Genomic DNA, 144,179 nt, shown 5'->3' with positions numbered 1-144,179 from the left:
CAGACACTGGTAAGGCTCAAGTCAGATCTCAGTGGTGGGTTTTCCCAAAGAGAAAAGACAACAGGGGGAGGGAAGACACAGATGCTTCCCTTTTGCGCCCACCTCCACGTAGTCATTGCAGTGACCAAAGGAAAGAGCAATTGTTTTTTTGGAAAACTACATGGTCTGTATCCTTCAGCAGCCATGTGCTCTTGGGGAGATACCCCCTCCCAGGGCATGGGTCTCCGGGGTGGGCTCTGATCCTGGAGCCGCAAGGGGCTGACCCTGCACAGTCCTACCTGAGTGGAAAAGAGAGGGCTCGTTTTAGCAGCACGGCCAGGACACACCAGCCAGAGCCTGCTCTGGCCTCCACAGACCCAGATCCTCTCCCTAGTCCCATCACTGCTGTGGTACTCATGGACTTGGACAAATGCTTCATGTCTCTGTGACTTTATTTTCCAGCTGTAAAACGGAGATAATTATATTGACCTGCTTCATAAAATGCCTTGCAAATGCTAGAACAGCAGCTAAGTACTATCACGATTATTGTATAAAATAATCCATTATAGCCCCTAGATGCTGGAGAAGAAATGAATGATGGCTGGAGTCCACATAAACACTGTGTTAGATCAATGCAGGCACTATTACAATGTTGATCTGGTCTCCTGGTGTGTGTTCCCACAAATCCACATGGGGATGAAAAATCCAAACATATCTCTTGGCTGACAACTGACTGAAGCTATGTTGCAGGGAGAAAGAAAAATCTAACCCCCTTGCACAAACCAAACTACATCGTTCCTGCTTTGATCACGGAAGGAAGAAAGTTTTTTTGGCCGAGTTTTCTGCATATGAAAAGAATTGTTTTCAGTTTGTTTTGGGGGTTATTTTTGCAGATGAGCCATCTGAGTTTGATATGAAGAAGGCACCCTACCGGTGCATTTAAATGTTTAACATTATGTCAAAGTGAGGCACTCATCAGCTTTAAAAATTAAAAACTGACTGGGAACAAAAGCACTGTCCCATTTGCTAACAATGGGAAAGAAAAATCCCAAACTAACCGCCATGCAAGCTCAAACGAACATCTCCTATACTCCATCTAGCAAAGAGGCAAACTGGAGGACGATTTCAAGGTTTTTCTAGGAAACCTTCAGAAGAAACCAGCTTAATTCTATGCTGCCCTAAAAGCCAGCCCAAAGCCACTTGCTACTTTGTGGTTGAGAAAGTGTCTGCTTCCAGCCCTCCCTCTACACCCTGGTCATCACCAGTCAATGCTAATTAAAGCATTAGAAGAGCTACCCACAAAAGCAAAAGACACTTACCGTACTCAAACGGAAATGCATTGATTTCTTTCTTACAATGCCACAACCCGTGCATTTTTCACAAGGGCGCGTGACAGAGGTGCTTTACCTGCTGGTGAGCAGAGAGCAGCTGTGTGCCGTGGGCTTGCCCCGGGTGGTGGGCATCAGCCTCTGCTGTGGGTACCAGCATCTGCAGTGGCCCCACACCACCCAGTTCCCAGCCCAGCAGGCACGAAGCTGCAGGACGGTAGGCGTTACTCTGCCTTTTCCAAAGTCCTACAGCGAGGAAGGAGAGGAATAGGTTTATACAAATGTTTTCTTCTCCAAAGAGACCAGTGGAGAAGCTGGCTCCACAGCCTCTGTGGTCGCAGGAGGCTGCGTTCACTGCACAGCGCTACTGGCTCAGGCATCAGGATAAGCATTTAGGAGATGGACTCCCTGGGGTCACCATCCGTACGGTAAGTCTGTGGTAGCCTCAGCGAGCACAGCAAGGTCAGCATGGTAGCTGTCTTCAAGGACAAACTCAACAGGGTGCCCGTGGTATTTCACTTCAGGGAACACACACAGCTTGCCACAGGCTGGTTCCTAAGTACCAAGGTGGCTATTACAGTCCTTCCCAGGGCATTTCAGCTGCTGTGTATGACTTTTCCAGAGCTGCAGAGCACAGCACCTAACTAATCTCCTAATTAGAAACAGAAGGCTTCATTTTAATGCGATACCTTCCTTCATTGTACACTATGTTTTAAACCTCACGATGCATTTCTTGAGGAGACCTGTGGCTTCCTGATACATTCTCATCCTGCGAAGTAAAAATACCCCAACGACATACCAGCAAATAGAAAGAGTATGTATCTCAGTGAGACTTTTGACTGCAAAAACCCATCACCTTATACAAAACAGCATATAGCCCAGTCATCCCCCAGAACAACAGGGCGTGTGCGGGGTAAAAGTCCAGGATTCGCATTTTCAGTCTCATGGCCCAAAATCAGAGGTCCAGCCTGAGATTTTTTTGTTAAAGATTTCTTTTTCCCCTCAGGCCTCACATATTCCCCTTGGTCTCAGCTGCTGCTTTAAAAAGCCAATTCCTCCAAGGGGGGCGGCGGGGGAACATGTGCAGTATTGGACAGTCAAAATCTGCCAAAAATATAAAATATTGGGGTGCTTTGTCTGCATATATACAAGCATCTCTGCCCAGTGAAGGCACTGAGTTCCTGCTCAGGATGTGTAGAACTCATTTATACAGTGAAATACTTCTTCTGCCATAGTCCAAGTTTCTTATTTGAAAAAGAGATGACATTTATTTAGTTTGTAAAATAATCCGGCAGCACATATCGTGCCCCTCTCACAGCTTCTGGAAGAAAGCCCAATATACACATTCTTACAGATGTAAAAGCTTTTCTGCCGTCACTGGCAAAAGTATTTGGAAAGGGTTTCAAAATACCCGTATCAGCAAGACGCATATGGCTGATTTCTGTTCACATGGCTCAGGCAGTAGAAAGCAGCCATCACGTAAAGGAGTGGTAAAAAGGCCTTTAGTTACATGTTAGAAAACAAAGTGATTGCAACAAGATTTCAAAGTGGCTTTGCTAATGGGAACCAGTCAGTCCTTTCAGTTGTTTGACAATACCTAAACCAAGAAAGTTAGATCCAAAGGCAAATAAAATAGCCCGTGCTTCACCCATCCACCCACAGGCACAGAAAATCTTCTGTTCCCTTGGGAGAGTCCGTGCCCCAGCCTGGTAATCCCCAGCCATGCCGAGGCACCAGCTGCGCCGCAAATGGGACCAGGGAGCTGAGCTGGTGGGAAAAATAATATGGAGAAAGCAAAAGGGCAATGGGGAGGGTGTGAGCTCCACTCTGTGATGCAGTTCAGTGCTGGGAGAGCCCCACGCGTGGACACGGCCAGCCTAGGAGAAGGGTGGAGAAGCAGTGAAGCCACAAACCTGTGTGGTCATAAACAACGTTCAAAGCCGTAGTCCCAGCACAGCCACTTCTTGCAAAGCCATCGTCTCAATACAGCCACTTTTTGTCTCTCTGAGATTTTCCAGGGTCAGGCTAGATCACGGTTAGAGACTGGAAAAGAGTGCTCATGGGCACAGTCGGATATGCACCGAGCTTCGTGCCCATCCCCTTCAGATCCTACCGTTACGCACGTGCAAGGGACCACATTGCTGATGTAAAAATTCTCTCTCTGTAATCGCTTAATCCCAGCTGTTCCCACAGCAGCCATTTTTTCATGAAGAGGTACCCTTGCCATACTGGCTTGAAGCATGAGAGTGTTTAATTGAATATCTGATTTCTGGCAGTGGCTGATCTTGGCTTCTTCCAACGAAATCTCAAATATGCTCCGTGACACATGCTACTGGGCAGCAATATGTTGTGGAGGAAGATTTTATTTCAAAGATGACTAGGTCTCAACATGTCTGTGAGTAGATAGGCTAAACAGTGTAATTGCGCATCTGTTTTTTCTACGCAAGTGCCTCCACCTGACATTTCCAAAATTTAAATTCTCTAAGCACTGACCTTGGGGCAGTTAAGAAGAGCTAGATTTTTTACAATTTTCTCAGCATCAAACATATTTTGGCTGGCGCCTCTAAAAATACATGTACATGGAAACCTAGAGGCAAATAGTTTAACAAATTTGAAAAATGGCTGAGTAACCTCCCCCCACGCTGGTAATGCTGCAGAATTATTTCTATTTTTGTGAGGTGAACTGGAATATTTTTAAGCCTCATCCTTCATTGAGACTTTGCCCCTCCTTGATTTTGTATTAAGGCAGAGAGTACTCAGTAAGTCTTTCCTCATTGTCATCTTCCTGATTTCTAGATTTCACAGACTCTTATCTTCATCTTCTACTAAATTCTAGAACACATTTTGTCTGATACACAAGTACATATACATATCTGTATAGCCTATTTTTGCATTGTCCTTCCCATGAGGAAACTAAAATAAATGCCACATTCAAAGCAATGCTTATTTTCCAAGTAGTATTAGGTTTCACCCCCTGTACTGTGAGCAATGGATTTGTTTGCTTTTTGCTTTAACACAACCGCACGCTGGGTTTCCACCACTGACATACCTGCGTTCTTCCCGGGAGGCTGCCGCTAATTCCATCACAGCCAGATGAGAGAGCAGTGAATATTGTTCCTGACAGGGTTATTACTTTGTACTTAGGATGCTGAAACATTTGGAAAAATTATTCCAATTTCGATGTTTATTCATATGGTAGGATATTACTGTTCACCTTTACTTACTTTGCTTGCACAAGTGACACCACACTCTGCCATTAATCCTGTGTGACAGGGCTGCTCTGCTGCACATGTTGATAGCATCTGTATGAAAGGAGGAACAGATGATCAAGCCACACATAAACCACCTCCAGGGCTGAAATTAAGAATAGTTCTTCCAATGAAACGATAAGGATTTGGAAAGGGTTGACATTTTTATAATGTACTGCTGATAAGACAAAAATCCCACAAAAGCTTCTCAGTTCAAGAGTATATGGAGGAATGCTGAAAGTCGTAATACACCGCTCTTCTAGAGCATCCATAAAGGATCCAGCTGCTGAGAGCTAAGGAACCTTCAAAGACGAATGAAGAACTTTTTCTGCCTAAACACTTTTCAGTTTAGCAAGTTCTGCCTCCAACTTACCCAGGTGCTGTAGGCAACCAGAACAGGGCAAGTAATAGATTTTCATTTTGATGCCAGTTCTAGGAAAAAAAAAAAAAAAAAAAGAGAGAGAAAAAAATAGTTTGTGGATGAAGCAAACATTTTGGTTTTGAGGCTTTAAAACTTCCAAACCGAACCTGGAGGATTTTGAAATAAAGTTGTGGCAAATCAGAAGATGTTAAAAGGAATGGTTCAGCTGCTTTGAAGTTTGGGTGCTCATTTCTCCCCCCTTTTGTGCATATGAACAATTTGACTAAACTGACATTTCAGTCTCCAAAGTGACATTTTCTTTCCAAGAAAACTTTTGGCCAACAAAATGTCATCTCTCTGTGTAGCAAGCAGATACAAAGAGAAAGCTCTCCAGTTTGTATCCCTTTGAGTGGCTCCAACACATCCTCAAAAGTAAAAATGAGATGTGAAACCCAAACCCCATCACTTCAGTCCAAGCGAAGTACATACAGCCAAAGTAAAGTAATGAAGACAGTTTTATGCTTACAGTAACTACTGACTACTGGTATCCACTTGCTAAGCTGAGGTGGAAAACCACCACGCTCCGGAAGGTAAATTCAATATAAAGCTCTCTAAAAATTAATTCATATAGATCCTCCCTCCTGGGGAAGAAGCTTCCTGTTGTGAAGTCCTCAATGAAGAGGACTTATGCCAAGCTGGGCAGAATAACTCCCGTTGCAAACACCATCCCCACCCTGTCCCATCGTCCTCCTTGCACAGTGCCCTGCACCCCAGGAAAGCTGGGGGTGCAGGGACAGGCTAGTGCAGCCATCCCCCTCGCTGAGGAATGGGGAAATCAGGAAAGTCCCTGACGGGGAGAGCCCCCTGAGACCCACGTAACTGTAGGGACTGTGTCCCTCTTGGCCAGATGTGAGCAGAGGTGAGACGCAGCCCTGAGCAGGCACGCTGCTGCTCAGCGCACCCCGAATAACTCTTCTGCTGCTGCCGTGCTTCACTGGTGACATCCACTGCAGCACCTGTCTTAAATGTAACAGACCTGAAAGCAGCCAAGTGGCTCTATTTAAAACTAAAGAGGAAAGTGCAAAGCTTTGAAGTCAGAAGGTGTATAATGAATTCAGCAAAACTTTGTATTTCAAAGCCGGTTCTATTTGCAGAAGCCATCTGCTCAGAGAAAAGCTCGAACATGCACCTCTGACAGGAGTCAAAAGAGTTGAGGGAAACAGTCTCACTGAGGATGTTTCACATCATCCGTTCCCACAATATCTGAAATGTCACTTTGTAGTGGAGCAGCTTCCATCCTTATATCAATTACAACATTTACATCCAGCTCCCCCGGGGTTGCTGGCATTTGAAGCGACTGTCCAGTCCAGTAGCTCCCAGCAATTTCTAATGAGATATGCCAATAAGACATCACTGCTTGTCCCTCCTAATGATAACTGTGAGCTCTCTGGAGCTTTCCCTTAAGCCACTGTCTTACTTATCCCCTTATTGAGGATTATTGATCTTCCTCTCTCCCCTTGCCAGCGCTCAGCTTTTAAGCCACAAATACAGAGATGGCTCCATCCAGGAGGACAAGGGGTAGTGCGATGTGCAGCCCTTTCGCAGGAAAGGAGTGCAGCCCGTGAGCCAGGTTATCGTCATAGGCAGCAAATACAAACCTACCCCTTGGGCAGAACCAGCAACGGAGGCAGCTTCTCCCAAGCACCACCTCTCCAGAGCACCCATCAGCCGTACAGGTTTGCAGCCCTGAACTAGAGCTTACATTTCTGCAGCAAGGCAAAAAAAAAAGACATCGTGTAAAGCCTGGAACAAGTCTGTTTAAGAATTCCCTCTGATATCACTAGTCTTTCATACAGCCCATAAGAACCATTAAAATTCTCTCTGATAACTGGCTTCCCGAGAGCATGAGAGCCAGGCGAGACCACGCCAGCCACAGACTCTACCAATATTTCTCCTGGCTTAAAACAGACCCTAAAATAAGCCTGGAAGTCATCTGTGAAACCAACCTATGTTGTAAACTTTGAAGATTAGTCTCTGCATCACAAGGAAGTGAAGAAAAGCAGAGGTCATTCCCCTGGGAAAAGGGTGAAAACCATCACTGGAAGCTTACATCAGCCAGGGCAGCCGGAGGGAGGTTGGCCATGGCCACTGGCCCTAGCAGAGCCTGGAGCTGTGTGAGTGCTGACTGCCCATGGGCAGCATTGCTCCAGGTCCCTCCCCAGCTGCATTGCTGGTGCTTACAGACCTGATGGGATCATCACCGGCTTTGATAGTGGATGGTATCCCTAATGGAGGCAAAGGTTATCGAGGAGAAGAAGGAGAGTATAAGCAGGCAGAGAGAGACAGATAACACAACTGTGTAAGACTTGTTTTGTTAGAAAACAGCTTAAAACCAGTTTCCTCTCATTTCTGAAACCACGGCTTTCTTGTAACATTCACTGGATGCAGCCCATTGCAAACGTAAACAGTTCCCACTGCTATAGTATTTCACCTCATCACAATCTTTAGTGTATTTTGCTTTAAGTCATTCCTGCCAAATAGTTATTTCTTCATCCATGTTGGCTTAGTTAAGAAGTACCAGCCTTTGCTCACCTGCATGCACATTCATGCCTGTGGCATCGGGTGGGAAACCAGCCCCAGCACCCTGGTGCAGCACGTCATGGAGCCCTTCTAGGAAACACTCTGTAGCGCATTGAGGAAGGAAAGTGCAATGTTTTTCCTTGATGGCCTTGAAACAGCAGCTTTGAGCTTCTGCAGTTTTGTCAAACCAAGAGACTGATTGTTTTCTGTGCTTGTAGCTGTGGATGAGTGCGGGGATAGAGATCCTCCTAGCTGTGACAGCAATTCAGAGGGGTGCTTCAGAGCCCCTGGGCTATGCAGATAGGTGTAAAGGTCCAAGACACATTTGTAACCCTGCAACTGAAATTAGGTTGCAGGCAGTGGCACACAGTCCCACCTCTGATCTTACTGTGACTCAAGGAGAGGAAGAAACTCCATGTTTTCACTCAACTGCTCGGACTTCAGCTGGGCTCTGTCTGCATGAAGCTCTTCTTGGGTATGGTCCTTGTCAGTGCCTGCACACCCGGAGCAGTGCATCTTCCAAGTCGACTTTCTGGTAGTCTTAGAATGGCTGCTGTAAAGGAAAGAGAAGACTCACTCTGTGACTGACTGACTGAATTCTCTCAGTGCCAGGAGGCACACAAGGCGCGAACATCGTTCTTCCACTTCGATCGGTCTGCGGCTGCGTGCCGTGCCGCTTCCCAAGAGTTCCAGCCTGCACCATTCCTCTCAACCTCCACCATCCGACGCCAGGTCGTTTTTGGACGACCCCGCTTTTTTCTTCCCTCTGGAGTCCACCCAAGGGCCACAGCGCAGTCTTCTGTCGGTTTTTTCCTCAGGACATGACCGATCCAGTCCCATCTCCTCCTCCTCACTTCGTTACCGATTTTCTCCATCCCCGCCATTTCTGATGCTCGTCGTTTCTGCAACTTTTTTTTTTTTTTCGGGAGGAGGTAGTTGGCCTCCTGCCCAACCCCCATGACTTGGAGGGCCAGTGGTTTTTCTGTCAGGGTGGCCTTCCCTTAGGCTGCGTTGGTTCGCGGCACCTTCTTCAATTTTATCCGGTGCACCCTCCGGAGAGGGATCCCCTATCCACCACCCAGGGGACGCGCCTTCTAGCCATGCAGCCCCAGCCGAAGGGACTCACTCTGTGACAACTCTAATAATAATAATAATAATTAAAAAAAAAAACCAAAACAAACACCCCATTGGTATTTACAGAAACAAATTCAAACTGGATCCTTCTATTAATACTTTGTGAATTATCACAGCATCCTAACAGGATCCCAGACCCCACCCGAGCCACGTGGCACCTTCTCCAGCTGGTCTCTGCCAGGACAAACCCGCACAGGTACAATTCTCTCTAAAATGCTGAAGCTCAGCTGCTTCTCACTGCTGCACAGTCTCCACATCCATCCTGCTCGGGCACCTCCCAGGAGCTGGTAGAGAACTTGCTTTACTGATGCCTAGTGCTAATTGCAAACAGAAGAGGCTGCTTTACATGGTGTAATCCTGTCCCTTTTAACTTCTATTTTTTGGACAGTGCAATTTCTTTCTTGTTGTTTCTAGATTTTGGGGGGCTAATTTATTATCTGGACACCTTTGCTCAGGAGGTTACCGCCTTCCCACTTTCAGCCCAGCTGCCGTCTTCAGAGGCACTGGGCAGCCAGATGGGCTGAGGGATGCACACGTCTATTCATTGGCACTGCTTTTCATGAAGGGTAAGAGAAGGATGTGGCCAATACCGTGGCTGTTTTTTCCACCTTTTCTTTTTAAAATGGCAGTCTCACACATGTTACGGGGTTATTCCAAACTGAGCATTTTTTGCTTTTTCCTTCTCAGATACAAATTGAATTGGCTGGCAGAGCAAGCTGCTGCATAAGTTGTCATTGCTAGTGGTTAATGCTGGGTTGTAATGCATAGAGGTGGGCACTGGACACTACCTAGAAATAGATGCTTTTTGGCCCCCAAAGCTTATATGGAAAGATGGGAGAGGTGACAGGAGCATCAAAAGCTGAAACAATTTCTGAAAGTGGACAACAGCAGCAACCCCTGGTTCAATACTCTGACCCCAGACCATGGCCATAGGGGCAGAGGAGACCCTCTCCCAGAGTGAAGCTGCCTCGCCATGGAGCCCAAAATGTTGGATTCGGAATCCAGGGCACTTGCTCCCAAGACTTTTTAAGCATATACACCAAGGAGTCAAGCAAGTAAAACAACAGCTGCCAAATTATTTGCATTCCAGCAACATACAACTGAAGTGCTAATACCTACCAGCTGTACCTACGTGTCAGCTTTTTGAAACTAAGATCGTTTCTTTATTGTACCAAGACAAGGAGAAGAAGGTCAGCAAAGACACACTTAGTCCAGGCTCTGCACTGATAAGAGGGCTAGTGCAGGCTCTTAGTTCTTCCCTGCTTGAGGAGGTCTGAGAAAGCAGGAGCCGGGCTCTGCTTCAGCTCAACCTGGCATTAAAACAGCATTCTTCGAAAAGCGCCTGCAATAAAATAGCATCTTCTTATTGAGAAGATGTGCTCCCAGCAAGGATCAGGGTCATATCTGCTGATTTTAATGACAGAAAATGAGCTTGTGACATATTACTTGTGCTATCATTGCAGAGTTAACTTGGCCAAGAGATAATTAATGGAAGATGTGTGGTTGAGTCCCCTGTGCTGCTCTGAAAGTCGCAGGCTGTAATTGGTACCACTGGCTCTTGTAAAATAAACTGTACTCCTGATCCAGCTCAGAAATCAAAACATGGCACTCTGAAAGAAACGTTTTACTTTAGGAAGTGGCCTTCTGATAAAGTGATTTTAAACCTCAGAGTGTTTTAAGCAAGTTTCTGGCTTCCAGTGCTGTTACTCTCCTCAATGTTGTGCTATATAATCCCTGATTTCCCTGCCATGGCTCTGTGCTTAATGTAGCTGGTGACTCTTGATGACGCATTTTGATGCATTCAGCACAACCACACACTATCATGAACCAAAGATCACCATATTTCTGGCTGTGGAGCTAGAGTAAACATGGCCCTGTGCCCAGACAGTGTTGGCAGTGGCTGGAAAACCAAGACTGAGAGTCTAACAAGAGAACTGGGAAAAAAATCTGCTCCACTGAAAACACGGTGCTGGAGCAAATCTGTCGTTGTTCAGCGTATCGGCTTTCAGGCACCCCGGTTTTGGTGTCAGGAGCAGGTACTGCTCTTCCCATTTCCCTGGCTCCTTCCCACTCTTCACAGTCACTCAGGAACCATTTCCCCATATCCTACTTACTCACATGTATCAGGCAGAGCTGATAAGGAATGAGAGGAGGGTCTGATAGCTGAGCGGCTCTGCCACAGGCTCCCTGTGTGGCCTCATCACGCCGTGGCTCAGTTTCTCCCCATAAAATGACTAACAGCACTTCCTTACCTCCCGGGGGCGTTGGGAGGATAAAAATGGTGACAGCCACAAAGTGCAAAGTTATTACAACCATCCGTCCAGAGAGACTGTCAGCTTTAGCACATAGGCTGCTATTAGACATGGGGCTCAGAGCATTCCCAGCCGCTGCCCTGTCGGATGGAGCACGCGGCAAGCTCCTCTGGCGTAGGTGCCTCTGGGCTCGGAGGGTTGAACAAACTATTTTCTGCCTTGGAGAGAGAAAGTAAACCTCTTCTACCAGGTTTCTCCTTTTCTTCCAGGAGAAGGCGGCAAAGGAAACCTCTGCCACCCTGGGCACGCTGGGGGAAATGGAGCAGGGGCTTGCGCCCTGCTCTGCGACAGCCCCCTGATGGGAAGAAGCTGAGAAGCCGTACTGGGAGCCATACTGGGAACCTCTGCTCCTCCCTCCTCCACGAAAGCAACAACTAGGTGTGGAAAGATGCTGTCAAACCCTACACCACATCAGTTCTTGCCACCAGCACTCCTTCGCCTCTAACCACTCTGAAAAGCAGCACAGTGTAAACAGTCTAATAAGATCTATTCCAGACGCCTGCTGTGGTGCATCAGGAGATTAACATATTAACTCTGAAAAGCCCACTAATTTTAAGGAGAACTCTATACTTAAACTGAAAGAAGTTTTGCAGAGATCAGCAGAGTTCGTCTGATGCTAGGGAACCAGGGAAACCTGTTAACAGCAGACTCGGTGGATAATTGAGAGAATTATTCAACCCTGCTTTTAAAGGACCTTGGATTACAATATTGCATGGGTTGGTAATAATTTGCTCCTAATCTTTTCACATACACACTTGCAATGGTTTGTTTATCGCTAGCTTTTGCCTTGCAATCAGACAAACATGGGCTCTACTCCTCCTGGAGCTCCAGCTAAGCAGGGTAAGCCAAGTCAGACATTGCAAGAAAGATTATGGACAAATAAGTCTATCTGATGCAGGAGGTATGTTTTGGTGGTGGTGGGGTTTGGACATAAAGTATTACATACAATCAGGCATCAAAGTATTACTTGATAAAAAAACAGGAGAAGAAATCAAACAGCTCAAAATTATACAAGCTAAACTACAGGACCTGAGATGGAGACCAAGGCAGCCCATAGGGCAGGGAGGAGGAGAAGCAGGGACACGAGTACACAAGGGAGCTCAGCACAGTGGGTGGGAGGGATAAACCTGCCGAAAGAAACGGGACTGGCACCACACCCGACATACGCATCCTGGAGCCTGGAAGACTTCCCCTAAGAACCAGTTTCACAAGCGAAGCTCCGTCAGTCAGACTGTCCCGCTGCCGCGGCCGATTGACGAGAGCAGCCTGCCTACGGCCGGCCGTGTCTTCCAGGCAAAGGGGAGGAAGAGGCATGTGTTACGCCTCTTACACCGCGGCTCATTTGTTTACATGGTTTCAGCCATGCTATGTGCATACGCTTACTGAGCTCTACAGAAATCAGCAGTGACAATAAATACTCTTTCACAGACAGCTGCTCCCATGCCTCCTTCACTTGGCCAGATAAACAGACAACATAGACTTTATTTTTACTATCAAGGAGCAGTCACAAACAGATGTTGTGAAAATCTTGCCCTGAAACAGTATGCAGAGCAAAAATTAGCCCTGGAGCAACTGGATGTTTGGGCATGTTTCCCACTTTTTCATCCAGACATACTAAGCAGCAAGAAAGCTACTGAAACCGGAGAGCTGGGAACTCCTCTGGTGGTACAGACCCGGCTGCAGAGGGTCTGCAGTGATTGCTCTGGAGCAGCCTCTCCGTGCTCCAGGGCAAGCAGCGCAGCTGGAGAAAAGAGGGACAGATCTAGGGCATGCTAGGCTATCAGGGAGCCGCAGCAAGGACAGCACGATGTGGCTTGCAGACACCAGAGTCCCAGCTCACCCCAGAAACCACATCCTTGACCCTGGTGAGCAGCTGACCTCTCCTCATTCCTGAGCAGCACCGCATAAAGCGCCCACTTGGGACAACCACCTTGATTTAAAAAGCCAAAAAAACCAAACCAGCCAACAATGTAGGAGCCCAGGGCTCCTGCCTTTCCTCACAGTGGATTTATTTTGAAGGCAGCTATTCTTATTCCCCCCGCCCGATCTTGTCAGCAATGGTCCAGGCACAAGCTGTTTGGCTAAGGTGGGCTGTTGCCCCAGTTTTGTCCCGTCCCTATCTTTCACCTTTACTTCACATGAGGAAGATGTATATTCCATTTCACATAAGCCCAAGCGTATGTGAGTGATTATGTGTGACCAGCTACATATAATTATATTAGATGTAGGCCTATAAATGATTCATTAAGATCTGTATCAGCTAGTTATTTAATGTGTCCTGCTAATTAAAACTTTGTGATAAAGACAACTACAGCTTTCTGTAATTATGCCTCTGGACAGTGCGATGCACTTCCAACTAGTATTTGCAATCCTGGGTGTATATTGATACTTAAAGTAGCATAGAGAAATATAGGTTAACTGCTGTTCTTAATTGCTCTTCGTTACTAAGATTATTGTAGAATTTCATTGTACAACACCCTGGGACTCTTCTGCATAGTACACGTTACAGGCACCGTTAGGTGATGATGCTGTACACTGCATTATCCTTTTGTATACCTGAGAAGCTTGTGAAAAACAAAAAGAAAAAAGACTATTTCACCTAGAAGGAATGTGTCTGGCTTGGCTCGTCTGGGGGGCAGAAAAAAGTGGACCAAAGACATGTTTGAGGAAATGCAGCGTATTTTACCCTACAGGATCAAATTTGGCATTTCTTGCTCAAGCCAGAGATCCTGCTAAGCTCACTGTAAGCTTGTCTTGAGTAAGGTCCACAGATCTGCGGTCACCATATGCTGGATCCAGCTTCCATCAGTGCCAGTAGGAAGAAAAACCATGACTCAGAAAGCACATTAGGCCCTGTTTCATTGGTCAAAAAGGGAGCTACACTAAGTTTACATCAGTGTAACTAAGTAGGTCTAACTCAGTTTGTCTCCAGTCTTGTTCTCTCAAAATACATTTGGCGTCAAAGCGAATATGGCTACGTATGAAACAGGTAGGATCTTTAAAACATTTTCTTGGGATGGCTATCAATGTAATAAGACATCAGGAACAAGTGATAAATGCTAAGTAAAAGAAGCTTTTCCTAAGCAGCTTACACTAAGAATATAAATCTTGCCCCACTACCAAAAGACTACATTAAGTGTCGTCCTTCTAACCTTGTCGGCAGCCTGATATCACTGCTAGGATACATGTAAGATCGATCGCCTCGGTGGCTCTTCCACTGCAAGTTCTGCTTGGCTGATCACGATGGAAGGCGACTGCCCTTGTGTCGACACTTGGCGTCTCCTGGGAGGATGTTCAGCTAGCTCCTGTCGTCATCGGAGCAGGGCATGTTTCACCCAGGGGAATGACTCAGGTATAACTTGTTGGCTCTTGTTAGCCACAGAGCATTGCCTAAACCCTAAAGTCTGCATCCCATGGGAGCATTGCACTAATCTAATCTGTGGTTACGTTCTACAAACACTAATTTGTGAAGACACAATGAAAACTATAGACAATAGAAGATATGTCTATCAAATGCCTTTTTGTCTCCAAAGGTGACCTGGTATAGTCTGTACCACTGTGGCCAGCACCAGTAACTCGCCAGGGTAGGAGGAGCATGAAGTAAGCTCCATGCCGACCATAAATGCTTTTTTCTCCCCATTGTCTCTTTCGAGCTTCTCATATCCAGCCTCATTCACATGGTACTGCATCCTAGAAAGCTACTGCAGGACAGAGCTAGAATGCAATAGGTAAAGAAAGTCTTTAAATACGACTTTACATACATTAATAATGTTTTTACTGACTGACTGGTCTTGTGCCTATAACAGCATAAAAGTAGTATTTGAAAACCTTGGCCATATCAAACAGGCTGTCTCTTGTACAAGAAAATTAATGAAGCCCAGTTTCCTACAGACCTGTGTCTCATATCTTATGGTGGCTCTTCTGTTACTTTTCAGTTGCTCTCATGATATAGTGGACGCGATTAGTCCTTAGTCACTCTTGTCTCAACTGTTCTTTGGCGTGTGGTGAGGCCTGAGTTTCAAGTTAAGCTCTTCAATGTGATAACAGCCTCTGACGATTACTCAGGGGAGCACTCACGGTGTAGCTTTCTCTTCTATGGGAGCATTCCACAGGGTATCTCTATCCAGTCATCTACTTTAATTAAAGTGATAGGAACTTACCTATGTTTGAGACTCCTACTGATAGTTTAGCAAAAGTGATTCAGACTGGTCAGTCTCAGATAAAGAGGTACAGCCCAAACAAGCGTTTAAGTCTCAAATCTCTCATGAGACAAAAAAGTTCACAAAACAGGATAGCTCTGTGTGTGCCAGCTCCAGCCTGTGATGGCTGTGATGATGCCAGCACGTTGTTATTAGCTTGTAGAGAAGGGATCTGGGCTTAGAAAAGAGGGAGACAAAGCTGAAGCTGTTCATCAGTTCCTCAGCAAGCACCACCTTTCTCCTGTCTTTGAGGAATGTGGAATACAGCATTAGGATGACCAGATGTTTAAACTGAATTTAAGCTCTGCTCCACTTGCCCTCAGCATAAAAACAAGCACACAAGTATCCCAATGGACTTATGGCCATGATGAGCACGGCCTTTCCTATGCGTGTCGCCTTTATGTCTCAGACATCTTTGTTCTTCTTTAGGAGCATCTTGCAGAGTGGCCCCACTGAGCAGCAATTCCTTGGTAACAAGGGAAATGGGGCAGCAGGCAACCCACAAAGGACTCTGCTCCATTTTTCCAAGCTATTGGTATGGCCACCTCAGTAGAGCGCACAGGACAGACAAGAAGAGGTACCATTTCTATCAGGAGATAAAATCCAGTCAAGCTCACCCTACCTGAAACTGTATGGAAAGACAGCTGTCTTGTCACTGTCAAGGTTCACGCTTCAGCAATATCGTAGGGCAGTAGGTGCCAGTGAGTGAGTGGCAGGTGTAGACAAGGCTCAGGGTTAACTGCAGACATGAATGCAAGGCCATGGCAGCACAGAGATGGAGTACAAAGAGGGTGTGATGGTAGCTGGACCCAGCAAGCTTTCTTTTGTCATGAAATTGGAATAACAGCAGCAGGAATGCCTAGAGCCTGAAAGGACAGGGAGGAAAAGAGTCTGCCTGCTACCCCACATGGGCCCTGCATTAGGACGGGAACCATGTGCAGCACAGAGAGGGGAGAAGGAAGACTCTACAGCCACTTACTGTGCCCCTGGCTCAGCGAGTGACTCCATGGCTGCAAACAGCATTGGCGCAACTCAAGACTTGCTCCGTTTTTCACCTTGCATATTCTTGGGGTGCAGCAGCACTGCTGGAAAGGGCACAAATTCCCATTGCAAAACCTACTTCACTGAATAGCAGAGGCACTCGAGCAGAGGAAATGCTGTTTTCCACTTGTGCTGCAGTATTTCCCTGTGGCCTTTGGGTGACATCATCCTGGCATTCTCCTCCAAAAGCAGGTGGTTCCAGGCATTGACTGATGGTAGGAAACGAATTATCATCTCCCCTGAAGAGATATGGAAACAGAATAGGATTACATGTCTTACTCAAGGGCCACAAGGAGAAATGGGGTCAAATCCAGAATTAGAGCGAAGGTGCTCTAACAATAGGCTACAAGCTATAGGTTTGCACACTGTCTAGCACAATGTGGCCGTAATCCTGCTGAGGCCTCCAGGCAACACTGCAATATGCATCATCATAATAATGAGTTTCTAATCCCAATCAAATGCCCAACCCAGTAGGCACCGCCTGACTCACAGAAAGGATTAGCTGACAGATTGTAAACAATAGTTGCGGGAGTCGCTGAGCCCATTATGCAATCCTTTTATGCTGAATATACAGAAATAGCTGAGAAAATTAGGAGCTTTTGCTGAGAACATAAGTAACTGAGATTTTCAAATATAAGTAATAGGTGTTCTCATTCTTCAGCCCTAGGGATAACCCATCGATATCATTGCACACCATTCCTAACTCTTGAATCAACCAGATTAACAAGGATGGGGACACATGTTTGTACCATGAGACAATAAAGACAAGCTACTTACAAGACGATCCTCTGAAGCATCCAGACTGGGCCCTCCTCTTCCCATGAATAGGTCCTACTTTCTTTCATCACAAAAGTGCCTCTGTCACAAGCCAGAATGTGTGGGAGAAGCAGGGGGTGCATGGGAAAAATCAACAGAAATTAGAGAAATTAAGATTTCTTTATGAGAATGAAAAAATTGGAGATCAAATACATGTTTTTCTGTTAAAATGCATGCTACTAGCCTAGAATTTAATTCCAGGAATAGCTGAGAGCTAGCATCTAGGAGACAGAATTGCTTGAGTTACCGTAACTCAAGAGGAACTCGTCTGAGGACAGACAGCTTGGCTCAGCCACCAACAGCCATATTACAGACCACACTCAGTCTAATCACTGTGCAGTTCCACCGAGCTCGGGCTTCATCGTTCACCTCACCGCAGAGCTGCTTAAACCATCCCCCAACTCAAGTTAGAGGGGGCATGTATTAAACAGCAGTCAGTTAGGGACAGTCTTCAGGTTACGCTAAGTTAATGACGAAGAAAAAAAATAGTTGTTTTTTATTAATTTTCTTCAGTATCCAGCCTTTATAATTTATGATGTTTTCATGTAATTGGTTTCTAATTTCACCACCCTCTCCATAAGAAAAACAAGATATACAATAAAAATCAGACCTAACACTTACAAACCCGGGTTCTTTGGTAGAGGATACAAAACAAGCTCTCAGAAAGAAGGGTTGCTGCTAACCCTGTCAACAGGCATAAAGAAAATCAAGAGGAATTATGCGTGCTAATTTTGTTATCTTTCTGAGGCTTGTGATCTCAAAAATCCTCAGGGATTTTTTGAGATGTTCCCTCTCTGTTAGTTCCAAATAGGAAGCATGCTCTGTGCGTGTTCCTCAGATGAACAGCAATTAACAGTGAAACAATAATTATGATAAATGATGAACAATAATAAAATAACAATGGAAGGAGCAGGAGCTCCTGCCTCTCCACCTGCATTTTGTGCACCACTGCAGCAGACTCCTCTTTTTTTTGGCCAGGCAGTACACATGCTCCAGCATGGCTGAAGTCAAAGGGCTTTTGCTATTGACTTCAGCAGCAGCAGGACAAGGGCAAAGCAGAGCTAAATAAAAGGGATTTCAGTACGATCGGCTGGGGCCTGTCAAAGAGCCCTTTAAGCTTTGCGCACCGGGTGGTGGTGGAGCTGACAGCAGCAATACTCACTCTGTTGGTCATGTAGTTGGTGTCACGCCTGCCGGATGCACGCAGGGGCTGTTGCCTCGCACGAGCATCCTTGGCAGCCTCTGATCCATGAGGCAGCCTGTGAACAACGAGGAAGATATTAAACCAGATGTGCACTGCCAAGGCGATAGAGGGAAGGGAGGACAGCAGTGCCCTATCTGGGAAAACTCCCCCAGCACCCCTCAGAGTGGACCGGTTTAACTATAACTAATGGAATTAGGTATTAAACTGCAAATGCTGCTTACAGTTACGATGTGCTGAAGTAAATATCCATTTTGGAGGAATGATTCAACTTATCCTTCTCTTCGAGCTCCAATTTTCAGTTTGCTCACATGCTCACAAGACAACTTTCACATAGCTGTCTGGTCTTGGTGGGTTTCTAATCATGGTGGTCGAACGTGACAGAGATGTATACCAGGCCAGGGACTACTATTTAAAATAAGCTTACCTTTTGCAGAACAGAGAAAACAGCTGGACAAACATCAGATCAAGTAGTTGTTGTTGGTTTTACTTGACCCAAGTCAAAGCCCACTCTCTGTAAGTCCAGTGCAAAGTCTCCCGTTGGCTTCAAGCAAGACTGAAGTACACACAGGTTACCAAGAGCACCAAAAGAAAGCACTGGGGCTCTTCATAAAGGTCTGGAGGTAACGTGCCTGAAATAACAAGAGTAATTGAGTGTGCTCTAAGTATCTATCAGACCTATAGACAATTTTCATAAACATAACAGCAAGGGAATAATAAAGGAATTTTGTCATTAACTGTGAGGTTTAGCAATTACTTCCTTTGTTTCATACTAGGCCTGACGATGATCTAGTCACACATGAAAGCAGAGAGATTGCTCCTTACATGTAGTGCTGCCCCGACAGAACGTGTGCTTTGACCATACTTCTGCACACTGAAGCATCGTGCAATCCATTTGTTTTCTAAAGAGTGGAGTTGAAGGCTGTAACTCACTGAGCAGCTTATTATTCTCTTTGCCCTCTTCCTTTCCCTGCATCTTATTTCCAGGTGGGCAATAATCTGGATTATTTTTGCAATCTCTAGAGTATCTTTGTAATGCAGAAAAATTACATCCATCCATACCTGTTTGGTAAAGCAGAGGAAATCTTCAGAAACAAAACAGGGCCCAGTGATGGGAAAAGGCAAATGTTCCACTCAGATCACAAGGCTGCAGAAAGTCAAAGAATGTGAAATAAGACTCCAAAAAATGGTCCTTGGGCAATGCACGAGAACAAGACAAACCCCAAGGCTTTGCCAGTTCACCACATGAGGAAATTCCTTCCTATCCCAAACATAGCCAGAGATGCAGCAGCGTGTCTGGGAGATCTAGCTTGTTTTTATCCAGGCGTGACACTGGCACTCAAAAGACGATGTTGGGTTTTGATCTTGCCTTTCAATATTACACAAGGAATCTCCCACGGCAAAAAATTCCAAATAGTGATTAACCTTTTAGGGCAAAAGCCAGACTTTCCAAGTGTTTGATCTAAGTTCAGTTATTTTTTTAATTTCCAGGAGTGGCTTTTTTTCTTCCTGTTGGTGCTTAGTTCACATAGATTCCTGTGCAGGTCCTGAAGATCTCCTGAAGACACATCAAATCCTACACAGAGACCTGAGGTCCACTGGGGGTTAATGCATTTAAGCTGTCAAAACATGTTTCTGTAAGTGGCAGCACAGCTATGTAGAAATCTTGAATATGAAGTAATTTCACATACAAGGAATGGCTTGCGGTTCTTGATGGAGTCAAGTTGCTCTTTTAATTTCCATCCTTGGGGTGGTAGTGGCTGCTCACTGGGAGGGACAGCAGTGTGAGGCCGTTACCAGATGAACCTCCTGGGAAGGTGCTGAGCATGTTGGATTTCAAGGGGAGCAACTGGAGTTGAGGATATTCAGCACTACAAAGGATCTGGCCTTTCAAATGCTTTTCACTGTTGCAGGCCAAAATAATTAAAAAATCAGAGGATATCTTGTTTATGTACTGATGTCTCCCATGTCCAGGCACTTCATGATAAATCCTTACAATGGTCATATAAACTGCTCCTAATCTGATTTGGCAAGCTGGCCCAACGATTCCTGCTTCTGATTAAAAGTGTTTCTTTCTTCACTTGCTGTGTGAAGGTTTAACCCCAGTTAAGCCATTGCACTGAAGTGATGAACAGCAGACCCACCAGATCATTTATAGATACCAAACCGTGTCGTTTAGTGGTACTTGGCACAAACCAACTTCACTGGCAGCAGCCATCTGCTGCCTACCTCTCTGGATCCACCTTTGAAGACAGACAGAGACTTTCTGGAAGCACCGGGTGTCCTGGGAGTGTGGGAGCAGTGAGCTGGGTCAGAAATTCAGCCTCCATAATCATGAGGTAAAAAACTGGGCTCAGTTCTACTAAATTAAGCAACAAAGCAGCAACCCCAGAGAAAAACAAACAGCATTTTTCAGTCTTCTTGCAGTTCATTATGCAGCCTGGCAGCGCTGTTCTGTGTAATGTAGCTTTTCCCAAACCAAAGCTGTGCTAAGATATAGTTGAAGGGAGACAGGCCAAAACAGCATTTTGGGGTAAAACACTACAGACATTGCAATAATCCAAAATCTAAGCATTAGACGTTCAGGATGAAAGATGCACTGAGAAATAACGCAAGCCCAGCTGAGCATGGAAATAGTTACTGCAGTCAAACTATCTTGCCTCTGTTGTAAGGTGATTCAATATCATGACCATGAGACTAAACTAAAACTACAAGCGTGTAAGTGTGATCAGAGTGTTGTGGTCTGATTATCTTACAAAAATTTAAAGGTTAAGGTATAAAAACGATAAATACAGAATCCAAACTTTAGCCGGTAGGACAAAATAACATTACCCTACAATATGTCTGTAACGTGCTTTGACAACCCTCTTCCCCTTTCCCTTGTTCTATTGCCTGAGCTAGCGTATAAATATTTTTCTAATTAAAGAATAAGAGATCCTGGTGCAAGGTGGGGAGAGATTGGATTCTGATTAAGTCCTTAGGAGACCAAAAAAGGGGATGGGTGAGAGAGCAAGTCTGCTTCCTCGTATCTTTTATTCTAGTCTTGATCACAAATTTAAGATCAGAAACATGCAAGTATCTGATCCCTCATCATATGAGCTATCTAAACAACACAATAGGTATGAAGCAGAGAGCAAGACTGCATCTCACTTTAGGAGCAACTCCCCTCTGTGGAGTTGTCTGGAAGCTGGTAGCAAAGAAGTGTCCATGGGAAAACACATCCCCCGGTGACGGCGTTAGCGCCATGGCCAGCAGCAGTGTGGCGAGAGGAAGGAGAAGGAAACATCAGTACCTGAATTGCAAGAGCACGTGTAATGCTGTTTTTTCTCGAGTCCTCAGTGCATCCTGCAGCAGTGGCTCCTTAAAACCAGATGTGCTGAAAGAGCCACAGCTCCCTTGCTCTTCTGGCCAAACTTCTACATGCACTGAGCTTCTGCACGCACTGAACTTGTGTCCTTCCTGATGCATTTGCTCATCATCAAACCTGCTGGAGATGGGAGCAAGAAGGAACTCAATGGCAAAAATGCTGATCACACAGCTGTAACAACATGGCTAATGATGAATCTTCTTGCTGCGTACCCACTTAGCCTCATATGAGACCTCCGTGTCACATTTAGGACACTGTCCAATTTCAGCTTAACTGCTTTGTTCTCGTTGTGCAGAGCAGTGGATTTTAAGATCTGGGAATACTGCAAACCTCGTACACTGCAAACAGCATCCAGCATCTTTTTGCATCACTATACCCCTGGAGTTCAGCCACAGGACAAATCCTTCCCAACCTATGGATTTCTCCAATCGTTGTTCCCTCTTCAGACAAGGAAACTCACAGAGCTGAGTATTTAATTCAGAATTATATGCTAAGACACAAAGTACAATAAATTATATTTACTTAAGCTGTGCTCAAGGGTTCATGTTTTCCTCTTTACTCCCATGCCGTCCTTAGGAGTCAGCCTGCCTTGTTCCTTCCAAGGCTATGAGCATCATTCAGATGCTGTATGTAATCCTGGTCTCTCATATATGTTTCCTGCCTGGCATCATCTGATGCAGGACCTTCAGCCTCCCCAAGGTGCAAAGTCATAGAGTCATAGAATGGCTTGGGCTGGAAGGGACCTTAAAGATCATCTAACTCCACCCCCCCTGCCATGGGCAGGGACACCACCCGCTAGACCAGGTTGCTCAGGGCCCTGTCCAACCTGGCCTTGAACACTGCCAGGGACGGGGCGTCCACAACCTCTCCAGGCAACCTGTTCCAGTGCCTCACCACCCTCTGAGTAAAGAATTTTTTCCTAACATCTAATCTAAATCTCCCTTCTTTCGGTTTGAAACCGTTCCCCCTTGTCCTATTGCTATCTGCCCTTATAAAGGATCTCTACCCCTCTTTTATATAAGCCCCCTTTAAGTATTGGAAGGCCACTATAAGGTCTCCCCGGAGCCTTCTCTTCTCCAGGCTGAACAACCCCAACTCTCTCAGCCTGTCTTCATAGCAGAGGTGCTCCAGCCCTCTGATCATCTTTGTGGCCCTCCTCTGGATCCATTTTAAAAGGTCCACATCTTTTTTATACTGAGGGCTCCAGAGCTGGATGCAGTACTCTAGGTGGGGTCTCACAAGGGCAGAGTAGAGGGGGAAAACCACCTCCCTTGACCTGCTGGCCATGCCTCTTCTGATGCAGCCCAGGATACAGTTGGCTTTCTGGGCTGCTAGTGCACATTGATGGCTCATATCCAGCTTTTTGTCCACCGGGATCCCCAAGTCCTTCTCTGCGTGGCTGCTCTCAATGAGTTCTTCTCCCAGTCTGTACTCATGTCTGGGATTGCCTTGACCCAGGTGCAGGACTGTACACTTGGACTTGTTGAACCGCATTCGGTTCATATGGGCCCACTTTTCAAGCTTGTCCAGGTCCCCCTGGATGGCATCCCGTCCTTCAGGTGTGTCAGCTGCACCACTCAGCTTCGTGTCATCCACAAACTTGCTGAGGGTGCACTCTATCCCACTGTCTGTGTCATTGATAAAGATATTGAAAAGCACTGGTCCCAAGACAGAGCCCTGAAGGACACCACTCGTCATCGGTCTCCACCTGGACGTAGAGCCATTGACTGCAGCTCTCTGGATGTGTCCATCCAGCCAATTTCTTATCCATCGAATAGTCCACCCTTCAAATCCATATCTCTCTAATTTAGAAATAAGGATGTCATGTGCGACTGTGTCAAAGGCTTTACAGAAGTCTAGATAGGTGACATCGATTGGTCTTCCCTTACCAACTGTTGCAGTCACTCCATCATAGAAGGCCACCAGATTGGTCAGGCATGATTTGCCCATAGTGAATCCATGCTGGCTTACTCAGATCACCTCCTTGTCTTGCATGTGCCTTAACATTGCTTCCATGAGGATCCGTTCCATGATCTTCCCAGGCACAGAGGTGAGGCTCACCGGTCTGTAATTGCCCAGGTCTTCCTTCCTACCCTTTTTAAAAATAGGGGTGATGTTACCCTTTTTCCAGTCACCGGGGACCTCACCTGACCGCCATGACTTTTCAAATATGATGGAGAGTGGTCTTGCAATTACATCAGCCAGTTCCCTTAGGACCCTGGGATGTATGTCATCAGGTCCCATAGACTTCTGTTTATTTAGTTTTATCAGGTGGTCTTGAACTTGCTCTTTGTTTACAGTGGGAGGGCCTTCGCTCCCCCAGCCCTCTCCTAGAGGCTCCGGTACTCGGTAGGTGCAGGAAGCCTGGCTGTCAGTGAAGACTGTGACAAAGAACTCATTGAGCACCTCAGCCTTCTCCATATCCATTGTCACCAGTTCCCCATTCATGTTTATCAGAGGGGGGACACTCTCCTTGGCCTTTCTTTTCTGACTAAAGTCCTTAGGTGTTTTTATGCAGTTTAGCTATCCAGGAACCAGGGAGGATTGCAAAGACTTTAAAAAAAACCCTCTTCCTAAACAAAACCAAGTCACTTACAGGTTACAGCAAGGAGGTATGCAGCCATGAAAAGGCAGACACCTCCTGGCCACATCTCCCTCTACCCTGATGCCAGTGCTACCAACAGGTCCCTGGTATTTGCAGGAAATCCAAGGACTCCAGGTCTCCTACTTCTGCCTCTTGTTCCAGAGAGTGCCTGTTTCTTGGCAGAGGGCATTTCTCTTTAAAACAGTTAGCCTGTGGCACTTATGCCCATTCCCCTTGTACTAGGATTTTCCATGTGCTAGTCCTCAAGCGGAAATGCTGACAGAGCTATTTTGAGTCAATGACTACCAGTTGAGGCCAGGGCTCTGCCAGGGTGGGGTTCCTCAAGGTTGGTGTGCCTTGCTTCAGTGTCTAAGACTGAGCTGGTTTCCTGCTGCCGAAAACCTCACGATATTCACCAGAACAAAAATGAATTCATAGGCTGCCACTGGAACTCTCAAAACCCTCACTGTCTTTCCAACTTAGGAAATGGAAAATAGAGGCGTTCTCAGAATCTGCCTTCCCTACATAGGGTAGGCATCATACAAATTGTACCTTACTGGTTTGGGCTTTAAAACCTTTATTCTTCTAAGTTGAAACCACAGCGCAGTTTTCCACATGTACTGTATGAGAGCAGTTCTTGATCAAAGATGCATTCCCACTAGACTCGCCCTGTATTTGCTGTGGGTACCCAGGGTGGGATGCATCCGCAGAGCGTGCGCACTACAAGTACAAAACAGTGCAAAAATCCCCGTGAAGGAAAAGTTAGTCTCCTGTTTATATTTAGAGCTAGTATTTCATGTAAGCTGTGATGTTACAAAGTCAGGCGTGTATAGTATTATAAAGACATTTCTCCTTGCCCCTTTGCACATAGCTTGACAGAAGCAAGAGAAAGTCTCTGACAGATGCTGATGAAATAAACTATCTGGTTACAGAGCTGAAATATTTGGAAAGGACACAAGTGAGAACAGAATCTATTGCCTTTGTGAAAAGGGGATTTAATTTCTAAACTATCCACACGTGGCAACGAACAACCTTGTCTCTGCCCTCTGGTGACAGCCTGCAGGCACCGTGCAATTATGATTACAGCCTTTTATTGTTTTTGTCCCAGATTAGATTAAGTTGGTATTTAAAGATACAATTTTCTCATTGCGTTGTCCTGGCCTGACAGAGACATGGTTGTCTGTGCACTTTTACTGGGGAACAAAGAAGAAATCCGAATGCTTTGAGGTAAACATGGCTGGCAAGACTCATAACTTCCAGGAAGAGCAGGAGAAGAAATTACAATGCTTCTAGATTATTATTATTATTGATATGAATTCTTAGTTTTCTGTTTAACTGGGAAAACAATTTGTATGAGTTCACACAGCCACTAAAGACAACGCAGGGAAGACAAGGCCACTGTGCTGCCTACAGCAGAAGTCCTCTCCCTCCCTGGCCACAGCAAGGTCAGCATCCCTGCTCCCAAGGTCAAGGCCACCTCTGCACACAGCCATGCTGGGCACCTCCCCACACTGCAGGGTCGGGGTGTTTCTCAAGAATAAATCTTAGCATGCAGCACCTAAAGCTCTGAGACTTATGGATGAATTTATACAGCGAGACCTATGGTTGGATCAGATGATGACCTACACAAGGATCATTGATTTATGCACCCTTCATCACATAAAACAATATCTCAACTATTGTTGTTAACATTATTATGATTTTACACAAACGGTAGCTCACCCAATGGCTACAATGACAACACGCACAGGCACGCAACGCAAACCAGAGCGGCTCAGTGACACAGCAAGTGATCCATTGGTACAGAGCCACCACCTTTCTAGCCAGCAGCATCTCCACGTGACAATGTGACCTCCAGCCTAGGCATCGCATGGGCTCTCAAATTGTTCCTTGTTTACCTTGTGATGGTTTTATCCAGTCAACATGAGTTTCTGGCAAGCCTTGCCTTTTTGCTGCTGATTTCAACCTACCATTTTAAAGGTCAACATTAATTTGACTTACAAACTAATTTTACTAATCTTTTTTACATTTCACACCGATCACCTTAGAGCAACAGAGGCTGTGTGGACTCCAATGCAAGAGCAGCAACGCCTTCCCCTTTTCACCTGGCACTGCTGTCCTTCAGAGGACACCCTTGCTGGATGGGGGTGGTCTCGCTGCCATCCCCAGCCCCTGGGAGCTGAGCACACAGCTTCCCAGCAGACTGAACTCCCCCATCACCTCTTGAAGCTGCACCCATCAGCATGCCAAACCTTCACATTCCCCAGGCCAGTGAAAGTACAGAAATGGGGCTCCAGCCCTTGTTTCTGTGAATGCTCAATATGAAATATGCAACCGTCTGCAGGAACAGGGACTGAAATCAGCAACCCCACCCCTCTTTGCCATGGATGGAAGAACATCTTAATCCTCAGGCTAGGAACTTGTAATATAGTAATTAAATGCAATTGTTAATAATTAGGATACTTACAACTTAATATTTTTCAGTGTTACCTGGGCCCAAGATTTCATTTTTATTATATGGAGAGTGTGAGGTATCTGTGCTACTCTGATATCAAGAGTACTCGTAGTGAAAGATTTGACACAAGTACTAACTTTCTTAAAGGGACAAATATATATCTAATTTTAACTCCAAGCTAATTAAAAGATATACTTGCAAATTCTCAAAAGAAGTCCTCTTTCTACTCAGTGAATAAATGTTGCAAAGTTTGTAGAGGACAAATTGTATTTTTCATACAAAAAGATTATGAACCCCAGCCTTATGTACAAACTAGAGCTCAATTATAACTATAGCATCATGACTATTAGCTCAAAAATTATAGTAGGAGCGGTAAAAATAAATAAAAATATCTTACAGTACTTTGGATAAAAATCATACTGCTTATTAGCTGTATTTCAGCATTACAAAGTAGATGGGTCTAAGTGTAAGACAGACCTAAGAAATGCCATCAGAGCAAGGAAAGGATGAGAAGGAGCAATATATGAGTATTTGCAAGTATCTAACATTCCCGGTTTTAAGAAAAAGGACCAAAGATGACAGCAAACAGCTAACTGCCCACCTATCTTCAGAGATACAGGTATGCAGGAAAAAAACCCAAACAAATAGGTAAGGAGGTTGAGCCAGCACGACAGGGAGCACCGGCTTGGAACTGAAAGTGCAAAGGAGACATTTTCATGAGCCCCATTTAAATTCCCCTTCCTATTCTGAGAGGCAATAGATGGCTCAGAGGGGTTTCTCCAACCCATCACTTCCCAAGTAAGGCCCAAGGGACTCTGACTGTATTCTGTCTTACAGCGCTTTTATTGTGGGAGTTTCCTACACTTTGTACAAGAGGAAGACTCCTGATTTGTTTCAGGAGTTGTGGACAATCAGCTCCCAGATTTTTTTCTTCCTGTGTAGATACAAAAAGATGCCTAAGAATTGAAAATCACACCTTTTTGCCACAAAAGCGCACGGAAGAATGGCAGTCAGGTTTCAGTACATCATTTATCACAGTCAACAAGAGCTCTGCCAGCAGTCACAGTGGTGCTACGTAATGAGGCCAGCACGTGCTCATCCAGCAAACGAGAGACCAGAGGAGCCACAGTCTTGCTGCATACAGGACCAGAAGCACCAATCGAAACAGCTTTTCCCAACATGACAGGTTTGCTCTGCCTTGCATGGGCTGTTGCTTTCAGTCCTTTGGGATTGACCGCGATGCTTCCTACACACATTACTTTCACCCACCAAAACGTGCCCGCAGAGTTTCACATCAGGTGTTACGGCAAGATTTCAAATTCAGTGCAGGACAGGCAGCACCTACACAACCGGTTGGATTTGCTGCCTGCTTGCCCAGCCTGTGCAGCCCTACAGCAATATCACTGCCTGGACAACATTACGCTCAAGGGTTAACTTCAGCTGTATTGGCAGTGTAGCAGTGCCCCAAATGTGGAGCTGGCCTGGATACCAGTGTCTTCTGCAGCATGCTGCGCTACAGGCAGCAAAACCTCTCCAGGGCCTGATTACTTCTAATTATAACGCCTGGCAGACACGCAATGTTTTGGCAGATTTTGGCACAGTATTTTATGTTGCTTTGGATTGACTGAGGGAAAAAAGTGCCATCAGCTGAGCAGCTCCCAAGGCGTGTTCATCAGCAAAAGCGAAGCTCTCCAATTAGCAGGTCAGCCCCTTTTGCCTCAGCACCGAAGCACTGCAGAAAGAACAACTTTCCACCAGCGAGGGGCTGAGCAAGAAATCCTGCCTCTGCCACAGCCGGCTGAAACACAGCGAGACGGGGAGCTCTGCGGGAGGGCAACACTACCGCAGATGTCGGGCTGGGACTCGGGAGATCCCTGCTGCTATACCTGCCTCTGGTACCTAGGCTCACAGGCTACATGACGGGCCCTTCCTTCCCCCCGACTCATCCTTTGCCTTATATATTTATGGGAGAAGTTTCTCAAGGCAGAGAGTGCCTTTAACATGAGGCTGTGTGACAGCGCATCCAAGGGAGCCCAATTTCAAATGGAGCCCGCATGTGCTGCGACACGAACGATTATTAATGATCCCAACTTAAAGTGATGCAGGGAAAGACCTGCATTCCTGGTGGAAAATTACAGCTCAGATCTCTCCTCTGCTTTAAAGCCACTGTGTGTCTGATAGTCCACATTGCAGCTTGCAGCTGTAAGTGAGCTAGCTGGAGCATCTGTAACAGCCTTCCCACAGGATCACAGAGCCCAGTAGCTGCTCATTCATCCTGCTGGGACCATCAGTCTCTTGTGACCAGGCATCTCAATACCCATTTTAAAAAGCCAAATGCAGCCTACAGTCTAGGCATAGCTGAATGGCCTGCATTTGCAGGAGCAGGACACGTTTACTTGTTTAAAAAAACAAAGAACAAACATTTTATTGACCACTTCAATGACATGTCTCAAACTCTAATTTAGGAAGTAGGTTTGTGCCATTTTTAAATAGAAAATACTTGAGTTGCTCATGAGATGCCGCAAGTTGTATAACATATGCAGAGAATCTATCAAATCCCCATAGAAAAGATGGCTAAGCGTGGCTCTACTTTTTTTTTTTTTTTTTTTTTTAATGCACTTGAGAACTTCATAACAAGCATTGCTGAGAATCTGCAACTCTCACAGAAGGGAATGGAAATGTAAGTACTATCTTAGAAGAGCTCTCTGACATGCTTAAGAAATAAAGTCACAACAGCCCCTTCAAATTAATCCTCCTGAAAAATCTAGCTAGAGAGATATATTTCCTATACAGGCAGAACATTCAGCTTCTCTCCTTCCCTGGGCTTTGGAAATGCTTTCTTTTGACCTGAGATTTTTCCTTTTACTGCTTCAGCTTTCACCTGATGAGCTCCTGCTCACGTACAGTCCTATTCACATGGTTGGCCACCATGAGCTCTAGCTGGGCCCCCCTAATTATTTTTTAACAATCTAACAAAAGATCTGATAGCAGAAAAAGTGACTTTTGAATAAGAACATCCAGACACTTAGCACACCTAAGCATATTAGTTTCATAGCTCTAGTGGATTTGTCCTAATAATCACAAGCATCCTAATAATGACTGCTCTTCCTCCTTCTCCCCCACCCTCATTTACAAAGCAGTGAAATTAATGGAGCCTGTGTTTCTACAGATTTGCATCTTCTTTTCCCCAGCAATCCTCACCATCCTAGCAATAACCAGCTCCTACCCTCTGCTTTTGGCATGTGCATGGGCAAGATGCTGGACCGGCATTGGCTGGATCAAGCTATGAGCGTGGTCCCCTTGGTGGACCCCTGTCTGGGCTCACCTCCTTGATTTAATGAGCCGCTTCATAAATCTGCTGAGAATGTATAATTAACTTCAAGACTCCCAAGTTTCTCTCAAACTCCGCTGGATTTGGCCAGTGGGATCAAAATTTAATGGTGGTGACAAACAGCCAAGTCCCACTGCCCTGACACAGGGGTCTGGAAAAGGTGTCCGTTCCATGAGCGGGGGCAATCTCCTCCACCTTTCCCTGGGGCCCACCACCCTTCGACTCCTTCCACAGCCTCTCCCCATGCAGTGGGTTAAACTGCCACTGCAATGGCATGTTTCTGTGAGGCGAGGAAGACTCTGGGCGAGGCTGAGAGTTACATCCCCATGCCCCACAGCCCCTTTGAGGGGACAGCTGCCTGCGAGCAGGGTGGCAGCGGGGATCTTTTTTGAGGCATTACTCCCATCCAGTGCACCCCTCCCTCTCAGGCTCTCCATGAGCCTCCCAGCCCATTTTTTAATCTCCTGACCTAATTGGGTGTGCTCCAGATGGCAGACACCTGCATGCAACCCCACTAATTACACTGCACAAATAAATGCTTCATCCAGAGAAAATAAAGGAGGAAGAAATTAACTCATCACCCTTCCCAGCTGTATTACCAGGGTGTTTTACAAACACATCATCCCTGGCAATGCCTCCAAGCTTCAGGAGAGACACCCAATAAAGTCACCCGCCTATGACCTAGAGGCTAAGCAGCTGCTGGCAGGAGGCCCCAAGCAGCTCCTTGGGATGCTCCAAGCTTTCTAAGTGGGAAGCTGTCCTCCTCAGCTTCAGCTAGAGGCGCGTCCTCCCTGGGAAGAAAATCTTCCTGTTACCCAGGGTGAGGAGGGGCTGCGAACAACCGGCATCGCAGCCGACCCCCTGGGATGACCTTCACGCTCCCTAGGTTTTCTGATTAATACCCCCGCACCTCGATATTTAAGAGACACCTCCCCAGGTTGCTAGTAGCTTGCTTTACTCTTGAAAAAGTTAACCCAGCTGCTCCTATGAGAGCTAGTGCACAAAGCTGCTGGCATCTGAAAAGCATTTCAGGAGAGAGTCCACCCCGTAAGGCTGGGTGGCCCCAGCACCAGCCTGCTTTGTGTGTGTCCTGGGGAAGTGTGGCCTCTTTCCCTGCCTTCTTCTCTAGCCACTGAGCTTCCAAATCCAGCACAGACAGCAGTATTAATATAACGAGTCCGCTGAAGAGCTACAGAGGAAGAGGTTATTGGAGGAGGAAGAAGAGTACAGTGAAAATGTGATACAATGAATCAAGTTTTGCAATACAAAAATTCTCACTTTGGTTCTCCAACTTACTCTATTTCTTCAAAAAATAAAAAAGTAAAACTTCGTTTTCTGAGGAGGGAAAAGAAATGTGTAGTTTCAGACATGGTCCCATTCCTGCCCAGGGGTGAAATCAGGCCCATCCGAAGTTCTTGAGGCATTCAGGAGAGCAAGCAAAAGCCTTACCTGGGCATGGGGTTTGGAGGGTGAAATAATCATCTGCACGATACAGGTCAGGGCTGAGCGCTGGGAGGGGGCCACTCTGAAGCAAATGGTTACTGAAAAAGGCAAATGTCTGCAAAAAGTTTCAGTGAATCAGCATTTTACAGCAATATAGGTTACAGAGGGGAGATAACTCCAGGCTGCCAGAGCTCGCTACTGGTCACAGACCCTGGTTGCTGTCCTCACCCCACTACAGCTGACACCTCACAGTCCTCAAAGGGCTTCCAGGAGCCCCCCACGATCTCAGATCTCAAAGTAGAGTTCTAAAACTGCTGCATAAGCTGCTACATCTGCAGGCTACCTCTGCCATCTGGGCTCCATAAGCGGGTCCAGCGACCTCGGGCTCCTCAGACCTGCAAAGGGGTGGGCTGAGACCAGGCTGCAGCCCCATTAACAAGAGTTTCAGTCATCCAGGGATGCTCAGATGTCTGAGAGGCACTTGAACACACACTGCTTGTTTCTGCACATACCAGCTTGAATGCACAAATCTGGTTGTTTTCTCCCCACAACAAGCAAAGAAAATTAGAAGCAGCCACATCAGCTACAGGGAAGGATGGAAACAAAACCCCAGAGAGCAACACCCACCCTTGCTGGACGAAAGCCCCGAGATAGTCACCTGCCTGGGCAGGGCATGTGCTGCACATGGCACATGTTGGAAACCTGGTTTTGCCGAAGAACCAGGACAGTGATTCTGGCATAAGTTCAGGCATTTCTCCTTTCCAAGGGCACCTGCTGGGGAAGCAGTATCTGATTGGTAATGTAAAGGAGATAAAATAGGAGCAAAAGTGAGGAAAAAGCCCACAATACTTGCAGGTGTAGAGACAAAGCATAATTATGCATGCACTTTAATTATTTCATACTCTTAAAATGAGAAAAGGGTTCACTCAAAAAGATAACTTCCTTTAAAAACTGAAGCATTATTTATTGTGGGTTTTTTTCTATATTTCAAGGATGCTCTTTAAAGATTCCAGTATTGTAAAACAGGTTTTGACTTTTCTATCTCTCTCTGTCTTTGCTTTCCATAGCTGGGAGAAAAATCTAAGGGCCTTAAATGAGTTTAAAATGAAAGAAAAAAAAAAAAAAAAGGCTTTGAAAATAAGCTGTGAAGGAACACTCTGTATTTGAACTCCACAGAGAAAATTAAAATCAAGGGAAAGCGTAGAGCTGAAACTCTAATACATCAATTTTTTATATGTATTTATATAGATACATTTCAATCAGAGGACTCAATGTCTTCCTGCTTTCAATGGGACTTTTGTTTGTGTAAAGATGGAAGAACAAAGCTCTGTTTCACCACAGCTCTGTGCTTTGTCTGCTATCTCCAGTTCCCAAATTTTTACTCCAAACAAGGGTAGAACACCCGTCTCAGAGAGCAACTGAGCTCATGTAGGATGGGAGCGTGCTCCTTTGTGTGGTACCACCAGCGCCGAAATCCCAGCTCTGCTGAAACTGGTGGCAAAACTCCCCAGCTCCAACAGGGCTGGCTTTCCACTGCTGGGCACATGTGGTCGCCTTGCTGCCTTCCCCAGCACCCTGCCACACCGTGGGGCCCCCGTCACATAAAATCAGTCGTGCTTGCACCCACAGGGACTTGGCCTTGGTGGTTTTCTCACCTAGGGATGAGATCGCTCTTGCCACAGCCTGAGCTGCCATCGGGCTGGTCCCTGTCAGCTGTGGCATCCAGATCGGAGGGAGGCAGGGCCAAAGTCTGTGCAGACACCAACCCGTGTTGGTCACCATCCTCCAATGACTGCTTTTTCTTCTTCACCACTTGCCTGCTGATGGCTGCACGAAGGTCTCTGTGAGAGGTTTGTCATCTGTTCATGGCCAGCCACACCAAGGTGAACATTTCCTAGTAACTCAAAGGTGGAGGAAGGCAATTCCTGCCACTTTTACTATTGTGGTTTGTAGGAGCAATGAAGAGGATGACTGGAAAGAGTCTATTTTAGCAACAGCACTCACCAGCCAGAGAGGGGAGAAAATTGTTGGAGCTTCAATCAGTGTCTTGCAGCTTCCTGGGTACCATGCCTGGGTTTCCAGGGGACGGAGCCATGAGCATGGCATCGCAAAATGTCCTTTCTCTCCCCATTTCTACTCCAGAATCTCTCCATCCCTGAAGAAACCTGTCACCTCTGTGCCACAGCTTCACCCCCAGGAACAAGCACAGTACCCACCTGCATGAGCCACTGTGGACTTCTCCAGTCACCAGCACTGCATGGATGCAAGTGCTTAATTGCAGTATTTTTTTTTTTCCTTCTCCTCTAAAAGCAATTCTCATTCTACCCAGGTTAACTTTCAGAGGGAGGGGGAGATGTGCTTTCAGTCCTCAACTGTGTCTCTTCCAGTCACAGTCTTTTGCTTTTGATTAAAATAACTTCTGGTGTCAATTAAAGTGCATAGACCCAGCTTTTATCTTCTGGCCCCACTGGTACAGCTCTCTTTTGAGAGGCAGGATCCCTCAGTGGAGCGATTACAGCAGCCTCGCATCACCGGAGAGAATAGTTCTCTGGAATAAAAGCTAAATGATGAAGGGAGACAGAGCAGGTGACTGTGTACATAAACATTAGACTTTGTTTGCCAATGCAAACAGCTCTCAGGGTGAGAGGGGAACAGCAGAAATATTCAGTTAAACACTTCACTCATGAGGTTTACATACAGTGACATACACAGAGGTGGTGTTTGCATGGCTGACACTATTGGCAGTGTTGGATTTTTTAGGGATACTTTCCCAGAACATTTTTCTTGCCAGGAGAATCTTTAGTGAAATTGTGCAAGTGTAATAGATCCATCATTCACATACAGAGCCGTGCAATTTTTCTTCCTTCTAAAGAACAGTTTGTTCCTCTTTTTACGAGGTATTAATATAGGAGGACCTATTCCTGACACACAGATATGGCTTCTCAGGTTTCCCACATGAGTTCAATCTCAGCTGATATAAGTCAGCATATTTATACAAAGGGAAAAGCAAGCCTCTGGTGTTTTTTTAGTGTTGATTTTTCCATGCCTTTGTGGCTGGGCTTTTTTGTGATAGCAAAATGTAAATGCAGGAAGCTTTTTCTGTTCTTGGGTTAAAAATGCACAATCACAGAAAGATAGTATCTCTGAGTACTCACATTTTATATAGTACCTGTGGTTATCAAGGGGTTTATCAGGAATGCCAAAATAGACTGCTCAGCTCCTGAAGGCGAGAAGGTTCATTGCTTGAGATTAGACACTAGTGTAAATCAAACACAGTCAGGTCAGTGCGTAAAATTGGAGGGAAGTCAGCAGGTTAAGATCCTTTTCTTTAAGCAATAAAAATGTTTCTTCTATGTATACATTCCCCTAGAAAAGTAAACCCCAAAGCCAAGGACTCCCTCAGATCACTTGCTGCTGCTGTTACAGCACTGCGCTAAAGGATGTAGATGGGAACCTTAAATTAACCAGAAGCTCTGCAGAAGAAAGCAAAACTTGAGTTTTACTTTTCTCAACCAAGTAAGTTGTAAGTTAGATAAATAATGCAATTACTGAAAAGCAGAACAGAATCCCAAAAATTGCACCAGTTTTGCCAATTCAGGTCTCACTTACTTACATTAAGATGTTCTGGTAGACACAACATTTTGCCCAAACAGACCCTGGGGTAGGATACTCCAAGGAAGTTAGGTCCCACCTCAGCCAGTGCTTAAGGATAATACATTTCAGGTGTGCATTTAACTCCTGATCACCTGTGTAAGTCACCTGCCTAATTGACCTTACGGCTCTCAACAACAGTACCTGATCCTGCTGCAGCACAACCGACCTCTGGTCTCTCAAAATCATGAGGCAAGGACTCGAGAAAACACTCGTAAGATGCCTTTAGTTACCTTCTCGTGCCTGAGCCCTAGGGGTCCCTTTTTTAAATCTCATCCACAATTAGAGGTAGAAACTTTTCCCCTCTTTTCTTCCAAAAAGGACAACTGAAATGCAACAGGAATCTCATGACTCCAGGAGCTGCAGCCGTAGAAAGAAAAGCACAAACACCCGAGCGCACACGTTGAATCTGTGAGGCCGTTGTGAGAAGTGCCATTTTTTCTGGTCCAACTGCAGTTAATTGGAGCATCGCTGCTGTTTCCAGGGACAGCAGGACGGCCTTTTCCTGCCTGCTGAGCTCTGTGGCAGGTGAGTTTCAAAGGGATGACTTCCAATTTAATTAACGGAAAACAATTTTCTTTAAAAAAAAGAAAAGTCCAGCCAACAAACTGTTCTTACATTTCTCTCAAAATGAACACATACGCCATATAAAAACCAAAAAGGTAACGCAAAGAAACGTGACTGCTTTCCACTTCTCGGAGAATGTGGAAACCCATTTGATACTATGTTTTAAAATACCATTTTTACTAGCACTGGATACATTAGTTGGAGGACACCATGATGGATGGAGGGTTTTTTTCCCTGTGAAAAGCTTCCATTTCCTCTCTTAGGCCACAAATGTAAATACAGAAATAGATCATTCTGAATTGGTCTGTTTGCGATGATTTATTTAATGGCTAACCACAGTGTCTCGGGCTACTGATACATAATTTAAATGTCACGCAAATACAGCACTTTGTTTTCAATTCATCCTCTGCACATATTCAATAAATTGAGCATGTGAAAATAATAAAGAAAGCAGGGCCTTGGTTATCAATTCTGACAGGGTTCACGGTCCTTCTAAATGTGTCTTTAAGTCACTTTAGCTTGCATTTGAACATAATGCTCGTGACAGGCATGGCTTAAACTGAGCCAACAGAGCTTTAAAATAAATACTGGAAGCTGCTTGCTGAAAGTTGATGCAAGGTCTGAGTCCCAATCCAGCAAACATCTCTGCTTCCCTCAGCAGCCCTGGTCCTGGCATGGCCCCGGCAGGCTGAGGATTCCCAGGATCTCTTTGCTAGCCAGGGTGAGGGTCACCAGAGAACACTGCAGGAAAGAAACCCCCAGCCTTGAAATTCAGCTTTTGGCACCCCACACTTCTTCTTCCAAAGACAATCTGGATTTGGGACCTATCTGCCCTTTGCACAGGGGTGAATGTCCCCACTGTGCCCCCCAGAGCTGCAGAGCAAGCCTTAGGGATGGGGAAACGGGCAGCTTTCTGTTGAAGTCCTGCAGGACCATTTGGGTAGCATGCTGTTCTGCACACTTTTAGTACTCATATTAAAGCTCTTTGCATGTGAAAGCATTGCAGTCCACATTTCACACTTACACTCATTTAGGCTTTACCATTGCATCCACTTCATATTGCAACTAAAAGCTACTCTAGCATGCAGCATTTTAAGAAAGATGCACCTTTAACATTTAAGGATACCATATCTTGCTGCAGGAAGTCAGATCTTCAATGAAATCTAGTCTGCTTTGATTAATAATTGATGACATTTTTGCATAGGAAAGTCAAAAAAAAAGAGACACTCTTTCTATTGATCTGAGAGACTCAAGTAAATGAAACAGATGAAAATTTTTGCCTACATTTGTTAACTATTGATATGACGGCAGTGCTGAGCAGTGGCTATTTCATGACATATACAAATGTAAGGCTGGAAATAGAGAAAGTCTTAAACTGCTTCACGTTCAATTTCTTTGAAAACTTAATTTGATGCTGAACAGCCGGAGAACCTGTGTATACTGACAGTTCAAGGTTACACATACCTTCCCTGAGTATTGCAATGTTGTTAACATACGAGAAGTAGTGGAGATTGTGCAGGCACTTAAATGACTGAAAGAGTTTTAAAGCCTTGGGGGGAGATCTTGAGCTGGGGAAAAAATCATTTAGAAAGTACAGTTCATTAGTCTGACCTCAGGTACAACTTTTTAAAGCACATATTGGAGGAAATAATAATCAAGATGCAGAAACAAACGGAGGCAAAAATGCAATGTGATTTTAGGGAAAACAGATCACATCAGACTAAACTTGTTTGGATATCTGCTTGTCTTGGTCAAGGAAAAGTGGCAGATCTAATCTACATAGACTTTGGTTACATTTGACCTAAGCCCACATGGGAAGTTATCAGTGGAGCTGGAGAAGCCATGTGGGTTGTTTTTTGTTTGTGAGGTTTTTTTGGTTTGGGTTTTTTTTTGGTTTTTTTTTTGTTTTTTTTTAATTAAATGCCATTGCTGCAGTTCACACCAACAGGAGATTAGTCCTCTTCCAATTTCAACACCTTTCACTGAGTTTGCAGGTTGAGAGTCTGAGCGCTGATGAAGACAGAGGGTCCTCTCCAAGCAGAAGCTGCTGTGGCTTCCCTGCGGCTGACAGTGGACCCGAGCAGGACCTGGTACTCAGCACCCCAGGGGCACAGCATCAGGCTCCACAGACCCGGGGAGCTGGTGGAAGATTTGCCCAGGTAAGGAGCAGCAGTTTGCTGCATTTGATCTGCAGGAGAGGTTTCAGAGCCAAGGTGAGGGGATTATAGTCAAGGACACACTGGGAGGGCATTTCCAAGCAATGAATATTTAATTAGAAGAGCTGAGAGGCAGAGGCAGTTCATAAAATAAGACTGATGAGTCACTGACTGTCAGTCTGTGCCTTCCCAGTGCATCAATATTTCTGCTGAAAGTTCACAAAATTAAAAATATTACTGGGTCAAATTTGGCCCCAAAAGTTTTGAAAAAAGTTAAGAACAGTGGAAGTATTTCCATGAGATCATTTTCTCTTGCCAGCTACATTTAACTAGTGGCAAGTACTGCTGTTCTCCAATGTTTCTGGTCCTGTTGCTGCTTCCCAACCTCAAACTCCCCTTTCAGACCAAATGCCCTGTGTTTGAGAATGGCTGATTTAGTGTACGTGAACATTTATAAACATGCCCTCCTAAAAAATGCCATTGCACACAATTCTCCCTAACACGAATACAAAAAGGAACAAGTCTCATGTGAGAGATGTTGGGTACTGCCAGGGGGAGGGCAAGTCAATACCATCAAGATGAAGAACAACGACAACAAATCAAACTAGCCAGAAGCACCAGCCCCTTTGAGGCTTTTGTTTCTTGTATTTCTATGTCATGCTCACACCTACTGCAACACATCAGTGGTAGAAAGCAAACTAGAAAGCAGGTTTAAAAATATAAAATGATTTTGGTATATGAAAAGCAGTTAAAGTTGGCATTGCTCAAAAGAGAAGTGAATACATTCGGATAACTTATATTTACCTTTGACTACAGCACTGCATGGGCGAAAGCTGGAAAACAAAAGCGATAGTCTCCTTTCCCTTGAGAGATCAGTGCAAAGGGCAGGTATCAACCCCAGTAACAGATAAGTGAGACATCCAAAGGTTGTCGTGTTTTGACACACAGTGTTTTCTTTTATGTTGGAGGGTTTTAGCCTGCAGTTTTACACCTACAAAATGATTCTGCCCAGAGACGCCTGGGCTTGCATGGGTCACTCCTAGAAAGACCAATATCATGAGAGCTGCTGGGCTGTGCTTTGGTTTCATGGAGTTGGTAAGTCAGTATCTAGTGATTTCCCACACGATTATGGCTAAGGATGTCAAACTAGATTCTGTGTCTGTGTCTATATCAGGGCAGATACAAACTAGGCATGTTTCACAGTCCTCACCTCCCTGCAAATGTAGTTACAACTAATGAGTTAATCCAGCGCCACCAAAATCCGTGAGCATTGTGGATTGACTTTAGTACAGACAGGATCAGACTCTACATCATCTTACTGTCTATAATCTACCTTACAAGATAAAGAGTTAAAAAAAAAATCAAAATCAATGTTGAAACCCCTATTGACTCTGGAGGCATGGGAACAAGCCTGTGGCATGAAAAGCCAGCAGGATGCTTTCTGGCTAGGAAGAGCTAAACAGAATTGCTTTTCACTCAGTAAGCAGTAGAAAAGCAGGACTTCACTGTGGCTACTAGACGGCCTCTTACAAGCAGAATATACAATTAAATCAGTGTTTATATTTTTACAATCTTATACATGCAGTGGGGGAAAAAAGTCCATATTCTGATCATAATATCTGATGGCTCAACAACAAAGACCATTGAAACAAAAGGAAAAATAAAAAGAGGCATTTAAAAATTCATTGGGTGACAGCGGGTACCTTGCCTTTAGGTAGGAATTGCTTCTGCTAAAGAGAGTTTAGCGGAGTGAATTAAGTCATCAAATAGATTTGCAAAGCCAATTCACTGAGGTAGCAATTTGCATGAAGCAGTCTCTTGAAATACGTAGCAAAACTTGATAGAGAAAAATCACTTGCTGGGTGTATCTCTGCAGATTAAATAGCCTTGGTAGAAGGAGAAGCATTTCTAAAATTTGAATAAGTCTTCTTGTTCGCAGTGAATAAGGAAAAATCTGCCCTAGCCACATCCCCAAGTTTAAGCATGTGCAGAAGCTCTGTTTAGGTTGCTGAGAAGCAAGTCTGACCCAAGTCCTGCCCTTTGAGCAGTTCAAGCCCTTCAGAGAACAAGGCTTCCAGTGACACCAGGGTTTACTTCTGGCTTGATGCAGAGGATAGGAGGCTGTGGCACTGTGACTGTTGCAGACTGCGGGAAGCAGTGTGGGACTCTGAGCTTACAGCCAGCCCAGTGCTAGTGAGCCAAAAATGGGGGGTTATAATCTTGTTTATCCTATATTCTCTGCAACTAAGACTGGTGCCCCTCCAGCTGCATGTCTGTTGGTGACTGAGAGGTTACAGCAGGGACTCAGCAGTGCACTTAAGCACATGCATAGATTTCGCTCTAGTAAATCCTACCCTCAGATGTGCTGCTGAACCCTGCTTGCCGTTCTGCATTTCTCTACAGATCCCTCTGCCAGGTGAATGAACCCTTTGTTGTTAGGAGCACTGGATTCAGAAGCAATGGTTTGGACTGGGCTGCTAATCCTTTGGGCTCTCAGAGAGAAGGGTGAGGAGGAGTCACCTCAGAGGAGCTGAGAGCATAGCAGAAAGTATATGCTATAGCCAAGAGCAAAAGGGATGATGCACCTTCTTCAAGGAGCGTGACAAAGGGGCATCTTGGGGCCCTGTGTGGCAGTGCTGCATGATGTCCAATGGCCTTACAAGGCACAAATATACTTACCTTTCCTTGTTTTCTAAGGCATATCCCATTTTAAAAATTGGCTTGCAGTGAAAGGCTTCTATAGTAGCTATGTAATATTTGGGGATGTAGTCTGAGGCTTTCTTCATCATTTCTGAAGCTTTTTTGTGAAATTACTTGCTCTGAGTTTGTGAATGTGGGAAACTGGACACAGCTTCCCTGAGATGCAGGTTAGTGCCTTATGTGGGCACAAGCACAGGGATCCCACTTCACACTCAGAAAGGCGCTGCCCACCCTGAAGGTGAACATTTGCAGTTTGAAGGGTGTCTGGCTTGGCTACAAGAAGCAAAATGTGCAATTCTTTACTGTCTGAAACTGTTTGCAGAGTGGCCAGCAGACCCTAGCGTTTCACAGCAGCCAAGAGCTCATCTCAGGGAGCAAGCAACTCCAGTGACACCAATGCTTGAGTTATTTCTAGCAAAAACACTGATTAAAAGCAGATTTGCATTCCTAAAACTAACTCATCCTAAAGATCAGGAAAAAAACAACTGCCATAGATAGAAAACTCTGACAATGCTGTTGCAGAACAAAGCGAGAGCGTATGAGCAATTAAATGCTCATTATTTCAGTTACTGGCTTTCCTTCCTGATAAGCGTGGGAAGCAGCAGTAAAACATCTGCCTTGTACAGTGCTGTGCTGCACAACATGGAAATGCCTTCAGCAGAAGCACGCAGTGATTTGTACTGAGTGGGTACCCACATACTGCAGTAAAATAAATACTGAGTGGCAGAAAGGGAAAGCTGATTTTTTTTTTTTTATTACCTCCCTGCCCGGTACGTGTTCTTATCTTTGAAAGTGCTGTTCCTGGTCAGGGCCGGCTCAGAGAGCCCATGTTGCCTGAAGTACATTTTCTTAGTGGAGCCCATGGGCAAGGCGCCACGTGGCTTTGCCGCCCCTGCCTCAGGTTCGTGTGTAAGTATGTCTTCTCTTGAGTCTGTTTGTCTGCAACACATGCAGTTGCGAGCTAGATGTGCTCTGAACTGCCAGCAGAGACCTTCATCTTTGTAGCTGTGGTGGAGACGAAGGCAGCCCTCTGCCCCCCGCACTCCTCTTGTGCAACTCTCTGGGGGAGCCTTTGCAGCCACCGTGCACGTCAGCCTTGTGGCTGGTCCCACGCTCCCACAGCTCCCTGGAGAACGGCTCCGACATGCCTGCGAGCCCCGAGAACAAGGATCTCCACAGAAGCTCCTCCAAGACAAGATACCAGGACCCTTGCTGGTCGTAGCAGGCAACAACTCCTTTGTTGTAAGAGGAACACAGCCTTCGGAGAGCTGCCCTGTGTTCATGGAGGCATGAAGAGCTGTGGATCCTCCAAGGTCCATGTCGATATTAGGAAGGGCTGCAATCTGTGGAGTGACCCTGGGTATCTGCTTTACTTCCAGGCCCACGGGTCCCCTGAAACCCTCCTACCATGTGACCTCTCTCCAGATGGTGTCTCCTGGCTTTCCCAAAAAGCAGCAAAGCTCCTTGGGTGAGTTGGTACATGGTTAGCAATACGTTGCTTCAGGCTTCAGTGCTGAAATTCACCACACACAAGGTGCCACCGCTTCTTCCATCCGTGTGGTTCACCTGTGGCAGAGCCCAAGGACATTTAACACCAGTGGTGACAACTTAACTCTTATCTAAGGAGTGCACGTAAGTGCCCTCTGTAGCAGCTGCTCCCGGTAATAGTTACCGTACCCTTAGGGATCAGGACCCGTCCATACTCAATGCCTTGGTCATTTGTGTTACCAGCAGCAACACACACAAGCTGTCCCAGAAGACCAGGGATGCCCTTCCCCAGCTGATCTGTCTTAGAGCAGGAGTACACAATTTTCAGTTTGCCTGGCACTGCATTAAATTTCTCGGGAAGTTTTCTTCACTGTGCCACAGAGCTTCACACTGCAGCAGAAATGAAAAAAGAAAAAAAAGACCCATGGTTTTACAGGTGCCTCAGGGAGGAGGCCATTTCATTCTCCTCTGCTGTGCCCTGCTCTGGTGCTCTGTCTCGATGAGATGGAAGAAGAAAAGGCAGGCCAGCAGATGGGAGTCAGTGCTGTGTAGTGGATACAGCTAATGGAGAGAAAATGACTCTGAACGAGAAAGGCTGAGACAATTATAGGACTTGGAGTGTGCAAAGAAAGGTGGTAAGAAGAGGGGATAGTGGGATGGAAGAGGAGAAAGAGGCAGCAACCAGGACATGAAATGCTGTGGGATTGGACAAAGGCTTTTAGTCATAGGAGCAGAGAGAAAAGGCAACACATCAGAGCTGTGCTGGAAGAAACTAAGCTCTGGAGACAGAGGCAGAAATTCCCACAAAACTGGCTGGCAGTCCTCATGGACTGGCGGTGCTGCACCGCTAGATGCTTCACAAACTCATGATAAGGCAAGGTCTGCCCCAAAAACCACCTGCTGCTCCAAGGGGCACAGCAAGTTTTCTTTGGTTACTCCTCGGTACAATGTGCTCCGCAGCTTGGCATCTCTGCGCTGCAGCGGAGAAGAGGTGCTCACCCTCCAGCCCAGGCAGAGATGACCTTAGAGAAGAACCAACATTTCCCTCCATGGCAAAGAGAAGCGGGCATTGCGCTGGTGGATACCGGCGTTGTGATCCACGTGAAAACAAAAACCTCCTGGTGCAGTGCGGTAGGGTTGCTGGAGGAGTCTGAGCGAAGAGATGAGACTGGTTTGGGTGTGAGGCCCTGGGCAGCAATTCTCTTTGAAGAGGCAGCAGTGGCCTCCAGCAACGAGGTGCCAAACAATCACTGCTGCTCTTTCCAGATGCTTGGGGGGGGGGGAAAGCCTTTGAGTGAAAAGTTAATTATAGGGATTGTATTCCGTTTCCTACAATTAAGGGAACCCATCTGTAGAGATTTTAATTAATGGAGATCTTATGGGGAGTTTCAGTTTGGCTGGAGGGTCTTACTGGGTGTACTCTGTCTCCTTGGTATTTTCTGTAGTTATGCAGTCATTAGCATTTGCCATTAAAGACAATGTTAAATGGCAGTAAATAAAGAATGGACAATACAATGATTTTCATACATAGCAGATGTGTGTATTTGCCTCTTCCCGTGACTCCCACCATCCTTCCCAGATTAATACAACCGCTAGCTACAAGAGTCTTTTTTTTTTTTCCCCAAAAAAAGGTGGATGGTATAATTTATGTGCATGAAACCATTTTTTAAAAATGAAATGAGGACATTTCACCCTGTATAATATATCAAATATAAACAGGCATAGGGTGGATACTAGTAAGAATGATCAAAATAAACCCCTTTTCTATCATCTAAAGCATTTTCATTCCATTGTTTTTCTATGTATGTGTTACAATTAAAACTTACCAACATTTCTGTTGATCCGTCTGTTTTTTCCCAGCTTCCTTTAGCCATAGCCCCTCTTCTGAGACAGGCTATTTTTTTCTCAGTTTAACCTACTGAGGTTTTTCCTAAAAGCACCTCAAAACTAGCAGTCCCAGGAGAAACAAGAAGTAGCTTAAATCACATATGTCATGTTTAGTATGTGCTTAAGACACCCCGATGCATTGAAGTTTGTGCAGCCATGAGGACTGCATAGCCAAAAGCTCAAATCACTGGGCATCTTCTTTTGCCATCAGGGGGGTTTGGATCTGACCTATACTCATTCCTTCGCTCATGAACTGACTGAGAGGTCCCACACTGCTAGCTCCTGCTGCAGACTACTTACGTTTTGCTTGGTCTGAACTAATTATTCCTCATGCCCTGGTTCCCCAGACACAGCTGAGCATCCTTACAGCTGGCTGAGGGCTGGGAGCTGCCAGGCTTTCCAGCCAGGCAGGGCTGGTATAAGCCCTGGTGTGAAGGTGAGAGACTGAGCCCTCCTGGCCCACCCTGCCTGCAAAACGAAGCCCTAACGTAAAGCCCAAGGAAGGTGACTGACTCATCAGGTCAACCAGGCATGAGTAACTACTCTCTGCAAGACTCCATCAGGCTCTGCCTCCAGCTTCATCCTGCCTGATCTTAAGACAGCAATGAGGGTCCAGGAGTGAAGCTGCTGGCAAGCAATGGAGCCAGCAGCATTGTGGTTTCTAGGCCCTGCCTGTTGAACGCCACCACACGTTTGCCTATATTGCAGCCCAATCCAGATGTCTCTCCCGGGCCCAAGCCTCAGCTGTGTGGATGAGGCTGCTCTCGCAGGGAGGGTCACGGAGCTGGCAGAGACCACTGCCCGGTGCTGTGAGCTGAAGGCAACTGCACAAATCTCTTTGGGGTGTGAGACGGTCCCACAGATGCAGCTGGAGTAGTGTCTTTACTTATAGGTAGGTGCTTTGAATTTCCTGCTGCCTGGATTTCACTTCAGTTCCTTCTGTTCTTTTTTTCCCATTTTCAGAGACCATTCTTCATTCACTGTCTTTAATGAGACATTCAGTTCCACAGCAATATCCAACTCATCAATCTTTTCCCTTCAAGAGCACTGCTGCTTTTATTGATTCTCTGTTCCTTTTATTATATACAAGGCTACACACACGCACACACATATATATGTGTGTGTATACAGCAGATTCCTTTCCTTTTGTCTGTCTTTTTGTTCTTTGCTGTGTTTGAGTCATTTGTAACATTCTTGTAATTACATAGCTGTTGATTACCTTATTGATTTATTGGGCCCTAAACGATCTCTCCTCTTCTGTTGCAACTGCTTGAATTTTCCTGGTTGCTCCTAACACCCTCTCTTCTTGTAGCTGTCTCTCAGGAATAATATCAATCAACTTTCCTGTCATTCCCTTTCTCGTGCCATTCCTGCTCATTAGCTGTCCAGTGGGATCTACTCACCCATGCATAGTTTTCTGGTGAAACCTGCTCTGCAGCAGTGAAATATATCCATCCTGACCTTTGGAGTGTCAGTCTGAGTCAAAGTTGAAGTCTAACTAACCTCAGATTACCGTTTAAGAGGCTTTATAACATCTACCCTCCTGACGAGGTCTGCCATGTTGCTCAGAGCCCTGGCAGACAGCTCTGCTTCCTCTCCTCTCCGTGCTCATTCGGCTCCCAGTGCAATCATTCCCAAATTTTCAAAGCCAAAAAGCTTTACATGTTGTCTGTTCTCAATGCCTGGAACAATCCACGGTCGCCTTTACTACTCAGTCAAGTGTTACTGCAAATGTGGTAGATAGACAATATGCTATGCAAACCAGCAGGCCTTTGGGGGTTTGAGGCACTGAGTAATGCAACTTCTCCTGTGGGAGCGGTGCAGAAAGACAAACCAGCTGTCTGGATTGAAATCATGAGCAATTAACAGCAGTTTCAATTAGCCAGAGCAGAACTTTATAAATATTTGCAAATTACACCCTACCTATTTTCACATGAAGAGTGGCGACTCGTGAGAGAGCTCTCCCTAGATCAGAGGGACTTCGTCTGAGGGAATCCTGAGGGTCAAGGAGTCAAGAGATATTTCAAAATTCTCCTCTTAATTAGAAACAGCACAGCGCAGACGGGCACAAGAACTGCAGATAGAAATTAGAGAGAGATTGAAGGGAAACTGCCAGCGGGTTCTCGTCACAACACACGGCGTGGCAGGGACTCCAGCGGGAAGAGATCCCAACCCTGCCTGGCCTCCAGCATCCAGTGGAGACGCCAGGCTCGTCAGACTGCAGTTATCACTGGAGAAAAAAGGACCCATTCATCTATACATGTCCTGGGAGAAGAGACTGGTTTGGAAATGAGTGCCCTTGCATACGAGGAAGATTTCTTGGGGGGGGGGGGGGGGGGGGGATATGGGTTTCCTTTTTGGGACACTGGAGGCCAAAAGAAACTTATAGATCGGAATCGTTGCCACGTTAAAATGCATCATGTCATGATAGCTGTAGAGACAGAAACACACCCCAGATCGTCTGACAAAAATAGCTGAGATACATGGGGAATGGAATCCACCACCACCTCGGTGAAGCCGCAGGAATCTCTTTCCATTGTAAATACGCTCCGTACAACGATGCCAGCTCTCGCAGGAGCGATAGTAAAACATAAATCACGCTAACTAGTAACAGGAGCCACCAAACAATGCAAAATGCCTGGAAATTGAGGCTTGGCTCTACACACAGAGAACTGTGTCCAGACTTGGAGCATTCGCTAGGGCGGCCGGAGGCGAGACTCAAGGCTCTGCTCAGGTCATGGGGAGGAGGACCTAAACCTCGGACACAGCCTACCCAGATAAACCCGCACACCTGTGTATTTTGTTGCTAGCTCGTTTCTGGGGAGATTATAGGTGCTCAGTGTACCTAACAGCCGACATCCAGGTAAAGAGGGTACTAGTTTGAATTTGGGCATGAGCTACAGACCCATGGTTAGGTAGGAAAGAGGTTATTGTATCAGTTTCAGATGAGAAATAATTTCGTCAGACCTGGTACTTTGACTACATTTTGCTGTCATTAATTATTTAGAAACCGTCTAAATCTGAATTTAGATCCTGAGGTTATCTATGCAAATTTGGAACTCTTGGCATACGAAACATCTCCCAGGGCTTCATTTTTGTCACGATTTTCCACATACATTAATGAGAGCAGAAAGAGGAGAGGGACTTCTCTCACCAGTGCATACTCTACCTTCCCACTGATTCCAAGGAACGTGCGCACACAGCCTTGAGAATCAGCCCAGGATTTTCTGTCGGTGGTAGTAAACTGTGAATTAAATGAGAGTTCATCAAGCAGTACTGTTGTGGTATCAAAATTGCATTATTCTTTATCTGGATCCACAAATACACATTTGATTAGGGCTGTAAGCACATGACAAAATGCCTTGCAGTGCAAATGCTACACAGTCATAAAGATAACATTTCAATAATTTTTCTTCTATCTACAGACTTCATTACTTCAGGTGATGTTTTATGGTATAGAGCATAAAACTGTAATAAATCTTTCCGATACTACCTTCAAACAGGCACTAAGGTAATTTTTCCGTTACCAATTGTAAGTTGATTTTTTTTTTACACGTCTACTCAACACATTTGTCCTTAAACCAGAGGATTAAACCAGTGCTTTCCGAAGTGTGACCGTTTACAGGCTCTAAGTCTTGTCTGGAGCCTGCAAAGAGCTCTGTTAATGGCAGCTGTTCCCCCAGCGAGCCAGCTGTTTGCTCAAGCCCAGGCAGCTACAAGGAATTAAGGAATGGTCCTTAATTCTCCCTGCGGTGACTTGGACCACAGCAGGGCAGGCCAGGCTACTCTGCTTGACTGCAAGGTGTGTGCTGCCCTGCAAATGGCTTTTGCTACGCAGCCCCTCTGCTCAGTGCTCCCCTCACTACCCACGAGCCGAGCTGGATGACGTAGCTATCGAACTTTGCCAAAACACTCGCTAAGCGTCTAACACCACAGCCTCAGCGAGCACCTAAAAATCACAGCTTGTTTGGCCTCAACAGGCACGTGGCACAGAGAAAAAGCCTCTCGTGTGCTCCAGCTTCTCAGGCAGAAGCCTAGCAACAGGAGCCATGGCAGAGGAGGGGTCCCCTCATCAGTAAGCGCTGTAATTAGCAGCATTTGATGTCACAAATAAAATCAAGGCCCGACTGTTAATCACAAAAACCCACATATACGCAAATACTTTGCACGAGGTGGTCTGCCTTCCTAAGCGCCCGGCCATGCTTTGCTGAGCTGGCGGAGTGCACGAGCAGGACGCTGAAGGCTCCGCTGCCCCGCAGAAGGGAGAGAAGCTGGGTGTACTACCTCATAACGCTCTTCCCTGGAGGGGCCGGGAGTAGAACTGGGACCAAAACCATCAACATCCCCAACCGCTTGGAAACCAAAGTCATATGCACTGTAAGTATTTCAGAAAATCGTAACGTTGTGTAATACCTAAAATAACTGCAAAGGATCATTTCTTCCCCTTCTCACCCCCTCAAAAAAGACTTACATTGTAGAAGGACTAATTATTCAGTTAGCCAAGACACAATGGATGCTAAATTTATCCATGCACCCTCATCTGCCAATGCACTTCCATTTCTTACCTGATTTTTTTCTTCTTTCCTTCAGCAGGCTACTTACCTTACACCCTCCCTTTAATTTTTCTTCTTCCCTCTCTAAGGTTTTTTGTAAAATCCTTCCTTACTTCCATCATCTTTCTTCCATCCACTCGCCAAGCTTCCTTGAAATCCCCTGCTCTTGTGTGTGCAGCAGTCGCCCTGAGGTCTGAATTCAACATTCATGATGTTTGCTGGGGCAAGCCGTTCCTCGGAGCAGTGCTCTGTTTCTATCTACCACCAGGTAAAGATGACTTTTTGCTTAAAAATATTCCTAGTGTGGATGGGGTAAAAGGCACTTAAGAAACATGTATAACCCAGGTAATTAAAGATCTTGCGATGACCACATGGTCTGAAGCTCTAGAAAGCCAAACAGACCTGAAGAAAATCCTCTCTCTCTGTAATTGCTGACTATAAATTGCTCTTTTATTAATTATTTATGTGCTTGCCGGCTACTCCCACTCAGAATAATCACAGTTAACAAGATTATCTTCTTGTGCTAGGTGTAATTAGCAGTAAGAAAAGCAGAGAAAAGTATAATTTACCTCTGGCATTAGGTGCGCAAGCTTCTACTAACCGCAGGTCCTCACACGTGATCCCGCATACTGGCTGCACTTCGGCGTTTTGCAGCTCTTTTGTAAGAGTTTCGGATTGTGAAATTTGCACCAAGACCTACTGCAAGCAACAAAGCAACAGCATCCTGAAGAGAGAAGCTCCTTTTGGGTATCTTTCCCATTTTCTTTTCTTCATCTTCCGTCTTTCTGTTCTGCAGGAGATTTTGTAAAAAATATTGAAATCAACTCTACTTGCTTTTTTTTAATTTAATATTGAATTAATTTTGCATTTGCGGTGCGCACAATTCAAAACCAGGAGCTTAGATCCCTTGAAACCAACATTAAAATTACGTCTCTACATCTGGTTAAGATTTCCCTGTGCTTTTTAGATCAATGTAAACTTCCCCTCTACCCAGAAATTTTCACCACCTTTGAAATTTTGAATTTCTGGGAAAAAATTGCAATAAACCATCGAGTTGAAAGATGAGGTAATGGCTAAAGCATGAGAATTTTGTTTGCTCGGTCCTTTAAGGGAGGGAATTCTTGCCCAAACAACACTTTTCTATTGGAAATAAGGAGCACAAACAAGAGAGAGGAGGTTCTCTTTCTCTCCTGCTTCTTCTAATCTAATCTAATCTAATCTAATCTCTACAACAAAGCAGAACAACACGGCTACCAGCTTGCGCACGAGGGCCTCAGGAAGGGGCAGAGACTTACCTGAAGCTGCTTAGCGGGTCCGTGACGGAGCAGCGACAGGAATCGAAATCTCAGGGGTCCCAGCTCCACGCTCTGGTCGGGAGGGTCCCCAGGGGACGGAGACAGCCTAGGAAACGCTTCAGGGAGGTAAAAGCTTGACTACGTTTTCAAAAGCCAGTTTTTAAGTGATCTCCAGGCAAAGGGTATTTAAAAAGAGAACCTATGTTTATGCAGTCAAGCACACAGGGCAGCGTTCCTGAAGAGCAACTTTTAGAGTAATAGATTTGGTTTCCGATTTGGAAAAACGCAGCGGCTGTCATTGCAGCTGTACGGCAACTCCGTCATTTCCCCGTACTTCCCCTTCCCCGGCTGCTAGCAGAGTATTTCGGATGACTCACACCCGGTTTTTTCCTTTCTCAAGACCAAAGTTCTCACCCCAGGGCGCTCTTAAATTCCCCTGAGAGGGCGACCTCGCACCTCCTTTCCCTGCCGGCGGCCCAGGGCGCCGGCCCGGCGCTCGCAGCACCACCCGGGGACCGAGAGCAGAAAAAGCAGGGAGCAGAGCAGGGGGGCTGGGGACGGGGGCGAACGCGGAGAGGCTGCTTCCTCCGGCTGCAGTCGCCTCCTAAGGGCACACGAAGAGGGGCCAAGCCCTAAGGCAAGTCCCGCGCGGCAGGTCACGACAGGCCATGTCGCGGTGCAAACCGCTGCACGCAGGGAGCAACCGTGCCCCTCCAGGCGCCTGCGCCCGTAGAGCTTGTAGCAGGCTTAAAATGATGTCTTCTTCCTTCTGTCTCGTACTCAAAATAAACGACCGAGTTATTCTGAATTTAAAGATTCAGCAAATAGGAAAAACTGCTTCAAGCATATACATGGCACAGAACATTTTAGTTTAATTTACCATAAAATTTCAAAGTATAATTTTAAAATAATAAAGCTCACAGAGCTTCATAAATAGCCAACAACAGTAGTTTTACTTAAAACACATCTCAAAAAACTTGAAGGGGTTTTGTTTTTTTCTTTTACCTCCGAGCATCACTTTCAGCAGCCCAAACTACCCGTAAACGCCGGGATACAATGCTCCGGGCACTTGCGGAGGGCGGCAGCGAGCCCGGCCGTGATGGAAGCCAGGCTTCAGACCAGCGGCCAGGGGAGCAGCGCAGGCTGCCTTTTCCTGACCAGGTGGGCAAGCGGGAAACGCGCGTACCAGTTCGCCGCTGCTCCGTGCTCCGGCCAAGTACAGGCAGGATTTCTAAGTTACAGGAAGGTTCACGTAGATGTCCAGTCAACTACGTCACTAAGCCCAGCATAAAACTCATTTCTAAGTGACAGGTACTTCTCATTCCAGATTAGGCCGGGAGCCCCTCTGCGGGGCCTTCCCAGGTTTGGTCTCAATTTAACTCCTTTCAAAGACCTCTGTAAGCAGGTAGCACCAGTACAAGACAGGCCACCCAAGTTCCTTTGGAAATACTCAGTTTCTGAAGGCTTAAAGACATTTGGAAGTTATTTTTTCATCACAAATATCAGCTACAGTTGTCCCTGCACTTTTCCAGAGTACATTTTCCTGGCGTTCGGTTTCCAAAAACCGTCAGTCTGCAATGCTCCTCTCCCCATCCCCTACCAGCTCAGGGAAGGGCCAGCTAAATCCGTCGGGAACGCAGCTTTCTTGAGGAATACTTTAAGCTCCATTTCTGGAGGAGAGGTCCAATATGAAACAATATCCTGGCCCTTATCCACACTGGGTTTGTAACACATGTCCAACTCCTCCTTGAAAATCACAAGGGGGTAGTGGGGGCGGGGGGAGGAAACCTCGGCGTGTTACAATAGTTTTGGTCAATCTTTCTGTGTAGCCAAAGCCTCAGCCTTTTTTATTTATTTTTGTGGTCACAGCAAGTACTAGTGGGAGGGAAGAATATGAAGCAAAGAGCTTTTATGAAGCTACTGATACTCCGAAGGCAACTTCTCCCCGCTCTCAGGCTAACCTACTTACAGACCGTTTCTTCCACCGCGGTCCTGACACCAGAACTCATTCAAGCAAGCACACGAGTGAAACAGCATCCTCATCACGGATTTTCCTTTGCTGACCTAAGGACTTGCCTACACCGAGAAGAGGAATCCTCCTTTTAGCATTTAAGGAGGGGGGAATTAACTTACCATAGAAATGAACTCCTTGGGAAATGTCTTCTTTCACCTGTTGAACTTCCAGACTGGGTGGGGGAAAGGTGATATTTAAGCATTTGCTCTTACCTTGATGAAGTTTCTCTGTGGGAGTTTCATATCCTGTTCATTCTGAAAAGCTAGGTGGAATATTTCATTTAGATGGTATGATTTCTTTTTAATGTAAGTCAGGAGAAAAAGCAGGATGATCTTGTCTTGCCAGAATAAAACACTTCCTAAGACAGGGTAGGCCTATAGTCTTTTTTTTTTTTTCCCCCCAGACTACTTAAAAGAACAGAAGAATTGTTTATTCTACTGATTATGTATGTCCCTAGGAAACCTCTCCATTCTATTTGGACTGATGTGTGGAAAATACTTAGCATCTGCTTCTCCATTCTCGCTGTTGAGATTACTTTTCTTCAAGACCAGTCAAAGAGTCTCTGCCTCAAGACAGTAAGCACGCCTGTCTTTTCTTAGTAGTACTTTTGATTTTGCTATTGTTTCCAAATCAGTATGCAGAGATATTTACATTAACCATTACCATCTAAAATCTAGGAACAGGCAGAACCATGGCCGTTTATTCTGCAGGAAGCGCCCTGCTGCGTATGTTGTTAACCCAATAAATCTGAATTTTAAACCGACACACAGAAGTGCCCCATGACTGGAAGTCACCCACGTGATGCTAAGAACAAGATAATTACCTCCTCCCCCATGAAAATTAAGTTGTGCACCCACTCAAGTAGGTAACTGACCTAGTTATATGTAAAATGTTGTAATTCAGACTGCTTCTTCAGAGACCTTAATGGTCTGAGAAAACATTTAGATACAACTTCTCTAAACATTTGAGACAGTATTGACCGAGTAGTCAGCAAACCCGACGTATTTTTAGAAATCGACATCCTCGAAGAGCAGCAAATTAGCTACAGTGGAGGAAAGACTACTGGGCTATCAAGCAAATTGTAGTTATAGCAAAAAACCCCCCAAAAACCTAGATTTTGAAGAAACGCTTAATAAATACGTTGGTGAAAAGCATTTAATCGTAAGAATACATACATGCATGCAATTTCAACAAAAAGGCCTGAATAATTTGGATAGTGTCTTGCTTCAGTTATCAGGAAACCTGAAGTGAAAGGTAATATAGTTCACAGTTCATGGCTTCCAGATTACGTCTAAAAATTACATTTCCCTTCTTTTTTCCCCGAAACAGTTTTGTTTGGAAATATGTACCAGAGCAATGGCGTACACAAAAGACAGACATACATATCTATATATACAATTTTCTTTTATTAACAAGGTATGTCATTACTGAACAAGGCAACTGGGAAATACAAGGACTGGACATATATATGAAAATTTTACAACTTGACAAAAAATTGGCATATGACTTATATACAGATGTGATTAATAAAGGTTACAACTCTACTGTAATTGATTAAACACAGTCCTAAGCACTTACATTATGAAAATATGCAGTTGATCATACAGAGGTCAAGTTCTGGAATCTAAAAATAATAACAATTTAAAAACTTCAAAACCTTCTATGTCCATCCATTTTACGTAACATCACTACAGCTTTTCCTACTACCATATACATGAAAGATTATCAAAAATATATTGATGGGTCTATCGCTAATCATGAATGTTTATATTTACATTAAGTTAGCAAATTCTTCACCAAATCCTTTATATACAAAACTCAATTTGCCCCTTTTGAAAGAGTCATTAAAAAGTTAAAAACCATAGAAATGCCAGTTAGAAATAATGCATTCCAAAAATTGGACTTGCTTACAACAACTGAGAACAATTGAAAATAATTTATGAAAAAGTATGTCATTTTAGTACAAGTACTCTCACAACACTTTAGTTCCAAATCAGAGTAGCACGAATTTTGTCCTCTGTGTTCTTTGAGTAGTAACTTCTCTTCCAATAACGCTGCAAGAAAAAAAGAAAAAAAAATTATTCTTAAGCAGTTTGTCACGAATCTTTGAAGGCGGCAGATATATTTCAAGGGACCAATATTCTTTCCCCCCTTCTCAGTGCAGGAAGCCCTGTCCCCATTTGTACTGGCCCAAATACTCGGAATTCTTATTTCTTACTCCTTAGAGATCAAAAGGGAAAGGAGGGGAAGAAGAAAAAAAGAAAAAAGAAACCCAACATCCTCCGTACTTTGGTGCTATTCAGAAGGCGTACATCCTTTTGCCAGCAGTGTTTTTGAGTATGATCTTGGCTGATTTTTGTATTTGGCTATAATGCTTTTGCAGCATCCTTTGAATACCCCTAACAAAATCAGTCTTCTCTGCCAAACTAGAAACCCCTCCAACCTGTCTCTCAATTGAAAAAGAGTTTAGACAGGAACCAGACGTTCGCTCTGCAGGCACTTCTTCTACACAGACACGAGCACCTAAGGAATTCTGCAATACAAAACATGGATGCTGAATGAATCTACACATACTAAGGATTAGACAGCTACTGAACACGGACTCTCTTGGAATTATGTTTCACTCGGGCCCATCCGAGTACGAGAAATCAGTTTGAGAACACAGAAGCACAGTTTACAGTGCTTCCAGTATGTGAGAAAATAGCAGATGCATCAATCGCTAAGGTCTGGGCTCACTTCAGGGGACAGGCATTATGGAAACAATGCTGTGGTTCTTCACTGAATCAATTCGGTACAACACAATTGTTCATAATGCACCGCATTAACTTTGTCAAAGTGCTGACACCGCATAACAAGCAAAATTAGATCTTGCTGTCAAATCCAAATGAAGTGGATTGAATTTCCCTTTTTATCTCTAGAGATGCTGAATGCATCTTCTATACTTGCTGTATGGAATTCTTATCTTCCAGTTCCACCAGTCTCTCTATTATCTTGCCTATGTGCTATTCTTACTTATTCTTCAAACTCCATAATGACCAACGCTTTAACTTGTTTTTTGTAAAAGATAAGGATGGAATGACATCTCAATCACCTTTAATCTATGCAGCCACACTCCTAGTCTTGAAAACTTGTCCCCTCTTGTTTCAGACAGCCCTCCATTCTTTGGCTTTCCTCCTAAATAATTACTCTTTAACTTGTCTTTCAGGTCATCTTCCTTATTCCCCTCAAATCAAGCTCACTGGGGGAAGGGGTATAACATCTTTGGCCTTCTCTTTTCTCTAGCCTGTTCCTAAGTAACTTTATCCAAAACACAAAATCCAGTTATCTACTCGATTTCACAAAAATCAAACTCCTCCTCCAATTTACTGCTTCTCTCTACACATTTTCACACCTGTTCATTATATCTATCTAGCAATGCTGCCTCCTCCAAATTCAAGTACTTTTCACCACAGTTTTCCTTGACAAACTGGCAATCTGAGCATCCTGCTTCAGTTACAGACCAATGACAAATGCTCAAGTCTTCACATCTTTCTTGTCCCTACATCTTTGCATGCAGTAACTACATCAGCATTTTGCAGGTTTTCTGCAGTCTCTCTCTGAAATGTGTTCTGCTTAGTCCACTTGTATGTCTAAAACTCTAATCCAGGCCCTGAGCCTTTCCTTTTAAGTTGTGTTCGTCTTCTGATTCAGGTCACCATACATTCACACAAACCGTGCTGCTGGCACAAGGTAAGGTTAGATGCGGGAGCAGAGCGTAACTGAAGCTACACAAGCAGCTCTGCTAATGAAACCAGTTTATCCATCTCCCTTTCATTAACACTTTGATCTGTGTCTGATAACCTTCGGTCTGGTTCTATTTTTATAACTGCTTCCTATCTCATACTTTGTAAACTCTCTAGAGCCAGGATTTTGTATTGTTTGTACAGTACCTGGGACTGCAAAATTTACAGCAATAATTTAGGATCCTTTGCATTGCAGTGACATAAATGTTATCATAGACACAAAATCTGTACAGGAATTTACTCATTAACAGTGTAACTTTAAGGTGTTAAGACCTCAGATCTTACCAGTTCAATTTGTGCTCTGTCGCTGGACTTTTGGTCCAACGCTCTGAGTTTCTTCTTCTGGATTTGGGCGTTTCCCTGCACTAATGCCAGTACCAAGGGCCGTTCTTCCTGATAATTTAAAACCAGTATTTACATTAAGACTCTATTGCACCTTTATCTATTCAGGAAAAGCGTTTTGGGTTTTTTTGTTGTTCTTTAAATTACCTGCTTGCAATAAGTGTGATTGCTGATTGTCTCCATGAGCATAGTGTAAGATACTACTTGCTTGACAGTAACCTGTTCAGATACAGTAGATATTTATTATGATAAATAAAATTTAGAACTGCAAGCAAGTGTACAATTACATTCTCTACAAGAACAAAAAGGAGCCAATTGATTTATTTTCCATCGTCAAGAAAAATCCTGGCAGATACCATCCTGAATGCAGAAGAGTTCTTATGCAAAAAAAGCCTCATGGCAGTCTACAGCAGTTAAATATATATGCACTTATATATGCAGAGTGAACAATATTAAGTGCGTACATATTTATGCATTATATTTGCAACAAGCAGAATGTTTATATATCAAAACACTTTAATCCTAAATTGTTATAAATTTTAACATTTGTTCTGCCAAGTCTCCTCATCCTTTTTGTTATTCTTTTATAGCAATACTAGCAAATCCTTAGCATAACTAAGCTGTGGGGGGGGGGGGGGGGGGGGAAGCAATGACCTAAAGAAAGATGCAAACTATTTTCTGGTTCACGTAAACTATTGAATGGCAACATTGACACTGAGCGCTCTGCATAAATAGTGCAAATTAGCAAAAGCAGTTGCAAGGTTTCTTATTCTGAACAGTTGTGCTGTTCCGGTTATGTTCTGGATGCTTAAACAAAACAGAGATTACAGTCTTTCACTATCAGTAAACACACAACCTCTGTTAAGACTGCAAAGAAAGGAACAGTTGTGCTAAATTTGATTGCAACTTTGATCTATCACAAACCACAGCTTAAGTTTCTGTATAAAGTAAGTAACAAAAGTTTGCCGCCACAATATGAGAATATCCACACAAAACTGTGGAAATTTATTATATATGGAAAGAGTGGTAGTGAAATTAGGGAAAAAGATAACATGCAAATTTTGCTACCAAATACACAAAGTGAACTTCTTTCTTTCGTATCTTTCATTTGAAGTAACCTAGAATAATGTTTATTAATTTTTGTTTAGTCACACTTGTGGTCCCTCTCACTGAAAACATACAAATACTGTTCTAGATGAGCATTTTGGAGATAAAAGTGACAAGACAAGCAAGTTCACTCTAAGAAATAATTTTTATGTTTCAAGAACAGAAACAAGACCAGTTCAAGTTGCAGACAGCAGCTGTCACCAAAAATCTATCCACGTTATTTTGATGTTTTGTCTGTTTTTCCATAGTTGCAAGGATTTGGAGATCCTCTACAGACAGGGACTGCCATAATACCTTGCTGCTGAATTCCACTTGCTCCTGTATGAGAGTCTCCCAGGGCACACGGCTGAACAACTGTATGACCATCACCAGTTCCCAGCTGAGCTCCTGGAGAGACAGGAAAAAGACTTAAACATACCTGAAGATACAATTCCAGTTCTGGAACTTTAAATGTTGGGGTTTTTTTCCCCCCCTTTTCAAGAGGTAGACTTTGATTGTGGGTTTGTTTGTTTTTTTTTTTTAAACCACCTTAGAACAGGTCCAAAGCTCTAACGCTTTTGTCTTTCCAAATTCACTTGCAAATTCAGATGAATACACAGTAACCTCCTACAAAATGGATACATTTCTGATCTGAAAAGTGTTAAGTACCTGTATACATTTAAGTATATACGTATAAACTTTAAGGAGAAAAGAGTGTACATAACATTAATTTTTTTAAACTAAGCCCTTCCTGTCTTCTAAATCTCTGAACTTAAAAGAAACAAAAGCTCAAGCGCTCAGCTTTAAGGAGTCTAGACTTTAATTTCTCAAGAGGAACTGTACTGGCTGAGAACAATAAGGTCCATCTTCCTCTGCAATCTGCTTCTAACCTTGACCAAAGCCTAAGGAGAACACAAAGCCGGTAAATTTCCAGTTCTGCTGTACCCTTTTACAAAAAGGAGCCCGAGGTGTACATAGTATTGAAGATGTTGATGCACCATGGATTTATACAATGTTAATACTATTTTTTTTCCCTTAGTAACTAGTTAATGCTAGTCTTTGCATGTTACAATAAGAATGTTAATAGTCTGAAGTAATTTTCATCAAAACTGTATGATAAATTCTATATTAAGTTTTTTCAGACACTGTCCACCATATTGTTGTTGACATTATGGAAGAATTAAATTCCAGTAAGCAATCTAATGCTAGCCTTAGAAAACTTTACAAATTAGCAGTTCTGACTTGAAAATTCACAAATCATTCCTTATTACAAATATCAGGATGCTTGTAGACTTCTAGAAGAAAATCACATTCAAATGCTTTTGAAATCAAACTATTTAGTACATGTTAGTAAGTAATTGGGGGGGGGGGGGGGGACACGACACGGGACAAACAGGTTAAAAAATTCTTATATGTTTGAGATTAAAAAAAGAAATCTAAAGATGTCTTTATACCAATACTCCCAAACTTACTGAAAAAGTTTGTGATTTGCACTGAAAACTGTCTTGTGAAAACAGATCTTTCTTATAATACATAACACCAAGGGCATTATAAAAGAAGTTTGTGCAGTTCAGTTCCAATAATTCTATGTATTGAAAGAATTTGACTGACCTCCTGTACTACCACAACCAGAAACACTTTCTCCTGGTGAATAGCCCATTAGGCCACCATTTCCATTTCCATTTGGATTAGAAGGCACTGTTGCAAGAAGACCTAAGCAATGAAATAAAATATATAGCCATAAAGAAAGACAGCAAAAAAAGGTTAAGTGTAGTGTGCTTTTTTCCTCACGACAGCCAATTCTCCACCCTCACTCTGAGTGGTTTACCTTTATAACAGGAGAACATCTCTCTGTCTTGCCTACTTCTCGGATCTTGCCAAGTAATTTTAGTTCACAATTACTTCACAGGCATTTTCTACATATTTTTCTGCATAACGTTTCCAATATTCATTAGTTACACGTATTCGCTATGTCGCATTGAAGTGCAATGCATCCTGATTCAATATCCAATATCTGAACACACTGACTGCTTACACCTTCCTGAGCAATACAAGCGCATGTGGCTTACCTCTTGTAGCAAAGGGGACAGTCTTTCCTAACTCGGAAGAATGCTACCAGAGGTTGCACTGGTCTCTATTTGAGCAACAGCATGTGCAAATGCAAATACAGTATGGTTGAAGTTATGAACCACATAAATTTTCTAATCACTGGTATTAAAACCTATCTGTACAAGAGTATCAGAATGCACAGAAGACCCAGTTTAACCCAAAAAATTCCAAAAACCCACAGAAAAAAAAAAAATCTGGGTAAGATTTGGAAAGAGGCACTCCACTCCAGCTCTTTCTTTCCTTTCTTGGTTACATCTAATATTTTCATTTATTTGGATACACAACCTTAGTCACCACACTGAGCTCACACCTGATTACCACTGCTATGGGACAAAATTATTAATTGCTAGAAGGTGAGAGAAGTTTTCAAATAAATAAAGCCAATTGCCTATAACCATACCCAGTCCTCTGTATCGTGAAAGCTGCTGGTAGATTTGTTTCATCCTCTCAATATTCAGACGGCTTGCCTCTGCATGATTTACCATTGGCTTTGGATAATTAACTCCTATAATACATTTTGCAGCCTTCTGGACGCTCTCTGGGGCATTCCAAGGATCATAGATGTATTTTGCAGGGAAACCTCTAAGTACTGGCAAGTAACGTCTTAAAAAAAAAATAAAAAGGTAATTTTAAGCATAGAGCCACCTGACAGTTTAAGCAACATCCATGAATCACTGCAACTTCTGGATTGTGAGTTACCTGATATAATCCCCATTTGGGTCAGTTCTTCTGCCAAAACCCACTGGACAGTAGCAGTGAAAAAACTGCTGAAAGAAGGAACTGCAGGATAGCCACATCCAGCTCCCAGCATTCACGCTCCAATCTGCGTCAAGTAAGAGCTCTTCAAAGACCTTAAGAAATTACAGCAACAAGTTAGTCTGAACATGGCACACCTTCAAGACGCCTACTTTTTCAGGAATTGTTGTGAGTTTCTTATTTCAGCAGAGGAAACCCAGCTCTTCAACGTAGCAATACTCTTTCTTACCTGGCAACATTCACAGAACGCTCAGTATGCAATTGCAAGTACTTACCTAAATGCCGAACTCAAGAACAAAAGTGTGAGAGCCTGTTTGGCTTTCACCCTGTAAAAAACTAGTAGACATCTCAGAAAGCTACAACTCAAAAGTTACACATTCTTGCATAAACACATCCTTAAAAAATAAAACCTTAAAGGATGGCTGGAGCCCGACTGCTTGCAAGTGGCATTTGTTGATTTCAGAAGAATTGCTTCATCACATTACAACTGAGTAAGCTTTGCAGGAACATACAAAACACATTTCAAACTCAAATTGTCGGTCTGAATACCTCAACTTGTGCAACGCCTTTCACTATGCGAGGAGTCCCAAGAACAGAATTCAAGAGTTTCAAGGTAGCACAAGCATTCAGAAATTGTATTCTTGAAGGCCAATCATTAACCTAGTAAGTCACAGTTTTGAGGATGCACACTTAAATTCCTGGAGGTATATGAACCACCAAGCATGCTGAAGAATGATGGGACACATAATGAACTCTGGTCTGAAGACAAAAAAAGTCTTCTCTGGTAATTGCTACCCCTATTACATTAAAAATAACCCGTGAAGATGTTGAAGATTTCTGAGGGTTTTACTTTAAATCTGGAGCTCAATAGTTGTGAAACATTCAAGTTTCCAGCATTGATTGGTTTTTTAATTATTAACACAGACAATACTAACTTGTATAAAAAGAAGTTTCTCTGCTCAGTCAGAGCAGATAAGATTTACCTTAAAACACTTTTAAACACATTTTAAATAGAAAGTGACTAATAAGGTAGCAAGATCTTTAGATGAACATTAAGTGTTATCACACAACTGTTCCACTAGATGCTGCCATGTAATAAGACTTTGGAAATAACATTGCTGTGGAAGGCCAGATTAACTTTTGCTAGCTACGGACGTACGAACTAAACATTCTTTCACTGCACAAGTCTGGGCCCTCCATATATCTGTATTATTTCAAAAGAACAAGTTGGCATTTATCTGTAATATACAGCTTTGTCATTTGGCTGAGTTACCTATCTGTGTGCATCTTCAATGTCTTTATCTATGAACTGCAAAAGGAAAATTCCTAAAGCAGCTTATGTTGTTGTGTAACCAAGACAATTTTTTTTTTTTTTAAAATGAAAGGTGTTTGCTTACAACTGATTTGTTAAGAAAGGTGAAACTTCGTAAGATTATATACATATATAAAGATGAGCTCACAATCCTGATGGCAAGTAAATTCTTTTCTAGATTTCAAAAGTAAACTGTTTTTAATTGCTTATCATTGCTCAGTAAAAGATGTGCTGCCCTTCTAAAAACGTAAAACTGATTCAAAGGCTGAGATTAAGTTATTCGATTCTTTTCTTCAAAAGACTGACATTTGTAATTTGAACTTCAGCATCTCTTGGATACTTGCATAGAAATTAATTGCACTGAAACTTCAGTGAAATCATGTTGCCCATACTCACACTTCTAACATTGAGCGAAGGGACAGAAATTGCAGAAAGGACATTTTCAGCTTTTAGTTTTCCCCCTTTAATTGCTGTGGTGCTTTCCCTTTGCAGAGAAGCAGACACGAGATGTGAACAGAAACTGTTCACACAGTATGACTGGAAAGAAATTTGAATTACAAGAGTAATCCATGTTTATTTGCCAAGATTTAGGAAGAAATCTCAAATTTAAAAGAACTGCAGACCTATTCTGACTGCAAAAAACACTCTAATATTCCAATAAAAGGGGGCATTCAACAGGCAAAACTTCAGCACCATTGGTGTATCAGAACTGATTTAATTTTGGCCACAGTTTAAGGTTTAAAATTCAACTTACACCACACAGTAACAATTCTAGAATGACTATTTGAACCTTTAACTGGCACTTTAAGAAATTTAAGAATAAGAAACAATACCTTCATTCCTTCTTCCCAGCTAATCCAGAGGTCACCTCGAGTCAAAAAGCATGCTACAGCATGCCGGGCTAAATGGTGAATCCAACCTTCTTGACGAAGCTGCGTCATAATTGCATCAATCCAAGGAAAACCTGTCCTGCCTTCTGCCCACTTGGCCAAAGCCTCAGGATTCTTATCCCATGGAATTTGAACACAGATAGGATTCCCCTCCATTTTATCAAACCGTGGATTGTTAGTCGCCGCTGTGTAGAAAAACTCACGCCATAACAGCTGGCCATAGAGGGAGAGGGGAGGGGAGCTGTTCTTTTTTACCTGAAGATCATCATTAAAGGAAAACATTTTATTAGGAGAAGAAGTAGGGAAAAGTCATGGCATCTAAGAATGTGTAGCTGACTACAAAGAAATCATACCTTTTTGTACAGATCCGTTAACTTGAAATAAAAGAGACGACAGGACAAACAGCCGAAGCGGAGGTAGGGACTAAGCCCGGTAGGGCTTGCCAGAAGGGAATTTGCATTCATTCGTGGTCTTTCAAAGTTCGCTACCCAAGCCTTACAAAAAACAAAACAAAAACCACACAGCAATATCAGACTACAGACTAGGTAGCAACTTGGAAACATAAAGGGAGAAATCACGCACTGCCTACAACTGAATCCAAACACTGGACAGATGATCACGTTACCTACGATATCTAGGGGTTCCTCTTTAATCAGTGGAATCTCTAGAAGATAATTCATCCCAATGCAGAAGGCATGAACTGTCTTCCAGAACTACCTATCCTTTTCCTTTAAATACAGAGGAAACCTAGACAACTAGCAATACGTTAGCTTTTAGAGGAATTCCCCTTCAAAGTTATAAAAAGTATGTTTCAAGTAAAGTTATGTCCAAAGAAAAAATAATTAAATTTTTTTAGTAGAAAATACTATCACAGACTTTGTCTAAAATTCAAATTAGAACACAACCTGCTATCATATTTTAAAATTAAGAAACAGGAACTTGATTTATATTATTATATCCAGGCCTTGAGTTCAAGTTTGTGGTTTTGATTTTTTAAAAATGACTCGCCCAATTCCTTTTACATTCCATTGCAAAGAGCAACTATGTTTCCCAGATATGTCATACTTCCAATGATTTGAAACATACCTTTCGTTCTAAATGTCTTTCCAATCGTGTGAGAGCTTCTGTTTCTCCCCCTGGCCATACTGCAGAAGGCAGACCATCTGTGTCAAAACCTGAAAAACAAAATGAAACAAGCAAATTCCTTGTTTGCTTATACTGTAGGGCAACGAAATTCTAGCATATTGACACTTGACTACATTTTATTGTATCTTGACAGTAACTCTAAATTGGACACATGGCAAAGTACAAGTTTTAAAACAGTGTGCAAACAAGTCTTATCAAAGCACATTCAAGACCTCTAACTTGCAGCAAAATCCAATTTTTACTTTTACATTTACATTAATTTACGTTACAAGTTTTACATGTTGAATGGTCTTACTTCAATTCCACTTCTGTTTTTTTGCACAAAGTGACCTTTCTATCATTTTTTTCAAATTATTTTCAAGTTCTCAGCTCTGTAATATATGGGTTATCCCAAAACTGCATTTTTTTTTTTTTAATTACTACTAGGAAGCAACAATTGCTATTGTAATTTACAGAATGTCTAAAAACTTTTTCCATCAAGTTAAAAGCATGAGTGCTATCTTCAGTATATTCCTAGGTTTCATTGACCTTGACTTAAATAACAGATGGGGTTTATTGTCAGATTGGTGATAAACACATACTTTAGCTGCAAAAGAAAGTTAAAAAGAATGTAACAAGATTTCTTCCACACCCCCACACCTCCCCAAGACTGTTCATGAGGCAACATTTCTGCCTATAGTTTAACCACTGTATAGTGAGATCTTCTCTTCTTAAAAAGGCTATAAAAGCAAGATCTGTTGCACAAGAGTTCAAACGGACTAGACAGAGCAGCCAGAGCTTAGCCAAGATCTGTCCAGGCCCTTTTGTCAGCAATTTGGAGGTCATACCACATTTGCTTTATTTCAGGGAGGGAAAGGGGAAACAGGAAATGGTGGGGGGGATTCACAGGACAACAGCTTGATACTATTCCTTAAAATTAAATTTACAGAAACATAAGACTTTTTTTTTTTTTAAAGAAGCTTCTAAAATAATTATTTGCCTTATTATCTTTTTTTTGGCATTGCAAGAGAAGAGGTTCTTTTAATTAACTTGTAAAATGACAGATTAATGACCTGAAGCACACAGATACCAAATGCATTTAATACCAAATGAAGTATCAAGGACCACTAGTAGCTTAATGATTATTTGGTACCATGGGAAAGTGGCTATGCTGTATTACAAGAAGCCAAACAGTGCTTAGTGTAGCTTGAGCTATCTGACTTCCCATTTAAAAGAAAACAAGTAAAATTTACAGAGTTGATTAACCTTTTTTGTTCCTTTTGTATATCATAATTGGCATCAGTTTTAACAATTAACCATAAGTAGAACCTCTCTCATGGTTATTTTAAGTATTATGCTTTTAGTGGTAGATTACATCTTACTTGTTTCACAATGTCAAAGCAATCTTAGAACATACCTAGCTCTTCAAGTGATGGGACACCGTATTTCTCATCGTGGTCATCAGAAACTGGAGTAGTACATTTTTCCATTACTTCTGGGGTTATAGTCTCCACTGGCATCTCCAGTGGTTCCATTCTACTAATTAGGGTCTGGAATCGCTTGTAAGTAAGAGGAGGCTGTCCTCCATTTAATTCTATTATTCTGTATTAAAAAAAAAAAAAAGAAGTATGTCAGAGAATAGTATATAATATTTTTTTTTAATAACATATACACACCTATACACACACACAGAGAAATATCTTCCTACCTGTCTCTAGCATGTTATATAAAATCACAGATATACATGGTAATCCACACAGTTTGAACTTGTAATTTTACCATCCTTTTTCCTCACTAGGGAGACATATAAATTAACTGTTTATAACCAAGTCAATTATTCTTCATTCCTCAGTTGAGGAAAGTCCTTCATGAACAAGTAATGAATATGGACAGCTTAAGGCAAAGAAAAATACAGATCAGCAAAGCAGATGAGAGACTATAGCTACATAAAGATACATCCAAGTCACCTGCAAGACTATACTATTTGCATAAAAAAAACCCTATTTTTCTATTCTGGTATTGAGAACAGTAGTCAATATTACAACTGTCTTAATATGGGGAAAAAATAAGATGTAGTTTATACACAGTGACTGTTGTAAAAACACACCGTTTCCATATTTTGCATTGTCACCTTAAATATATCTAAAATCTCGGAAACAGAAAAACTTCAAAGAAATAATTTACAAAGTGGTAAATGGAACCAACTGTTCATTTGCGAGGGGTACTTGGATGGGGACAGAAGAAAAGGAATTTTCAATTCAGGATTAAAAAAAAAAACATGTATTGGTTTCAAAGCAGTAAATAATTCCCTTTCCCTTTCCTCCCATGTGTCTAGCTGCCCCTCATACATTGGCTTGTAACAGAATAAAATGGGCAGCTACCACAATAAATTACTCAATGTTAAGAGAAGCCAAGTCATACTTTTGACTAGTTTGCAGATTATGTTTCTATAATAGGGAGCTAATACTAATCCATTTAAATAGATCTGTGGAAAAATATAAACAAGACATTAAGTAAGGCAATGCAGATATGTATCCAATAAGTAATTGGGGATTGTTTTATAACTGATAGGAAACGGTTCTTTAAAAATAAAGGACTTTCTACTAACTTGTGTACAGCAAGTCAAATAAGGACAAAATAGTCTAACAAAACAACTAAACAACAACAGATCTTATTTGGGAGAAGTTACAGGCATGTTTGAGTAACTTCATTATAAAAGACAGATAATTAACATGACCACTATTTTCAAAAGAACCCCAAATCAAAACCGTATTTCAGATACAGTTATGTACCATTTTTTGGAGTTGCAAAGTCCTACTCAGTATGTAATAAAATTTGGATAGACGGATAAAAGAGAAACACAAGACAAATTTGTAGTCTTCCTAACTATAAAGTGCTCTGTGCAGAAAGTAGCACACCATATCTAACCAAATACTACATAAAAGTCATACTTTTTTTTTTTTTCTTTTTAAAATCAGAGGTAACGGTAACTTACTTGTCTAGGTCATACAATGTATGGGAAATTCGAACAATGACCTCCACTCCAGCTTCACTAGCCAGCTTCTTAATCGCTGCATCTCTTTCCTTCCCAAATGGTTCAGAATCATATTCAATAGAAAGTTTTGCAATATTCCATTCCTGCAACACAAAACAAAAATGTGCTCCTTCAGCAACTTGGTTGCTTGACGGAGGGTGAGGGAAAGAAGGGGAAGGACAGGGACAAGATGGATGGAACACCAGCTATTACCTGCAGATAGTTGTCAGAAATACACAAAGGCCCAAAATACATTCAGGCACCCAGACTCACAAAAATAAAGTCCAATGTTTTGGCATCTAAGTAGGAATCAAGCATAAAAAAAGCCTGTATCTGTCCCATTACTATGGGTGCACACAGTAATGGGAAAACTTCTGTGCAAATAATGAAAACTCATCACTAACTTTAGTATCCATATACCTTAAGCGACACAACAGAAGGGAAAGATGACAGAGGCTGTCTTCTGGACATTGATCAGCAGCAGTATCTTGCTCTGCAGAAAAGCTCTTCACATATGCCTGTCAACTTTAACAGCAGAACTGAAGTTTTGGGGGGGGGGGGGGGGGGGGGGGTGCAAAATACCACCCCACCCCCCACAAACAAAACATCACACATGTTCTTTCCCTTTTCCGGATCCTTACCGCTCACCAAGCAGAACAGACAATCTTCAAATTCTCAATTAGAACAAAATAAAAAAAAAACTCTGCCTCCTAAAAAGAGGTAACCTTCAAGTCTAATATCCTTTATGTCACAGGTGCTGTTACCAAGGCCAACAGTAACAGGTGGGGGAAAAGAAGTGAAGAAAGGGATCAACTAATGGCTAAGGCTTCTGCAACAGTAGGAAATTGGAAAGGTGAAGTATATACAGAATGATCCTAGAAAGCCATCCTGCCAGTCAAACTCAGAGAAATATCTTTTTAAGCTCTCAGAATCTTAATCAGTTGATTTAAACACACCAGCCAGACTATTTCGGAGAACTGGATTTACACCAAAGAGACAAGGGGCACTCTACGCTGTTCACCTAGGGTGTTGTTTCACTTCTGAACTCTACCTCTCTCCCAGATGAAGCCCAGACACAACCCTGAGGATAGGTGATTCCAAGGAGAGCTTGCTCTCCGAAAGAAGGCTTGGCTCCTTCCATCATTAAGTCTGCCAAGACTGACCCAGCAGGCCCTGAATCCTCAAGCAACCTCCTACACCCTTATACAACATTTATTTCCCATTTCATAATGTAAAACCACTGTCTGACAAGTTGCAGCAGATATTTTTCTAAATCTTTCTTTCCTCTGGCATATTGAAAAGAAAACCATAAAAAATGTGTCCAAGAGCCAGAGCCACGTCCCCAAGGGAGCCAAGGAACTCCGAGACAAGTGCTACGTGATGTGAATGCACCCAGATCACATCAGCATGAGCTAGGCACTTAGAAGAAGCATGGACACAAATCGCTTTGCACATACTGCTGGATGCTTGTAGCAACACCGATGCATTTTAAGAATTAGAGATTGTTCCAATTCTATTTTCTTTATCAAGCCAGTCCCAAAGAGCTAGAGATACAGAGCAGACCAGGGCAAATTGAAGAGAATGAGGCAAGAACCAACCAAAACTTGACTGGTTCAAGTTAACCAAGAGGCATCAAGTGGGTGCCTGCTACTAGTGGAAGTTGCATCTCTGCAGTCAGATGGAACGACCATCCTCAAGTAACTTAAAAAAAACCCAACCAACCAAAAAAAAAAAAAAAACAAAAAAAACCAAAAAAAACCCCACACAACAACAAAAACCCCAAACAAACAAAAAATCTAAAAGAATTTTGCAAAGAGCTCCAAAGTCCACTGGTAAAAATATTCTGTCTCTATGCACTACTCCAGAGGATGACAGCCTACTGCTGCTATCAGCAGCACTGCTAGCTAGTACTGCTGGAAGCATGTGATGCTGAATTCAATGTCTTAACGGAAGCAAAGCTGCGCTGAAGGACTGGAAAGAGGGAAGCAAACAGTCACACCTATGCGCACGCACAAATGAAAGAGCCTAAAGGTCCTTGAGGCCTTTTGCAAGCATAAAGATAGATCAGTGCTTTGCCTTTTGAAGGAATTGTCCTTCAGCCTGTGAAAAGGAGAGCCCTACCAAGAAACAGCTGTGAAACATTCATCCCCAGGAAATCCAGAGATGCTGACATCTGTGATAGGGCTTCTGACACAAGGCTCTACAGAAGTTCCACTATCTCCTGCCATTATTTACTTAAAGTTATCTTCTCCCAGCCAAAAACCATCTACATGTGTTCTTCAGGGTCAGGATCATCGCTCACCTTTGAGACATTTAATGAGGATGACCTGAAAAACTTGGTTTAGTGTTATATGCCCTTCACTGCGCTGCAAGTACCTGATGTACAGCTATTGCCCTGGCAAAAGAGGTACAGCTACTGCTCTGGCAAAAGAGGCTGTGAGATTAAGGATATGAGATAGATGCATGTTCCAGGTAGTCTTCCGCCAAAAGTTGAAGAAGTCCTCAAGAGCTTCAACAATAACTCTTATTTGTTCGAGGATAGAGGATGTCCTGAAAAGCGCCTCAGTGAACAAGTACATGATAAAGACACTTTTTGGTAATTTGAGGAACCGGAAGACATAGGCAGATGTGAATGTTCGTTTTTGATTGCTGTACACTATCTACATGACAAGTTATTTTCATTACCTTCTCAGCACTAAAATTAATATTCTGAAAATGTGGCACTCCAATGCTGTTAGGCATAGAAAGATCAGCCTAGAAGCAATACCTGAAACAGGAATTGTCAAAGTAGCCATTAAAGTATTTAAGAAAACTTGTCACAGGTCACTCAAATCCAGAATGCAACACACACAGCGGCAAGATCTTTGCCCCTGTTTAAATGCAATCAAATCAAATTTGGCAGGCAGATATAACAAGCTTGAATATCTAGGGGATTGCAAGCAGCAACTAATGTCACAGTACTCCTGCAGGAAATTCTTCACTGAGGGGAAATCAAGAAAAGACCAGTCAAGAGTACCATGCAGTTAGCATTTCACAACTAAAGCACAAGAATGAAGACTGAAATGTGAGTTTTGGTCGAGTTTTCAGCTTGGTGTTGAAGACTTGGGAATAAGACTCTTGAAGAGATGATCTCTTTGGAAAAACAGATTTCCCGCACACACAGTCTTGCTCGTCTCAGTCACCTCAATCTAGTCATTCCACAAAACGTTCTAAAACCAATCTGCAAAGTGTTCATTTTTACTATCCTATTATAGTATTGTTAACTTAAATACACTATTATCCATGGGAGACTAATATCAGTAACAATCCCCCACAGCTTTAATTTGCTCAATAACAAGACCCTTTCCCACAAAAGCCTTAAACGCCTTTGACTAGAAATTGCTTTTCACCTGCACTATGCTTTGACCAAGCCCGCTACCAGCAAAAAAGCTTATTAAATCACTTTTAATGGCCAAAAAGCAACAGCAGCAGATATTTAGCCTAAATCAAACATTGCTTTTACAGGTCAGGCTCTGAACCTGGATTCATGTGCACAGAATTATATTTCAGTATTTCAAAGGGAACCTGGAAAGGAAAAATTAGTAATATACAGTACCTATACTTAGCAAACCATTATAAATCAGTTCCATTTCTGGAAAGAAAGAAACAAAAAACTGTAAAGTCTAAGAGTAACTCAGTTCAGTTGGCGATATACACATTAGAGGGGAAAACCCCAAATCTAACAAAAACAACCTTAAAGAGAAACTCCAAGGATAGTTAAGTATTTGCATGGATAACAACTTGCACTGAAGTATATAGTACAAGAAATATTCCTAGTTGAAATTAGTTTGTCAGTCACATTTATGGACAGAAACAACAACTGCAAGGTGGCATTTACCTTAAAAAGCCTGGGGAAAACATCTGCTGGCTGTCCACGAATAACAAACAAACGTGAATTCAGTTTCCGTAGATTGGCATCAAGATCCTCAAGACACTGAAGGAGGAATCTGCAAGGAATTATAAAAAAAACATTTATTTTCTGAGGCAAACCAGACAATTTTACAATAGAAAAAGGGAACTAAGAGGAACAATCCAACAAAAATTATCAGACCTTCAGTATTTGGTGCGTATTTTGGCGATGCATGCACATTCACAACCTAATTATACTTAGCCTACAGTAGTTCAATACCATATAATATATTCAACAATACATAATTCAGAAAACCAAACTGTACTGTCGTTTAAGTTTTCACCTCAACACTCTTCAACTCTGGAACGGACTAAAACATACTCAAGTCTTAACTAAAACTAGAAGTATCTTGTCACTCTAAAGAAAAAAGCACACCACAGGAAAAAAAAAAAAAAAAAACAAAAACACCCCCCCCCCCCCCCCAAAAAAACCCAAACACCAAACAGACAATCAGCTGTTGGCATACTGCTGCTAAACTTAATCCAAGTCCTTCTTACAACACAGCAGCCTGAACTGTTACTAAAAACAGTACACCAGAGGACTACATGGTCACAACTATCCCCTTGGCCTTCATTTATAAAAACAGCCCTCTATATAACAAACAGTTTCATGCATCTTGGCTGTAACCTCACCTGAATTATTTAATGAGCAAATCGGGGGGGGGGGGGAAGAGGGGGTGGGGGACGGAATGGGGTGCTGCAAATCTGCACATCTTCAAGGGAAAGAGGTAGTTGCAAAAAGGATGTTGAGACACATTCACATGTGCAAAGATTTATTAGTGGCTACACTAACTAAAAATAACTCCAATGGTGAAAGTGGTTTGAGGGAAGAAGTAAAAACAAAAGGAAGGAGAGGAAAAATGAAAAGTCTCCCTTGCGGCCAGCCAGAGAGATGCTGGGGGTCCGCAGACGAGTGCCCTTCCCCTGTACTCCTCTCCAGTGTAACAAGTGGCTCCTCCACAGTATTCTTCCTCGAAGCAACAATACAGTTTTCACCAGGAGCTGCTCAAACCCCGTCAGCTGTTCTTATGTACAATGCTGTTGGCACTCACCAAAGTGCGCGTTGATCAGGGCAGCCGCTGAGTCAGAGCCTGCCGGTCATTAACCTCTGTGCATGCACGTTATTGGATCCCCTGCCATAAACCAAAAGCTACACCCAAAGGGGGGGGAAAAGAGGAGATTCCCACGCTGCAGGCCATTATTCCTGAGAGAGCCTGCTGCTAAGACACTATGTGCAGGTGCAAGGCCACGGGGATAATGCCACAGGAGCAACCGCCCGGGACCAAGGCAGGGAAAGCAGTGCCACAGAGGCCTGGAGACCCTGCGCCCGCAGCCGGGGTGAAAGGGTGCGGAGCTACCAGGGAAGGGCAGGCTGCACAACTACAAGTGCCCAGAGTGTTGCAAAGACGAAGGCACCGAGCAACCAGGTTTACCAAAATCAGGAGTTCATAAAGCACCTAGGTTTTTAAGAAGGAATCCTAAAAACTAACCAGTTACAATGAAAATGCTACACCTTCTAGGAGGGGTATAGCGTACATGACTGTTGTACGCCTACCAACATTTTTCTAGAGATTTAGCAGTATATAAGCGATGCCTACCTAACACACATTGCCTCTAACTTTATATGGAAAAAAATTATAAAAATTGACATATAGAAGGCTGGCATGAAAACTGCCTAGCTGCTATTAGATGCCAAAAATGCCTGGCTCACTTGACCTGAAAGGATAACAGAAAGCAAGCACGTCTGAGAGGAAGCCAGCGTACAAGAATACAACTGCTTCTTGGCTGGCAACTGTGCTTATATGTTTAATTACTGGGACAAGCCAAAAATATCCAATTCTTTCACTTCGCTAAATTTGACTTTGGAAAAAAAAAAACCTCCAGAGTAGCAAGATCATGAAGGATATGCTGTATCTAAAAAGAAACTTCTGTATACTCATTTAGTTAGAAACCACACAGGAGTAATTTTAAGAATTAGGTGAGAATCGGATATGCTTCTATCAGAGAGAACTTGGGCCCCACGTTCCCAGGCCAAAGTCACTTCCAGATGGACTCTGAAAAGCACAGCTTTGTTTTATCATTTTTTTGAAACCCGGAATGCCAGACCTTACCACTAATCTCATCCACCTGAATCTTGCTTTCAAAGAGCATGTGCCTTCCCTTATACTTCACAAATTGCTATGAAGACAAACGGCAGTAGTGTCCCAGATGCCTTTGGAACAGTCCAGGAAAGGTTGGGGTTTTTTTGTTTGGTGGGGTTTTGTTGTTGTGTTGGTTTTTTGGTGTGGTTTTTTTGGTTTTGTTTTTGTTTGGTTGGTTTTTTTAACTTTGTATCACAGAATACAAGGAAAGGGTATGAAGAGAAATTGGTGACATAAAATGCTCATAACTATTCAAAGTAAAAACCTGTCTTTCAGGAAATTGTTCGGGTTTTTTCTTATTTACATCTTAGTTCCTTCTAATTGCTCAATCTCTTTTCTTCCTACCTTACTGACCATAACATACAACTTCTAGTCTGGACTTGGCACAAAATCCTATTCAAGAAGATTACATGCACTGACCCAGTCTCCAATTCACATCCAAGATCCCTAAACTTGCCCTTAATACTGTTTAATCTCTATTTTGTTGGTTCCCCAAATCCCCTCTATTATCTCTCTTAACTATCTCTTACCACACTCCAGCATTTCAATCTCCATAAAACTCTCCCATATATTTAACAAAAATAATGGTGTAGACTCAAGTTGTTAAATATACGTAGGAAGGGAGCAGGAGAGCGGCCAGGGGACACACACACACACGCTACTCCCACCTGAACAAAAACAGACCAAATGAAGAACAGCCAAACCACAGCTTGAGCTGCAAGACTCACTGAAAGCACATTGTTCAAAAATAACAGATCAAATGAAACCCTAGCGACCCTATGATATCTATAGTAACAGCAATGCAAAAGAATACTGCTTTTGACTCCCAGAACACAGATTCAGTTTACAAGTGGTTACTCGGAATAAGCGTGAAGTTTATTAAGCATATTTGAATCTTTCAGTTGGACCAAATATGTCTTAAGACAATAAAATGCTGCAAATCATTAATCATCTATTTTGTTTTCACCGACTATATTTATGCTATGCCACATCTAACGGCATTTTCTCATTAAAGCGTTAATAAAACTTGTCTAACATAAAAGCCTTTACACAGATTTACAGAATCATAGAATAGTTTGGGTCAGAAGGAACGGTCATCTAGTCCAAACCCCCTGCAATGAGCCTTGCTCAATTAAAAATGAACCTTCTTAAATCACTGCTTTTAGATACAACCCCTACCAAGAAACTTAATAGTTGAATCAACCACTTGTCATAACCAAAGTTTTCACCTCCTCATTTTCTCATGAGTACCTTTACAACTTGCAGAAGCAGCTCAGCATCTTTACTGTGCTTAAATGCATGCTAATTAACATCTAGCTTTAGGTATATCCAGATACAAATTACTCTGAATTTAAGGAAGGAAAAGTCTACCTTTGAGAACTTCGGCATTCATCCCATGTGTTAACAGATACCTGTGTGAATAGACTTACGTGAAAGGAAATGTTTTAATTATACCAGCTCCCTGGGACAACTTCTAATTCCTGCACTTTCTCCAATTTTGGCATGGCATTGTAACGCATTGCATTTATCTCCTGTCCTAGCAAATTAATGTTTCATCTATAACATACATATGTATGTCAGGGAGGAGTAATAACATCTACAACATGCACACCCCCACACATATTAGCATACTAATAGAAAAATAATAAAATAGTTCTTCTCAGCATTCAACACACTGTCACGGTGAATTATTATGGGATCTGAAAGAGAAGAATTTTTAGTTTTCCAAGGTATCATTTTGACTGGTACCACCTGTTTGCAAGTGAAAATAGTTCTGAATTATTCTAACACCATGCAAGGGCACTTGCTGCAGCACAGGAACATGCAGGTGTTTTGCTCAGTGCAGATACTTAAACAGAATTAAGAGCAGCACTCTAGGACAGACAACACAAAATTATTTGAGCTTTCTCTCTGAAGAGATACACCAAAATGCTCATAAACATGTTCCTTTCACAGTATAACACAAATGAAAATTAATGGCAAATTAGCCTGTGAACTGAAACGAAGTATGAAACCTCCATCTCATAAAAAGTAATTTCTTTTCAGTATATGAGCTCTTGAGGCAAAGTTTCTTCATAGCAGCTATGAAGTAAGAGGTACTAGGCTTGAACTCTATTATACTTTACACCAAAGTGTGGCAATTAGGAGCTATTTAAATCTCTCCCTACAGTAACAAGTCGTGGTTCCAAGTCTGCAATGTAAAACAACTTTTTCCTCTCAACCTAACAGTCAATGGGAATGCACTTTCTTTCGCACTTTGAATAAATACAAAAACTACATGACATGACTTAATTAAAGAGACGCAAAAAGCATGCACAGATTTTTTTTATCAGATTAGAGTATCAGTCCAGGTTTCTGCAGCTGGTCTTCAACTTCCCTTGGACAAACCAGAGGAAGGAAAAGTTCACCATTAATTTCACAGTAGCAAACTGTGTGAGGTAAATGCATGACTGAGGTGATGGAGGGAGGCAGAAAATATTTATTTATTGTAGCACAGGGAAGATGCCAATGCAAAGCATACCTGTCTTCAAGCAACATTCTTAGAGGATGTGGGAAAATAATGGAAGATTGGCGAGGAGGATTGTAAACACGCTCAAGTGACTTGCAGCTGGGTTGTAGAAAAACACATCTATCATACTAATCATTGTTTAGTCTTGTATGCTTGACAAGTAGAACATCTGTGTTGAGATAACATAGGCCTGTGATAGACTCAGAGGCACCCTATTGAACATGCTTGAGATTCCTGCCCTGCTGTGGGAAAGATCAAAGCACAGTGGTAAACTACGCCTGTGTGAATCCCTGATATACAGGTGAAAACCGCAGGTTCGGCAATCCTCTAGCAAGAACCGAGCTCTGCGGTGCCTGCGTTCCTGCTTGTGTACCTCTGCCCTGGTGCTGCTTTGGGGATCCTTCGTTTCGCGAGGTAACGAAAATAAATTTACTCTTTGCATTTCGTCCGTGGTTCGGTGGTTGTTCTTGCGTCCTGCCTGTGTCGGCTCACATAGAGGCCATTACACACATTTTGCTCACAGTCATCTCATAATGATTTCAGAATTTTCACAAAAGCTTCTGAAGATCACATTCTTTAAAAGACAGGCACATAAAATCTTAGCTGTTTAGTCCAAGAAACTCCACAATCTTCCTTGCTGCCAGTCACGCAAAGTCTGCTTAGGGTCTGAAATCTAAACAAGACGTTCTGCCCCCATGCATCTTAAGAGTGACTGCGAGAAACTGGCTTGCATAATACAGATCATAATTTTAGCTATGATGCAACTGAAATAAACCGGTACCATCAAGGCAGAAATTAAAGAAGTTAAATAACTTATTGTTAACACAGTTATCCATTAACAAAATTACCAAAACTAAGCACTGTATCATGCAGCCTTCCTGGCTCTGCACTAAAGACTTTCTCCAGGGAAGAAGAAGTCAGGAGCAGTCTGTTAAAAAGGAAGCATTTTTATTTAGGAGGAGACTTGCAAGAAGGATACTTACAGACACACCATTTAAGGCTACCATTAAGTCTTGTTTGGGGTTATTTTTAGGAGCAACAAACACCCAGAAACTGTAATCACGCAGAACCATCCTCACCAGTATGAAATTAGGACAATTGCTGGGAATTGAGGGGCTTTAAAAAGCAATGACTTCTCTTTCAGGTGTCATTCACATCTGAAAATGGTGGTGCTAAGCCATTAAGGATCAAGAAACTTCAGTTTCAGATTTTTTTTATGAACTGATCCAGATTCTGAATTTAACTGTTAGGCAAGGCAGGAGTGTTAGACTGCACAGCCAGTACCACGCAACAGAAAGGACTCTAGTCAGGCTTCCTCATTGTGAAAGAAGTTTAAAAAGTTGAGCGAAAAAGAACAGTGCTAAAGCTTGTTTCATTTCTAAGCTGAATTAACATTTTTACCTATGACTGGTCAACTTCCAGCAATCCATCCAGACTTCTGTTTAACCAATCTTTTTGCATACCTTCTATCTACCCACTAGGCCTCCTGCCAAACTACTGATTACAATCTCTCCAGTGAAAGAAAAGCACTATCAAACAAGAGATTATGTCGATATGAATATTTGATCACCACCCAGACTTTGTCTATCAGAATTATCTTAAGCAGCCTAACGTCTGCTAGTTTTATTTTCCCATTCAATTTTTTTTTTTCCAATGTTGCTATGTGATATTCCTCTTTCAGAGTTTAGTAGAGCTGGATTTAATAAAAAGAGAGAACATTACATACCGTATAACACCAACCACATTTTTTTATTTGTATGAGTATAGTTTACAGCATTAGACTCTGATTGTATTAATAAATTATGCAACATTTCTTTCTCTTCATGGGAAGAGGGAGAGAGAGCACCTTTCTTTCATACGTATCTACTATTTTGCCGTATGTTCAGCTAGGTCATTACGAAAGTCCAGTATCATTTAGGTAAATATATTCCTCATACTAGCTTCTCCAGGAATCGTGAGGCAGATTTCATCTAATACTGAAACAGAGTAAGAGACACTGAGAAGTATCTCAAATTTGATATAGCTATATACAAATATTTAATATTTTATCAGTATATTTTCCTGTTTGATTGCCAAGCAATGTGTCTTAGTGCGAGCAGTTTATTCTCATGAAACTACAAGAAGATTAAGCTCAGACAGGATTTAAGTGTTATGTACACTCCACAGCATCCTTTGGCAGCAAGCCATAGTAATATTTTCCTATTACCAAATCAAGGTCACAGAGGCATGCCTTATTACATTACATTGTTTCAGGGAATACCGCATACAATTTCCACATCCTAAAAAGGTATACAATAATAAATTTCACAGAGGTATTATCCTTTAAGCTTATACACAAGAGCAGGAAAAAGTTCACATTATTCAACTCTACATACTTAAGTGAAGTGGCTGTGGGAGCTACCTAATCTCCTGCAGGGTTGCTCCATAGTCAGTGGAGAAAAAACAGCTCCTTTAGAGTGCAATTCAGGACTTCAGCATCTTTCATAACTTAGTAAGAGCTGATCCGCATGCAAAACCACAACCAAACACAGACCGTGAAGTGCGTCACTTGGCTTTTCTCCTCTAATATTTACTACTGTTATAATCTTCAAGCCAAAGCAGAGCTTTTGGAGGAAGAAGGCAAGATACACCCAAACCCACGTACAGCTGAAATACTCATAATTGCTGTAAAAGACGTTCTTAAAAAACAAATTCAACTCTTTGAAAAAGCAGGAAAGAAAGGGCTCTGAAGAATAATTGAGAGAAAGCAACATTTAAAATTCTATCTCTTCAAGTTGAGTCCTTTTGGGTGCATCTTTGAAACTAAGTAGTAAAGACCATCTCACGTATGGAGTGGGGCTAGAATACCGAGCAGCAAGCACTATTAACAAAATCATTTCCATTTCCATCTAACCTAGCTTACATTGGACACAAAGCTAGCATTTCCTTACGTATCGTTCCTCATTAATTTCTTTCCAACTGAATTACCTTTTCAAGGTTAGCGTTCCCCAAAGGAAGTAAACAAAATTTTTGTCCTATTCAAATGGCAATCTGTAATTGGCTCCTATTTTGTCAACCATACGTCACAACAAATACTGTATTTAGCTTCTGTAAAGATCTGGATCTTAACTTCACATTCAAAGGGCACCTATTATTCATCTAAACTATTCCCATATAACTCGCAACAAACATCTCGAATTACTTGCTTGTTACAAAGGTCAGCCTTCTGGTGATATGAGACTAAGAGGCTCACAGCTTCTTAAATCTCTCCCCCAGCGTCTTCCATTCTTTAATGTATATATTCTGTGCTTATTTTTCTCTAGTCGTCTAATTCCAATCCGATAAATCAAAGTCCTTACTGTCTGACTTTAATTCCTTATGCCTACTCTTTCCAGAGAGAAACTAGTTGGATCGATAAAGGAAAACCCAAGAGCAAACAAATGTATTTGCAGTGGGGACAGCTGGGGAAATAGGACCTAGAAGCAAATCACAAAACCAAGTTACTTGAGAGTACAGACATGCTCATATTTAAATACATTTAAAACTCCCTATTCTCATGCACCCAAGTTCTCTTATTTAAATGAGCTGCTCATAAGGCTTGATGTAATTAAACCAGAGCTGGCCTGCTTCTTCTTCCTGCCACTGAATAAAATAGTTCAGCCACATTATTTTCGGCAATCTAAGCTATCCATGAGAAAGTAACACCTATGGCTCATTTCAGAAGAGCAAGGGTGATAAGAGCACTATAACAAGATCGAGTCTTGCAATCTGATTCTGAAGGATCAATTTTGTACTGCCCCTCATTTACTTTAACAAAACCCTTTTACTTTCCTCACATTACAGTGACCTTTTCAAGGTTATAATTACTGCTAAGAAGATTTTGCACAGTTTTAAGTTTCCCAGAAATGAAACACTGTGTAAAATGAATATATTTCTCAACTACATTGTATAAATTGCAAGTCCTTAAGGTATAATCCCATTGCCTCTGGCTTCCCATATTGAAAAATCTATTAAACTAATGGAAGAGAGTTAAGGAAAGGGCTGAAATCTACTAGCAAGCACAGAAGTTGGCAGAAAGTTTGGAAAACGGCAAAAAAAAACCCTGAAGCTATTCCTGAAAATCTTTTAATTAAAACTGACTGGATTTCATCTCTGTGGTGCTTCCCTTATGGTGGTCAGACGTTCAGCATTATCCTAACTTCCCACTGCTACTCTTATGAACCAAGAAGGCCAAAATTTTCTGAACTAGTCTTTCAAAACTGAAATTAGTCCTTTATATCTGAATACAAGGTAAACACAAAGAAAATGTGTTCAGGTTTTTGAGTAATAATCATGTCAAAAGAATCCACATTTTCAAAAAAAAAAAAAACAAACTAATAACTGAAACACAGCTTTGTTTATTAAGCTGCATAAGTCCAGAAAAATTCCACTTTGTCCCAAACTTTCTTAGTGTACGAGTAGACCAATGGAGGTAATGGTTCACTTCATGCTGCAGAGACCTTCCATCTCAAAGTCTAGAGCTGACGAAAAAGATGCACGGGGCTCAGTAACGTAAGCCCTGGAATATGAAACTATATGAAATACAGTTCAAGACATAATAGATGAAAAAACTCATACAACCTCTGGATAAACCTGCTATCTTCATCTGCCACAACTGCAGCAGTTCACTGCAATACTGAAGGTAAGGAGCAACAGATAGTACCTCACTTGAAGTAACTAAATTGACCTTGAAAAGTTACGTAGTACAGTGAAGTGGAACATTCTGATAACTAAAAAGTGATATTCAATCACCTCTGCAGAAGTGATAGTAGTTTAGATGAAGAATTATTTTATAAAGAATGAAACCTTATTAGAACAACTGTATTTTTATATTTTCCTCGTTTTCCCTGTCTACCCATTCCTTTCAGAAGATGGGAATGAATTACCAAAATTCACCTCCTTGAACACCAGTCACAGATTTTTTTATTACTTTGACTGTTGAAAGAATAAAGGTAGACAACCAGAAGACATCATCCTACACAGGATCACTTTATTTTTTCCAGTTTGCTTGTGCCAGGATCAGAACTAATAGCAACACAGAAGATGCAGACAGGAACACTGCCAATTTAAAGGGGTGGGGGAAGAAGGGGAAAAAAAGGGGGGTGAGCACCAAGCCCACCTTCCTGAAGACAGATAAACTTTGTTGGGGACAAAGCCCTTAAAATAAGAGCAGTTGAATATCAAGACAAACTGTTAGCATTCCAGAAAAGAGATACTCCTAAGAAAGATGATGATTTTTTTTTTTTTAAACTCCAAAGTGATTTCTATGGATAAAAATGATAGGGGAGCATTTGTAGGCTCTGAACTCTGGAAACTTAATCACCATTGGTAAGTATTATTGCTATGCTGAACCTTCAAGCAAGAAGAGATGTTACCCACTAGAGGACAAACTGAAAAAACAAACCTTATTTGCTTTAATCCCCTTATGTCCAACACTAAGGGGCATGACCAAAGGGAAAAAAAAGGGGGGGGGGGGGGGGGGGGAGGTCTACAAAGGCTGCAGCTTTCATTACTACATGTCTCATAACCTGATCATTTCCTTATGCCATTTGTAAGAAGAACATTTCAATATGAATCAACAGAAATAGTTTCCTAAAGTAGGTCGTTGCTGCAGCAACCAGGCGCTGTTTGGACTACTCCCTGCCACAATGACCTACTTTTCCAGTTAATATGTAACCGCTGTGTCGTAGTAGCAGCCCAATTTCTCCTTCCCTCCCGAGCCGCTCCAAGAGGATTCCCGTGCCGCAGCCGATCCTTATTCCTAACCAGGACAGAGAAAGGCTTCGAGCAGGTACAAGCAGCGGGTCGGTTCTGCTCCCGTGTCGCATCTAGAAGCGTCGGCTGCTAAAGGTTAAATGAAACCCAATATGTTCTTGGAGTTCAAGAAGTACTGAGCCAACGTTCAAAACTGGAGGGGCTGATAAAAAAATAGAAGGGGAAGGTGTCAAAGCGAACGGCAGCTCGCGCACAGCGCGTCCCCTGCCAGAGTCAACAGCTGGCAGCAAGCGTCAGCACAAACAGCCTGCTTCAGCGCTGCCTCCAAGCACCAGCTCACGGGCATAATCCTTCGTTACGGGTCTCAGTAACATTAAATCCACATAAAAGAAAAACCCTCGTGAATGACAGGTAAAGCTAGCGCGTTTTTAAACCCTGTTTAAGCCTGCGTGGAGAGCGGAGCGGGGACGCACGAAGCCACCGCACAAACCCAGGAAGTAACGCTGACGATTACTTCATTTCCTGTTTACTGTTAATGACCATTACCCTTGCGAGAAAGGAAAAAAAGATTACCAGTGCAACTTTTCATTGAGCTGTATCTTAACCTCATGAAGAAAGAGATTCTCTCTGTAGAAATAAGCCTACAAGGCTTCAAATGTCAATCATGCTGACTTGTGCGTAAGTATTTTTTGATCAATTTATGCAACCCCTAAGTTCAAAAGCTTTCATTAAGAGGCAAGCACAAGAGACTAACACTTCCAAGGGAAAGGCAACTCATTCCAACAAAAGGCAAGCTATGCGTTACACCGTATAGTACATCCTAATGAAAACTTCAGTTAACAGAAAGATTCTGACAGGCATAGCTCATACTACGAAAGCAGAAAAAAAGCACACACAGCAAAGCTCTCCAAGGTTTACTTTACCTTAAGTCTTCTTAAAACTTGTAAGTTCGGCAGGAAAAATACTGGAATTGATGATAATACGGTACTGCAAGTGGAAAAGTTTTTTAAATTTCCCACACATTTTCACTTGGGAACAAATCATATGTAATGAAATAATTACTCCTGCAAATCTTACACTCTTCAAACAGAACAGCAAAAAAAAACCCAATAAAAATTCTTTTTACTTTACCATTGCACTTGACAAGCTGTACAGCAGCAGCTGCAAAGGTAGGATTCTGGAAAAAAGATGGACTAGTAGATGAAAAAAAAAAAAAAAATCGCAGAATTATGAAAAAAAAAATCAGAAAAGCTGCTGCTGCAAGAGCAACCTCTGATCACTAGTAACACTTTTCAGTTTGAAATTGTGACCTCCAGTGCCAAAAATGCAAGCTCTGTTGTGCTGTCTCATATGGAAGTCGTAAAGAACCAGAGTAAAACTTTCAGTAAACGCAGCACTGCAGAACTTTTCGTTGGCAAACTAATACAATGCTTCAGAGTTGGCACTGAAAAAGAGAGGTTGGTGGAGTTATATTTGGAAGAAAGCAGAAAGCCAAAATCTAAAATGTAAAAAGAGGAAGATCCACATTATCCCCACAAACCTATGATTTTCTTCATGGCTTGGAAGAAAAACATACTAGCTCTGAAATAAAGTACTTCTCACCAGTAAATTTATTGGCAACTAGCTTGCAGAAAGGAAATTTCAATCAAATGAAAAGAACTCTGCGCACTGAAAAACACCAGGACTGTGTGATCAGTACTAATCTTTATACAGGTCTCCTCAGATTATGAAAGCCTTCAAATAAAAGGGGGAAATATACCACAATGAAAACTGAACTATCAATATCAGAGTAATTTAAAACTTTTTCCTCTGTCATAAACTGATGAAACTACACATTAGTAGATGTTTCCAGGTCATACCAGTTAAAGAGTATGCTGGAGAAAAGAAAATGAAAAAGTCACTCATAAAAGTAATTTAAAGCAGCATTTGCAGGATTTGGGATATACCACATAATAGCAGTAAACAGCAAACAGCTATGTTGTCTAGAAAGAAACACACATAAAGCACAGTAAACTAGATCTTAAGCCTGCCATCTACTGAAAAATAATGATGGAAAGTCACAGGAATTATCCCTAGGCAACCCAGATAAACAAATAATTCAGATGACATCCATTGCCTGATCACCCTCATTAAGACTTGGATAGTTTCAACTTCTTGAGTTCACTACTAGCAAGACTTACGAAAACAAAGAACAAAACCAAAATGCAACCTCCTCCCCAATCAAAGACCCTTCTGAAACCTGGATGGCAAAAATTACTCTGTAGAATATTTTATTTTAAATGCATATCTCAGTTTTACAGATGTAGAGTCATGCCTCTCCCATGAGAAGGAAATAAGGAAAACAATAGCAGGCAATCTCTGCTAAAAGCTGTATTGTTCTCTTTTTCTACTTTAAGACTCCTAGAAAAAATGAGTTTGTTTATTCTCAAGAATGTGAAATATGAAGAATAAGAGAAAAAAAAAATCACTTGATGCCATAGAATTTACAGGCAGAAAATTTCAACTCAGAGGAAACTCAGAAGAGAACATAGGAAAGAAAAATTTTACTTCATTCTTCAATTAATCCAATGTATTGGAAATCAAATTATTAACTGTTTTTAATGCCAGTTGCTCTATAAAATGGAGTCTCACAATTCTCTGTACACTTCTCCAGTACTGCAGAACTGCACAGACTGTGAAACTGAGATAAAGCTTGCCATGGTATTCTACATCTTTAGTGCACAGCAAAATTGTAACCATGCAGACCATGATCATGTTTTACGAACTATAGAAAGCACAAAAAACAAACAACCTACATGATGGAATTACCTATTTATTTACTTATCTTTCTGATGAAAGTTGCCCTCCTATTTCTGTTCTTTCGATCATTCTTTTGCCCCTCTCTCTAAACTGCAGCACGGTTCACCCTTTACCTACAAGGTAAGTAGAACGTTGGCACTGGCATTAAGGAAAAAAAAAAAAAAAATCTGCAAGCGCTGAACTCCACAGGTTCTTTACTATAAAAAGTAAAGCATTTGCTAGGTCATGGATTCCACACTTTGGATAGATAACAGATAGAAAAATCCAAGTTTTCCTTACAGGAATTGTTCCTAAGTGGCCTGTGCTGTAGATATTTCATCTCCATCACTGAAGAATCAATAATAACATGTATTCATACTTCACAACTTCCTCATTTGAGCTTAAACGGATTTTTTTGCAGTGTTTCTGGTTTTCAGTTTGAAAGGATAGGAGTTTGTGTTCTGAAAGGAATCAAACTTATAGTGCAAAAATTTTGCAGCCTTTACTTTTCACAGCTGCGCAAGAGTCACAAACATACTAACAGATGTTAAAAGGAACGCATGTGACTGAACAGGAAAGGAAATGCTTTCCTAGAAATCAAGAAACACTGAGATAAAGTAAGTTTCAAAAGCAGGCCCAGAAAACATCTCTGGTTTAGTTGCTGGGGGAAGCAATGCGTAACACAAAAGCTCGGGTGTACGTGACATCACATGCCTGTCACCACAGAAATTAGACTTGCAGGACACACCCTGACCCATGTTCAGCTGGAAGAAATCCCTTCTGCCTCTGGTACTCTGGACAGGTTCCATCCTATTGCAAGGAACTTGTTGCGCTAGCACTTCCCAAAGAGATTATGAGCAACAGTTTGACTCCGGAATTTACTTCTGAAACCCTGAGTCTTATCAAATTCTTATTTCCTACCCAGGTTTACCAATACAGACTTTCAGACCTTTCAAATACTAATGCAATTTAAAAAAAAAAAAAAAATCAAAGTACAGAATTTAAGAAAAAAAAAAAATGCACATTTTAGGAAGCTCTGTTCACTGCAGCTCAGCTACTGTCTAACTAATGCTAACAAAGCTCATGTGTTAATTTTTATTATCTCTCCATTAGTAATTGGTATGCTCTCAGATTCGGAACTGTTCCAAAAGTATATACGTGTAGACTTTTGCCACAGCTGTCTCCATTTACGTACTTGAAACAGAACATTGCAATATTGACCTCTTTTCCCCAGGCCTTTCCAGTCTATCCTTCACCTCCACTAAACCTTTATTCCTGCATAAAGAAACATTTGCACACACAAAACTCCAAAGCAGTGAAAGCAAATGCTTAACGGTGACCTGAAAAACATATGGAGGCTTCGGGGTTAGAAGAACATTGCAATTATAGTTCACCTGTTGACCTAGATTGCAAAGAACAGGAAAGTCAGAAGTATACAGAAGCACACAAACTAGCCTTGGTCGACATTTAAACTGGAGTTCTGAGACTTTAAGTAAAACATACTGCACCAAAATACCATAAAGTTCTTACCCCAGTAATCAAATCCGATCCTTTCCTAGAGGTAAGCAAAGGCACAGCTATTAAACCTGCTAAAATGTGATATGCAAATTACTAAGCCTATAAAACACGAAGCCACATACTCCCACACTACTTACACAACCGATTCATGCTCAAGCTGACTTTTGCCCTTTTAGGTCACTATGGGAAAGTCACAAAATTTCCTAAAGTGAAGAGTTTCTTTCAATATACAAATTAATATATCACAGACTTTAGTGTAACTTTTACACTGAAAAAATGGTTGACTTCACGGGCAGCTTGACCTTCCTCCTATCGCGGGTTATATAACTAACCTGAAAACCTGCCAGGCATTGAGAGGGTATGGAAAGGAATCATTTTCCTTGAAAATAAAGGCTGCTGTGCTGTAGATAAACTGTCAGAAACCAAAAAAGTTCAGGTGGTACAATCATGAACAGCTTTTTCTGCAGTACTGGCATAACGAAGTGTGTTTCAAGAGTATGCCATTTGTAGGAAAAAACATATCTTCACACACTGGGGGAAAAAATACTTTATTACATGGAAATAGCCGAAAGAGGCTGACAATACATAAAATAATTTGCTTTGAAGAACTGATGCAGAATTCATTGACACTGCCACATACTGATCAGTTAAAAAAAAAAAAAAAAAATCTGTATTCTGTATTCCTGATTGCCTAAAAAAAGCTGCTTTCGCATTCACCACAGATGGTGTTTCTTGGGGGGTTATCACCCTCTCCTTTTATGACCAGAGGAGGTAACACCACAAGTTGCAGACAGATTACCTTCCCCTGCTCAAATAAAGAATGCAATCTATTGATACTGGGTATAATAAAACAAAAATAGATTTCTGGTTCCAAGAGAAGGAAGGCTGAAATAATCCTACAGAGTTGTTTCAAGACCGCAATTGTCCCTTGATACTCAATCTCAAAGTCCACACGCTACTCTTACGTATCGAGAACATTCTACCCAGATCTTTTCTTGATATCCTCAAACCTGGAAATCAGTAACGTAAAACCAGGTCTCTCAAACCTCAAAACCCCTTAACCTGAGGAATTGGATTACTTCAAGATCAATTTTGCAATCAACAAGCAAATTGTATAAATGCTCACTGGAATTTTTCTGGCCTGTAACAACTGCTACTTGGAAAAAACAACTTATTCAACACTACGTATAAAATTGGATTTGCAGTACCGTGCTCTCTCCAGGCCACACAGTGCAGACTTCTTGTCCAAATTAATAATAGTTACATTACAGAATCTGGTGATACAAGATCATTCACCAAAATAAGCAAACAAGCATAGTGTAATTTCTCAGCTGGCAGTGTTATTTCTCATATTCTGACAGTTTGACAAAAAAATAAGTCAGGCCTTTCCCCTAACACAGCAAAAAGGCCAATACTTACTTTCGACAATATAAGTTCAAAAGCTGTCAACAAATGGCAAGCCACAGAAGAAACTGATAATCACCTTCCAAAAAACAGCTAGTGGTTACTACCCACATGAACAATGCAGGCCACAGTTATATGGCCATTTTAATCTGGAACAAATCCATACTGCCACTGAACGAAATGGTACCTGCCCTTCCCACTCTCACCTCTCCACTACTACTGCTGTGACTTTTTGCTGGCACCATCTACCACAGAGCTAATCCCACCAAAACTAGTAACTAATCGCTTTCGGACAGAACGATGAGCTAACCTGGTCCACCACAGGGCTGCGTGCTATCATAAAAGGGTGGAACCACCCCTTTCATCAACACTACAGGATTAAAACCATGAGGACATACGTCAGTGTGGTTCAGTGACATACTTCGTAAAGCATAGGACTAGATCACGTAACACCACGACCTATAGAGGGAATCGCTGAACTGTGGGCACTTTTGGGATAGACGGGGCTTTCTATGAGAGAGGACAGGTGGGCAACCCAAGTGTGCGGCGCTGGAGGGTTTCTCCAATCTAACTGCCAGTACCACAGAGCTCTCATCTGAACATGCGGCTTCTGAAAACAAGTTACCACTCTTCGATAACAGGTTTTGAAACGTACAGATTAATCACCCTCAATTTAGTGGGCTGGTTGAACAAAAGTGCTCAAAATTGCGCACTGAGCTAGAGTTGAAGCCACTCATTAAAAGGTTTGACGCGTATGTCTAGAACACAGCATGGGAATACTAAGGTTCCTTTGTGGACCTGTTACACCCTTGGCTATAGCAGCAGAGTTCAGCACAGGGTACCTACCCTGTAAAAGAAACCCCAAAGTATCTACAGAATACATACAAAACTAACGTTACTCCCAAGCCCGATGTATGTCTAGCTTTGTAAATGAAAAACCATGAGCCTTGTCTCTACTGATACTTTAGATGATTGGCTTGATGTTAAATATTTCATAAATCAAACAGATTTTCATCTTAAGTGCTACACCACGAAAACAAACTTAAAAGGGATGTTTTTGGAAGGGAAGTCGTAATTATTTTGGCACGCTCCTTTTTACAAACCAAGTACATCACCAAAATTAATGAAGTACAATACACAAGTTTTGCCTGCTTGAATTACAGGTATGATATCATTTAATACTGAAATCACTCATAGAATAATTCTATTGACAAACTTTCTTCACCAATCCCACATCCAACAAACAGGTCTCTACAGGACAAATCATTTCCTACATAACCTGAAACTGTAAGCACATTTTCAAAACCAGATGCACAGAATAGCAAAATTTAACAGATGCTACAGAAGGATGTCCAAGTATTAATTTTTTTAAAACAAGCTCCCATTTCTATGAATTGCAGTGATTGTCCTGGAAATGAAACTTTTGTTTTTTCTCAGGTTTTTCATTTTTAATATGCTTTGAGGTATGAGTGTTAAAAAAAAAAACAAACACATCTTTTCTTTCACCTAAATCAACAGGACTATCTGCCGTAACAACAGCAGCTAACTTTGCAGGATGTTGAACACATCAATATTCTCACAAAATCTACTAGATATACAAAACAGATTTTATTACTCTTATTTTAAAAGTGAAAGTTGTTCTCTTCAGGAATGATTAAAAAAGAAATACAAGGATTGGCAAGATTAGACTATCTGTCTTTTTAAATCAATTGCTGCAAGCAAGTCTTTTAACTAGCATATCAGAAACATACATACACACTCAAAAAGACAAACTAAAAAAGTAAATTATTAGCCAAAGTAAATTCTTAGGCAGCAACTAACGGAATGTTTGCATTTCTTTTTAGGTATTGTGATCAATTGCCACTCTGTACTAAAACCACTGCTAAATGAAACCCTCCCCTAGGCGATATTGCTAAAGGTCCCATTCTCCTTAATATGGAAAAGTCTGTGAGCACGTACAAACACATTTTTTCATAACTAGGTAATGGTTACTTGTTGGAGTACGTAAGTTACATTCTTTGTCTACTCTGTTGACACAATTAAATGCACATTAATTCTGATGCCAAAAGTTTAAGGGCAATTGACAAAACTTTATGAGAGTGTTAGAGTGATTTTCCATTTAGCATCTTCCTCCATCATTTCTCCATCATCTTTTACTGTGCTGAATAACCTCTCTCTTGCAAGCCTTGATCTGTGAATAGCACTGGAAAACTCATTATACAGAAAAAGCATGTCTCAATGGAAGCACATCTTGATTTATTTGACAGCTTGAAAGAAGGAACAATAAGAAGAAACAGAACAGAACCAGAAAAAAAAAAATTGAGTTGAGTAAGGCCCCGGCGTTTGTTACGTAGCATTCATGATTTTAGAACAGGTAGGCTGAATGCCAGGAGAAAGGAGGTCAGTAAGACCATGTGACTGCTTAGTAATTAGACTTGCTCAATAGTGGAATTACACAAAAATATTAGTTCATGAGTGTTACATGACTGTTTAAAGAGAAAAGTTAATCAGAAAGCACCTATGTATTAAAGGCTGCTATTGGCCAGATTTAAAACACATTTTTTAAAATGAGCCGTAACTGGTGACTCTGCAGAGGGACAATGTTACTTCTAGCAAGAAACTAAACCTCCTGGTTTCTCGTATTCTTGCACCATTTTTCCTCATATCCATTGTGTTAGTCATACTTTGAACTCTGACAGACAAGAGTTTTTCCCTGGGCATTAGGACCATACACTCACCAGAACATACAACTCTCAGTGTCAATCAATTCAAACTAAGAAAGGACCACTGCAAATTCACGCCAGAAGATTAAATTTGACTCATGTTCCAAATGCTGAAGGGCTTCTGCTCCTAATCTCAAATAAAATATTTTTTACTAATTCAACACCCTACTCCACAGGCACGTAAGCAACGATCTTGCTTACGGTCATCAAGTAACCAAGCAGATAAAATGCTTGATTATTAATTGCAAGTGCCAAATGAGACTGGCAAAACAAAAAACTGCATCATAAGTCTTGTGTATGCATACTGTGAATGTGTGTGTTACCATTGGTTAAAATTAACTCATTAAAACCGCTGGAACCTAAAATGGATTCATTCCAAACTAGTAACTGTTCATTTAAATAAGAATTTATTGAGATCACTCTAATAAAAATACAGTCTAGTAACCAGTTATTCTATAATGTTATTGTACTTTTAAACTTGAAAAAATCCAGAGATCTCACAAAACCGGGCTATGAAGGCAGTGAGATTTCCTGCTCAAATCCATGTGCAGCAAGTGCCTTGAGGGTATTTAAGTCCCAGGAGACTGTTTGAAGTGCTTTGGATAGGGGAGTTGTAATTTACCCTTCTTCTGGGAGATCTTCAGGCAGGGGGTGGTGGTGGAACACACAAAAATAAAGGACTAAAAGAAAAATGCTGCTCTTCATTAAATGAATAAATAAGCCCACACCACCAAAACCTCAGCCCCTCTAACCAGCAACTAAAAAAAGATAGTTTTCTTCAAATGCAAAATGCGGTGCAGGGACTAGATGTCTTTTAGGTCATTGAGAACACTGTTAAAGTAAGCCAGCTAGCAAATACATCACACACAAATGTACTCAAGGACTGTATTAGCTAATGATCATATTAAATAGTCATTGAAGAACCAGGGCAGTAGCACTGAAGACATGAACCTCCTTTTGCTAGAATCAAAGTTCATATTTCTCTATCATTCACTAGCTCAGAGAATATAACCAAATACGGTTTAGTATTTCAATTGCAAAACACATTAGAAACCTATGAAGTATTCTTAAGACTTGATTTCCTAACACTTAGACTTGCACCGAGTGCACACATTCTTTTAAAACTCAGTTGTTCATGCTTCATCCATAAAACTAAGACCTCTGAGCTTTCTTCATAAAGTCAGAATTTGTTATTCAAAAAACCCTATCCCCTTCAGAACAAACAAAAAAAAAATTAAAAAGCCTCTATAAAAGAAATGCACATTATGAACCTCAGATAAGGGAAGTATCTAACAATTATTATTCTTAAGTAGAATGAACGTTATTTTCGTCACTGAAAATGGAATAACCATCAAGTTAAAGTTCACAGAAAGCATTTTTAGTATTTCAGTCTTCTGAAAACCAGAAATAGGACCATAAGAAAAACTTCTCAAAATTTGAACAAAAAACCTCCAAAGGTAAGTCACCTTGCTGGTAAAGTATTTAGTGACCTGGGATAGAAATTATTAAATCCGAAAGAAGCAATTCTTGAAGAGAAGTAAACTGAACTGAAACCCAGAGTATCTCAACTTTGTCATTCTTCTATGAAGTGGTGTTAAGCCAAGTTTCATTGCGCTTGTTCCATAATTAGGCAACTCTTCTCAGCACGGTAGCCTGGGCCGGCTAAACTCACAAGCATTTCAAGTTCCTGACATTGGATGGACAGATGATAGAAGAACTCCACTGCGTTATCAGCCCTTTATAAAAGGGTAACAACTTCCAGATCCCTACTGATGTTTCAAGTAATCTCACAAGGTAGGTATGCACAGAAGTCCCATTAACCTCTGCCTTATTATGGCACACATTTAGCATGGAAGTGTCAGCCACAACTCCGCAATAAAGTTCATTTTTGTATTAGGTAGGACCACATCTGGCTTGAAGGTGTAGGAATAGATCTGCACGCTCTGGAAAGGGACACGACCTCCCCTTCCCCGCAGGAAAGATACCCTGAGAAATTACTTTTGAACCACTCAAGAGGGTCATCAGTTTTTTTCCCCAGCATGGAGCCACGCTGTGCCGGCGCGGGGTTTCTGGCTGCCCGGGGGCGCCGAGGCGAAGGGGACCCTCCGGGCTGCTCCTCCCCGCGGCCTGCAGCCCCGCCGAGCCCCAGCGCGGGCGCTGAACCGCCGCCCTCGGGAGCGGGCAGAAGAGCCCCCCCTTCCCCGGGAGGCCGCAGCCCCCCCGCCCCGCCCGGGCCCGCACCCCGCCAGAGCTTTCACCGCTTCTTTCCCCCCTTCCTCCCCCGCCGCGGCAGCCGCAGCCCGGGCCGGCGCAGGGGCTGGATATGTAACACCGGGGCGGGCGAGGGCGACCGGCGCTGGTGGCGGCCCAATCGGGCGGCGAGGGGAGGGGATGGCGGGGAGGCAGCGTGACCGCATACATAACGCGGGGAGTAGGGCCCCCCCGGCCGCCCCCGCCGCCCCGCACTCACCGCCACCTGTTGATGCCCACGTTGGAGGAACCGGCGAACCAGGGGTCCAGGATGTAGACGCAGCGGACCGTGTCGGCGCCCTGGATGCACTCCCGCAGCGCCGGATTGTCGTGGAGCCGCAGCCCCTTGCGGAACCAGTGCACGGCGTTCACCCCCATGCCGCCGGGCCGGGGACGCGGGCGCTCAGCGGGAACCACCGCCGCCGCCCGCGGGACCGCTCATGGCGCGGCGCCGCCGCTCGGCGCCCGGGCGAGCAACGGCCGCCGCCGCCCCGCGCGGAGGGGGGGGGGCGGCCCGAGCGGCGCGGGGTCCGCGGGGCCTCTCCTCGGGCGGCTCTAGGACCCGGCGGAGACGGCGGGGGCGGCCGCCCGGCGGGGTCGCATCACCCCGCGGAGCCCCCGCGCCGGGGAGAGTGAAGACGGAGGGAGGGAGAGCGGGATCCGGCGCTGGCTCCGGGCGGCGGCGGGGTCCCCCCCTGCCGTCGGTGCCGGCCGCGCGCGCCTCGTGCCAGCCGGCGGCCGCCGCCTCGCCGCTCGCCCTGTGACTCTGCGCCGGGCGCCGGGGCTCCGCCGGGCGCCCTGCCCCGCCCCCCGCCGCCGATTGGCCGGGCCCTCCCCCACGTGACCGCCGGCCCTCACGTTTCTGAAGTGTGTTTACTACCGGCGGAGGGGGGAGGCGGCGCGGGGCGGGGAGGCGCGGGGCGCCACCGGCCCCGCTCCCGCGGCGGGGCGACCGGCGGCCGGGGGAGCCGGCGATCTCGGCAGGAATCCCGCCCGCCGGGGCGGTGCGAGGCGGTGGGCCGCGGCGGGGAGGGGCGCCGGGGGCGGAGACCGCGGGCTCCCCCCCCCCCCCCCCCGGCTCGGGTCGGCGGGACCCGGATGAGCACGGGGCTCCGAGGCGGCTCTGGGAGGTGCCGATTCCTGTCAGGAGGCGCATGCGCGCGGGTCGGCGGCGCGCGCCCGCTGATCTGTTATGTATCGCGCCCTGCGCGCGCCCGCGGTGAGGGCCGCGCCTGCGCGGCGGCGCCGCTCTCCTCAGTCCCGGCAGCGGCGGCGCCGCCCGCGCCTGTGGGCCCGGCCGATCGCACCCCACCGCACCCCGTCCCGCCCCATCCCGCCGGGCAGAAGCCAGGCGCTTACGTAGGCTTGTGCCCCCGCCGCCCACCCGGCCCGGCCCCCTGCCCGAGCAGGGAGGGCGTCTCCCCGCCCGCGTTCCTTACAGATGCACGCAGTTGCTTACAAAACGGGCCGTGTTGTCGCTGCCCGCTGCAGTCCTGAGGTGGCGTAAAAAAAGCCGTAACGGAACCGCTGAGCAAGAGGCAGAGGTGGCTCGGCCGCGCAGCCTCCTGCTGCGGGAGCTGCTGAAAGAAAACGCGTTTTCAAGCGAGCGCTGAGCAGCAGAATGAGTTAAAACGGTCTCCCTAGCACTGTTAGTACAGTCATTATTAGTAAATGGTGTATATCTAACGTCTTCGCTTTTAATTACAGAGCTCAAAGCGACGTCTGCGTGCTGCCGACGCAGCAGGTCTCCCTATACCTTCCCTCGTGTTAGCCACCAGGCATGGCTAACGACTGAATGAGGCGTCGCGCTGATAGGACTCAGCAGAGCAATTTTGACTCCTAACAGGGCAGCTCTAGATGCGGATCTGAAAATAAATCTCCACCTATGGATTGCAACTCAAATCTACGACTTACTTCCAGAGTGTTCATAAACAAGCGGGTAGCAACAGCAAGAGGGGTTTCATTAGAAATAATGGCTCTCAAGTAAAAGGCAGAGAACTGATACCAGCAGTACTGACCTTTCTTGACTTCCAGAATTCCAGAGCAGGACAGTACTTTAAGAACTGTAGTTGCTCTTTCTACTAAAACATTTTTTCTGCGAAGATACGCAGAAAATAAAAGTAAAGTCGACAAAAAGAGATGTGCATCACGTGTTTCCCTTCACGCTTTTCTTTCGTCACTTTGAATGACTTAATAAAATGTCATTAATGATTGAGGCATGCTAGCAGCAAAGGCCCCAGCCATGATTAGAATCCCTTTCTCTTTGGTTTCATACAAAATTTCTTTCTGAAAAGTGTGGAGGCCGAACTGTTCTTAAGCACTGACTTTAACAACGGCATAAATTATTATGAGTTTTTCAATTATTACTTTGTCATATGTGGAACATTGTATTCCACAGCTCATCATTCTGGTCCAAGAGGAACATACGGGATCCTGTCGTGTACCCTTGCTTCAACTTAAAGCTGGTGTAGTTGGGTCATTGTAAAGTTGAGCACTGTTTTCTCAATTAATACAAAGTACATTCTTCCTTGCTCATTTTTTTTTGTTTTTATTCTTAAGAAATGCCAAATATTTGGTGAATAATTTTCAAAGAAATAAAATAGCAAAGAAATCTTGGTAGTTAATGACCACTTTCCATCAAACTCCTTTTAATTCTATAACTTTTGAGCACATTGAAGGAGGTAGATTCCTTATTTGCAAGGAAAGTCACCTCACAATATAGTTTTTATTTCAAACTTTTAAACTGCTTTTTCATAGTCCTTACGTTCCCTGCTAGCTCCTTACAAGCCTGTGACACTGAAGATGGCCCTGAATGAAGTCCAGCATCGACTGATCTGCCTTCTTGGGACTACTGAGGTGGAAGCAAGCCTCCCTCCCTAGACCTTAGGGTTCCATAACCAAATTGCAACCACGAAAACCATCAGTCTATGAGCCGCTTGTCGCTACAGACTAAATAACAACTGTCGTATATCAGTAGCATATCATTATGTCAAAACACCATTCAGGTCTCGCCATACCTTCCATGCCAGGCGGTTTGTTCTTGATTTAGAAGTGGAAGGAAGGTGAAGAATATATTAATTAAAATGTCAAATCTCAAGGGAAGAGTCTCTCCAAGTTAGTAGAAAAAGAAAATAGAATCACAGTTAATCAAGGAACTCATACAAGTAAACCTCACTACCGTGTTCTCTCGTGGATAACTTTTTTAAAGAACATTATTGCTAATTAAGCCCAGACTGGGATCGCAAAAATCAAGAGAGTGGTGGTGGGGAGTTAGAAGGGAAAAAAGATAACATGAAGGTGTGAAATGACAAAAAACATAAAGGAACAAGTATACAATACATTGTGTATTACAAATTAGAAGCATTTTTTTTAGATAACGTTTTTAACATCATTGTATGTCATTTATATTCGCAAACATTGTTAACTGTTCTTGAAACAGCAGTTACGTAGGAGACCAAGCCTGAACGGGGTTCATAGAGCACGGTTTCTTTCTATAGCAGTTCTCTTCGTCATTAGATCTTCTTCACAGATCTAATACAGCCTCTTGAAAATGTAGCTGACAAAAGAAGTGTTCCCAGGGAGAACAGTACTCCTTTTCACTCTCGGAAGGATGTCACTGTGCAGACCCAGAGTTGGTTTAAAAGAATCCTAACACGCCTAGACAAATCCTTCTAGTCTAGCAATCATTGATGCGCCTCTGCTGATTTGTAACTCTAAGTTTGGAAGAGAAATATAGTAGATACAGCTGAAAAATATGATAGAGGAAGACGATTCTCACCATCGCAGCTCATTTAATTTCTGAAACGCTACCAGGCAGACGCTGTAAATCCAGTGCCTATGTATATGAATTTCATTCTTTTATTCTGTAATAAGTAGAGCGATCCTATGGAAGAAAATACACTGATGTAAGCCAGGCCTCCCAGCATCACATCAGTGTTGCCTCTCGCCCAAATTTGGTCCTGAAGAGGTTTTTCAGGTTACTGCTTTCAAAAAGCGTAGCAGCGTCGCTGCAGAGATCAACGCCTTTGGTAGCCGGAGCCCGAGGGCTCCGATTGCCGGGCGGTGCGTGCGGCGGGCGCTGCGCCGCGCCGGACAGGGCGCCAGGCCTCGCCGGCACCGGCGGTTCCACTTCAGTTCTGGATCAACGCAAGAAGCGGACCGCTGCCCTCTTAGCGAAGCAACGGCATCAGCTGCCTCCCACCAGCGCACAGGCACTCAAGCAGCTAAATTTTCAAATGTTCTTTTCTTTGCTATCATAATACTTCAAAACGATCGATCTACCAATTATTTTGATTTTTATTTACTACACTAGTTCTCTCTTGAAAGCTGTTCAGATCCAACCACCTTTAACTATTTCTAATCACAGCAAGGTCTGCTTTAAGTGGAAGACCCTCAGGTGATTTGCCCTCACGCAAACTCCGGCTCCCCACCCGCCGCGGCCGCCACATGGTACATCCTGCCCGCCTCCCCCCCCCCCCCGGGCCGCAGCGGTGGTAGGGCCCAGCGCGGCGGCGCAGCGCTCCGCGGCGGCGAGCCAGGTCAGGCGGAGCGGCGGGGTGCGGGCCGGCTCCGGCCGGCTCCGGCCGCCTCACACCAGCTGCGGGGCCGGGGGCCGGGGGCGGCGGGTGCCTCAGCGGCGGCCCGGCCGAGCACCGGGCCGCGGAGGGAAGCCTTGGCGCGGCCCTCAGGCGGGGCGCCGCCCTCGGCGGGCCGGCTGACGTTATGTTTGGCCTCCCGCGCTTTGAGGGCAGACGCGGCCGTGTCATAACAATGACGACGGCCAGACGAGCAGCGGGGCGAGATGCAGGGGGAGAAGCTGCGCGGTTTTGTTGTTGTTTTTTTTTTTAAATGATGCGTGGTTGGGAAGGAGACGCTGGGGCGCGAGTCCTCGTTGTGGGCCGCGAGCGGCGTTCGTGGCGGGTGACCGCGGCAGTAACGGCAGAAACGGGCGGCGGTGGCGGCGAGGGTCGGGGCTGGGGAGCCCGCGGCGGCTGCAGAAAACCGTCCTCCTCCTGCCCCTCCGCCCCGAAGCGGAGCCCAGAGGGAGAGGAAGGGGGTGTGCGGGTAGGGATTGCTCGGCTGGCCGGGCTTAGGCGAGCAGGCTGCCATCGCTTGCTAGCTTTCCATTTTCTCTGTACTAAAAACATGATGAGCTTTGGCTTAAATAGTGCTGTGCTTCCTTGAGCTTTTTTTTGAATGTGACTCTTTTCCTAGATACAAGGAAAAGCCTCTTCCCCCTGAGGATGGTCAAGCAGTAGAACAGGCGGCCCAGAGAGCCTGGGCAGGCTCCATCCCTGGAGGTCTGCAAGACCTGACTGGACAAAGCAGCCTGGTCTTTTCCCATAGCTGACCCTGTTTTGAGCTCTCAAGGTCCCTTTCAACCTGGATTATCCTAGGATCTTCTGTATTTTTTTCTAGAAAGCTTTATGTTGGTCTAGTGTATTTGTGTAATCCTCCTTTACCTTATTTCCACTAGTGATGCAGAAGCAGGGATTCATTTTTTGTCTGTAAGTGCAAAAGTGTGAATGCCTACTCTACTATGCATTAATCTACAAAACTGCTATTACTGCTCTAGGTTTCTTTTCAAATCCTATTGACGTTGCTCTCTTCTAGGTAGATACCTGCTCTTCCTGGTTAATTCAAAGTTCAATCTAGGCATTTAGTAGTTTCATTTAATTCTCTACAGTCTACTAAGACCTTGCTACAGTTTGCTGTAATGAGAATGGTAGTGAGCAGCATACAGTAGTAGTCATACCGTTGCTCTCTTTAGTGAAAGATTTTGTGAAAAACACAACATGAGCAAGAGGTTGGTCTGCTAATTTTCAAAAAAGTGAGATTTGAGTCTCAAAATACATATTCAGAAATTCGGAATTTCTGAATGAAATGAGGGACGAATCAGCTGGTTGATCCTAGTATCCATTTCCTATAAAAGATATACATAGGAGTCTCATTAAATAATGAAACTTATAACACCCGTTTACTCTGTAGATACAGGTCACTGTGAGTGTGCTAGCAAGCAGGATCACTGATAACTTCCAGGTAGACATTAGTTCACTTCCTTATTGCTGTTACGACACCTGGTGATAAGAGGGTGCTGCTGGCAGTGAAAGCAAATGTCTTGTCTGAGCTGGCTGGTTTTTTTCTTAATCTCTCAATTGATTTACAATCCCCACAGCAATCTGAGTAGGTAAGAAGTTACAGTGGGGTCCTGCGCATTAGAACAGTTGTCCAGCATGAGCTTTAAGAGAACTCTGAATTCTTGAAATAGGTTACATACCCTACAAACGTGATACTGTCATCTATGGACTCTGAAATACACCAAATCATAACTCATAAATTATAACCAAATCATAACTCATAATCATAAATCATCTTCTCAGTTTCTATAGAACACTATGACATTAAAATCCATTCACCTTATTTTGCATGTTATATTTTGCTTGGTGCTTTACAAGGGCTCCTGAGTACCCCAGTCAAATGCAATTTAGCAAATAAAGTTTTCCTTCCTTTTATAGTATTCTGTGTTTCTGCATGGATAATCCTCACAACAGGGAAAAGAAATGACTACGATGTCAAACTTGTTCCAACAACATAAAGCTTCTTTTAAGGGAACATAACAATCATTTCCATGTCAGATCTTGGAAGAGCACAGTTTACTGTATCAGAATTTTTTAAAAGCTCTAATAGATAAAATGACTGTATTTTAAGTGACTGCATTACTCACAAGGCAATTTTGCTTAACAGCAGGATTACACATGGAAGTAAAAGTCATGGTTAGTTATTTTTCCAGTTTGTACTTTGGAAATATCATCTGACACCCCAAACAATTTTAACAATACTTTATTTTGCTGGCAGTTTCCAGCTGAGCTGAAGCATTAATGAAGAAAGCCCTGATCCTTCAGAGATTTACTTACTCTGACTGGACCCACTAAATTCAATAGAACTACTCAGAGTACTCAGACACAGGCGGTTGTGCCACTGCCTGTGGAGGAGAGGATTTAGTTTGCAGTCCCTGTGAAACAGTCACTTCTTCAGGACATGGAAAGGTCAGCACATGAAAAGTCTGTGGCGTACCTACACTTACCGAGCTTTTAGGGCTGTTGGGGAAAAATGGCTTGTTCTGCGGTGGAGCTTGCTGGGCAGCTCTTCACAGGTCACAAAGTTTGTGAAGATAAAATCATTAGCCTTGGGGTTATGACACAAGCAGCTTCATTAGGCAATCGGATTTTGCCTCGAGAGAGTTGAAACAATACTGAAAAACAAGTTACTGATAAACACCTTCTGTTAATAACATAAGCTTGCATATAGGAAATTATTTTTATGTCTTATTCTGTTAGTTTATGATGTAGTAACATAACAAGAGTCCAGCTTTTAGAAGCTGAAAAGTATCAACTTAAAAGCAAAGGTACACTTTCTTGAGATAAAGTATTTTACCACTGGAAAATATTTAACCTTACCTGGTAATTAGATAGAGGCTCTATCACTTAAGTTCTCTAAACAAACCACGTATTTGCTTAAAAGATGAGCTATAAAGAAGATTTTTAGGGGTCTCATAGAGCTGTTTCTGCAATAGGCTTCTTGATCTCTTATGCAGGAGATTAGAGTGCATGATAATAACAGTCTTTCCTAAAAATAAAAAACCAGACAACCCACAAAAAATAATTTAACTTAATGCTTACATAGGTACTTTTTGAAGCATGCTATACTTTGGGAGAGGTGAAAGCAACTATGTAAGAATTGTCAAATGCACAAACTATTTTTTTTTTCTCATTTTCAATTTGAGCAATTTTAAGCATGTTACCAGCAGCAGCAATTTGTGCGAGTATTTCACAGACCAGCAGTTCTCCCTTTCACGCTCTGTGCTTCCAAAAGGTTGTTATGAAAACACCACCTAGGAAGTTAAAGATACACTTGATGATACCTTTCTTTGATTGCTGCGGCTCCTTTGGCCATTGCGGAGCAGGTGGCAGCGCACGTGCTATTGGTGATACCTGGCCGTCAGTTTGAGCAAAGGTGGGTAGGGGGTTACCCACAGCTACCCTGTGGTTGCTGCGTGGACCCCAGCACCGCCACGCACCTATTCCGCAGGGTGCGCAGGGACTCTGCCGACGGGGGGAGGCTGGCCACGGCAGAAGTGACCTGGAGACAGAAATAAGGCGTCCGTGCAAAGGGCAGCTGTAGCTGCAGGCAAGGGAAGGCCTGAAGATGTAACTTGCTTCCTCCCCCGAAATACCAGTGTGCTTATTCAGAACCCAATTAACAGACTCAGCTAGTGAAAAACACATACATAAAGGTTTCAATGATTTTTTCCTTGATTATAACAAGAATGATTTCAAAATGCAGTTAGGCTACAAACTGCTGCTGAAGGAGCACCGGGGGGGTGTGTGCGTGTGTGTCTGACACATGAAGGAACAAGTCATGCTCCAAACAATGCTTGAGAAGTTAAGCAAATACATTCAGAAGGGTTAAGAAAGATATTTAAGCTGCTCTTTTAAAAATTCATTTAGTAGAATTACTGTCAAATTAAATTGCATGAAACATTTTTCTTGTATAGTATGAGCGAGCTGTAATGTAATTAACAACGTTAGCTGCAGGAAATGGCTGACAGTTTGGTTGTTGTATGACTGCAAGCGTTTATATGGACAGCGTGCTGCCCCCACATCAGATCTGTTTCATCCGCATGTTACTGCTCCAGTGAGGCATCCGTCAGAACATTAACCTTTCAAAACTATTTCCCCCCCCCTCGCTTTTGTGTGAAAGCTGAATTTTGTGCTAATAACAAAAAACAGTGTTGAGAGTAATTTCTTCTGCCAGCTCAGTCTAAATATCAATGTCTCTGAGCATTAACTTGTGCCTTAAATGTGTTTTCTTATAGATCTTCTCTCTCCATAGGGCTGAATCCCAGGATGTTGAGAGGAGTCGCTCACGGTGCAAAAGATACATTTACTCTTCTGTTGGCAAGAGCTCGGTACTGTAACCCGGGCGTGAATTTTTCATCAGTATGGACTGAAGTAGCAAACAGAAGCTTCCTCATACATTCCACTTACACAACTGATACAAAATCAAGAGAGGAAAATAAAAAAACCATTGAGAGTCTCTACAGATTGTCAGTTGACATTAAGAAAATACGCAGACTAAAGGAATGGGTCCTTCTCCAGGATGTGGCCTATGTTAAAGAAATTGCTGGTATCTTACAAGAAATGGGAGCAGATGAGACCGCTGTAGCCAACATTTTAGAACGCTGCCCAGAGGCAATTCTCCATACCCCTGCAGAGATAAACTCTCAAAGAGCTCTGTGGCAATTAGTATGCCAGAATGAAAAACAGTTGATTAAATTAATAGAGCAATTTCCAGAGTCTTTTTTCACTACTGAATATCATGAGAACCAGAAGGCAAATATACTGTTTTTTCAAGAGTTGGGAATTAAGAATAATATCATCACCAGGTTCTTGACAAGTGCACCGAATATTTTCTGTAATCCTGTTGAGAAAAACAAAAATGTGATCGAGACATTACAAAGAAGTTATTTAAGTTTAGGAGGTTCTGATGCAAATATGAAGATCTGGATACTGAAGCTATTGAGCCAAAATCCATTTATTTTATTAAATACCTCCACCGCAATCCAGGAGAACTTGGAATTTCTCCAGAAGAATGATTTCACTGACCATGAAGTTCTACAGCTGCTGTCCAAACTTAAAGGTTTCATTTTTCAACTTACTTCTACTACTATGCAGAAGAGTATGCTTTTTTCCAAAAATGTCTTTAAGTGCAGTGATCAAGAATTAAAACAGCTAGTGCTGAAGTGCCCAGCCCTTCTCTACTATTCGGTTCCAATTTTGGAAGAAAGACTTGAAGGACTACTGAAGGAAGGAATTTCTATAGCGCAGATTAGAGAGACGCCAATGGTGCTGGAGTTGACAACGCAAATTGTTCAGTACCGAATTAAAAAACTCTCTGCTTTGGGATATGATATAAAGAATGGAAGTCTAGAAAGCTTGAATGGCACTAAGAAAGATTTTGAAGTCAATTATGGTAAGATACAATCAAAGAAGGCGAGACCAGTTTTTAACCCTGTTGCTCCTATACGCATTGAAGATTAATTTGAATGCTGTACTTTAAATTATACAAAAGAAAATTATTGAAGAGAAAAGAGATGATGGTTCTTTGAGAAGAGCTGAAACAGAAGTAATCTTAACCAGGTTATAGTCTGACACCGTACTTTGTCCTGGAGCAGGTCTTAGGCACAACTTCATTATACAATTGTAGCTTTCTAATGCTTTCAAGTAGTATCATAGAACCTGGTTAGGATAAAGATTGCCTTTTTTCCCCAGGGAGCACCTCACGTGTTTTTTTGGTTCTGTTACATTTCCTTATCTAACAGGGCATTAACTGCTTTGGATTTTCAGCTCTGTCACTGCACAGTCCAGCCTGTAGTAGTAATTAATGCAATCTTTATCTGAGAAAGAGAAAAGGAGGGTTATTTTTCCAGCAGTGTTCATCAGCCCACTGGTTCATTGACTTTTGGAGTTCCCTTCCTTATTGCTGCAGTAAGTAGCTCTAGCTCCCGCATCCTGACCTGCGGCAGACTTGACTTCTTGGATAGGAAAGCCTAGCTAGAGCACAGTCTGAGAACAGGGGCAGGACATAGTATTTTTTATTTAGTGACTGCTACAGTATGCTTGTGTACAAACCATAATGCAAAGAAACTACAAGACAACCTCCTTTACATTTCTGAGACTTCAAAATTAACTCCTTTTGCAAAAGGTCTGGGGCAGGAGGAAATATATTTATTGATACTGTCTAGGTCTTAATTTCTTCTTTTCTAGCAAGGCTCAGGGAGAGAAAAGGTTAGGGAGAGACTCAAGTGAGTCTCAAATGATTGTAGGAGAAAGGAAAAAGTCATGCTTTTATAGTAGGTGTAACAAAACTCTAGTCTGTAAACCACTGGTGATTAAAAATGACTACCGGATTTGCAAACAGCTGCCAGAGTTTCTAAATATATGGGTGACACCGCTTCTCAGATAACACCGTACGGTAATTGTTGGCAAGTGCTGGTTTTCAAAATAGTAACTATCTGACAGTGTTTAAGTTCTCGGGATTTTATTTATTTTCATTTATGGGCTGTGAATAATATAAAATAGTAGCATCATTGACGATCATCTCAATGGAATTAGGATCATCAGTGATTTTATTTCTCAGAAAGACTTTCCTAAGCAACTATTCCCTACACATTCCCTCTTGACAGCAGGAGAAAAAACACTTACACACCCCCCTCACTCCAGGCCATTCTTCAAGGTCATTTTTAACAGACATTTTGGCAGCAAATCCAGGGTTCACTTTTCTTAAAGAGAAGTTTTAAATTGCTGAGGAAAGCTGGTATTGAATTACTTCTTTAGAGGGTGGGCTGCAAGATGATGATTTTATAGAGCCTGCCATGTTACCCGCTGCGAGCTTGGAAAGGGCTAGAAACATCTGGTTAGAGCAGTGCCAAGATCTCCAACAGCTGAAGGTCTTAAACTCACCGCCATGCAGGCGAGTGCGGACGTGACAGCAGCTCGTGGGCGTAAACACCGCTCTTGCAGGAGCACGTGTGGCAGTGGCAAGAATTCAAGAATGGGCAGGTATCACCAGCACGATAAAAGTTAGGCTGTGTTACTAAGCCATATCTTTGCTGACTCTTCAAAACACATTATCGTTTTTTTAAGAGGAAACTGGGAAGATAGCCATATTAAAAATTCACAGGAACTTGCCTTTGTCACTTTCTGACTGTCCTTCAGCGCTCAGCTATTAAGCAGACCACAATATTATTTGAATTCAAAAGCATCCTTCCCCTCCGACACACGGGGGCATTTCAGCTCTCTGAAGCTATTCATAATACAATCTGTAACGCTGAACCACAGAACTGATCGCTGGTTTAGGATGAAAAGGAAACCGAGACGTAGAACAGTGTTTTCCCTGAAAATTTCGTTTCAGCATTTTTTACAGGTACCTGGTTTTAAAGTTCCTGAAACAGCTTATTCCCCATCACTTACAAGATTTCCAGTGGCAATGAACAAAACAGGAAAGGGACATTATTTCCTTAATTGAGTCACAGCCTGAGTTACCTCAAACTCATTTTCCATTCCGAATGTTTCAATTTCTCTTCCTCCCCTCTCAAAACAGAAGCATAGGCAGAAAGACTCCTTTTCTCTACCAGCAGACTGAAAAGTCATTCAGTCCTTCATTCATAACTCTTATGCCTGGGACCTGTTTCTCTCTTCACAGGATTCATTTAAAATAAAACCTGAGGGAAGCTCCGAATTACCAAAACGTTGTATTGCTGAAATCCGCTTCCTCATCTTTTGCTATTACTCACAGCAAACAGTAACGAGTTTATACCGTTTAAGTCCGGCACATAAAAGCCTGTAGACCAGCCTTTTGTTACATTGTGAGCAGTCAGGCATACAAGTAGTCTTCATAAACATTTCCCCTTTTGAAATGGGGGCTGGGAAAAGGAGAGTAAAATAAAACCACCACGAAAACAACCCCAAAACACAAGAACAACCCTGCTCCCCCTGAAAATTTCAGTTCCATATTCCATTCAGCTCGCTATGATCTTAAAAGCGGGTATCCCCAAGCCTCAGTTCCCAGGAAAAAAAAAGTTAGTACAAGGGATTTTGTGTTGTGTCTGTGCACAGCCTATGCAGTGAAGTTACAGTTTTTGTTAAGAGCTGGTTGGCGCTATTTAGATGCAGATAAAAGACGCTCTGGGGCATGATACTGTGGGAAGATTTATACCTAAGTATGCCTTTCTCCACAAATTAACTAAGGAAGCTTTCAAATGTCTGAAACAGCAACAATTTAATGTTTCACAAGTGTCAGGACAGAATCAGAACAAGTTTTTAAGACGAAGCAAGTTTCATAAGTGAATGGAAAATATGCAGGATATAGGACAAAGCTCTTTTCGAAAACTAAAACCACATGCCATGTTAAAGTGTTTCAGTTACAAGAATTCAGAAGTAACTACTACAGGATATGTTAAGAACAAAACATAATGAAGTGTTGGCAGCTCTAACATTGCTTATCTCAGACCACACTTGTTCTGCATCAAGTTTCATAGTATAAAAGTTAGAGAATGTCATAAAAAAAAGGGGTATGACCAGTTCGACATTTATGTTTTCAGAAAACGATTAGAAAGGGTTTGGTTGAGTGTCACAAATACCACTATGCTGCAAACAGGTGACTCTTTTTAAAAAGAGTTCAGTGGTAGCGCTCTGGGGATACATCTACATTGGAAACTGCAGGGGAGCAGGACCATACTCAATTATTTGCTGCAGCTAGATTGCCTCCAATATCCAAGCTAGCTCATTTCTAGAGCTAACTGCTATCCTTAAACTACACTATATTCTATGTGATTGGCTTTTGACTATAAAAACCAGTTAAAGTCTTCCATTTGTTGCATAAACTTACCTCATCACACCCTTGCAGCAGATTGGAGCTAAGCAGCTGGTGCATCTAACAAACGGAGCAGACAATGCCATTTGTTGGGTTTTTGCTCTCCCCACCGCCCCCAATCCCCATGCTTACAAATACCATCCTACCAACATATACAATTACTGATATCAAATAAAGTTGTTCCAGAGTGCAGATGAGTACCAATGGCTCAGAGAGACTAGGTGACTACTGTACCATAATTTACACATAGTATACTTTCAACACCCATGAATGTAGGACTAAGTTCTAGACAAGCGATATGTTTTGATTGTTTTTAATTTCTAAAAAGTCTCCCTATATATCCTTCTTGTACAACCATAGCCACTGAAAAAGTAAGCTTACGTGCTTAGAAGTTCTCTGTAGGAACACAAGTTTTTAGAAAATACTGCATACGCAACATTCACAGCCGCCTTCTATGGGCTTCCGAGGTTACTTATTTGCAAAGTCAGTACACACAAACACACACACACACACAAAAAAAAAAAAAAAAATCACCAACAGCTTCTATTTTAAGGCAACCTCAAGCTGTGTTGTTACAAGTGCATTTTGCCTCACACGCTGCAGAGGACCTACAGATGTTCCCATTTGAGGTGTGTCAACATTGGAATCTGTCGGTATACAATTTACTTGGATGACGTTTCTTTTTAAGGCCTCATCTACCTTTTTTGGTTTGTTTTAAATAAAAGTATTGCATTTTACTCAAAAAATCAAAATGCAAAGTATGAGAGAAAGATGTAGTGAAAAATTCCTTGCGTTTCCTTAAACAGAGCAAGAAGCTAACCTGGCGCATCATGGAGTTGAGACAACAGCTTTGCTAGTTCTTCAGTGGTTTCCAACTACACAAAGGAATTTCTTTCAAGTCAGACAGTTGTGCTAGATGACCACAAACATCAGCCCAGTTTTCATTAAGCCCTCATTTTTTTCTAGTGTCTATAAGAAGTTTATTAGAAGCAAGTTTTCACTTGCAGGAGATAGATGCATACCATTAAATACACCTGAGATGGAGCAATCTTGTTTTCAGTAAAAATTGACAAGGTTTCAGATATCGAGATTCGTAAAGAGAGTCTAAAGCTCATTCTATGAACTGCACTGAAACAACAGGACAGTTCTTTACACAGCTTCACCTAGTAAAAAGATTTTTTTTCTAATAAGGCATTAAGTTAGTTCACTCTTTATGATCCCTTCTACCATGTTGTCAAACCTTCTCACTTCTATCTCCCACTCTCATTTCCAATTTCTGCACACCTCCAGTTCTATTTGCTCCAGTCCGCACTGGCAGAATGCAGTCACTGATCGTTTACAGGCTGCCTGCAAATACAGTTCCATAACCGAAACTATTCGGGTATGTCCAACACCGCCGTTAGGCAGCTGAAGGCTGCCTGGCAGGAGGATGTGGAAACCACTGAGAACAGTAAATGGCATCTCATCATATTGATGGTGTGGCAGAGATTACCAAGTTTCTATGTTCACATTTTAGTCCAAAACTGCAAAAGACTTACAGTAAATGAATATTCCAATATGTATTATCCCTTCAGATACACTTACTCACTTCTATAGTTATCAAGTGTAACATTTCACCAGATACAAAGCTTCAATCTAGGCTCTAATAAATCTTCATACTCTGTGCTAGCCAAGCTGCTTCTGTCCTTTTCAGATAAAACTGAGTTACTTGCACAGCTCTTTAGAAGATAAAGTGTCTAAGACACATGGCTTCTCATGGTCCAAATCGTAGCAGATTTCAATCCCACTGATGTAATATTCTGGAGAATCAAGTATGTCTCAGTTCTGGTTTTAGTCAGACTTATCCTTTTTCTTTCCTGTTAAAGGCACTTTACTTGCAACAGCAGATCCTACAGCTGTAACACCTCCAGCCACAGCGGAAACACTTCCTTTGACTAGCCCCACTCCCATTGAAGGCACAGATGTGACCGCTGTTTTGGTGATTTCCAAGCTCTTCCCTCCAATCCAAGCAACACCCCCGATTGTGGCTCCAACAGCTCCCTTCGTGACGCTGAAGAGGCCACCAGTCACACGAGAAAGCATGCCAGGCTGCTGCTGCGGGTGGTCTTTTAAGGAACCTAAGGAAGGAAACAAGCAGCAGATCAATCCCAGTGCTATGATCAAAGCATTTTCAAAAGAAAAGTTATTTCTAAGTATTTCCTTTTCCAGCCTAACAGCCATTGCACATACTTACCCTGCCGGTTACTTTTCTTGGATGCTAATACACCATCATAGTTCCAAACAAGAAAAAACACTTTGCTGCAGCGAGACATACCTCAATGCTGTTTTCTAAAACACAAGTCAATACTGAGCCTACAAATATCAGGTATATAGCTCCCAGATGGTTGTGGGTGATAAGCTTTTGTCCTCTGTCTGTGTGCACCGCCACCTTCCCAGACTCTGGAAAATCTCACGGCCAAACTAGCCTCATTTCTGGGCTTTATTGGGGGTGGGGGGGAAGGGAGGGGACAACAATACACCCTCCTGTCCCCCCTTTCCTAATACTAAGATTTAACACACAGAGGTGGGGACCTCCAAAAGCAGCAGCACTACCTTGCTGTTCAAATCTCTAAGGAAGGAATGGAAGAAGTTTCCTGGAGAAACAGAGCCAAAGGTTTAAAAAAGAAAAAAAAAAAAAAAGAGAGAGAGAGAGAGCTGTTCTTTGAAAAGAGCTCACCTTGAGACAAAGTGGTTTCTTTCCTTAATAATTACTGTTTCGAAGATGGGTTTACAAGGGTTGTGTGCCAGGGTCAGGAAAGAGGGAAAGAAGGTTACAAACAGGAACAATCAGAGGAGTGAGAAGGACAAAACTGATGCCAGCTCTTCCCTGTATCACTTCCTTTCTTCATCATGTACACAAATTTAATTTTCTTCCCAAAAGGCCTTTTCTGTAATTTGGATAGGGAAGGGAGGAAAGAAAAGTCCAATGGCCAAATAAGCTCATTAAATACCAGAAGTGGTCCTGAAAGACATTAACAATAGCAAGAGTAACAAGCTCCCAACAGAAGTCCCAATATGATGCACAAAACCAAATCTCAAACCATAGGATTTCTGCAGGCTGACCATGTAAATATGTTTTTTTCTTTTTAATGATATGTTTAACCTGCACTTTGCACAGTTTCTTGCTATATGCTGTATAAGTAAATTCCTAGTCCACATTTATGGTACAATTACATAGCCTCAAAATAATAGAAAGTATTAGAGTAATAGAAAGACTCCCAGAATTAGCCACTTAGCCTTCCAATAGTTTAGTATTACTTCATATTTCCAAATGTAGGCTTCAAAATCCTAGAGATACATGCACCTTGCCTCTAAAGGGGAATTAAGACAATTCCATGCCCCACTACTGCATAAGCATCATCTAATCTTCAAAGAAATAGGAAGATGAAACAGTATGTTAATGTATTTAAGCACACAAGAAAATATCACCCACTGCACCTATAAACCAGTAGCCCTGACACGCATTTGTCTGCAAGGTATTTTCAGTGTGAACCTTGAAAAATCTCTGGTCTTCACAACCACATTGTATAGGTAAGCATTTTTTTCAGCTCCTGTCTTGTGAATTCCTCACCAACCCCCAAACGCTTCTTAAAGTTCCCGAGAGAACCAGTTCACAGAAGTAGGGTCAGAGTTCCACAGTTCTTCGTGTTTTCTAGCCACCTGTAGATAACATATGGGATTTAACACACGTTTCCCTTTCTTAGAAATAAACGGGGAACTAAGAAAAGAGCAAACGGAACCACAATGGACAGTGCTAGGGAAGAAAAACGTGAAATAAAGAGGTGAGGGAATCAGCAGCAGAACGAACATGCTTGGAAGAGGACGAGTCTAGAGAGGCAGGGGAAAAGAAAAACCAGATCTAGATCCACCAGAGACCTGTATCTAGCCCCCGTCAACGCATTCACTCTCCGCTGCGACATGCCTTAGGAGAACCAGCAGAACAGGTCTCTGCCTCCAGCGCCCTGACTGCCGACAACTTGCGTTCAGAGGACATTTCCAAGAGTCACTTCCCAGCACTCATCTACCACAAGATGAAAACTAGGCCGAACAACTTCCCATGCACCTCCAATGAGTTTGTGATAGTGCCAGGACTGACCCAGAACTCGGAATTCATTAAAAAAGTGTGAAGTTCAGAGTTCCTATGTGTGTGCCCAGAATAATTCAAACAAAAGATGCCATCTAAATGAGAGAATTTCTCACAAGTTTGATGAAAATGTAAAAAAGCAGAAAGAGGAACAGTGCAGCTCAAGGGAGCAAGAAATACTGAAAATGCTTCCAGCTTACACTAGTCTCTCTTGCTTAAGAAATTGATATAGATAACAGAAAGGGTCATGGAAACTGGAAACATAAGTGACAACCTTTTCCTTAAAGCAAAGTAATACCCTTGCTGGTTTATTCTAGGCCAGTAGCTTTCAACCTGGACATCTCCAGCAAAAATGCATTGCCAACACAACCGCACAGAGATCAGAATTTCTATTTACATACAGAAAGCCTTTAGAGAATCATGCTCAGAGAGAAGTCTATAGAGCTTGGCATAAAATCACTGTCTAGGTATTATTCATTAGAGGATTCTTGGGACCGGACTTACACACCTTGTAAAAAATTTGGTCAGAAAGTGGCTCACTTCCACCTAACTGGATCACTATCATCGGGGTGAATGGGAGTAAAGTCTTATCACATTGAATTTTAAGAGCTGATTTCAGTAAATCAGACCTGATATTAGCAAGAAAGGACCCATCATAGCTAACTAAAAAAAAATATCAAGAGAGAAACAAACAAAAGTAATCTTGACATGCTTTTCCTCACATTACTTCAGGTGGCCAATCCTTTGACAACATCTACTCTATTTCACAAGTGTAAATACTGACTGTGACTTGGTACATTAATAACTTCTGGTGAAGGCTGACGCATTTCCATTTCACTCCTGTTTGCATTGTCCATTAGATCTAGTAAATGCCCGCAGGTGCAAAGAGTTTTTATTGCCGGTTGATTTCTATGCTAGGATACGCATTCCTGGTCTTGTTTCTAACCAGCATGAGAAAGAAGGTTAAACAGATCATTCCTAAATCTAGGGAGAAAATGACACAAGTTCCCTGTTCAGGGGTTGGCTCTACCACGCCACCTTGCAGCCAGCTTCCTGCTGAAAAGAGTCCAACAGCGAACAGGAGTTTGAATGAACGTAGGTTGCAAAGGTTGGAGCCACTTGCAGAGCAGAAAATAAAGCATTAGAATAGCACTACTCACAGAAAGCATGAGCACAAAAGCTTCTCCTACATACGTATTTCTTTAAAGCCTTTGGGCACCAAGCTTGTCAAGCGTGATTTGGACAAACTGGAACTATTTATACCTTTACGAAAAACTGCAAATTGGTTTTGGAATTGAGCCTTTCCTCTAAGGATTTTTTTTTGGCAGCCTCCTCAGAGAAACATCTTCTTGCCAACACTGAACTGGTAGCCTTCCATCCACATTTGGCCATCTTTCTATGATGGTGTAAGTGTATTGCATACGAAGGCCTTGTATGACATTTAAAACAGGGATGTTCTTCAAGGGTATTCCAACATTTAAACTCATGAGGCTTGAAGAGTGCATGTGAAAACAGGAAAAAGCCTCTTCAAGGATGGAGTTTCCATTAAGATGAACTGTGTTTCATTCTGCTCCCTCTACCTACACCAACACTCTCCATCTATTTAAACTTCATATTCAAACTGGTTATTGTCATACTGAAAAAAAGATACTGTGCAGAAGAAAAAAAGTCTCAATTGCTCACAAATTTCAAATAAAACCTTGCAATACCTAGTGATGATCAGACTCCCCTGTTATGCTCTGAATCTGGACAACCTACTGAATATTCCAGGAAGATAAAAAATGTCCACTTGTTTCACTGCCTTCCTCAAGAAAGAACTGGTTGTAGTTTACCAGTCAGACCACTATTCACTTTCTATAAGTGAGGTTTAACATGTATAAAACACAATTCAATCTTTAAGGTAAAAATAAAAAAAAATTTAAAAAGACAGAAAGACAAAAGCACCTTAAAAATTAGACTTGAAGATAATACACATTAGGGCATAGTTTCCAACCTGGCATTTGCTTTCAGAAACGCTTCTAGGATTTTGACAACCCCATAAGAGCTTAAGAAGCAAGATTTTTGTCCTCACACCATGGTACTGTATCAAGTTCAAGTATAGTAGAGCTTAAGAACCACTGTGCCAGGAAAATCTATTTCTCCCTTTCCTCTCATCTCCTTGTACTTGTGTTTCCTATCTAATAGTTGTTAAGAATAGAGTGAGCTATTCCACTTCAACCCCTTCTGCTGCAGTTAGTGGATAATACTGTTGTTCAAGTGAAGTAAATTGTTCAGTTATACACCATATAAAAGCTGAGGAAAAAAACCAAACTAACAAACAAACAGAGCTTTAAAGGGCCATTATAAATTGAAGAGCAATGAAACGAGAGGAATTGGGACTCACCGACCTACATCCACCACATTTGGTCTTAAAGCAAGAGAAGACAGAACACAGACAACCTATGTGCCAAGAATGGCTTTTGATCGAGTATGCTTCCAGTCACATTATGCAAACAGGACTCTTCACAGTCCTGCCGTTCCACAGCCCGGAAGGTAACTCTGCTCATTTGCAACTGCATTTCCTCTGCAGATCTAATAACCAATTTAAGATTCATTTGGTTCAGGAGACCAAGATGCCACTGCATTACGAAGTCAAGTGTGTGTGTGTTTGTTTTTATGAAACCATGAGATTAAGTCAACAGTTAGAACCACAGTTAATTGTATGATGGAAAAGGGTCTCCAAAAGTAGTAATAAAGTTCCATATATTTTTAAACACATCTTGTTTAAAAGTCACAAGCACTATGAACTCAGCAAGGTGTCCTAAAGCAAAGCTGGGCTCTTTCCATCTCACGTAATGAACAGCAGAAATAAATACCCATTGGACCAATTCACATCTCTGGAAACTAATCTGCAAATTATATCCTGCAGTATCTGCCTATCTTCTCTCTATTTATCAGTACAGTTGTTTACTGCATTATATTCAGTGGCCTTATTGTAATCAGGATAATGCAGAAGTGAACAATAATCCAGGCCCATCCCACCCCAGGGTTAGCTTGCTTACTGTTACTTAAATGAAAGTTAAAGCATTCAGCTTGCAGATCCATTTTTTTTTTAAGAGAGAACTGAACTTCTGATGAATTTCTATGAATTTGCTTCATATTATGAAAACCAATACATACCTTCTGGTGGTTCGTCATGAAGGTATGATGGGACTTCCTGTTGATTTTTGTCCGTTTGATTCATTATTGCCTAAAAAAGAAATTCACATATGCTATACATCTTTTCTGGCAAAGCATAAATGTAATCCATGAATCCAAAATTCATGTAATTTAAGTTCCACAGAAAAGGAACTTCTTTTTCATTACTAGATAAGCTAGCAGCTCCTGCCAAACTACTGCTCTTTTTATTATTGGACTATGCTTTTGCATTCTTCAACCAGACTCAATACTGAAAAAGGAGCCCTCCACCAGGTCAGCAGGCTTGGCGAGAGCTGCTGCTCCACACCAAGTGCATCTCAAACCTAAAAAGCAATCAGGAAGAAAACCAGTATGAAAATAAAACAGCCGCTGCCATACAACAGCTTATGTTTATGTACTAAAAAAGAAAAGCCTAGTGATCATAAAGGCGGTGGGCACTAGAAAAACAACAGCAGCATGCCTATAAGATCTGTTAGTACCTGGAAAGCAGTAGTTTAAAGAAACAAGTCCTTGCAGGAGAATTTGAATAAATGCCATGAAAACAAGATGGAAGAATTGTAATGAAAACACCCCATTTATCTTGTAGCACTATTGCATACACGGGGTGGCAACAGCAGCAGAACTAGACTGTTTTAACTCTGCACAAGCTTTCCAATGAAAACATTTCAGAAAGAAAATTTTACACCAAAAGCTGTTTCCTAGAGCAGTTCTAGAGCAGCAGTCCCTGACACTGAGGGGAAGCACAGGAAAAAGCTCCAATCAGCAGCTCTGCTTACTGCATTTTCCCTTCGGAGGGGAAGAAAGCATATCTAGTCCAGGTTTCCCTCCTGCTTTCCTTCCCTGCCAAAGTGCACCTTGGTGTTAAGTCCTGCCGCCTCCTCTGAGCCCTCCTGCCAATCCTGCCTTCCCTCCTCAGCAGGCACCCTCCTCAGCAGGCTCCTTTCAGAGGTGAAAGGAGAAAGAAAACCAAGTTGCATTATACCACTCAGCATCCTTCTATCTTCTTGCCAGCGACCTCTTAGTTCCCTTCTCCCTGCACATATACACAAGACTTAAAGTAATTTAATTTCTTCCAGGAGTCACCAACCACCACAAAAATAATTCCAGCCTCTCTTGCTGTGCCCAGATGTCTCCGTACCTCCTCTGAGTGAGAAAACAGTGGCTGGGATCTGAAGAAGGGATGAGGAGGCAGAAGCAGAACTTGAGGGTGGGAAGACTCACCTAGAATACAACAGCTAAAACCCTCACAGCATAATTATGAAGTCAAAATATCACAGTAAAAACCGGCACCCACACACTATATGATAGATCTCTGGATGCAAAGCAAGCCTCAATTGAATATTAAAGAGTCCTCACAATCACCACTAAGGGTATCAGATCACGACTCAGAAAACATGGGTACCTTCACACAAGAAGCTGAACAGAAAAGCAAGCAAAAAAAAAATCCTACTACCAGGATGGCTGATGTGATGGCAATGCTGAACAAGTACCTCTCAAAAGCCAGAAATGCAAACGCAGAAGCTAAGGAATAGGAAAGTGAGTAGCAACACATCACTAAATACATGAGGGCTAAGAAGCAATTTGAAAAAGTCTCAGCTATGTAATTCCTTGTTCTTTTATTTAATCACAGGTCAGTAAGTCAAGAGGCAGCGGGGGAAGAGCCTGACCAACCACAGGGAGCAACTGAGGGCAATCGAGTTCTGAGAAAGGACTGGATTCAGACACTAGGCAATTTCTTTGCATTCATCTAATACAAGCTGGAAGAAATATAAAGATTTCATCCTCCCTGTGTGAAGTTACATGTAGGCTACTGCTTTTTTCCAACCCGAAACAAAAATATCAAGCACTATAAGAAAGAGAAGACAGACACTGTAAGAAACTGACAGGCCTGACATAATTTTATCAAAACATCTGTACAAAGCCGAAGTAACTGTGTTTCTACTTAACATGTGGCCATTTTGTTCATTAAGATGATTTCACTATCAGGAATTTGGGAGGAGTTTTTTGTTTGTTGCATTAGGGAAGGTCCTAAAAAAAAAAAAAAAAAAAATCACAACCTAGCAAGCCTTACTTCAAACAAAGGAACATGACCAAAATAGTTTTAAAGCAGACTCAAGGGAAACACAAATTAATTAAGCCAGACATAAATTAATTTTTATAAAGAACCACCTCCGCTAATATATCTGTATCCAGCCTGTATGTAACTCGCAAAAGAAACCCAGATGCAATTGCTTGTTTGAGCTTCCAAAAAGTTTCTGTCAACAATTCCTCATAAGAGGCTCAGAAGAGTTATTTAATCTTATGAGGAAATACAAAATACTGCCAGGGATTATCAACAAGTTTAGAGGGGAGCTGGAGTAAGTTACCAGTTTTGAACATGGCAGAACACTAGAAAATGACACAAGGCTCCACACAAGTTTTAATACTTTCCAGTATTAAGAAGGTATTGGACACTGCAGCACTGACAGCAGATACAGCCCCGCTGAAGTACCGAGGCTCTATTGCACTGAGCATCACACAAGAATTTAATTAAGACAAGACCTGTCCAATGGAAAGAATCAGAGTAAGACTGGCAAACAGGTAGCGTGGGGAAAAGATGCCTTCATAACTCTCCGTAATCTAGCTTGGGCCACTGTCAGATTTGCTTGCAGTTCCTGCAAGGCTAAATGAGCAAAGCAATGTATTGGCAGGGGAGTTTCACAGCAGAGTTTCTAGTTTAGTGATAAAGTATTAAAAAAAAAAAAGTGTAAAAAAAATTGCAGCACTACATAAAAAACAGTGACAAGATTAGATATTCCCTCCCCTGCCACCTTCCTCAAAACCTCACGGTTATGTAATTCTTGACCACAGCTACTTTTTAAAAGTTAGGCAGGAATATTACACAATATATCACTCGCATGCAATGATTTAACACACTTCCAACTCCTTCTAAACCACAGAAATACTTCACTCTCTTCCAACTACCTGGACCACAGTGGTCTATCTTTTACAGGTCAAGCACCAGTAACCTACTGCTGTCAGACCCCAGAAGCCAACCGAGTACTACCTGGGCCTGAGAAGAGCAGCCTAGGGAAAAACAAGCCACTGTTGATAGGACTGAATTTGTTCTACACAGAAGGGAGCCTGCAGGGGTCTGCAGATCAGAAAGTTGAAGACTAATGTATGACGTGTGGTCCTTCCGGTGCCTGGAAGCACTGCAGGAATGCTCCAAGAGATACGCCTAACCAGCTTGTGCTAGTTTTTACTCACTGTTCTCCTATTGCATCATTCTGAGTGAAAACAGAATCACACTGCTGTCAGAAAAGGCTCACATCTTGATTCAGAACAGTACCTGGTACACAAGAGAGCTCACAAAGTACAATTCAAGTCCTTCTGTTTTTCTGTAGAAGCTCTCCAGTGAATTACAGAATCAAGACCAAGATCCGACAAAGGACTTAAGCAGACAATTTTAAGATATCTAGGTTACAGCCTGCATCATGCATGCTTGTAGCCAATTTAACAGGTCGGAAGACTCAAGGGCCTCTGAAAAGTGATCCAAAATCCTGTGTGCTAAACAGGGTGTAGCATACCTAGTGAAGAGGAAATACTACGCAGAGGAGCATGTCTTAAACCTGGCTCCCCTCCACAGATTTAAGGTGAATATTTCTAATAACTGGAGGTCAAAGGCCTGGAATAACTTCTTGGTGGCAGATGACTTCATCCAGTCTTCAGATGAAGAGGGCAGGAATATAATTTTTTTCTTCAAAAACTGAAGTCAGAAATTCAGAAACGACTCACTATCTTTCATGTAATACCGTCAAGGTGAAAGCGCTCACTTACAGTTCAATGCCTCCTTCGTCTAACAAGATCCAAGCTCGTATGTCTCACGTGGCAGGAGTCCCCTGGTCACCAGCCGGTAGTGTATCCTAAGGGAGGTTCCTCTTCACCCTCCCCGCTGAAGGTCTGTCCCCACAAAGAAGAAGAAAGCAAAATTCATGAGACCCAATAGAGATTACAACTCAGCTAACACCTAAGGCACCGATCTGGAGGTGCAAGGGTAAGACTTTTGTGCAGAGAATTAGATCATGCAGACATAGTATTGATTAAGGAACTTTGGAAACCTAGGTTGGAAGCTGCAGAGTCAAAGTCCCCTTTGCACTGAATCATTAGTCACAATTATTACTGGTATTGCAAGTGCATGCAACAAGGCAAAGGTTTATCAGAAGCCTGAACTTTGAAATTTATCTGATACATTTTTCAGAATCTTCTTCAAAGTATGCTAAGACTGGCTAAAAAAAAGGGGAAAAAGAAAGCAAGCAAATAGATCTTTCTTTGGCATTTTCATCCTGTGATGCCAAATTCATAGTGTCTTGTGTCACTGGGGAAAAGCCTCCAACTTCATTTAACACCTGCATTAAACGACCGCATGGAATGAGGTGGGATCTCGATGAGTCCGGGCAGAACTCATACGGACATTCATGAAGCAGACGCCTAGCGTATCAGTGGCACTCGCCAGTCCCTTCTTCGTCTGTGCAGATGAATAAGTAAGCTTTGTATTTTCTTATGTTAAGAAGTGGAAGCAAACCCAGATCTTAAAGGATATTTCAAACAGGGACACATGTAAACTACTTTCTGGGTTTTTCTTCTTCTGTGCACTTATGAAGGTGCTAGTCATTCAAGAGATAAGGGATACCTTCTCATCTTTTTTAACAACACATTAAAGTATGTATCAAACTTCATACTAAAAAAATAATTAAAAAAATGGAAGTCACTCTTTCAACTGGTTTTAAAGAAGAAAACACACTTTCATACTGTCAGAATATGAAATACATAGGAAGCTTCAAAGTTTTACACAGTTGTAAAGAAAGAAGTGGTTTAGAAGAAGATTTTTAATTAAAGAGCTATTTATAACATTAACACTGTTATAGGACCCTGAATGAAAGCGCTAGGAAGCTCTGGAGGTAATGGTACAGCCACACGTACATTCACATCAAAGCTGATTAAAATAAAACTTTCTCACCAAATATATTCCTTCTTGAAGACGTCTAGTTAGTCGTTTCCACAAAAGTATTCTGCATACACCTACAAGAAAAGTAGGAGGTTAATGACATCTTATGAACAGTGCTACTGTCACATACCTGCCATGGGAGTATGGTGGGAATCATAAATACAAAGCCCCACGGCAGGGGAGAAGCACACTTGGCATGGCCTTAAGATGCCAAAATTTTACGAGATTTAACTCACCAAAACACCAATGCCTTCTGTGTTCTCGGGCAATGGAGATAAATTTACTTGCTCCATATGCTGTCACGATGATTATTACGAAGTGCGGTAATCAATGTTAAGACACAACCTCTCCTTAACGAGTCTGCAGTTCTTGGACAGCAATTTGTGTAAAATTTTAACCTTCCATTGAGAAGTGGGCTCTAACCATTACAGACGTGTGTGCAGCTTCCTGAGCTTCAGATGATGCTCTTGATGCCTTTCTGACTTTACAGACAAAAAGCCCTACTGTTTCAGCACAGCAAACCTGGCCCAAGCAGCAGCCAGTAAAAACTGGCTTGTTTCAATGCCACTACTCAGATATTTGCAGGCAGCAACGAAACTACCCAAGGATGGGGCCAATTTCAGCTGGCAGCATAATGCTGCTCCAGCAGGCTGCAGCAGCAGCAGACAGCGCTGGAACTATTCACCTGACAGAACTGCAAACAAACCCATCGCCTCGTCTTAGTCCAGCACAAAAAAATTATCTTTCTTCTGCCCACCAGCTATGCAGTTAGAAAGCTTGGCTACAGAGCTGATGGAGAACAAAACAACCCTTGCCACATGCACGGCTCTCCTTCCCCTCTTTCCGCGGCTGCAGCAGATTTCAAAATGAACCTGATGTCTTTCATGTACATGCAAAAAATTATTTTTAGGGATGATACTTTAAGAAATGCATTTTGTAAAGAGTAACAGTGCTCTATTCTCCAAAGTAAACAAGGAAATAAGCATGAAACCAAAAAGGTAATCCCACCCATGGCTGCTCTTCAGGGTACTGCTTGAAGCTGCACAAGCGACCCCCGACTATTAGCTTCCCTGCTTTACGCCTTGGATTAGGGCTTGTAAGACGTTAGGAGTAAGAGTGCTCAGGGCTATTAGTTCTCTCAGACATAACCCTCAGAGCACAGCCGATATGGAAACGTGTTTTTCAGTTAGATAATGCAAGGGAGACAGTTGACTGAGCTTCTGCAAGAAGAAAGAGTCGATGCTAACAGCGCTGAAGTAAAAAAACAAATCCAGGCACGTAGAAAGTATGTAGCTAAAAACCAAGAGCATAGCTGACATTTCAACAAGCCTTCTGTTTAAAAGCCAACTTTCAAAATTCAGATTTATATACAAAGCCGGACCGGCTTGGAAGCGAGCATGCCCATTTCAGAGGAAAAAAGACACAGTTTTCAGGGAAAGACTACAGCAAGTTGATCAGAAGTTTCCAGGTGTGAACCACAGCTTACTTTTAAACCTGTAGCAGGATGGGCTACAACCCCCCCCCAAAAAGGCAGCAAGTCTGCCATAAGAAATATAAACACCAGGCTCACAGCACACAGGGTTCAGCACACAGCCAGGAAGGGAATGCAACATATCTGCATTAAAAAACAAACAAACAAACCACACCACAATTAAAGGCAAAAAAGGGGGGCATATCTCCTGGGAGAAAACAAACAAACCAACCCACCCACCCACCCAACCTTAACTCTGCCCAGGACATTACAGCATCTTATCTGCCTATAAGAGAATCCAGTATTTTTCCATCACCCTCAACTAAAGTATGGATCAGGCTGCAGAAGAGGCTCTAGGGAACACCCGATGTTGGCGATCCAATTTTCTCCGAAGCAAGGATTCGCAAGATACCAAATCAAAGGCGGCAGGAATGCGAATTCCCCTTTTCTAGTCCTCCGAAACTGGTTTCTAGAAATTAAATGGTAAATTCCAGTAAGGCACAGGGCACAGCTTCAGAAGCGCCAAGGACACGCTCCATTTTACCAGTCCTGTCAGCCTCCACCTCCTGCTAGCTCAGCTTTCCCAAGCAGAGCCTTCCCCCTTTCTTCTAATGCTTTCCCAACGCCCGAGCTCCACACCCGCCTCAGCTCTCCTTTGCCACGAGGCCCACGACGACAAATCCTGAGAGTGCCTAACAGCCAGGGAGACAAAGCAGCTGCTGAACTTCCTCGCCCCCCACGCTAATGAAGTAACGAGCCTTCTCCCTAGCGCCCACCACCTGTTTGTTGGCTCCCGTCAGACATTTAGACCTGTTCACTTGCCGGACAAGGACCGCCTTTCAGTTTTTGCTTTTGCAACATGGTCCATTTCTATACTGAGGAGGCAACACCGACTCTACTGAATGCTTAAGCACACCTTAACAGAAAGCTTTTAAAACAAAAAAAAAAAAGTCTGGATAGTATTTCCTGAGCTGTCTTAAAATCGATGTGCATACAAACCAGTATTTGTGTGCTAAATTAAGCTATCCTATATGGACCCTTCTAATTATACAGAGATATGCGGCCCGAAGCAATGCTCTGGACACGCCGAAGCAGGCTACGTGCGCTTGGTACATATCCTCCTTACGGAGCGACATCCTGATTCAGAGCTCTCATTTTCATCCCGGTCAAACGAGCAGAAGGAAGCGTTTAATTGCATCCGCAGAGGCTGTCTATGAGCTTCGCACAATGACCAGAACCAGCTGCACGGCTAAAATAACTTGGATTTATTTTCAGGCCACACCACATAAACGCCTCAGCTAGGTGAATGCTGAAAGCTAAGCTGCTCCCAAACGGTTTTCAAAAAACTCTTCCACATTCTGCTCCATCAAGCTGGCCTTGAGAGAAACGGATGAAATAGAGAGCAGGTTACTACAGGAGACATCCGAGCACAGCGAAGTTTGAGAAGAGAAGCCCCGACACAAAGCCCCCGCCGGCCGGAGAGGGTCACGGGGGAGAAGGCGCCCAGCCAGCAGCGTGCCCAGGGCGAGCGCCGCTTCCTCCGCTGCCCCGCGGCCAGGCGGGAGCCGCTCCGCCACCGAGGCGGGGAGCGCGGCAGCGGCAGCCGCCCCCGCGCCCCGTCCCGGTCCCGCACCCGAGGAGGCGCCGGCTCCGGCCCGTCGAAGCCCCGCACCCCCCTCGCTGGACGGCCCAAGCCCCCGCAGCCCCCGCCACGTCCTCCCCTCGCAGCTACCTGCCTCCTCAGCGGAGCCGGGGAGGCGGCCCGGCAGCGACCCCCGCCCGCCTCCCGCGCCGGGCCGGCCGCGGGCACCGCCGGGCACCTCGGCAAGGGCGGCGGCACTGACGTGGCAGCCAAGGCCGCGGCGGAGCCGCTACGGCCGGCCCGGCCCGGCCTCCCGCCGGTGCCGCGGCAGGAAGCACAAAGGCGGGCGGGCGCAGCCGGGGGCAGGTGGCGGCGGCGGCCCCGCTTCCCCGGGCCCGCCTCTCCCGCCGGCGGCTCCGCCGGGGCGCGCCGGGTCCCCTCCCGCCTCCTCCCCCAGAAGTTTCTATTCCTCCGCGGGGAGGAAAGGAGGGGAGGCAGGAAGGGCGCTGGGGCGGCCGCCCGCCCGCCGGGCTCCCCGGCTAACGGCGGAGCGGGGGGCCGCGCCGGCAGCGGCCGCTCAGCCCCCACTCACCGCGCGGCGCGGCTCGGCTCGGCACAGCTCGGCTCGGCGCGGCTGGGCTCCGCCGCAGACTTTACTCCTGCGCCTTTCCGCGCTGCCGACGTGGCGCCCGCCGCCGCCCGCCCCATCGGCGCCCGCAGACCCCGCCCCAGCGCCCGGCGCGGCGCGGCCCCCTCGGCGGCCGGGGGGCGCGCAGGCGCCGCCGCTCCCGCCCCCTCCCCGCCCCGGGGCTGCCGGGGGCCCCGCGGCGTCCCCCCGCCGTCCCCCCGCGGCGGCCGCCGCCTCCGGCGCCGCACGTCTCTGCCGGCCGCCCTCGGAGGGGCCGGGCCGCCCCGGGAGGCCTGCGCAGGCCCCGGCCCGACCCTCGTGGCCCCCACAGGCCCCCGGGCACCCTCCTCCCGCGGGCGGCGGGGCGGGCCCCGACACGCAGGGCCCGGTGCCCCCGAGGGGCCCGTGCGGGTCCTGCGCTGAGCGTTGCCTCCGTGGCTGGGGCAGCGAGGTGGGGGAAGGCGCGGGGTGGCGGTGGGGCGGAGGAGGGGAGGGGAGGGAAGGGACGACCGAGAGGCTGCGGGGTGCGGGAGTCCGGCCTGCGGCACTCGGCTGGGCCGGGGGGCGCCCGGGCCGAGAGGTCGGGGTGCCCCGGCCGCGCCGCCGGCTGTCGGGGGCGGCTGCGGGGGCTCCCTGCGGCAGGGAGCAGCCCCGTCCTGCGCGGAGCAGCGCCCGCTGCCCCGCCGGCGGCGCGGCGTGGGGCCGCCACGCCGATCTGAAGGATCCGGGTTTGCGTTAAGTGGGGTTTACACTGAGCATCGTTTACGTTGCACCCGTTACCCCAGCCATTATCTGAGTGAGTGGAGCTACTCGCACACAACCTACAGGGAGTAAAGTTGTAGTAATGACAGTTTAAGGGCACGGCGTTCTAGGTCACTACCCCAACATGGATAGCTGGGGAAAGACAGGTTTTCTGGCGCTCACCCCCTTCTTCGGGAGCTCTCCATGTGCATCTCTAAGGACCTTCAGGGATGAACATCGGCTTTCAGGTTTGTTGGACAAGGAAGTGTTGGGTGGCCAAGGGAGAGAGGGAAGTCCCAGGTACTTCGGATGTGAGTTTAGAAACAGATCAACTCTCAGCAGCGCAGGGATATGAAATACCCCATGAAATGCCTCACAAGGCTAAAAAACTTGCAACAGCAAAATGCTTCCTCTGCCCAGCTTCATGCTTGACTGCCGCCCTTCTGTCCCACTCTCCTCTCTACGAAGAGGCACGTATGGAGGATAATCTTCACTGGACTCCTCCAAAATCATTAGTTCCTGTCTGAAGTGTGAACTCATATCCTACATGGAAAATACAAGGAGCACCCTGTTTCCACAGATAGCTGTGTAAATAAGCCTTTTCCAGGCACTTTATCAGTCCCAGCTTCAGCAGTTTACGTCTGGGTTATTGCAGGGGGATGTAACGCAGGTGCGAGGTGGGGGTGAAAGGGGCCTCTCCTCCTCAGCGCGTGCAGATCTAGTCGGGCGTCGCTGGAGCATCAGCGCGACCTGTCAGAGCCGCGCTGTACGGGCCTTGGAGGGGTTTGCTGGTGACAGGGGCCCGGTGTTCCCGACCCACTGAACGAATACCAGCCGCGTTCTTTACTTTGGCACTGAATGGATGAAAGCACGAATGCGGGAGAATCCAAGTGAAAAACCGAGGGTGGTGTCTGGTCGGGAGCACGCCTTGAGATCTTTCAGGACATGGAAGGCACGCAGGGTGTGTGAATTAGTTGTGTTCTCTGGAAATGCTACGCAGGCGCACAGGAGTCCTGCTCTGGGATCTTGGTTTCCACCTGGGAGGACAGGTCAGCGGCTCTCTGAACTCGTACAGTGTTTACCTCCCAGGCATCGCCTGCCACTGTTGCCATCTTTTTGGTCTTTGCGATAAGGGGATTTTCCTATAGCTGCTACTCATCCCTTGCCCTAGGGCCCAGGTGCACACAGCGCTTTCTTTTAGTGCGGTGCTCTGCTTCACATGCAAGGCCGGTTGCTTCACGTTTCTGGTGGTGGAAGAAAGAGTTGCTGCTTGAATGTTTTCTCCGTAACAGAGTTAATCAGTCACCCATAAACTTCATAGCACGAGGCACCGAAGAATGTTCTGCCTCCTAGTAACTGAAAAGTAAAGGCATCGCAGAGATTAAAATCTCTTCTTTTTCAGACTCTGAAAGACTTAGGATGGCACAGAAGGACTTGGGTTGGTGAAGTGTTTTGCCGAGCAAACGGAAAGAGCCAACTTCCTCATAAAACCACAGCCATTGGCGGTGGAGTCTCACTGGCAGGTGTCATAACTGAAATAACTTCACGCTGACATCTCTGCAAACAACAGAAAACAAATGAGTGGCGTCCCTGTTACTTCGCTAAACCAGCGATGAAGGTGAGAAAAAGGTTTTAGTTGCAGAGGTACCATCACTGTGACTATTTTTGCTCTCATTTAATTTTTCATGCGTTGAATGTTTCCTTCATAAATAATCTCAAAGATGGTCCACTGTTGGTATATTCAGTAAAGACTTCCTCAGTATTTAGTCTTTATATAGTCTTTATGAGAAATAAATAACCTTCTTTCACTGGAAATAGCATATAAGCAGCTTCTTAACAATTTTAAAATGGAAAAAATGCAACATTCAGTCTTCCCCCGTGGAGGAGTGGTTCCTTCATTTAGATTATAGATTTTTAGATTTTGTTTGTGAATGCACTATGATTACAGATGCAGAAAATAATGGAAGTAAGGTCAAAATATATACATTTTGTATTCCATTATGATGATTGTGGGTACTTCTACTGCTGCAGTAGCTCTGGGGAGCTGCAGCCAGGGTTGGAGTTTCACTATATTGGGTTCCATGTAGGCCTAGGAAACAGCTCTGAAAGGAGTCCTTCTCTTTCGGTGCAGGACTTAATTTAAAATGTGACATGTGTCTCCTGAACTCCTAGGCCTCACAGTTTCATTTTTCCTGTTGTAGGTAGCCGTTGTGAAAAGTCAGAGCCGTGGAGAGAGCATCAGGCTCTTAAGTCTGGTGAAGTCTATAGGCGTGTGAGTGGACAGCAAACTCCAGCTGGACTGTTTGCTCAACAGGAGACCTGAATGAGGAGTGCAACCAGAAAGCACGTGAGATACTGCATGTGCAGTTCTTTTTGGTTCATTTCTAGAGATAATAAACTGTAACAGCCAAAGGTGAAGGCGAGAGCTGGATCTTATGGGGTGCCATCTCCTAATTTGTATGCCATGGACGCGAATACATCCCTATCGCAGATCCACGCCTATGGTGTAGTGGAGAAGGATTAGGCAAGAACTGTGCTCTTGCAAATTAGAAATATAATTCTACCTTGGGGCCTAAAAATGGGTTCCCTGAGAAGATAACCTAGGTTAATAGTGTGCTGGAAGGAAGGAGGCAGGGAGGGAGGAGGCAGATTAATATCCAGCATTTGTTGGTAGTGAAGCCACTGGCTGACGTTATCTTACTAACAAAACCAGACTGGAATGAAAGAGCAGTGTACTCCACTCAAATGTATATAATGTCTTCATTGCATATGAAGAGACATGCTTAATTAAGTGTGATGTCTTACCTGCAGATGCATCTTGTCTCATAAAAAACCGAAACTGTCTGCTAGGAGTACTGGGTGACTGTGGCATGCAAGGGAAGAAAATCAGAGACATACATTGGTTGTACAACGTTTTCGGTTGATGGTTCAGAAAGTCACAGATCAAACATACTGCTGAAGTAGCACGACAGTGCCGGGTACCAACTGAAAAGCCAGAGTATACTCGTTCCTTTTTGTAACACAGCTGACTGCAGAGTTATACCAATACAAATTGGGAATAAGCAAGAACAGATTTTAAGTTTTAGGCTGTTGACTGTTTGGACGTATCTTTTCTGTTACATGTGCACACACAAGTTCGAGCCATTATCACAATATAATTATATACTTACAAAAAATTATCAAGAACCGTGGTTTTGCAGATTGTACTGTCAGCTCATTACTAAGCCGTTAAAAAACTGGTTCCAGCAGCGGAACTATTAATGAGCTTGTTTCAAGTAGCGTACGCTTTGTGATTACTTGGCGCGCTGCCTCGGTTTAATTAAGATTTTAAATTTACATACTGCTATTCAACCATATGTTGCACTAATGTTTACAAAGGTGAATAGATTTTATTGTCCTCATTTTATAGGTCAGGACACGGTGTCATTTTGGGTTCAAGTGACAAGACTGAAGCCACCCAACCCCTGAAGCAGTCTGGATCTGTTGCTCAACCTGCAGGGTGGCATTCCCTCCATGCAACTGAGAGAACGATTGGGTGGACGTTGACAAACCTGGAACAACATAATTTCAATAATACTATTGGGTGGAACTATAGCACTCGGTTTAATCTATTCATTAAGGCTTGTTGCAAAGATCACAGAAAAGCTTCGTATCTGTGGAAATGCAGTGGCCAATTTAAAAACGTACCTTTGACAGGAAAATGATCAAAGTAATTGAAGTGATTTCTCAGAGTCTTAAAGAAAAAAAAGATTATAACGCAATAAGAAACAGTATTGTTCCTCCTGTCACACTTTCTTTATATTATCAGCAATTACTTGATGTTCCAATCTTGCAAGTCTTATGAATATGAGCAATCATGAGTAGCATGAGCAAAGTTTGCTGAAACAAATGAGCCTGGAAAGGTCAGATCCCTGCCTTGAATAAATAGGTATACATGGGAGTATTGCTGTTTAGTCTCCTAGGTGTGGCATGCTGCATAGAAATGCAGCAACTCCTTCGTTACAATTTGGGGGTTTTATCCAGTTTTAAATAGAAAGTCCTTCTTGCTGTTTTCCAGCTGTGTGCTCTACTTATTAGTGTGTTTTCGTAAGCTTTTTGCTCTGTTCTATGAAGGTGGAAGGTTGACTGAGTTAAGAGTTGGGTGTGCGTTCACCCACCTTCATAGCGTCTAACCTCTCAAGAACATTGTTGGCACGGCAACCTCCCCCAAGAGACTGACATTTAAAATAACAAGCTGTGCTAAGCATGAAGTCAGTCCTCAAGTCTCTCTCTACCGTGCCTCCATTTTGTTACGAAATAGAACATTAACATTATCAGATTTACAGATCTACACAGCAAGAAGTCCTTCCACTTAAAAACATGGTTACAGAAAAAAGCAAAGATAAAGCCCAGGCCTGTAAGGGCACCGAGCACCTCTTTCCTTGCTTTTGCCTCCCAAGGGCTCTCTGCAGAGCTGAGTACATACCTTCTGTCAGTTTAATTAGACGTGCAGCTCCCTGCTCTGCTTCCTTATTCTTCCCAGTGGACACCCAAGCATTTGGAAAATCAGGCAGGTATCTCCATACTTTGTTACAGCTATTTAATTACCGGGTTATAGATAAGCAAGTGCTTTCGTGTACTCTTGGTACCTTCCAGAGGCAGCAGCGGAACAATAAAACACTCCACCATCTCTCTTAAGGTCTAGTAAATGGTCTGATCATTGCTAGCTGTTAACCAGAAGAGCCAACAGATTGCTGCTGGTCCTCAAGGTGTGCAGGTCGCAGTAGTGACGTGCCAGAGACTCTTTTAGCTGTTATTGTGTTTCTTCCTACAAATGAAAAGACAAACATGAAACAAAGAGTTGTAAAACAGGTGTGGGAATACTCAGAAAAAGTACCTTTGTTTCAATTCTGAACTACAAATCACCTACTTCAAATAAGAAGCAAGATAATATTGACACTGCTAAGAAGTGAATACTTTACGACCCTATGGCTTTCTAATGCTGTGCCCGATCCCTGCCTGATCGCTCTATACCTATAGCTGGCATATTGCGGGGATAAAAGGAACATTCAAAACTCAAGGAAGCCACGTGGTTTCACAAACACTGGACCCAACCCTCTGAACACTGTCAACTACAATCCCGTACACAACTAGCTGTAAATTCTGCATGATGTTTTTGTACCCTCCTTCTCTATGTATAGTTTCCTTCCTTCTCCCCATTTTTCTAGTCAAACCCTATACTTCCTTTAATTCCTTTTTCTCTTCAAGAAAAGAATAAAAATAATAACGGTGATGATGGCGATGATGATGGCATAGTTCATTACTTGCATTTTATAGCACTGACTCACTCCTGTAACGCAGTTAACAGCCTGTAGAAGACATAGAACTCCTTTTTTGGAAGGAAGTGGTGGGATGATTGCTGTCCTTGCTTAGGGGACATGCCAGTACGACTCTTTGACATCCCGTGGAGCAGACAGAGGCTGGGTGTCGGAGGTGGTGTGTGCGGTCAGCCTGAACTCTCGTGGTGGGAGCTGCGGCTTTGCAAGGTCCTGCCCTGGGTGATTTGGAAATTCTTGCTGTGCTACCAGGAAGGGGAGTGACAGCGCAGAAAGGTGGTTGTAGGCTTGGGGTTACAAGGAGTTACGGAGTTTTTATCTATCTGCCGCGCAGCGCACTCGGTGACTTTGCAGTTCTGCAATCCTTTTCCCTTCGTTAGTCATATCCCATCATTGACCCGCCATTAACCACTTCCCATCGTTAGCTACGCTGTCGGCTCTGACCCTGTTTTAGGGTTCAGGCACTAAATAATGATAGCCGCCTCAGCCTGCTTGGCTGTGGGTCATTTCTGAACAACATGAAGTACCTAGAATAAAAAATAAAAAAGAAGAAATTTTTCTGAACAGAACCGTGGAATGGGTAAAGCCTCACGAGAATGGATCATCCTTAGAAAAATATAGTGCATCATATTCACTATGCATTACGGGGAGTACGAGGGAGATGGTGCCATTTGTTAATACATAGACCCAAGAGAATTAATCAGATGTAGAAAGGGAGTGTCCTGACTGCTTATTGATTATAAAATGACAATATGATAATTTTGATTATAAACTGCAAACATCATACTCTCTAAAAACACCCTAATATTTCTAAGCAAAAACACCCAGATCAGTCCCATCTCTATACATATAAAATCATACACCCTGGTCAGTGCTGTTCCATGTGTGCTGACGTCTTACAGTGTCTGGAGCAATGAGTTAGAGAGAGAATGAATTGCCCATAAATCTTAACAACTCAGGAGCCAGAAGGCAAGTAAGGGCAAATTAAACCCGCTTGACATTTGGTATTTTTTAAGTCCTGTGAATTTGGAGGCCTGTGTCAAATTTGGAAAGGTTGTGGCTTGCACTGCTGCAATAAAGGGCACTGTCTCCAACTCTGGTCTGGTGTTTCCTCAAACAATTTGATGCATGAACTGGGAAGTCCCTAAGCAGCAGCTGCTTCTCTGGTTTAGTCTCACAAAAAAGAAATGAGAGGACAGGTTGGGTCTGTCTCCTGCCAGCTTTTCTGCCAGACGTGAGCAGCTCAGGAAAAGCAGGGCCCACATTCAGCTGGCTCTGCCAAAATCTAGGGGTGAGCGTAGCAAGGAACCATCCTCCTCCCCACCTGGACTTTGAGTTCAGCCCAGGAGAGAAGGACAAGCCATGGTGAGGAAAAATAAAAACTTAGTTGTTATTTCCTGATTCTTTGGCCCATTGCTATAAGGGCAGATGAGTTACGGGTCTCTGCCAGCACTTACACAAGGCATGGTCTTGACCATATTCGGGAAGAGATTGCCTTTTAGCATCGTACTCCAGGCTGAATTACCAGTTTCTGTAGGAGCGTGCCGAGAAGATAGACCCTGAAGTACTCATGAAATGCTTCTAAAATTCATAATGGTTTAACCTCTGCAAATAATTGGACTCTAGTCTATGGTTTAATTTAAAAATACACATTTTTTGCTGCTGTTTGCACTTGGAACCCTAAGGAGAAGTTCACAGAGGCTACAAGCTCCTGTAGAGGTGTAGGTTCCTCCATGCCTGGTTGGGTTGCTCTTTCACCCCCAGGCCCTCCTGGCCAGCTCAGTCTCTCCAGACTCCCTTCTGGAGCAAGCCGGATTGTTGCCCTGAAAAGGAAGGCTGGTTATGAACCCAGAGAGATGGAATCACCTGGGCTAAAGCTGGCTTTGCTGTGCAAAACCCTTTCCGTGCACCATTGCATATAAAACAATAGCCTAATGGGTATAAACTTATGTAAGGATTAGTACATCTAAAGACGATATCCAGCAAAACTGCAAGCACAGATGCTTTTTATTCCTAATCTAACTAAGCCCTGATGACATAAGGCATTAAACAAACCTAATGCTCGAGCACAGACATACACATTAAGGCAGGTTTGTCTTATATACTCTCAGCTTGATTCTTCTTCTGTTGACATGAGTTTAGATATGGAATAATGTGACTGGCTCATGCCAATACATGAAATGAGATCTGGCCTGCCACAATCCATCTTCAAAGATAGCAGCAGCAGATGCTGGAGGGTCATATTTTTTAATCAAGCCAGCAGATGGCATTCGTACACTTCGGGCTTCCCTGCTTCACACCTCCCTTTGCAGCAGCACAACATCGTTTCCCTTTACTAGGGGAGACCGAGTCCCTCACCCAAGAATATCTCCCATACCGGTAAAGAACTTTGCTTTTATAAGGGTAGGAGTATTTCCTGTATATTTTCCTGTATATTTCCTGTACATTGTCCAACCTGATAAATTACTGGACTGTGAGGATTAGATATCTTATCCCAGAGATTAAAATTTACATTAGATCTCACGGAAGTAAACTACTACATACATTCTGTCATTTCCAAAACACTTTGGTGAAAGTTGGGAGGTTTCCAAGCAGCTGCTGTCTCTTACTTTTTAATATCACCTTTCCAAAGCCATTTCATTATTCTGAGTTCTTTGGATTGAGCAGTGCATGCACATTATCTAGAAACCTAAAGATTTTACGAACTGAATAATTGCTTCATTTATCAAGTGTCACCGTGGCCAGTTTGCTGAGAGGGAAACAGCACAGAGGTGCACTAGAAGTGGTTTTTCAAGAGTGACCATGAGACCAGAAAAGATACTACTATGGTCCCAGTTTTTCAAGGTTCCCAGAGAACAGTAGGAAATAGCTGAGGTTTGACTGTCCAGCTCATTTCACCTTGCATAGCAATGAGTCGCAACAGGAGGAATTAAGTATTAAAACAATTCTGACGTGACAAGGAACGCTGGTACATACGAGAAAGCAAAATGATTGATGAGCCTCACAGAAACCAACCAAACAGATACCAACGGCCAAACTGAGGATTTGAAATACTTGTAAATGAAATACAAGCATACATGTACTTTTGCCTTCTATACACCTAAAGGACACGGTAATGGGAGAGACCTAAGTTTTATAGTAATATTGGACCTAAATTATTCCTGATGTCTTTGGGAGTGGAGATTTTATTAACTTTAGTGAGTTCGAGATTAGACTTTATGCAAGCACAGCTCAGAGAGTCAAATGCCAGACTGGAAGAAGAGAAAAGCTCTCTCAAACCTCCCGAAGATGCGCATTGGTAAACCCAGTATTATTGTAAAAGCTCTAAGTGGAAAACCTGTGATGGAAATGAAACTGAATAGTGCAATACTTGTGTATATAGCTAGATGGCTGCAATGACACACTAGGAATGTCCAGATCTGCTAATTCCTTGTGGATTGTACTTTTGTTTTATATTTTGCTTCGTATAAAACAATCTTTTCTGTCTTCATTTTCTTGACATTTTTATTATGTACAAACTCCATCTACTTTTGTCATCTGATTCTCCTAAATAAAGTTAATGAGCTTTAAGATTTGCATCGAATAATTTTGGGCAATGACAATTTAAAGCTGAGACTGTATTTCATTTTTAAGTGAAATGTTCAGTCTTTATTTCCTCTACGTAGCTGCTTCTTCAACTGCAGAAATACAGAGAGATCTTAAAAAAAATTAAGGGAACTATCCATATTTAGAAAAATATCTTTTAAAAATCATTTTCTGGCAGGCAACCTGTTTTTACCATCATTTTATAACCTTACAGAATATTATGTCTTAGGAACTCTCGTATTACCTTTAGGCAGTAAATTGGCACAAAAGAAAACTTAACAAAAAGATGAGAGAAGCGTTGGCGGGCTTGGGATGGGGGAACACATCTTAGTAGCTTAGTACACAGGCATTTCTGAACTTTTTGGGGGGGGGCTTCTGTGGGTGTGTTAGTTTAAAAGATTAAAGTTCGCAATCTGCACTGAGAGGAGAGTTCTTGCTAAAGTCTGTATACCAAAGCTGGCTGTGAATTGAAGAACTGTTGTAATTAGATTACTGTAAATACAATAAGAAACTCACTCCTGGTGGTCTGGGGAGGGGTGTCATAGGGCACTGGAGAATTGTGTTGGCAGGATTTGGGACAGTTTGACTGAAAGCAGAGAACACAATCTCAAAATCCTTTTAATCTTTTTTCCCCCCAGTTCTTTGGGGATTTGTCATTAAGTAACAGTCAAAAGATTAAGGAAGTATAAAATGACATTAAAGCTCACAAGTACTTCTATAAAATTATCAGTGCTAGTGTAGTCTTCAGCAGGGATCGCTTCTGCCAAGACTTTCTAGAGCCAGGCAAAATTAAAAGAAAAGAAGCAAGCAGGCACAAAAGCAAACCCCACGACCGTGGGCTGGAATACCGCTTTTCTGCTAGTCCTTCGAACGCGCCGTCTTCCAAAGTACGGCGGCGGCTGTTGCTATGTGTCTGGGCTCAACAAGCTTAAACTTTGCATGGCCCATGCTAAACTAATTTGAGTCAATTTGTCTACATCATTTCAACAATCGTTCTGTGCATTTTGAATCGTACATACAACACTGCATGATAAAGGCCCACCGAGCAGATGCCGACTGCTCATTCTGCCGTGGTCTAGCTGTTGCTAGTTCTTCACCATGGTTTCTCCATATCCTAGTGACAATGTTAGTTTTTCGATGGTGAGGTTAAGTCTGTGCCTGGCTAGTTGAGACTTTTCTTTACAGAGGACAGCTCCTATAACAACTGCCAGCTCTAAGCATGACCTTTAAAAATGAAATGAGGGAGTGTTAACTGGAGTATTTTTTTTTTTAATCTCCCAAGGGAGTTCAAAGGAATACAAGGAGATTTTGCAAGTAAAGTTTTAAGCCTGCACAAGAAAGAGACACCAATATCAGAAGCTCTTATCGCAAGAAAGCTGATCTAACCTGCTTACAATTAAATAGTTTCAGTGTAATGGGTTTTGACTCATTTGTAAACATGCACTTTGTAAGACAGTTTTATTTTTGAAACTGAAATCAAACAAGAATAAAGAATTAAAGCAGCTCCACTCTGCGCCTAGGTAGTATAACAGGCTGATCTGCAGCTGGTGCAAATCAGTATAGCTGCAGAGGGAATTAGCTGCGTTATCCCATTTTCTACCAGCTAAGGATTTAGTCTTTGAGAGTGGAGCATCATGTTTTGAAAACTCCAGTATTTCATGAGTAAAAGAGCAAGAAGGAGCAGTAAAAAATATACCACATTCTCATGTATGACAAATCCCTGCAAGAGGCATTAAAATCCATGTGTTCTGTAGGGAGAGAAAGCCTATAATTAACGTTTTTATTATTCTTGGATTGGCTTGATAGTTCCTCTGCAAGCCTCTGCTGAAAAAGGATTACCTGGTGAGTCTTGCCAATTTGGAGCCCTGTATAACTCCAGGGACAGGCTGGCTGTTTTTCTCTCTCTCTAACAAACTATTGAGGATTTTTTGCTAGACCCACTAAATGTGGCAGCCATTTTCCTATAGCAAACTTTGAGATAACTTTCAGTTTTATCCCTGTTTCCAAAACAACATAACTCTTGCCTAAATTGCCAAAATCTGAGTTGGGATTAAACCGTAGTGTTTTAGTTAATTTTTTTCCTTTTTTCACTTTTTTCTTTTCTTTTTTTTTTTTTTTTTTTAACCTAAGACAGTTAGGGTAGCCCCTCTGTGTTAACCAAAATTTTATTCTGATGAAAAAGAAACAAGGATATAGTGCCTAAGGAGCTACTTTTTCCCTCTCACAGAAAAACGTCAGTGAAAATCTTTCAGTGAGGTCCATGTTCTGGGAAATGTTTCAATGCAGAGGCCTTTTTTTCAGTGTTTGCTCTCCAGATCATAAAACCAGAGAGATGGGAAACATGGGCAGCTCTAAAAAAGAGCTCAGTGGCTCTTTTTAAAATTCACATCCTCCAGGCGTGTGTTCATCGCACTCTGATTTGAATTTTAGGGCTCAAAATAAAGTTCAGTACTTTATTCAAATTCAAATGAACTGTGCTACGCTCTGGCAGCCTCTAAGGATGTGGCAGGCCTGCAACCTCTCAGAAAGTGGAGAGTGCAGCAGGAGCTTGCAGACTAAATCCTGGCTGCCCCAGGGCAAAGATATTCTAAAATCTCTCTTTTCAGGCAAGCTAAGCAGTGTAAAGGTGCACATGAAGACCTGAGACGGTCCTTACTGCAGTGCTACAGCTAATAAAGACGTGACAGAGGGCTGCGCATTAGAAAAGGTGGGTCTGAGTTTGGCCTTCCTGCTGATGGCAGTGCTGCAGGAGTGCTACACCATTACGGTAGTTCCTGAATTTTGGGGTGGGGATGGACACACTGGATGTAGATGCTGGGCCAGAAAGCTGAGCTCCCCTGCGAGATCCAAGGGAACAAAGTATCTACCACTGACGGTAGAGTCAGTCACTCAAATAAAAGCAAGCTGATTGCAGAAAGGTTTATCAAGAGGCCTTGAAAAGCAGTATCAGGAATAAATCTGAATCTGAATGACATGGGTTTATACGACAAATGTGGGAGATGGTGAGTGCCCGAAGCTAGAAAAGGTGCTGGATACTGCAATGACTGTTGGACACCTCAACCCAAAGTGCCACCTTCTGCTCTGGCCTGAGCCTTCATTCCTTTTGCAAAGCCTCTGGAAGTCACAAAACCGGGGATATGCCTACATTTTTCAGTGAGATAACTGAAGTGAGAAAGCTGTGTTAAATCCCACCCTCTCCTGGGCATAGGTGCCATGACAAGTACAACTGGTCTCATGGTAGACCAGTATCCTCCTGAGGCCATTTTTGTCCCCATGTGAAGATGCAGTTCAGCACTGCCAGAACAAGTCTCCATCCAGCCAGGTGTTCTCCTAAAACTGGTGCTTTTCTTTCAAAACATTACCTAATGAACAAAACACTTCTCAGTAAGCACTCACTTTCAGACAACTGATACTCCTGGAGCCACTAGAGATGTTCACGTCAATAATTAGAAAAGTCATCTGAGCAACCTTCCCCTCCAAGAACTACTTGAGCACAATTTTTACCTTATCTATAATGCTCTTTCCCTGAGCTTGATTTCCCAGACAGTAGACACACAGAGAGGAGAGCAAAAGTAGATTAACATGGCAGGAGTTAGTCATTAATTATCAACCCAGAAATTATGCAACATCCGTAAAACTTCTCGAGGGAAAGGTGTCTGGTCTTCAGCACTCTGCTGGGAGCCTGCAGGACCGGACTCGTCCAGTCCGCGACTTACCCCTTCTCATGTGGGAAGAGTCGCAAACGTCAGGATGGAAAAAAGCAAAAATTTGCCAGATTTTTCTCAGAAATGGAAGAGATCCCCGTAGGGAGTCATGGACCGCCAAAGCCTGTCTCAAATGGTGTTTTGTTCAGGCGGCTCCGGCAGGAGTAGCCCTGTGAGAGTGCCAGGGCAGCGCTGGCCTTGCTGTCTACTCTGGGGGTCAACCGCTTTGGCAGGCTGGGAATACAAAATATGACAGGGCAAATCTATCCCTAAGAAAGAAGAGAAAAGTAAGGGGCTAAGACCAAACAAGGTTAAAGGCACAGGTTTTTTGGCTCGTAGTTTCCAAATAGAGATGCAGCTGATGAAGACACTTAAAAGAGACATTTCAAGCATTTTATGCAGATGTGGTGAGGGCAGCCAGGGTTGGGTCACACATGGACACGGGGCTTCTCAGCTTGGTAAGTGACCTGAGAGGAGACGCAAGATCCTGAGGCCAAAACACTTTGGATCTAGGGGAGCCCACCATGGCTGCTGGAGCAGGGAGATCAGACCTTGTCCAAGGCACTGAGATTTTTGCTGTGAGCAAAGATTTCAGCAGTGACCCCTCCCTGTAGCCCAGCAAGGCTTAGCTTTATGCCATAAGCAAGTTCTTGAAGTGCTTTTCTGCCAACATTGCAGCCAGCTTGCTGCCAGCCAGGCTGCCGCTCAGAGGGCACAGGAAGATTGGGAGCCGGGATGAGGGAGAGGCATGACGGCAGCCCTAAGTCTCCAAACCGCAGCCACCTTACCTCAGGGCTGATGTGTGAGCACTGTTGTTGAGGTCCCCAGTGAGGAAGCTCTCTTGGCTGGGAGAAGGTCATCCATCCGTTGGGCATCTTGGCTGCCCGCTGTGTGAAGCAGGGGCAAGAGCCTCCTAGGAGCTCCTGGTGCAGGTCTTCATGGGAGAGGTGGTCCCATGCCAAAAGGAAATGGGACATTGGCCCTTGGACCATGGTTCTTCGGAGGCGTTGTGGTCACAGGGGCAAGTGGAGATGGTTCCCCTTTCTGCCAAAAAATGAAAACATAATAAGCACCTATGAAAAGGGAATTTGTTTTCACAGGATATTGCTCTTCTAAATGAAAATGCCCACTCTGAAACTCTCACAGAAAATTGTTTTTTCATCAAAGTTGTTCACCTTACCCTACCTAGTACCTTCACTGTGACACCTCACGATGAGTAGCAACTTGTTGCAGAAACAGTGCCGCTGTCTCCACAGGCATATCCATGAGGAACAGATGGTGGTGTTTTGCATAAATTGAGTTACCAGAATCTGGTTTTATAAAGCAACAATTTAACCAGTTGGTGCCATGCACTGTTTGTCATACAATGAGCATAAAACCATGCAGTTCTTGCATAATAAGACCAGAGTGCTAAGATTTTTAATATTGTTAAGATGCTTGGGCCTGGGCTAAATGTGATACTGCACCTTATCTGGGGAGCAAAGCATTCCTAACTCTTCCTGGGACTTGCAGAGCAAATCTCTTGCATTGAAAATCCCAGACTAATCAAAGAATCGCTTTTGCAGTTAGTGACGACCAAAGCCAAGAAACCAAACAAAGTGCAAGGCTCCAGCAAATGCTCCATGTTTAGTGCTGAGGGGAAGAGGGAAGATGGGGGAAGGATGACGGTGCTTCAAGGCTGCTGGAAGGGAAAGGAACAGTAGTTTGCCACCAAATGGTCAAAGCCAGGGGCTTCTACTGGCCACTGCCACTGCACTGTCCTGGTCCAACAATCTAAATCAGTTTTTAGAAAGAATATATTTGTGGAATTTGAAATTCCCCTCGGCATTTCTTGCTCTCAGTGCTAAGTTTTGTCAGGGTGCGATGCTGTTCCCAAGTGCTGGCCAGACCATGTCCAGCACACTATGGCAAATGTGTTTTCTGTGCTACATGCTGAGCACCAACGCTGGTCTTATTAATGCACACAACATCTCATATTTGAACTGTGTAAACTGCTTCTAACAGCTCCTTTCCCCTCTTTGTTCAAGCAAACAATGGCCTTTGGAAATTTATTTTAATGCTGCCGAGACCAAATTGTTATTTAATTTAACAAATGAATAATTGTCCCTTCCAAATCCCCTTTAGCTCTGCATGTATATTACTTAATAGCTTATCTATACACCTACCAAATTCTTGCTCCTCTGAAAGAATACAATGAGCGACCCTTTGCTTGTACAGCAGATTAGGAGAGGGAAAGGGGGATATGGCTCCTCTCTCCATTCCCATCTTGCCATACAGAGAAAGAGCATACTTTGGTTTTCTACGGACCTGTTTGCCAGCTCTTTTTTTGGGCCATGAGATACCAAATTTGGAGCTGCTTCTGGGAAGACATTTGTGATAAGGAATGCAACACAGGAAACATTTGCATCAATAACCCCTGCTGATAGAATAAATTATAAAGATATTTTGAATCATTTGACTTAAAAGTTACCCCATTCCTTTTTTTGCTTGTTCTATGCATTTGGGATTCATGGTTGACTCTCTAAAGGCCCCCGCACTGCAGCCTTTGCATACCTGAGGAGCTACGTAGGTGAGCTGTAGAAGACAGTTTGCTCAGGACTATTTGCTATTTTGCTGGAGAAGACAGTTTGCTATTTTAAGAGCTGGGAGCTGACCTTACCTCCTTTCGCTGCATTGCACCCCACTGCCCTCAGCCAGAGCTTCGGGTTTGCCCAGGAACCTGTGCTCCCTCCTGCGGGTAAAGAGCAGCCCTGGCAGCACAAGATGAACGTAAAAGCTGAGTGCTCAGCTCCAACAGAGAAAAGAAAAGCCACATGTGCCATCCCTGCAGCCCTATTAGGGCCTATATTAGGGCCCCTTCCTTGGGGAGCCATCGTGAAGAGCGTGCATAAGCAGACACTGAAGGAGCAGAGGAGAGTGGGGTGCAGAGCACCTTCATGGGCATTAGACCCCCTTGGCACAGATGGGAATACGTTGTCTCAGCCTCTTTACAAGCTTGGGCATACAGCACGTATTACCACGCGTCACATTTCCAGAGCTTTATCAAAGCCAGCGATGGCACCTTCCCTTCACATCACTATACTTTTTGAAGGCCCTTTACTTTCATGATTTCTGCAAGAAATTTCTTGACAGATTTCTTCAGGAGCAAGCAGGGATAGCTTGTGTGTGTGTGTGTATATATATATATATGTATGTGTGTATATTATACATACTATTATAGCTACTAGGATTATCAAAAGCAACATTTTCACCACAAATCGGGAAGGTGCAGGCTCTCCATGGCAAGGAGTGCTGTGAACTGCCAGACCTCACTGTGTGCTCTCTTTTGCCATGGCACCATGACCACACATCACTAGCGCAGGAACACTTCTCTTCCTGGAGGACCAACGCGCTTCTTCACCCTTCGCCACCATGGCCGAGGTGGGTGCCCAGGCTGCAGTGAGGTTAACCTGCCCTCACCTAATGGGGCCTGATCAGATGCTCACACTGGCCAGTGGGGCTCCATGGCCTTTGAGTTGGCTCCTGTGGATGAAGGTAGGCAGGAGGGAGTGGCAGTGCTGGCCCAGCTGAATAATCTCTCTGCCTGCCTGGAGGGGGAAAAAAAAAAAAAAAAGAGGTTATTAGGAAATTAATAGGGTGAATGGAGGGGGTGGGCAACCCAGCTCAGCTTGGTGAGACCTGGTTGCCTTGAATATAGAGCCTGCGCGGCTGGGAGGCTTCTCTCAGTGATGGGTCAGGAATCCTGCATCTTCCCCGGCTTTACAAAAATTAACCTGTGGGGCTGAGGGCAGTGGAAAGCAGCAGCTGGGCTGTTCTGCAGGTATTTCAGGTATTATTAGCCTTGAGAGCATGAAAAGGTGTCTATATGGGACCAGAGAGTGGGCAGCATTGGGAGAGCCTGCTGGGTACGGACAGCACTTCAGCCACTGAACTGCAGAGTTTTTCTTATCCCGTCTCTTTCGCCTCTCCGGCTTCTCTTCAGCCTCAAGCTGGCTTCTGGATTCATTCAGCCTCATGCCCCAAATCCTCAGATCTACAGAAAACATTTTCCAAGGCTTCTGCCCTTTTACTTTGTAATTTTAGAAAGGGACTTTCAAATAAATAAAACCATGAAATAATACTGGAGGGTATACAGTAGGACTTACCATGTCAAATTACAAATAAACCGAAAACATTTAACTTTAAGAACAAACACCCCCATCACACACACACACCCCTTCACCCTGCAAAAGGCAGCATTAGAAACGTTCTTGTATTTAGGTAAAAATGTGAGGCCTAAGCAGTTAAAAGGCAATGTGCTCTAAAGCTTCCCTAATCTATTTTCCTCCAATTCTTTCCACCTCTAAGAAGCTTGTGGAGTTAGTTGCCGATTAACATTCAGGAAGATTGTACTCTGTCTCCAGTTCATTGCTCTCTTGTTGGCTTATTGTTATTCAGAGCCCATTTATTGTAGATGAGCCATTCATTTTCCTCTAATTGGATGGGATTGGATTTCACTTTCATTGTTGGATGCATTGAAAACCCGGGAGGGGCTGCAGGGATCAGCCCAGGGCTGGGGAGATTTAACTCAGCACAAAGTTTAGGTTGCAGCTGAAAGAAGCTGCAATTTTTTTTATGTGCAAATGCCTCACGGCTAGATTTGCAAGGTCTCCCTTGTGAGCCCAAACACCTTATTGCATAACTTACAGGTTTGGTATTTTTATATAGTTCCTCACCAAAGCACTCATCACACGGGGATTGCTAGGAAGATTTCTGAGCGTCAGAAACCCCGCAAGGGCTTTACACCAATGTCCCTCCTGTCAGGATCCAACTGGCTTTCTGACTCTCTCAAATGTTTGGATTAAATCCTTTCACGGTGACCGGATCCTGCACTGTAATATCCTCCCCTGCAAATCTGCTCAGATTCGTTTGGGGTAATACAAGGGTCTGCAAGCAGAAGGTAATTTGGAGACTGCGCTCTGCAGTTATTCGCACCACAAATTACTCCAGCAGCTGCTGCATCCTCACCTAAGGGCAAGCCAAAGGCTGAAGAGCCTGCCTGGTGCTGAACCACAGCCCGGTTTTGTGGTAGAGACACAAGCCTGGACCAAATCCATCTCTCCCAGCCATCTCATAACTCACTCTGAAGTGTTGGCAGCAGAGCTAAAAATACACATGAGTACCCGCACGTGGGTGTGCGTGTCGCTCACCCGGCGAGTCGCTGTGCCATGTGGGAGCCCCCTTCCCAGTCGGAAATACAGGATGGCCATGGACATGGCATGGGCAAGGACAGCACAGCCACTCTGGGCTCCTGGGCTATAGCATCTGGCACCTCACCACAGAGCTCAGGGGCTGCTGGGAGGGAAAACAGCCCTCCTTGTCCCCTCAGAAAACCACATCTGCCGAGAGCAGGTCTGAGGATTTAACTGCCTGAATTAAAGGCAGTATTAAAATTAAACTCAAGGATTTAACTGTCTAAAAAATAGGTGCCTGATCTACTGAAGGTTGCTCTGGAGTCAGTGGAGAGATGGGCACCCCTGGGAAGTGAGCGATGCCTCCCGAGATGGGTCTTACGGGTGGGACGAGCTGCTCTCTGGAGCGGAGAAGTAAGGAGATGCCTACCTTAGATGCAGCCCTGAGCTCTAGCACATCCCCTAAACGTCTCCTAAGCATCCCTAAACTCAACTCTAAACATCAGCTGGCAAGGTAAAGCCAGGGGTTGTCTTTCTGGGAGAGAAGGTGGAGGGAAATGAAAAGGAGCAGGGAGGCAGTACGAGGCAGTACAGCAAAACTACTGCGGTGTGTTGGAAGGGTTAACATCTGGCCTCCTGCAGATGTACATCTGATGGGGACCTGGGGGCTGGCTGAGCTGGGGTATTTACATGGGAAATTCTCCAGCAAACTGCAAGCATGTACTTCAGCCTTTTCCTCGGCGGGGGCCCATTTTGCACCTCTCTTTTCTTCTGGTGCACGGATTTTCATTAAACATGTAGGAGTGTCATCTCTCTGACACCTTTACTCTGCTGACAGATAGGTTTTGAACTGGCCAGCAAGTTTAAAAGCTACCAGAGGGGGTACAAGGAAAGGAGGGAAACACATGTGTACCTACACACAGTGACAGTGTGATTAGAAAGCAGGTCATTAGAAGGATGGAACAATTATCAAATAAATTATTGAGAAAGACCCTCTGCTCATGCACGCAAGAACCAGCAAGACCCATTTTCTGCAGATCCGTGCCCAGCTGCTGATACCACCTAAGAAGGTGCCAGCTTGGCCCAAAACCCTACGTGCAGTAAGGTATTTGTTAATTTCTTTTTCATGTGGATCCTCTCGTGTTTTATAAAGGCTAAGTGCACACTTGAACCCTTCCCTCTCATAGAATCATAGAATCGTTAAGGTTGGAAAAGACCCTTAAGATCATCGAGTCCAACTGTTAACCTAGCACTACCAAGTCCACCACTAAACCATGTCCTCGAGCACCAGGTCTACCCATCTTTTAAATACCTCCAGGGATGGAGACTCAACCACTTCCCTGGGCAGCCTGTTCCAGTGCCTGACTACCCTTTTGGTGAAGAATTTTTTCCTAATATCCAACCTAAACTTCCCCTGGCACAGCTTGAGGCCATTTCCTCTCGTCCTATTGCTTGTTACTTGGGAGAAGAGACCGACCCCCACCTTGCTACAACCTCCTTTCAGGTAGTTGTAGAGAGCAATAAGGTCTCCCCTCAGCCTCCTCTTCTCCAAACTAAACAACCCCAGCTCCCTCAGCCACTCCTCATAAGACTTGTTCTCTAGACCCTTCACCAACTTCGTTGCCCTTCTTTCGGCACACTCCAGCACCTCCATGTCCTTCTTGTAGTGAGAGGCCCAAAACTGAACACAGCACTCGAGGTGCGGCCTCACCAGTGCCGAGTAGAGGGGCACTATCACCTCCCTGGTCCTGCTGGCCACACTGTTCCTGATACAAGCCAGGATGCCATTGGCCCTCTTGGCCACCTGAGCACACTGCTGGCTCATGTTCAGGCAGCTGTCAACCAACACCCCCAGGTCCTTTTCTGCCAGGCAGCTCTCCAGCCACTCTTCCCCAAGCCTGTAGCGTTGCATGGGGTTGTTGTGACCCAAGTGCAGGACCCGGCACTGAGCCTTGTTGAATCTCATGCAGTTGGCCCCGGCCCATCGATCCAGCATTTCCAGGTCCCTCTGTAGGGCCTTCCTACCCTCCAGCAGATCGACACTTCCACCCAGCTTGGTGTCATCTGCAAACTTACTGAGGGTGCACTCAATCCCCTCATCCAGATCATCAATGAAGATATTGAACAGGACCAGCCCCAGCACTGAGCCCTGGGGAGCACCACTCGTGACTGGCCGCCAACTGGATTTGACTCCATTCACCACCACTCTCTGGGCTCGGCCGTCCAGCCAGTTTTTAACCCAGCGCAGAGTGCACCCATCCAAGCCGTGAGCAGCCAGCTTCTCCAGGAGAATGCTGTGGGAGACTGTGTCAAAGGCCTTACTAAAGTCCAAGTAGACAACATCCACAGCCTTCCCCTCATCCACTAAGCGGGTCACCTTGTCATAGAAGGAGACCAGGTTAGTGAAGCAGGACCTCCCTTTCATAAACCCATGCTGGCTGAGCCTGATCCCCCGGTTGTCCCGCACGTGCCACGTAATGGCACTCAAGATCATCTGCTCCATGACCTTTCCCAGCACCGAGGTCAGGCTGACAGGCCTGTAGTTCCACGGATCCTCCTTGCGACCCTTCTTGTAGAGGGGTGTCACATTTGCTATCTTCCAGTCATCTGGGACCTCCCCGGTTGACCAGGACTGCTGATAAATGATGGAGAGTGGCTTGGCAAGCTCCTCTGCCAGCTCCCTCAGTATCCTTGGGTGGATCCCGTCTGGCCCCGTGGACTTGTGAGCATCCAGGTGGAGGAGCAGGTCAGTGACTGCCACCTCTTCGACAACTGGGGCTTCACTCTGCATCCTATCTCCATCTCGTGGCTCAGGGGCCCGAAAACCCTGAGGATGACCAGTCTGACTATTAAAGACTGAGGCAAAGAAGGCATTAAGTACCTCAGCCTTCTCCTCATCCTTTGTGGCAATGTTTCCCTCCACATCCAACAAAGGAGGGAGATTCTCCCTGGCCCTCCTTTTGTCGCTGATATATTTGTAAAAACATTTTTTGTTGTCTTTAATGGCAGTGGCCAGTTTAAGTTCTAGCTGGGCCTTCGCCTTTCTAATCTTCTCCTTGCATAACCTCACAACATGCTTGTAGTCCTCCTGAGTCGCCTGCCCCTTCTTCCAAAGGTGGTAAGCTCTCCTTTTTCTCCTGAGTTCCAGCCAAAGCTCTCTGTTCAGCCAGGCCGGTCTTCTCCCCCGCCTGCTCATCTTACGGCACATGGGGACGGGCTGCTCCTGCGCCTTTGAGACTTCCTTCTTGAATAACATCCAGCCTTCCTGGACTCCTTTGCCCTTCAGGACTGCCTCCCAAGGGACTCTGTTAACCAGACTCCTAAACAATCCAAAGTCTGCCCTTCTAAAGTTCAGGGTAGCGGGTTTGCTGACCCCCTTCCTTACTTCTCCAAGAATTGAAAACTATCATTTCATGGTCGCTTAGCCCAAGACAGCCTCCGACCACCACATCACCCACCAGGCCTTCTCTGTTCGTAAGCAGCAGGTCCAGCGGGGCACCTCCCCTGGTTGGCTCCCTCACCAGCTGCGTCAGGCAGGTATCTTCCACGCACTCCAGGAACCTCCGAGACTGTTTCCTCTCTGCTGTGTTGTATTTCCAGCAGGTATCTGGTAAGTTGAAGTCTCCCACGAGAACAAGGGCTAGAGATTGTGAGACTTCAGCCAACCGCTTCTAGAAAACTTCGTCTGTTTCCTCATCCTGGTTGGGTGGTCTATAACAGACTCCCACCAGGATATCTGCCTTATTAGCCTTCCCTCTGATCTTTACCCATAAGCACTCAACCTTATCATTACCGTCGTTGAGCTCTAGACAATCAAAACACTCTCTAACATACAAGGCTCCCCCACCACCTCTCCTTCCTTGCCTGTCCCTTCTAAAGAGCTTGTAGCCGTCCATTGCAGCACTCCAGTTGTGTGAGTCGTCCCACCATGTTTCTGTGATGACAACCACATCATAGTTTTCCTGCCACGCAATGGCTTCCAGCTCCTCCTGTTTATTGCCCATGCTGCGTGCATTGGTGTTAATGCACTTCAGTTGGGCTATTGATCTCTTCTCCAACACAGGCATGCCACCCCTAGGCTCATCCCTAGCAAGCCTGGTTTTATCCCCTTCCCCCTTCGAATCTAGTTTAAAGCTCTCTCAATGAGGCCTGCTAACTCCTGAGCCAGAATCCTTTTCTCTCCTCTCCCTGCATCCTTTAGTTAAATTTTAGGTAAGTTGATACCTCTGAGAAATCCACCCATCACCAACACTCGGTGGAAGGAGACCAGCAGAGACCGCAAGAGCCTGGGAGGGAGGCAGAGGGACCCACGCGCCAGGTGGGTTGAAAATTAGAGAATTAACACCAGTCCCAAAGACCAGGCTCTGACTGAGACACAAGATATTTAAGACATTAACCATTAAAACCGAAAGACCAAGCAATGAGGACAATGTGCAAAGGTGCCTGAAATTTAAAAAAATATTAAAAACAAGACGTAAAATTTGACCTGTTGTTTGCTCAGAATTTTTTGTTTAAAAGGACAATGGGAGACACTATACCTAAAAGGCTTTGACATGAAGACCTGCATTACAAGTAACTGGTACAAAGCACAGACGTTTTGAGAGCCTGCAGCCCCACGACAGCACAGGAAACACCAATGGCAGCAGCAAACCTGGCTGTCCAGATTCGAAGGCGAGTTGACCAACCAAAGAGCTTCAGGTGACAGCAAGCCCACGAGACGTCAGTCTGTCGCTTCAATCTCCAATTATGCACATAAAATATTATTTTGGGTTTTTTGCAGCTTCATTAAATAAATCAGTTTTATATACCTTCTTCCTACAGAGATATTTGGTGGTTGTCAGCCTCTGGCTCTTGGTGGTTCCTAGGGTCTTCGGGCCGCTATTAAACAGTCTGTGAATGATAATTAAACAAAGCAAGCCTATGAGCTCAACAGCCGCTATCCCGGGTTTGCACCTCCCCTGGAAAATTGTGGTGGTCTGCAAAGCAAAAATTACAAAAACCATCTGCTCTGGCTCCCACACAGCCTCCCCTTAGCCTTCCCCTGAGTGTGCTAAGCAGCACAGTCGTAAATCATCTCACTGGGTTTTTCAGGCCTCTGCAGATATGCGGGTTACGGGCACTGAAGCTGGCC

At 43.7% G+C, this 144,179-nt stretch overlaps 3 protein-coding genes across 6 annotated transcripts; 1 reads left to right on the top strand and 2 right to left on the bottom strand.

Moving 5' to 3' along the window:
- Positions 1 to 53,090: 53,090 nt before the first annotated feature.
- Positions 53,091 to 91,877, bottom strand: CRY1 (cryptochrome circadian regulator 1). 2 transcript variants are annotated; one of them, XM_082309997.1, is made up of 14 exons: positions 91,351 to 91,877; positions 70,004 to 70,112; positions 66,088 to 66,230; positions 64,510 to 64,694; positions 63,054 to 63,142; positions 62,321 to 62,461; positions 61,911 to 62,222; positions 59,709 to 59,860; positions 59,410 to 59,612; positions 58,512 to 58,613; positions 57,216 to 57,308; positions 55,962 to 56,033; positions 55,758 to 55,865; positions 53,606 to 53,744 (listed from the first exon to the last, which is right to left on the bottom strand). In XM_082309997.1, the coding sequence occupies exons 1-13, from the start codon at positions 91,506 to 91,508 to the stop codon at positions 55,762 to 55,764; spliced, it is 1,863 nt and encodes a 620-aa protein (XP_082166123.1). In that variant the 5' UTR covers positions 91,509 to 91,877; the 3' UTR covers positions 53,606 to 53,744; positions 55,758 to 55,761. The 2 variants fall into 2 exon arrangements, with proteins under 2 accessions (XP_082166122.1, XP_082166123.1); XM_082309996.1 differs by lacking the exons at positions 55,758 to 55,865; positions 55,962 to 56,033 and having other exon boundaries at positions 53,091 to 53,744.
- A 4,240-nt stretch (positions 91,878 to 96,117) lies between these two features.
- On the top strand, positions 96,118 to 102,080 carry MTERF2 (mitochondrial transcription termination factor 2). The gene is made up of 2 exons (XM_082309740.1): positions 96,118 to 96,194; positions 100,023 to 102,080. Exon 2 carries the CDS (start codon positions 100,037 to 100,039, stop codon positions 101,228 to 101,230), a length of 1,194 nt encoding a protein of 397 aa, XP_082165866.1. The 5' UTR covers positions 96,118 to 96,194; positions 100,023 to 100,036; the 3' UTR covers positions 101,231 to 102,080.
- Positions 102,081 to 103,936: 1,856 nt separating this feature from the next.
- Positions 103,937 to 120,609, bottom strand: TMEM263 (transmembrane protein 263). Of its 3 annotated transcripts, none has more exons than XM_082308350.1 (5): positions 120,497 to 120,609; positions 116,864 to 116,925; positions 115,684 to 115,806; positions 111,847 to 111,916; positions 103,937 to 106,681 (listed from the first exon to the last, which is right to left on the bottom strand). In XM_082308350.1, exons 4-5 carry the CDS (start codon positions 111,908 to 111,910, stop codon positions 106,395 to 106,397), a joined length of 351 nt encoding a protein of 116 aa, XP_082164476.1. In that variant the 5' UTR covers positions 111,911 to 111,916; positions 115,684 to 115,806; positions 116,864 to 116,925; positions 120,497 to 120,609; the 3' UTR covers positions 103,937 to 106,394. The 3 variants fall into 3 exon arrangements, with proteins under 3 accessions (XP_082164476.1, XP_082164478.1, XP_082164477.1); XM_082308352.1 differs by lacking the exon at positions 120,497 to 120,609 and adding an exon at positions 120,055 to 120,076; XM_082308351.1 differs by lacking the exon at positions 120,497 to 120,609 and adding an exon at positions 117,088 to 118,528.
- Positions 120,610 to 144,179: the final 23,570 nt, after the last annotated feature.

This window comes from Platalea leucorodia, assembly GCF_965183815.1.
Source record: "Platalea leucorodia genome assembly, chromosome: 4".
NCBI lineage: Eukaryota > Metazoa > Chordata > Aves > Pelecaniformes > Threskiornithidae > Platalea > Platalea leucorodia.
This window is presented reverse-complemented; position numbering and strand designations above follow the sequence as displayed.

Excerpts from the sequence above, each read along its gene's own strand:
- CRY1 (XM_082309996.1), bottom strand. The coding sequence starts at position 91,508 with ATGGGGGTGAACGCCGTGCACTGGTTCCGCAAGGGGCTGCGGCTCCAC. Across the intron at positions 59,861-61,910 it reads GCTGGGAAGAAGGAATGAAG|GTCTTTGAAGAGCTCTTACT; the intron begins GTATTGTTTCTT and ends TAATTTCTTAAG. Across the intron at positions 58,614-59,409 it reads TTCACGATACAGAGGACTGG|GTCTTCTTGCAACAGTGCCT; the intron begins GTATGGTTATAG and ends TTCATTGCTTAG.
- MTERF2 (XM_082309740.1), top strand. The coding sequence starts at position 100,037 with ATGTTGAGAGGAGTCGCTCACGGTGCAAAAGATACATTTACTCTTCTG.
- TMEM263 (XM_082308350.1), bottom strand. The coding sequence starts at position 111,910 with ATGAATCAAACGGACAAAAATCAACAGGAAGTCCCATCATACCTTCAT. Across the intron at positions 106,682-111,846 it reads TCATGACGAACCACCAGAAG|GTTCCTTAAAAGACCACCCG; the intron begins GTATGTATTGGT and ends TTCCTTCCTTAG.